This window comes from Henckelia pumila, chromosome 3, assembly GCF_033568475.1.
Source record: "Henckelia pumila isolate YLH828 chromosome 3, ASM3356847v2, whole genome shotgun sequence".
Taxonomy (NCBI): domain Eukaryota; kingdom Viridiplantae; phylum Streptophyta; class Magnoliopsida; order Lamiales; family Gesneriaceae; genus Henckelia; species Henckelia pumila.
In genome coordinates this window covers 59,215,254-59,357,841 of record NC_133122.1, presented here as the reverse complement: position 1 = coordinate 59,357,841, position 142,588 = coordinate 59,215,254, and the positions used below count along the sequence as shown (strand labels likewise).

At 37.3% G+C, this 142,588-nt stretch overlaps 12 protein-coding genes across 21 annotated transcripts; 7 read left to right on the top strand and 5 right to left on the bottom strand.

The window, feature by feature from the left end:
- Positions 1-41,237: 41,237 nt before the first annotated feature.
- Positions 41,238-41,768, top strand: LOC140888804 (uncharacterized). Its single transcript, XM_073296507.1, has one exon. It carries the CDS (start codon positions 41,238-41,240, stop codon positions 41,766-41,768), a length of 531 nt encoding a protein of 176 aa, XP_073152608.1.
- Positions 41,769-51,388: 9,620 nt separating this feature from the next.
- LOC140886402 (autophagy-related protein 18g-like) lies at positions 51,389-57,271 on the bottom strand. 3 transcript variants are annotated; one of them, XM_073292964.1, is made up of 9 exons: positions 56,800-57,271; positions 55,334-55,786; positions 54,614-55,030; positions 54,227-54,466; positions 53,319-54,116; positions 53,087-53,244; positions 52,632-52,762; positions 51,828-52,022; positions 51,389-51,726 (listed from the first exon to the last, which is right to left on the bottom strand). In XM_073292964.1, the coding sequence occupies exons 1-9, from the start codon at positions 56,962-56,964 to the stop codon at positions 51,722-51,724; spliced, it is 2,562 nt and encodes an 853-aa protein (XP_073149065.1). In that variant the 5' UTR covers positions 56,965-57,271; the 3' UTR covers positions 51,389-51,721. The 3 variants fall into 3 exon arrangements, 2 of the variants coding, with proteins under 2 accessions (XP_073149065.1, XP_073149064.1); XM_073292963.1 differs by having other exon boundaries at positions 51,389-51,708; XR_012151545.1 differs by lacking the exon at positions 51,389-51,726 and having other exon boundaries at positions 51,885-52,022; positions 52,632-52,745.
- A 3,393-nt stretch (positions 57,272-60,664) lies between these two features.
- Positions 60,665-66,558, bottom strand: LOC140886403 (autophagy-related protein 18g-like). The gene is made up of 9 exons (XM_073292965.1): positions 66,101-66,558; positions 64,630-65,082; positions 63,910-64,326; positions 63,523-63,762; positions 62,612-63,412; positions 62,377-62,534; positions 61,919-62,049; positions 61,087-61,281; positions 60,665-60,970 (listed from the first exon to the last, which is right to left on the bottom strand). The coding sequence occupies exons 1-9, from the start codon at positions 66,263-66,265 to the stop codon at positions 60,966-60,968; spliced, it is 2,565 nt and encodes an 854-aa protein (XP_073149066.1). The 5' UTR covers positions 66,266-66,558; the 3' UTR covers positions 60,665-60,965.
- A 1,802-nt stretch (positions 66,559-68,360) lies between these two features.
- LOC140888803 (receptor-like cytosolic serine/threonine-protein kinase RBK2) lies at positions 68,361-71,377 on the bottom strand. The gene is made up of 8 exons (XM_073296506.1): positions 71,245-71,377; positions 70,458-70,835; positions 69,966-70,217; positions 69,705-69,859; positions 69,528-69,607; positions 69,306-69,441; positions 68,628-68,777; positions 68,361-68,531 (listed from the first exon to the last, which is right to left on the bottom strand). Exons 2-8 carry the CDS (start codon positions 70,831-70,833, stop codon positions 68,361-68,363), a joined length of 1,320 nt encoding a protein of 439 aa, XP_073152607.1. The 5' UTR covers positions 70,834-70,835; positions 71,245-71,377.
- Positions 71,378-76,393: 5,016 nt separating this feature from the next.
- On the top strand, positions 76,394-80,909 carry LOC140886468 (sugar transporter ERD6-like 7). Of its 3 annotated transcripts, none has more exons than XM_073293049.1 (19): positions 76,394-76,524; positions 76,842-77,083; positions 77,166-77,228; positions 77,382-77,471; positions 77,557-77,616; positions 77,793-77,858; positions 77,949-78,014; positions 78,093-78,168; positions 78,239-78,303; positions 78,385-78,477; positions 78,640-78,720; positions 79,324-79,408; positions 79,483-79,526; positions 79,633-79,695; positions 79,788-79,847; positions 79,932-79,985; positions 80,074-80,133; positions 80,238-80,352; positions 80,501-80,909. In XM_073293049.1, the coding sequence occupies exons 2-19, from the start codon at positions 76,883-76,885 to the stop codon at positions 80,617-80,619; spliced, it is 1,461 nt and encodes a 486-aa protein (XP_073149150.1). In that variant the 5' UTR covers positions 76,394-76,524; positions 76,842-76,882; the 3' UTR covers positions 80,620-80,909. The 3 variants fall into 3 exon arrangements, with proteins under 3 accessions (XP_073149150.1, XP_073149153.1, XP_073149151.1); XM_073293050.1 differs by lacking the exon at positions 76,394-76,524 and adding an exon at positions 76,586-76,711; XM_073293052.1 differs by lacking the exon at positions 79,633-79,695.
- A 495-nt stretch (positions 80,910-81,404) lies between these two features.
- On the top strand, positions 81,405-85,925 carry LOC140893376 (sugar transporter ERD6-like 7). 2 transcript variants are annotated; one of them, XM_073302439.1, is made up of 19 exons: positions 81,405-81,562; positions 81,955-82,154; positions 82,237-82,299; positions 82,467-82,556; positions 82,643-82,702; positions 82,796-82,861; positions 82,947-83,012; positions 83,084-83,159; positions 83,234-83,298; positions 83,380-83,472; positions 83,552-83,632; positions 83,793-83,877; positions 83,964-84,007; positions 84,116-84,178; positions 84,279-84,338; positions 84,430-84,483; positions 84,586-84,645; positions 84,741-84,855; positions 85,605-85,925. In XM_073302439.1, exons 2-19 carry the CDS (start codon positions 81,957-81,959, stop codon positions 85,721-85,723), a joined length of 1,458 nt encoding a protein of 485 aa, XP_073158540.1. In that variant the 5' UTR covers positions 81,405-81,562; positions 81,955-81,956; the 3' UTR covers positions 85,724-85,925. The 2 variants fall into 2 exon arrangements, with proteins under 2 accessions (XP_073158540.1, XP_073158539.1); XM_073302438.1 differs by lacking the exon at positions 81,405-81,562 and adding an exon at positions 81,570-81,750.
- A 149-nt stretch (positions 85,926-86,074) lies between these two features.
- LOC140887748 (piezo-type mechanosensitive ion channel homolog) lies at positions 86,075-109,203 on the bottom strand. Of its 4 annotated transcripts, XM_073295195.1 has the most exons (21): positions 108,831-109,203; positions 107,940-108,020; positions 107,563-107,722; positions 107,297-107,454; positions 100,113-100,269; positions 99,798-99,984; positions 98,538-98,653; positions 98,107-98,191; positions 97,714-97,929; positions 97,442-97,619; positions 96,927-97,055; positions 96,636-96,809; positions 96,291-96,524; positions 94,493-96,034; positions 91,623-94,093; positions 90,944-91,339; positions 89,996-90,154; positions 88,175-88,681; positions 86,895-87,036; positions 86,678-86,822; positions 86,075-86,583 (listed from the first exon to the last, which is right to left on the bottom strand). In XM_073295195.1, exons 1-21 carry the CDS (start codon positions 108,877-108,879, stop codon positions 86,448-86,450), a joined length of 7,422 nt encoding a protein of 2,473 aa, XP_073151296.1. In that variant the 5' UTR covers positions 108,880-109,203; the 3' UTR covers positions 86,075-86,447. The 4 variants fall into 4 exon arrangements, 3 of the variants coding, with proteins under 3 accessions (XP_073151296.1, XP_073151297.1, XP_073151298.1); XM_073295196.1 differs by lacking the exons at positions 86,075-86,583; positions 86,678-86,822; positions 86,895-87,036 and having other exon boundaries at positions 88,263-88,464; positions 88,547-88,681; XR_012151993.1 differs by lacking the exons at positions 86,075-86,583; positions 86,678-86,822; positions 86,895-87,036 and having other exon boundaries at positions 88,547-88,681; positions 90,862-91,339.
- A 3,171-nt stretch (positions 109,204-112,374) lies between these two features.
- On the top strand, positions 112,375-114,912 carry LOC140890494 (auxin-binding protein T85). Its single transcript, XM_073298336.1, has 5 exons — positions 112,375-112,511; positions 112,660-112,766; positions 113,009-113,212; positions 114,011-114,078; positions 114,611-114,912. The coding sequence occupies exons 1-5, from the start codon at positions 112,433-112,435 to the stop codon at positions 114,717-114,719; spliced, it is 567 nt and encodes a 188-aa protein (XP_073154437.1). The 5' UTR covers positions 112,375-112,432; the 3' UTR covers positions 114,720-114,912.
- Positions 114,913-118,493: 3,581 nt separating this feature from the next.
- Positions 118,494-120,274, top strand: LOC140891289 (uncharacterized). The gene has a single exon (XM_073299712.1). The coding sequence runs from the start codon at positions 118,564-118,566 to the stop codon at positions 119,926-119,928; it is 1,365 nt and encodes a 454-aa protein (XP_073155813.1). The 5' UTR covers positions 118,494-118,563; the 3' UTR covers positions 119,929-120,274.
- Positions 120,275-122,979: 2,705 nt separating this feature from the next.
- On the top strand, positions 122,980-128,058 carry LOC140886960 (elongation factor Tu, mitochondrial). Its single transcript, XM_073293921.1, has 12 exons — positions 122,980-123,308; positions 123,518-123,593; positions 123,756-123,848; positions 123,958-124,032; positions 124,377-124,481; positions 124,580-124,670; positions 124,752-124,957; positions 125,420-125,503; positions 126,074-126,136; positions 126,211-126,273; positions 126,552-126,792; positions 127,584-128,058. The coding sequence occupies exons 1-12, from the start codon at positions 123,127-123,129 to the stop codon at positions 127,652-127,654; spliced, it is 1,350 nt and encodes a 449-aa protein (XP_073150022.1). The 5' UTR covers positions 122,980-123,126; the 3' UTR covers positions 127,655-128,058.
- Positions 128,059-128,544: 486 nt separating this feature from the next.
- Positions 128,545-131,455, bottom strand: LOC140891772 (uncharacterized). 2 transcript variants are annotated; one of them, XM_073300408.1, is made up of 5 exons: positions 131,113-131,455; positions 130,555-130,699; positions 129,746-130,106; positions 129,584-129,652; positions 128,545-129,158 (listed from the first exon to the last, which is right to left on the bottom strand). In XM_073300408.1, the coding sequence occupies exons 1-5, from the start codon at positions 131,203-131,205 to the stop codon at positions 128,660-128,662; spliced, it is 1,167 nt and encodes a 388-aa protein (XP_073156509.1). In that variant the 5' UTR covers positions 131,206-131,455; the 3' UTR covers positions 128,545-128,659. The 2 variants fall into 2 exon arrangements, with proteins under 2 accessions (XP_073156509.1, XP_073156510.1); XM_073300409.1 differs by having other exon boundaries at positions 128,545-129,155; positions 131,113-131,452.
- Positions 131,456-137,779: 6,324 nt separating this feature from the next.
- LOC140891019 (endo-1,3;1,4-beta-D-glucanase-like) lies at positions 137,780-140,694 on the top strand. The gene is made up of 8 exons (XM_073299227.1): positions 137,780-138,046; positions 138,191-138,350; positions 138,963-138,984; positions 139,121-139,247; positions 139,575-139,665; positions 139,795-139,884; positions 140,045-140,145; positions 140,287-140,694. The coding sequence occupies exons 1-8, from the start codon at positions 137,921-137,923 to the stop codon at positions 140,425-140,427; spliced, it is 858 nt and encodes a 285-aa protein (XP_073155328.1). The 5' UTR covers positions 137,780-137,920; the 3' UTR covers positions 140,428-140,694.
- Positions 140,695-142,588: the final 1,894 nt, after the last annotated feature.

Here is a 142,588-nt window from a genome sequence, read left to right as displayed (position 1 = left end):
ACCGGTTTAAAAGCGATTGAATTAATGTGAATGTGTAAAATTTAAATAACAATTAAAATAAATTTTACCCTCAAATCTCGCAACGAGAATAATGGACACCAACAGAACAATTCTAGCTCTTGTTGTCTCTCCCTGGAACCGATGAACGCCTTTCAATCATGTCCAAGCGAACCAGAGGTTTAATCCCCTCTGATAATTTGCACTAGAAAATCTAATCCAGAAGTTTTCTGCGAAGAAGAATACAACGAATTTGAATTCGTTTTTCCTTACTGCGATTCAAAATTCACAGAACCGGAATTTTCTTTTCTCGGGCAGAGGGAGTGAGAGGCGGCCGAAAACGATTATTGAGAGGGGCTTAAGGGTTTCGAAAATCCTGTCTCAAAAAATTATGACCTGTTATGTGTAATTTTCTGTATCTGAAATAAACTTATTTATAATGCAGGCCACTAAACACCTTAGGGCCCATAAATCAATAAGCCAGGGGCCCGACAAGCAAACGCCCGCTCGTTCAGAAATTAATATAAAATTCATCGTGACTTTCTCCGATTGATGAAACGATTTCACCATGTGCACAGAAAACCATTTTCTCTGCACGTTATAAAGTCAAAATAAATTTTCCTGAATCCGAATTCAGTGGTTTCCAAAAAAATGTCCATCCCTATGTCATTTTAGGAAATCCTAACTCCCCTTACTCATTATAAAAAATTTTTTTTTTTTTTTGTTTTTTTTTAAGTAAGAAGACCCAACTCCTAGTGTCATTAAATTGAACATCGTTTAAATTTAACTATCTCAACGGGGATTAAAACTCCATTACACTGTGTGACCCTCAATGGTTCAGGGATACAGCTAGCCGTGGGCTCACAACTCCTTGTGACTCCGAACAACACTTTCCGACTATGCCCAACCGAATTCATGGTAAAGCGCCTAGCAACATCGCCGCGCATGATTCCCTAGGTTGAATCAGCTGATTATAGCCTACGAAGAACCAGTAAGATTTTGGTTAGCGTACAGTACGGTCCCCCCTTCATCCATATATCCCGATCGGAATCAACACGCATTGGAATATCGAGAAGTCCCCGCTTACAAGATTCGATAACTAGTGCAATGCATCTTAGAAGATCAAATTAGTGACATCGCCATGTGCTCACTAAGAAACCCTATTTCTTAATCACATCAAGTACTCTGGTCCGAGAGATTTGTCACACTAATATCTCCTCATATCGCATAGGAAATCCACATCTCGCAAGTATGTTGTTAATCCTCGACAACAATGCATTGACATCCAATATGTGTCGTAACTGTACCCAATCTCGACACTGATGACCCCCCCCCCCCCCCCACCACTCAATCGGTACACGAGTCAAGCACAGTACTAGCATATAGACAGTCTCCATGATGTTTTCAAGTCGTAAGGACTAATGGAGTACACCCAAAACCTGCGGGACTTTATTCCACTCGATAAGTGATAACCACTTGGAAAGTCCGGAAAGGGTATTTCGACTATTCATCCTCTGAAGTATCCATTTGCATGCTTCGAACAACTCCATGTTCCCTACCAATGAAACGTGGTACTCCGCATCGAGCAAATGCTAGTCTCAAACTCGAGCGATTCCTTATCCTTATTATCGCGGACTCCCTCAATCGGACTAGGAAACAGTTCTTAGTAAGTATACATGACTATAAGATGTATTTCATGATAGACATCTCCATGTTCTACCACATCTTACATACCACTAGTAGTAAGATTCAAGGCTCTTTATCAAAACAACAATAGTATATCACAATATAACAATATGAAGTAATATAAAGTCATTGCCAATAAAAGTGTTGTATAATAATATTAAACAAAAAGATTGTTTTATACAAAGAGTCAAACCAAAACCCATAGCCACACAGTCTGCGCTTCACTGGGCACCCCACTCTTACAATCTCCCACTTGCCCTATAGCCAAACTAGTCATACTACGTAGACCCATTGCTTCGCGATGATTTGTCAGAACAATGGTCCTGGCTAAAAGGCTTAGTAAGTGGATCAGCGATATTGTCTGCGAGGCCACTCGTTCAACACTGATGTCTCCTCTTTCCACAATCTCCCGGATTATGTGTGTATTTTCCTCAGTACGTGTTTGGATCTTGATGAGACCTTGGTTCCTTTGCTTGAGCAACGGCACCCGTGTTGTCGCAGTACACCGGGACTGGACCAACAAATTCAGGAATGACGCCCAACTCTTGGACGAAATTCCTCATCCAAACGGCCTCTTTAGCAGCAGCTGATGCTGCAAGTATTCAGCCTCAGTGGTGGAATCCGCTGTGGTGTCCTGCTTGGAACTCTTCCAAGAGACAGCACCGCCATTGAGCATGAACACAAATCCAGAGGTTGACTTCGAGTCATCCACATCACTTGGAAGCTAGAGTCTGGTTATAGCCTTCCAGTTTGAGGTTCTCGTCATCCATAAACCCATGAACATATTCTTAGTCCTTCGCTAAGTACTTAAGAATGTCCTTCACGGCTTTCCAATGCATCTGACCAGGATTAGACTGATATCTGCTCGTGACACTCAGAGCAAATGCTACATCCGGTCTGGTAGATATCATCCCATACATGATACTACCTATAGCTGACGCATATGGTACATGTGTCATTATTCTCTATCTCTGCATAAGTCTTGGGACACATAGACTTGGATAGAGAAACTCCATGACACATGGGTAGATGTCCTCTCTTGGACCCATCCATTGAAAACCGTTTCAATATGGTATCGATGTAGGTTGATTGAGTGAGTCCTATCATTCTCTTAGATCTATCCCTATAGATCTGTATCCCAAATGTAGATGCCTCACCCAAATCCTTCATCGAAAATCTACCTGATAACCATATCTTTGTTGACTGGCAACATCCCTACATCATTCCCAATGAGTAGGATGTCATCAACATAAAGTACTAAGAATGTCACAGCATCCTTAACTACTTTCTTGTACACGCACGGTTCCTCCGGGTTCTTGATGAAACCAAAATCTTTTATTGTTTCATCAAATTTCTGGTTCCAACTTCTTGATGCTTGTTTTAGACCATAAATTGATCTCTGAAGCTTGCATACTTTATTCTCGCTTCCCATGGATGTGTAACCTCAGGCTGCTTCATATAGATTTCCTCCTTAATGTCTCCATTAAGAAAAGCAGTCTTCACATCCATTTGCCATATCTCATAGTCATACCATGCAGCTATGGCAATTAGATTCTTATGGACTTGAACATTGCAACTGGTGAAAAGGTTTCGTCATAGTCAACTCCTTGCCTTTGAGTATAACCTTTAGCCACCAATCGCGCCTTGTAGGTCAATACCTTACCATTCAGGCCCAAGCTTTCTTTTGTAGATCCATTTACACCCTATTGGAACAATTCCATCGGGAGGATCCACTAAAGACCAGACTTGGTTAGTATGCATCGAATCCAATTCTGACTGCATAGCTTCAAGCCATAAATTCGAATCCGCATCAGAAATTGCTTCCTTGAAGCTTCTTGGATCACATCCAATGTCGGGTTCATCTTGACCCTCTTCAAGAAGAAGACCATATCGAACTGGAGGTCTAGAAGTCCTCTCGGATCTTCTAGGTGCAGGCGTGTCCAGATGGTTCCTGAGGTGTGGGATCGTTATTTTGTATTTCGGGTTCTTCTCGAACTTCTTCGAGTTCCATCATCTCGCCTTTCTTATCCAATAAGAACTCCTTCTCCAAGAAGGTGGCATTCCGTGAAACAAACACCTTTGTTTCAGCAGGATAATAGAAATAATATCCGATTGAATTCTTCGGATACCCCACAAAATAACACAAGCTGGATCGACTATCCAACTTATCTCCCACTGTCCGCTTCACGTAAGCAGGACATCCCCAAATCCTCAAGTATGAATACTTAGGAGCTTTGCCATTCCATAACTCGTATGGTGTTTTGTCCACTGCTTTAGTGTGGACGTTATTCAACAACAATACCGCCGTTTCAAGCGCATAGCCCCAAAACGAAGGTGGAAGCTCAGTGAAGCTCATCATGGATCGAACCATGTCCAACAAAGTTTCGATTACGACGCTCCGATACACCATTAAGCTGTGGTGTCATAGGAGGAGTCCACTGAGAGAGAATCCCATTCTCTTTTAGATAGTCCAAAAACTCGGTACTCAAGTATTCTCCACCTCGATCCGATCGAAGTGCTTTAATACTTTTACCTAGCTTGTTTTCTACTTCAGCCTTGAATTCTTTGAACTTTTCAAATGCTTCAGACTTATATTTTATTAAATATAAATACCCATACCTAGAATAATCATCAGTAAAGGTAATGAAGTAGGTGTGGCCATGTTGAGTCCCTACTCTAAATGGACCACAAACATCTGTATGGATCAAATCCAACAGATTTTGACTACGTTCAGGCTTCCCCTTAAAAGGAGATTTAGTCATTTTCCCTTTTAGGCAGGATTCACAAGTAGGTAGAGAGTTAATATCAGACATATCAAACATGCCCTCTCCCACTAGCTTGTTCATCCTCCTTGAGGAAATATGACCTAGTCTAGCGTGCCAAAGGTTTGCCGGGTTTTGACTATCGATTTTCCTTTTGTTTGTTGTCGCCGGTTTGTCAATACAATTTACTGGAACGTCTTTTAGTTTTAAATTGTATAGATCGTTTCAAAGTTGTCCCATTTCCAATTAAACATTCATTCTTGTAAATAATTGCAAATCCCATTCACAAAATTACAAGAATAACCATCTCTATCAAGCATAGAAATAGAAATAATGTTTTTAATTAAATCTGGCACAAATAAAACATCTCTCAACAATAATTTAAAACCATTCTGCAAAATCAAACAAACATCTCCAATGGACGTAGCTTCAACTCTGGAACCATTCCCGAGCCTCAAGCTGGGTCTCACCCATTCTAAGCCCGACTTCTTGTCATCACCTGCAAATCATTGCAAATGTGAGATCCACATCCGGTATCCAATACCCAAGAAGTTGTATTAAGTGACATGTTTATTTCGATATAGAACATACCCTTTGCAGTTCCCAACTGCTCAAGATACTCCTTGCAGTTGCGCTTTCCAATGACCCGGCTTCTTGCAGTAATGGCAAACATCCTTGGATTTTCCATTGTTTGAAAGCCTTTGTCTTTTGCTTCTTCTCGGGTTCCACTTTCTTGGGTGGGGCAGAACGTTTCTTGCCCTTCATACTTGGCCCCTTCTTAGCAGAAGATGAGGAGCCCACCAAGAAAGCTGGCTTATCCTTCTTAAGTGTGGATTCATATGTAACGAGCATATTGACCATCTCTTCAAGGGTGGCCTCTATCTTGTTCATATTAAAATTTATCACGAATCCATCAAATGAAGAAGGAAGAGATAGAAGCAGTAAGTCCACATTGAGTTCATGCTCCAACACCAAATCAAGGGTCGCTAACTTCTGTATGAGCCAAATCACTCGTACCCCATGATCACGGACCGAAGTCCCTTCACGCATGCGGCACGTCATCAACTCCTTAACAGTAGAGAACCTTTCAGCCCTCGACTGAGCCCCAAAAAGTTCCTTGAGTTACGCGTGAATGTCAGCAGCATTCACCGTGTCCTCAAATCGCCTCTGGAGTTCATCAGACATCGAGGCTTGCATATAGCATTTGGTCTTGATGTCATGGTCACACCATGCATCAAGTTTGGCCAATTCCTCCGGACTTATGTCAGCTGGTGCTTCCTTCGGAGGTGCTTTCTCTAACACGTAGAGCATTTTCTCCGAAGTTAAGACAATCTTTCAACTTCCGGAACCATTCCGTATAGTTGGCGCCAGTCAGCTTGTTTTGTTCGAGGATCGAGAATAAAGGATTTCGCGAATTCATTGTATGAAATACTGAAAAGGAAAACAGACATATATCAATGATTGTTTAACAATTTACTAAGACATAAAATAGGGCGAATTTTATTTTATGAATCTCACTCCCACTATTTTAACGATTTCACTACCCTCTAGTGAAAACGGGAAACTCTTTCCTTAGTGAGAACATGGAGTCCAATTGACAAACTTATGGTCCCGAATAATATCAGTCAACCATAATTCTCAAAAAGGTAGAGCCCAATTGCTTCCAAAGCAACCCCCATGTGTTTACCTCATGTCCAATAAGGGCCCAATAATATGACGCCGTTTAAAGTGACATGTCAAGATGACCCATCAATATTAAGTTGTGATGGACGGTCGCCATGTGGATCCCCCAATAATATGAGCCGATCCCATGGGAGTTCCACCCAACTTACAACAATTGTCGATCCAATGTACAGCTTTCCGACGGACGGGCCCCCCCCAATAATATGAGCCGGACCGTATCCGCGGGTAGCATCACATACATTGACCGTTGATGGAAGGTAGGAATATTTAAACAATATTTAAATTTCCTTTATTTATCTTGATATAAATTTTAAATCATATTTAAAATGTGGGATTTTATTTATAAAAATTTGTCTCATCATATTTAATTTATTGCATGCATTGCCGGATTCACGCAATTTATGTCTAAACATGCATACAATCATAATATCACATATTATATAGGATGATCGATTCCATTTCTAATTGACCCGTGGTTGCCAATCACGGGTCTTAGTCCAATCCTAGGTAATATGCAGTATGCAAATGCAATCCTATTACATATGCTTCCAATTTACATTTCTTCAGTCTTCATTGTCTGCTGGGCCCACCATCTTCAAATCTTGATCTCCCACTAAATCTAATGTATTTACAATAAATAACAATGACAAGTAGGGGATACATTTTTAGGGGGTGGGAACGGGCTATAAACCAAGCCCACTTTTATTACATATGACATTCATATCGGGCCATAAACCAGGCCCATTAATAAAACCAACAACAATAAAGACAAAATGTAAATTCCTAACATACACCTACAAAATTGGTCATGGCAATCGATCATCCTTATCCAATAACATTTAATTCAAAATTAATTTATTGGATAACATGCTGTGGCAATACAAATTTAAACAAGATAAAATCATATTTTATATATAAAATCACATTTCACATATAAAATCATATTTTATCTCCATATCAAATAAAATCATATTTTATCTATAAAATCCAATTTTACAAATAAAATCATATTTTACTTAATATATCATAAGATCATATCTTATCATCAATTGTACCAAAATAATTGATTTCAAAATTCAATTTACGGATAAAATATTAAAATTTTCCAAAAATTCAAATTTATCCAAAATCAATTTTAAAATTTACGGACTCGAACAATTCGATCCGAAATCTCGTGAACCAATCAAAAACAAATTTTGACCGGACCAAAAATAAAATTTTAACATATTAAAATTAATTTTTAATAAAATATTAATTTTTCCCGCGGGCCACCCGGGACACTCCCGGGTTGGCCCGCACCCGGGGCGCGGGCCGGGGCAGCCCGGCTGCCCCCTTAGGCAGCAACGCTTGCCGCCGCTGGGCGGCGCCTGCGCCGCCGCTGGGCGGCGCCGAGCGCCGCCCTGGGCGGCGCCGAGCGCCGCCCTGGGCATCGCCGTGCGCCGCCCTGGGCGGCGCCGTGCGCCGCCCCGGGGGGCAGCGACCATCGCTGCCCCCTCCGGGCAGCGATCCAATCGCTGCCCGGGTTTCGCCCCCTTTGGGCGGCGCCGGGCGCCGCCCCTGGGGGCAGCGACCATCGCTGCCCCCTCCGGGCAGCGATCCAATCGCTGCCCGGGTTTCGCCCCCTTTGGGCGGCGCCGTGCGCCGCCCCTGGGGGCAGCGACCATCGCTGCCCCCTCCGGGCAGCGATCCAATCGCTGCCCGGGTTTCGCCCCCGAAAAAAAAAAAATTTTTTTTATTAAAAATATTTATTTTGTTTCATAAACCGAGTCTCAAAAATTTTGTACAATTGATTAATTCAATCGATTGATCTGAGCAACCTGGCTCTGATACCACTGTTGGAAAACGCGGCGAGTTCCCAGACCAATTACGATTGATACCCGGTGCAGCGGAAGTTTAAAAATTTTGTTATGGAACAATTCCATGGTGTGGGTATCAACCGTTTAACGATTGAATTATTGTGTATGTGTAAAATTTAAATAACAATTAAATAAATTTTACCTCAAATCTCGCAACGAGATTAATGGACACCAACAGAACAATTCTGCTCTTGTTGTCTCTCCCTGGAACCGATGAACGCCTTCAATCAGGTCCACGAACAGAGGTTTAATCCCTCTGATAGATTGCACTAGAAAATCTATCAGAAGTTTTCTGCGAAGAGAATACACGAATTTGATTCGTTATTCCTTACTGCGATTCAAAATCACAGACCGGAATTTTCTCGGGCAGAGGGAGGGAGAGGCGGCCGAAAACGTTTTTGAGAGGGGCTAGGGTTTCGAAAATCCTGTCTCAAAAATTATGACCTGTTATGTGTAATTTCTGTACTGAAATAACTTATTTATAATGCAGGCCACTAACACCTTAGGGCCCATTAGTCATAAGCTGGGGCCCGACAAGCAAAGCCCGCTCGTTCAGAAATTAATATAAAATTCATCGTGACTCCGATTGATGAAACGATTTCACCAATGTGCACAGAAACCATTTCTGCACGTTTTAAAGTCAAAATAAATTTTCCTGAATCCGAATTCAGTGGTTTCCAAAAATGTCCATCCCTATGTCATTTTAGGAAATCCTACTCCCTTACTCTTATTTAAGAAGTCCAACTCCTTAGTTCATTAAATTTAACTCTTTAAATTTAACTATCTCAACGGGGATTAAAACTCCATTACACTGTGTGACCCTCAATGGTTCAGGGATACAGCTATCCGTGGGCTCACAACTCCTTGTGACTCGGAACAACACTTTCCGACTTGCCCAACGAATCATGGTAAAGCGCCTAGCAACATCGCCCCATGATTCCCTAGGTATCACTGATAGTGCCTACAAGAACCAGTAGATTTTGGTTAACGTACAGTACGGTCCCTTCATCCATATATCCCGATCGAATCAACAACCATTGGTATATCGAGAGTCGCTCAAGATTCGATAACTATGCAATGCATCTTGAAGATCAAATTAGTGACATCGCATGTGCTACTAAGAAACCATTTCTTAAATCACATCAAGTACTCTGGCCAGAGATTTGTCACACTAATATCTCCTCAGATCGCATAGGATATCCACACTCGCAAGTATGTGGTGAATCCTTGACAACAATGCATTGACTCCTATATGTGTCGTAACTGTACCCAATCTCGACACCTGATGACCCCCTCAGAGTCGGTAAACGAGTCAAAGCACAGTACTAGCATATAGAGTCTCCATGATGTTTCAAGTCGTAAGGACTAATGGTGTACAACCAAAACCGCGGACTTTATCCACTCGATAAGTGATAACCACTTGGAAAGTCCGGATAGGGTAGTTCGACTATTCATCCTATGAATATCCATTTGCATGCTTCGAACATCTCCATGTTCCCTACCAATGAAACGTGGTACTCCGCATCGCAAATGCTAGTCTCAAACTCGAGCGATCCTTATCCTTATTATCGGACGGCTCAATCGACTAGGAACGGTTTTAGAATATACAGTGACTATAAGATGTATTTCATGATAGACATCTCCATGTTCTACCACATCTTACATACACTATAGTATATTCAAGGTCTTTATCAAAACAACAATAGTATATCACAATATAACAATATGAAGTAATATAAAGTCATTGCCATAAAAGTGTAAATAATATTAAACAAAAGATTGTTTATACAAAGAGTCAACAAAACCCATAGCCACACAGTTGGCTCACTGGGCACCCACTCTTACAATACCGACTATAGCTTCCAATGTGACGTGGATGACTCGAAATCAACCTCTGAATTTGTATTCGTGCTCAATGGCGGTGCTGTCTCTTGGAAGAGTTCCAAGCAGGACACCACAGCGGATTCCACCACTGAGGCAGAATACATTGCAGCATCAGCTGCTGCTAAAGAGGCGGTTTGGATAAGGAAATTCATCCAAGAGTTGGGTGTAATTCCTGAAGCTGTTGGTCCAGTCCCGGTGTACTGTGACAACACGGGTGCCGTTGCTCAGGCAAAGGAGCCAAGGTCTCATCAGAACTCCAAACACGTACTGAGGAAATACCACATCATCCGGGAGATTGTGGAAAGAGGAGACATCAGTGTCGAGAGAGTGGCCTCTACAGACAATATCGCTGATCCGCTTACTAAGCCCTTGCCAGGACCATTGTTTGACAAACATCGCGAAGCAATGGGATTATGTAGTATGACTAGTTGGCTTTAGGGCAAGTGGGAGATTGAAAGAGTGGGTGCCCGGTTAGCTAACTTGTGGCTAAGGGCTTTTATGACTCTATGTAAAACAATCTTTTGTTTAATATAATTTACACTTTTATAATGACATTGACTTTATCTTTCTTCATATTGTTATATTATGATATACTATTGTTGTTTTGATAAAGACCTTGAATATACTATAGTGTATGTAAGATGTGGTAGCATATGGGGATGGCTATCATGAAACACATCTTATAGTCACTGTATATTCTAAACTGTTCTTAGTCAATTGAGCCGTCCGCAAATAAGGATAAGGATCGCTCGAGATTGAGACTAGCATTTGCGATGCCGAGTACCACGTTTCATTGGTATGGAACATAGAGATGTTCAAAGCATGCAAATGGATATTCATATGATGAATGATCGAACTACCCTATTCGGACTTTCCAAGTGGTTATCACTTATCGAGTGGATAAAGTCCGCGGTTTTGGTTGTACACCATTAGTCCTTATTACTTGAAACATCATTGAGACTCTATATGCTAGTACTGTACTTTGACTCGTTTACCGACTCTATTGGGGTCATCAGGTGTCGGGATTGGGTACAGTTACGAAACATATAGGAATCGATGCTTTGTTGTCAAGGATTCACCACATACTTACGAGTGTGGATATCCTATGCGATCTGAGGAGATATTAGTATGACGAATCTCTGGCCAGAGTACATGATGTGTTTTAGGTTAATGAGTTATCCTAGTAACACATGCGATGTCACTAATAGATCTCCAAGATGTTATGCATAGTTATCGAATCTCGAACGACTCTCGATATACCAATGGTTGTTGATTCGATCGGGATATATGGATGAATGGACCGTACTGTACGCTAACCAAAATCTACTGGTTCTTGCAGGCACTATCAGTAATACCTAGGGAATCATGGGGCGATGTTGCTAGGCGCTCTTACCATGATTCGATGGGTAAGTCGGAAATTGTTGTTCCGAGTCACAAGGAGTTGTGAGCCCACGGCTAGCTGTATTCCTGAACCATTGAGGGTTACACAAGTAATGGATTACTAAAACCCCGTAGAGATAGTTAAATTTAAAGAGTTAAATTTAATGAAAGAGAAGTTGGACTTCTTAACTAAAGGGAGTGGAATTTCCTAAAATGACATAGGGACGGACATTTTTTGGAAATCACTGAATTCGGATTCAGAAAAGTTATCTTGACTCTAAAAGATGCAGAAATGGTTTCTGTGCACATTGGTGAAATCGGTTTATCAATCGGAGTCACGATGAATTTTATATTAATTTCTATAACAACAGGCTTGGCTTGTTGGGCTTAAGTTATGGATTGTGGGCTTTAAGGAGTTAGAGTCCTGATACAATTATAACTAGAAATTATCTATAAATAGGACTGCAGTGTTCGAAAATTTGGAGTGATTTTCAGTCTTGAATTTTCGAAAATCAATTAGATTATTCAAGAGGATTTTCGAAATCCTCTGTCCCTTTCGGAGAAAATTCGGCTTGTGATTTTTATGAAAAATTACAATCTGAATTAACAGATCATATCTGTTTATTCTCTACGCAAACTTCTGATTGATTTCTAGTGCAGTCAATCAGAGGGTTTTGTTTTCTATTCGTTGACCTGATTGAAGAAACGTTCGTTCATCAGTTCCGGGGATATACAACAAGAGCAGATTAAATTCTGTTGGTGTCCATAATCTCGCTTCGAGATTTTAAGGTAAAATATTTAATTGTGATTATTTATTTTACTTACACAAATTTAATCGTAAAAGTTTTGATACCCAGATATGGAATCGTTCCATATTAATAAAATAAAATTTTTAAACTTCCGCTGCAACGGGTATCAATTCTAATTGATCTGAACACCGATTTCCAACAAGGGGGTCAAAATCCACAGCTTACCTGAGTTTGATGGAACGAGTGACCCTCAAGATCATATTGACAAATTCTACGCAAAAACGGATTTGTATGATATCACAGATGCTGCATATTGTAAAATTTTCCGAACAACATTATCAGGAAGAGCACTCACATGGTTCAATAAGTTACCCTCTGGATCTATTGCCAATTTGGAGCAACTTACTGACTGTTTCATCTAGCAATTCTCAATTAACAAGAAATACCCGAAAACAACAGCGTATCTGTTCACAATCATTCAGAAGAAAGGGGAAAGTTTGAGGGACTATGTTCGGCGGTTTACTCACGCGGTTCACGAAGTCTTACACGTGAATCATGATTTGTTAGCTGGAATAATGCAGCAAAACTTGCGCCATCGAAAGTTCAAGGAATCAATAGCAGGAAGGCCGCCCAAAAACCTAGAGGAATTACTGGAAAGAGCTGAGAAATATACACGGGTTGAAGAATCTGTAGAGCCACACTACTTGAATAAAAGAAAGTGAGAAGAAGATAAACAAGATATTAGAAAATGAGACGAGAAGCAAACAACACAGAGCCCCCGCCTACAGAATATACCCCTCAATGCACGTCTAACCGATATACTGGTAGTGTCTGAAAAACAAGGATTGTTGCGTCCCCCTTGCCCAATGCAGAATAATCCAAAGCGCCAACGTTCGGACAAGTACTGCCATTTTCATAAAGATAAAGGTCATACTACAGAAGATTGCTTCAATTTGCAAGCAGAAATTGAAAAACTCATAAAGCGCGGACATTTGGGGAATTTTGTGGACAAGTCCCGCGGTGAGAAGCGAGATGACAGGCGTCGAAATGAACAACCAAAATGTGACTATCAAAAGCGAAATGATGAAACTGGGAAACAACATGAACGAGCTGATGAAAATTTGCCCACTGGAGGAATAATCACCGTAATCACTGGGGGGCCTGCTTGTGGTGACTCGAACAATGCAAGAAAAGCCCTACTGCGGGCAGCAAAAGGAACCAATAATTTGTCTAGCCTCACTTCCTTGCCAATGTATGAAATTGAAACTATGCAAGATGGATTATCATTCAGCGACAAAGATCTGGAGAACCCTCGGGGTGCCCATAATGATGCTTTAATCATCTCAGCCACAATCTCCAATTTTTGGGTAAACAAAATTCTAGTGGATTCAGGAAGCTTGGCCGACATAATTTTTCATGATGCATTCGTCAAATTGGGTATTAGTAATGCACAGTTAACTCCAGTCAACACTCCACTAGTCGGATTTTTCGGAGAAATAATTGAAGCTTTGGGCGAAGTAACGCTTCCTCTTTCCTTGGGTTCTTACACCAAACGGTCTACTAAGATGGTGAAATTACTTGTAGTAAAGTCTTCATCTGCATACAATGTGATATTGGGACGACCAATTCTCAATATATACCAAGCCATCGGATCGACATATCATATGAAGCTGAAGTTCCCGACTCCAGGAGGAGTAGGAGAAGCTATTGGTGACCGTCGTCTAGCTAGATAATGTCATGCGGTGACATTACGGGGTTCATCAGGAAATCGTAAAAGACAGGTTTCTAGTGAGAAAAGAGCACCGAAACCTGAAAATTTTTTTACGTGAAAACGGAATACATTTGGTGGATGAGGAAGTCGAGAGCAAGGAAAGAATAACAGCAACCGAAACTCTAAAACACATAAAAATCGTTCCAAATGATCCCAAGAAAACCCTGAAGATCGGGACCGAATTACCTCCTGAGTTGGAAGAGAAGTTGAAAAATTTCCTCGGTCTTAACTTGGATGTATTTGCCTGGGGTGATGAGCCTTTACCCGGAATACCTCATGAATATGCAATCCATCACCTCCGTGTTGATTCGAAAATGAGACCAATGAAACAAAAGAAAAGAGCATTTGGCCCCGAAAAAAACTGACATATTGCTGCTGAAGTGGAAAAACTCTTAGCGGCAAAGTACATCAGGCTAGTTTCATACCCAGATTGGCTTGCAAATGTTGTTTTAGTACCAAAACCTGGAGGAAAATGACGCTTGTTCATAGATTTCACTGATCTCAACAAAGCATGTCCCAAAGATCCATTTCCTCTCCCACGAATTGATTTATTAGTCGATTTGACAGCAGGATGCGAATTGCTTACTTTTCTTGATGCATATAAAGGATACAATCAGATCGGCTTAGTGCCAGAAGATCAGGAAAAAGCAAGTTTCATCACTGATCGGGAAATTTATTGTTATGATGTTATGCCGTTTGGATTGAAGAATGCTGGAGCTACCTATCAACGTCTGGTAAATACCATGTTCGAACACTTGATCGGACGTAACATGGAAGTTTATATAGATGAAATGCTCGCAAAAGTACCCAAGGTGGCAAATTCCTTGGTTACATGGTGTCAGAACGAGGAATAGAGGCCAACCCTAAAAAAATCAAAGCAATTTTGAATATGAATCCCCCGAAAAGTGTGAAAGGCATTCAAGAATTGACAGGACGTTTGGCCGCCCTCAACCGATTTATCTCAAGATCTGCAGACAAGGGTTTACCATTTTTCAAAATGCTGAGGAGTGGGAAAGGTTTTTGATGGACAGAAGAGTGTCAGCAAGCATATGACGAGTTGAAAGTGCATCTGACCTCTCCCCCGTTGTTGGTAAAACCAAACGAAGGTGACACCCTGTAAATTTATCTGGAAATATCTGTGGAAGCGGTAAGTGCAGTATTGGTATCTGAAGTAGGACGTGAGCACAAACCAGTTTATTGGGATAATTCTTAAATATGTCTCTGTATCTTTTCCATTTTCCGTATTATATCCCTCTCACTTTTCATGTTCCAAATATATCCCTGATTTATTAAATAGTTTCTTGAATTTGTCCTTAAAACTAAATAATGCACATTCTACCCTTTATTTCTTTATTTAATTAAAATAGTGCATAAGCCCATCATGCTTCCGTAAGATTAATTAAAATTAAATACCTCTATTCCGTATGAAAATGAATGCAGCATAAATCAATGACATATAAACCATGCAGTCACATAATACGTGCATACTCAGTCAGGATATCTCAAACAGTACTTTCGTACCTCAACTCAGTGCAAGCTCTACTGTAGTGACCCTGCATGGTATCATCTACGAACTGGCAACTAATAGCATGTATTAAACTTAATAAAGCAATAAAGCTTAACAGAATAAAACGTGTGGAAATATAATCCATAATTATATATCAGCTTAGTAAAACATATTCAGGCTTAAATCTGTAATGATACATCCATATCGAATAATTTAAAAGTAAACATTATACAGCTATATCGAATCCTGCTGTATAGTTAACTCCTCAAGGCTCCTGCTCCCTAGTCCTGCCTTGAACTACCAGCTCCGTCCATCCTGCGACCTGCCCCGTGGAATAGAGTGTCCAAGATAACAACTAGGACGTGAGTGCTAACGCCCAGTACATAAACATGAGTAAACATATATATACGATGCATGCAACATGATGATTGGTAAAGGGTCATCTGAAAAGTCATGCTCAGTACCGGCGCCACATGAATGCTGCCACCGCACGGATCAACCTCTGGGTGCAACCACACTCGTCTAGTACACCAGAGTAGTCAGACATAAGTGCCCCCGCCGTTGCGGTACTCTCAGTGACAGACTATCGAATATAGAGCTGAGCAGCTCTATAATCAGGTATAACAAGATATAGGCTCAACGTGTATATGCACATGACATATGAATATGGAAAATGGTAAATCATATATCATGCCATATAATAATGCCAAATAAATGCAACATATAAACATGTATACTCGCTGACAATCTCAGTCAATGTGTACGTACCTTTAGGCTAGTTCAAGTATAGTAGGATCCTAGGTTTCAAGCCTATATTCAAAAGTTACCGTATCACTACACAAGTTCTATAAGCCTTTACTAAGCTAATAATTACTCCCAAAACTTTAAATAGATTCTCGGACCATACCTTCGTCCGTAGTAAGCCCTTTGGAGTCGCTAGTCCCGGATGATTATAACCACACCTTGGTTATTCCAGAACCTCTATTATAACCGATAGAGCCCTCAAGTGTATATCTCACACTATATAACTGAAGAAGGAAACTCGGGAATTCGTAATCAAAATGAACTCCGGAGACCCCTATTTATAGGAAAAATTCTCGGTTAGGATCGGAACTTCCGATTTCAGGATCAGAGCTTTCGATCCGCTCACTGCGTGCATGCTTGTCACGCCAGGATCGGAACTTCCGATCCGACGATCGGAGCTTCCGATCTGCCCTCCGTTCGACACTTGTCAAAACTCGCGGCTAAGTTATCGAGCATTGCTGGCAGCTAGAGATCGGAACTTCCGTTCCTGGATCGGAGCTTTCGATCTCTGTGCTTCCGATTGGCTTCCGAAGTGGCTGGGATCGGAGCTTCCAATCCGGCCCAAAGTCAAAAGCCCAAATTTTTTTTTCCTGAAGTTCAATTACACTCCGAAATTGGTTAATTACTAACTCTTAATCATTTTTAACATATTATTATCTTAAAATGGAATCTGGGTTACTACATTCTCCCCACCTTTAGATATTTCGTCCGCGAAATAAAATCTAAAGACAAATTAAGATAACAATATGAAACATCAAACCATGTTTTATTACAACAACTGTAATTACATCTTTACATGGTAATCAAAAGTACAAAGCAAACAACTCAGGATATTCTGCTCGCATATGGCTCTCGGTTTCCCAGGTTGCTTTTTCAATGCCTCGGCGTTGCCATTGCACCATCACAAGTGGTATAACCTTGTTCCGAAGAACTTTCTCCTTCCTATCTAGGATACGGAGTGGTTGTTCAACAAAAGACAGATCTGGCTCTAGCTGAATATCAGTAGACTGAATCACATGAGATTCATTAGCTATATACTGTCGAAGTAGCGAGACATGAAAAACATTATGTGTACTGGAAAGATTTGGCGGTAACGCCAAATGATATGCAACATCTCCGATCTTTTCCAGTATCTGGAAAGGCCCAATGAAATGAGGAGACAACTTGCCTTTCACAACGAATCTCATCACCTTCCTAAAAGGTGATACTCGTAAGAATACATATTCACCAGGCTCAAATTGAAGTGGCCTGCGGTGAATATTAGCATAACTGGATTGTCGATCTTGAGCAATTTTGATCCTCCGTTTGATCAAATTCACCTTGTCTACAATCTGCTGTACCAACTCAGGACCCTCGACTTGTCGTTCCCCGACTTCATCCCAGAATAAAGGAGTACGACACAGTCGATCGTATAATGCCTCGAAAGGTGCCATATCAATACTACGATGATAACTGTTATTGTAGGCAAATTCAATCAAAGGTAACTGATCCTGCCAAGATAAGCCAAAGTCCATAACAGAAGAACGTAGCATATCCTCCAAAGTACGAATCGTCCACTCTGACTGCCCGTCAGTCTACGGATGATATGCAGTGCTCAAACTCAAAGTGGTACCCAACGTCTGCTGAAAACTACCCCAGAAATATGAGGTAAATCGCGGGTCTCTATCACTGACTATGCTTACTGGAATCCCATGTAATCGCACTATCTCCTGGACATATAAGCGTGCCATGCGATCATAAGAATACTCCCGGTTGTAAGGAATAAAGTGTGCTGATTTTGTCAAACGGTCAACAACAACCCAGATAGCATCACACTGACGTGAATTCATAGGTAAGTGGGTGACAAAATCCATAGTCATGTGCTCCCACTTCCATTCGGGAATCTCAAGATTCTGCAGTAAACCACCTGGTCGTCGGTGTTCAGCCTTGACCTATTGACAAACCAAACATCGAGAAACAAATTGATACACACTACGCTTCATTCCCTTCCACCAGAATCTAGTTCGCAAGTCCTTATACATTTTCATGCTTCAAGGATGAATTGATAATCGACTCCTATGAGCTTGAGAAAGAATATCATTCCTGAGCTCCGCAACATTAGGTACAACCACTCGATTAGATAAGCACAATAATCCATCTACCTGAAAATGGAATCCAGATGTATTAACTCCATTGGCTAAACGTGCCAAACGCTGAGTCTTAACATCAGATATCTGAGCATCTCTGATCCGAGAATACAATGCTGGCTCAGATAAAATAGTATACAATCGAATTTCATTCCTCATTTTTCTGTGTTTGAGCGTAAAACTCAAAGAACAACACTCTTGTATCATATGAGATACTTCATTAGTCTGAAGTGCAGAAAGTCTCACCTGCCGACTCAAGGCATCAGCAGTAAGATTAGCAGAACCTGGATGATATTTGATTTCACAATCATAATCCTTCAAAAGATCCATCCAGTGTCTCTGTCGCATATTCAACTCTGCCTGAGTAAATAAATACTTCAAACTCTTGTGATCCGTGAATATCTCAAATTTCTCGCCATAAAGATAATGCCTCCAGATCTTGAGTGCAAATATAATGGCGGCTAACTCGAGATCATGTACTGGATAATTATTCTCATGCATCTTCAACTGTCGAGAAGCATAGGCAATAACTTGTCCATGCTGTGTAAGAAAACATCCTAACCCCTGACCAGAGGCATCAGTGAAAACAATATATCCTCCTGATCCAGAAGGTAGAGCTAGTACAAGTGCAGTATTAAGACGTCTACGCAACTCGTGAAATGACTCCTCACAATCCGAAGTCCAAATGAAGGTAACATCTTTCCGAGTAAGCTGAGTCAAAGGCCTGGCCAACTGTGAAAAATTCTCGATGAACCGACGGTAATAACCAGCTAGACCCAAGAAACTACGAATCTCAGCAACCGTCGTCGGACGAGACCAGTTCAGCACTGCCTCTATCTTACTAGGATCAACAGATATCCCTTCACTAGAAATCACATGACCGAGAAACACTACCCGATCAAGCCAGAATTCACACTTGCTCAATTTTGCATACCACTGCTTATCTCGTAATGTCTGCAACACAATCCTCAGATGCTGTGCATGCTCATCCTTGTCATGAGAATAGACAAGAATATCATCAATGAAGACGATGACAAATCTATCCAGATATTCTCGAAATACTTGATTCATCAGATTCATAAAGACTGCTGGTGCATTCGTCAAACCAAATGGCATAATCAGAAATTCATAATGCCTGTATCTGGTCCTAAAAGCAGTCGTAGAAATATCTGAGTCCCGTACTCGCATCTGGTGGTATCCAGATCTCAGATCTATCTTGGAGTAGACAGAAGTACCCTGTAATTGATCGAACAGATCATCAATCTGCGACAAAGGATACTTATTCTTGATGGTGAACACGATTCAACTGCCTGTAATCAATACATAATCGCATCGATCCATCTTTCTTCTTGACAAATAAAACAGGTGCTCCCCACGGAGAAACACTCGGACGAATATATCCCTTATCAAGCAGATCCTGTAACTGCTGTTTCAATTCCCTCATCTCTGACGGCGCCAGACGATAAGGTGCTCGGGATATAGGCATAGTTCCTGGTACTAGATCAATACCAAATTCAACCTCTCGAACCGGAGGAAAACCAGGAATCTCATCAGGGAATACATCAAGAAACTCACTGACTATCGGTAGTTGATCAATACCCGTACTACTCATGGACATATCAACTGCATAGATGAGGTAGCCCTCCCCACCTGACTCCAAGACATGACATGCCTTCAAAGCCGAAACAAGTGGCATCGGAGGTCGCGCACCCTCACCATAAAAATACCAGCTATCACCCTCAGCAGGATGAAACTGTACCAGACGCTGATAACAATCCACAGTAGCGTAATACAAAGTCAGCATATCTATTCCCAAAATACAGTCAAAATCTGCCATCGCTAATATCATCAAATTAGCCAATAACGTGTTACCCTCAAACTCTAGAAGGCAACCCATCACTAGACGCTTAGTTACTATCTCCTGCTCCAGCGGAGTAGATACAACTAAATCCATATCTAATGATACATAAGGTAATCTATGTCTCTTAACAAAACGACTAGAAATAAAGGAATGCGATGCTTTAGTATCAATTAAGACAAGTGCAGGAATACCACATAACAAAAAGGTACCTGCCAATATGCGATCGCTTCTCTCAGTAGCCTGTTCTTGAGACAGAGCAAATACCTGCCCTTGAGGCTGTGGACGGTAACTAGAAGAACTCTGTGGTGCTGGCTGCTGTCGTGGAAAAGTAGAAGCCTGAGATCCAACCTGTGATCCCGATCCACTAGCAGAACCCATGAGCTGAGGACAATCTCTCCGCAGATGTCCTTGCTGACCGCAAATATAACAAGCACTAGTAGCTCTCTGACATGAAGCTGCAGGATGCTTTCCTCCACAATGGCTACAAAACTCCTCCTTCTTCTTCTTCTTCCCAAAACAGAACATACCTCGTGAACCACGAGAACCAGACGAAGTAGTAGGACTAGAAGAAGACATAGGTTCAGATTGCACAACAGATTGAGCTCTAGGCTCAATAGATCCACTAGACTGTCCTGGCATCATCAACTGTGCCCTCCTGTTGCTGGTCTTCACCAGACGGCAACGGTTCACCAAAGTATCATAAGATGTTGGATCATCACAGACGACAACTTATGAGTAGATATCTTGATTCAAGCCTTGCAGAAAGATATCATATTTGGACGCATCACTGCTACTGATATGAGGACTGAAAGGTAGCAGATCAAGAAATCATTGCTGATATTGATCAATAGTCATTGATACTTGCCTGAGAGTCAGCAACTCCATAGATCGTGCCTGATAAACAGCTGGAGGAAAATACAATTTCTGAAACTGCTGATAGAAATCCCCCCAAGTCACATGTCCTCTCTCAGTACGTTCCTGAGCAGCTTTGGCATCCCACCAAAAACGTGTTCGATCCTCTAGAACAAATTCTAGAACTCCCAATTTCTGATCCTCAGTGCAATCGAAAGCACGAAAAGTACTCTCGAGTTTAGACATCCAACTTCTTGCTTCAGGATTCTCGCCTCCCACCAAAGGTTTCGGTCCTACTTGCATGAATTTATTGATAGAGTAGCGACGTTTACCCTAATGATGATGATGTTGATCATCATGATGGCGGTGGTAACGATGATGATGACCACCTCCCTGGCCAATACTACCGTGACTCTCGTCAGCCATATCCTGAAAAGAATTGCACATTAAAATCCCAAATGCGCAAAATTACTCAATTCTAAACTAAATCCCAAGTACTAATCCCAAAATCTAAGCATGCTCTGATACCAAAAATGTAGTGACCCTGCATGGTATCACCTACTAACTGGCAACTAATAGCATGCATTAAACTTAATAGCAATAATGCTTAACAGAGTAAAACGTGCGGAAATATAATCCATAATTACATATCAGCTTAGTAAAACATATTCAGGCTTAAATCTGTAATGATACATCCATATCGAATAATTTAAAAGTAAAATTATACAGCTATATCGAATCCTGTTGTATAGTTAACTCCTCAAGGCTCCTGCTCCCTAGTCCTGCCTTGAACTATCAGCTCCGTCCATCCTGCGACCTGCCCCATGGAATAGGGTATCCAAGATAATAACTAGGACGTGAGCGCTAACGCCCAGTACATAAACATGAGTAAATATATATATACGATGCATGCAACATGATGACTGGTAAAGAGTCATCTGAAAATTCATGCTCAGTACCGGCGCCACATGAGTGCTGCCACCGCACGGATCAACCTTTGGGTGCAACCACACTCGTCTAGTACACCAGAGTAGTCAGACATAAATGCCCCCGCCGTCGCGGTACTCTCAGTGACAGACTATCGAATATAGAGCTGAGCGGCTCTATAATCAAGTATAACAAGATATAGGCTCAACGTGTATATGCACATGACATATGAATATGAAACGGTAAATCATATATCATTCCATATAATAATGCCAAATAAATGCAACATATAAACATGTATACTCGCTGGCAATCTCAGTCAATGTGTACGTACCTCTAGGCTAGTTCAAGTATAGTAGGATCCTAGGTTTCAAGCCTATATTTAAAAGTTCACCGTATCACTACACAAGTTCTATAAGCCTTTACTAAGCTAATAAGTACTCCCAAAACTTTAAATAGATTCTCGGACCATACCTTCGTCTGTAGTAAGCCCTTTGGAGTCGCTAGTCCCGGATGCCACTTCCGGATTCCCCACGGGACGCCTAGAATTCCCTAGATCTGAGTTAAAAGGCTAAGGAATTGAGAGAGAAGAGAGGAATTGGTGCACTCAAATGTGAGCTCGGCACCCCGTATTTATAGACGACGATCGGAACCTTCGTTCCTCGATCGGAACGTCCGATCACGACATCGGAGCTTCCGATCTCGCTTATCTGCCACGTGTCAAAATCTCACTAGTTGAATTCGGATAGAGGTGATCGGAACTTCCGATCCTGATCGGAGCTTCCGATCCTGCCACACGTCATGCCTGACGTAATTCGATCGGAGCTTCCGATCGCTCTTTCGGAGCTTCCGATCCTGTTCGGAGCTTCCAAACTCACCTTCAGAGCTTCCGATCTTGTTCTGAGCTTCCGATCCTGCCTTCGGAGCTTCCGAACCCCCAAGTAATTATGATTAATTCCTTAATCACTGATTTTGGTTACGGGATACTACATTCTCCCCCACTTAAGATATTTCGTCCTCGAAATCAGATCTTAAGTACTGAATGTAATACAGAAATCAGAAACATTCTTATTCAAATCAAACGTTTACAGAGTTTGCAACTGAATACAACTTAAAGAGTGAAATCAAAACAACTCAGGATGGTCTTCACGCATCCTGTCCTCAAGCTCCCAAGTATCTTTCTCAGTGCCTCGGCACTGCCACTGAACTAAAACCAGAGGAATGACTTTGTTCCGCAAAACCTTATCCTTATAATCCAGGATACGAATAGGTTTTTCAACATAGGTCAAATCCTTGCTCACCTGAACCTCAGACCATTGCAGAATATGAGACTCATCCGCCACATACCGTCGCAACAGAGATACGTGGAACACATCGTGAATACTGGAAAGATGCGGTGGCAAAGGTAGTCGATAAGCCAAATCGCCAATGCTCTCCAAGATCTCAAACGGACCGATAAACCTGAGAGACAACTTGCCCTTAAGGCCAAATCTGAGAATTTTGCGAAAAGGTGACACTCTCAGAAACACTTTCTCCCCGACATCGAACTGCAAAGGCCTACGCTTGGTGTTAGCATAGCTGGCCTGACGATCCTGTGCAGTCTTAATCCGTTTCTTGATCTGATCAACAATGTCTACCGCCTGCTGGATAAACTCCGGTCCCTCAGCCTGTCTCCCCCCCACTTCTTCCCAGAAGAGTGGAGTACGACAACGTCGCCCGTACAACGCCTCAAAAGGTTCCATCCCAATGCTAGTATGATAGCTGCGAACTCGATCAATGGCAAATGATCCTGCCAGGCTGAACCAAAATCCATGACGCACGCTCTAAGCATATCCTCCAAAGTACGGATAGTGCGCTTTGACTGACCATCAGTCTTCGGATGATAGGCAGTACTCAAACTGAGAGTAGTACCCATCGCACGCTGAACACTCCCCCAGAATCTAGAAGTAAACCTGGGGTCCCGATCGCTGACAATGCTCACAGGCACTCCATGAAGTCGAATGATCTCCTGAATGTACAACCGAGCCATACGATCCACATTGTACTCCCGGCTATAGGCAATGAAATGCGCTGACTTGGTGATTCGGTCCACCATAACCCAGATAGCATCACAGTTCCTTGGGGATACCGGGAAATGGGTCACAAAGTCCATTGTGATAAACTCCCATCTGCATTCAGGAATAGGCAGACTGTGAAGCAATCCTCCAGGTCGTTGGTGCTCTATCTTGACCTGTTGACACACCAAACATCTCGAAACAAACTGATAAACAATGCGTTTCATTCCCTTCCACCAGAAACGAGTACGTAGATCCTTGTACATCTTGTTGCTCCCAGGATGAATACTCAACTTAGTGCGATGCGCCTGAGACAAAATCTCCTCTCGCAACTCTACATCCTGCGGAATCACAAGCCTAACAGACAAACATAGAAATCCATCTGAATGATAATGAAATCCAGACGAGCTACCCTCGTTAGCTAGACGAGCTAAACGATGGGTCTTCGAATTAGACATCTGAGCATCTCGAATCCGCAAATACAACGCTGGCTCAGATAATATCGCAAACATCTGGATACTCTGCATACCTTTCTTATGCTTGAAAGTATATCCTGAAGTACAACTCTCACTGATCGCACTAGACATCGAACAAGTCTGAAGTGCGGATAGTCGCACCTTGTGACTTAAAGCATCAGCAGTGAGATTAGCAGCTCTCGGATGGCACTTAATCTCGCAATCATAGTCCTTAAGCAAGTCCATCCAACGTCTCTAACTCATGTTCAACTCCACCTGAGTGAACAAATACTTGAGACTCTTATGGTCGGTGAAGATCTCAAATTTCTCGCCATACAGATAATGACGCCAGATCTTCAAAGCGAACACAATGGCTGCTAACTCCAAATCATGGACTGGGTAGTTGTCCTCGTGAAGCTTCAGCTGTCTAGAAGCGTATGCAATCATATGCCCATTCTGAGTCAGGACACAACCTAACCCCTGAAGAGAAGCATCAGTGTACACCACATACCCTCCAGATCCTGACGATAATGCCAACACCGGCGCATAAGTCAACCACCATCGAAGCTCACAGAAATTCTCCTCACACTCGGAGGACCACTCGAAATCCACACCCTTGCGGGTAAGTTGCGTTAACGGTCGAGCTAACTGAGAGAAGTTCAGAATGAAGCGACGATAATATCCTGCTAGACCCAAAAAACTACGGATCTCAGCAACTGTCGTCAGTCACGACCAATTAAGCACCGCCTCAATCTTGCTTGGATCAACAGAAATCCCCTCCCTGGATATGATATGGCCAAGAAAGACCACTCGATCCATCCAGAACTTACACTTGCTCAGCTTGGCGTATAACTGCTCATCTCGAAGAGTCTGTAGTACCAACCGCAAGTAAGAAACATGCTCTTCCGTATTACGCGAATACACCAAGATGTCGTCAATGAAGACCACGACAAACTTATCCAAATACTCCCTAAAGACATGGTTCATCAGGTCCATGAATATAGCCGGCGCATTAGTCAAACCAAATGGCATCACTGGAAACTCGTAATGCCCATAGCGAGTACGGAATGCAGTCTTGGCTACATCCCGATCTCGGACTCTCAACTGATGATACCCAGATCTCAAGTCAATCTTGGAGTAAATTAAAGTGCCCTGCAGCTGATCAAACAAGTCATCAATACGAGGCAAAGGATACTTGTTCTTCACAATGACTCGATTCAGCTGCCGATAGTCAATGCATAGCCGCATAGACCCATCCTTCTTCTTTACAAAAAGAATAGGAGCTCCCCAAGGAGATACACTAGGATGAATGTACCCCTTGTTCAAAAGATCCTGTAGCTGATTTTTCAACTCACGCATCTCTGACGGAGCCAGACGATACGGTGCTCGAGAAATAGGCGAAGTACCCGGCATCAACTCTATGCCAAACTCGACTTCCCTAACAGGAGAAAAACCCGGAATCTCATCAGAAAATACATCTGGAAATTCATCCACAATAGGAATACTCTCTATCCCAATACTCTCAGCGGACAAATCAACTCCATAGATAAGGTAGCCTTCCCCGCCAGACTCTGGAGCTCGACAGGCTCTCAAAGCTGTGTTGGAAAACGCGGCTCTCAGATCAATCACGATTGATACCCGGTGCAGCGGAAGTTTAAAAATTTTATTATGGAACAATTCCATAGTATGGGTATCAACCGTTTAACGATTAAATTATAAGTGTGTGTAAAATTAAATAACTATTATTAAATTTTACCTTCAATCTCGAAGCGAGATTATTGGACACCACACAGATTTCTCTGCGCTTCTTGTATCTCCCTGGAACTGATGAACACGCTTTCCTTCAATCAGGTCCACGAATAGAGGTTTAATCCCTCTGATAGATTGCACTAGAAAATCTATCAGAAGTTTTCTACGAAGAGAATAAACGAATTTGATTCGCTATTCCAGACTGCAATTCAAAATCACAGACCGGAATTTCTCAGACAGAGAGGGAGGGTGTTCGGCCACTTTGAGAGAGAGGAGGCTAGGGTTTTCGAAATTTTGCTCTCAAAATTATGACCTGTTGTGTGTAATTTCTGTACTGCAATAACTTATTTATAATGCAGGCCACTAACACCTTAGGGCCCATTAGTCATAAGTTGAGGCCCGACAAGCAAAGCCCGCATGTTCAGAAATTAATATAAAATTCATCGTGACTCCGATTGATAAACCGATTTTACCAATGTGCACAGAAACCATTTCTGCACATTTTAAAGTCAAGATAAATTTTCCTGAATCCGAATTCAGTGGTTTCCAAAAATGTACATCCCTATGTCATTTTAGGAAATCCTACTCCCTTACTCTTATTTAAGAAGTCCAACTTCTTTATTCATTAAATTTAACTCTTTAAATTTAACTATCTCAACGGGGATTAAAAACTCCATTACACTGTGTGACCCTCAATGGTTCAGGGATACAGCTAGCCGTGGGCTCACAACTCCTTGTGACTCGGAACAACGATTTCCGACTTGCCCAACGAATCATGGTAAAGCGCCTAGCAACATCGCCCCATGATTCCCTAGGTATCACTGATAGTGCCTACAAGAACCAGTAGATTTCGGTTCGCGTACAGTACGGTCCCTTCATCCATATATCCCGATCGAATCAACAACCATTGGTATATCGAGAGTCGCTCAAGATTCGATAACTATGCAATACATCTTGAAGATCAAATTAGTGACATCGCATGTGCTACTAAGAAACCATTTCTTAAATCACATCAAGTACTCTGGCCAGAGATTCGTCACACTAATATCTCCTCAGATCGCATAGGATATCCACACTCGCAAGTATGTGGTGAATCCTTGACAACAATGCATCGACTCCTATATGTGTTGTAACTGTACCCAATCCCGACACCTGATGACCCCCATAGAGTCGGTAAACGAGTCAAAGCACAGTACTAGCATATAAAGTCTCCATGATGTTTCAAGTAGTAAGGACTAATGGTGTACAACCAAAACCGCGGACTTTATCCACTCGATAAGTGATAACCACTTGGAAAGTCCGGATAGGGTAGTTCGATTATTCATCCTATGAATATCCATTTGCATGCTTCGAACATCTCCATGTTCCCTACCAATGAAACGTGGTACTCCGCATCGCAAATGCTAGTCTCAAACTCGAGCGATCCTTATCCTTATTATCGGACGGCTCAATCGACTAGGAACAGTTTAGAATATACAGTGACTATAAGATGTATTTCATGATAGACATCCCCATGTTCTACCACATCTTACATACACTATAGTATATTCAAGGTCTTTATCAAAACAACAATAGTATATCACAATATAACAATATGAAGAAAGATAAAGTCATTGCCATTAATAAAAGTGTAAATTATATTAAACAAAAGATCGTTTGTACAAAGAGTCATCAAAGCCCATAGCCACAAGTTGGCTCACTGGGCACCCACTCTTTCAATCTCCCACTTGCCCTATAGCCAACTAGTCATACTACGTAGACCCATTGCTTCGCGATGTTTGTCAAACAATGGTCCTGGCAAGGGCTTAGTAAGCGGATCAGCGATATTGTCTGCAGAGGCCACTCGTTCGACAGTGATGTCTCCTCTTTCCACAATCTCCCGGATGATGTGGTATTTCCTCAGTACGTGTTTGGATCTTTGATGAGACCTTGGTTCCTTTGCTTGAGCAACGGCACCCGTGTTGTCACAGTACACCGGGACTGGACCAACAAATTCAGGAATGACGCCCAACTCTTGGACGAACTTCCTCATCCAAACGGCCTCTTTAGCAGCAGCTGATGCTGCAATGTATTCAGCCTCAGTGGTGGAATCCGCTGTGGTGTCCTGCTTGGAACTCTTCCAAGAGACAGCACCGCCATTGAGCATGAACACAAATCCAGAGGTTGACTTCGAGTCATCCACGTCACTTTGGAAGCTAGAGTCGGTATAGCCTTCCAATTTCAGATCTCGTCCTCCATATACCATGAACATATTCTTAGTCCTTCGTAAGTACTTAAGAATGTCCTTCACGGCTTTCCAATGCATTTGACCAGGATTAGACTGATATCTGCTCGTGACACTCAGAGCAAATGCTACATCCGGTCTGGTAGATATCATCCCATACATGATACTACTTATAGCTGACGCATATGGTACATGTGTCATATTCTCTATCTCTTCATCAGTCTTGGGACACATAGACTTGGATAGAGAAACTCCATGACACATGGGTAGATGTCCTCTTTTGGACCCATCCATTGAAAACCGTTTCAATATGGTGTCGATGTAGGTTGATTGAGTGAGTCCTATCATTCTCTTAGACCTATCTCTATAGATCTGTATCCCAAGAATGTAGGATGCCTCTCCCAAATCCTTCATCGAAAATCTACCTGATAACCATATCTTTGTTGACTGCAACATCCCTACATCATTCCCAATGAGTAGGATGTCATCAACATAAAGTACTAAGAATGTCACCGCATCCTTAACTACTTTCTTGTACACGCAAGGTTCCTCCGGGTTCTTGATGAAACCAAAATCTTTAATTGTTTCATCAAATTTCTGGTTCCAACTTCTTGATGCTTGTTTTAGACCATAAATTGATCTCTGAAGCTTGCATACCTTATGCTCGCTTCCCATGGATGTGTACCCCTCAGGCTGCTTCATATAGATTTCTTCCTTAATGTCTCCATTAAGAAAAGCAGTCTTCACATCCATTTGCCATATCTCATAGTCATACCATGCAGCTATGGCAATAAGGATTCTTATGGACTTGAACATAGCAACTGGTGAAAAGGTTTCATCATAGTCAACTCCTTGCCTTTGAGTATAACCTTTCGCCACCAATCGCGCCTTGTAGGTCAATACCTTACCATCAGGCCCAAGCTTTCTTTTGTAGATCCATTTACACCCTATTGGAACAATTCCATCGGAGGATCTACTAAAGACCAAACTTGGTTTGTATGCATCGAATCCAATTCTGACTGCATAGCTTCAAGCCATAAATTCGAATCCGCATCAGAAATTGCTTCCTTGAAGTTTCTTGGATCACATCCAATGTCGGGTTCATCTTGATCCCCTTCAAGAAGAAGACCATATCGAATAGGAGGTCTAGAAGTCCTCTCTGATCTTCTAGGTTCAGGCGTGTCCAGCAATGGTTCCTGAGGTGTAGGATCGTTATTTTGTATTTCGGGTTCTTCTCGAACCTCTTCGAGTTCCATCATCTCGCCTTTCTTATCCAATAAGAACTCCTTCTCCAAGAAGGTGGCATTCCTAGAAACAAACACCTTTGTTTCAGCAGGATAATAGAAATAATATCCGATTGAATTCTTCGGATACCCTACAAAATAACATAAGCTGGATCGACTATCCAACTTATCTCCCACTGTCCGCTTCACGTAAGCAGGACATCCCCAAATCCTCAAGTATGAATACTTAGGAGCTTTGCCATTCCATAACTCGTATGGTGTTTTGTCCACTGCTTTAGTGTGGACGTTGTTCAACAACAATACCGCCGTTTCAAGCGCATAGCCCCAAAACGAAGGTGGAAGCTCAGTGAAGCTCATCATGGATCGAACCATGTCCAACAAAGTTCGATTACGACGCTCCGATACACCATTAAGCTGTGGTGTCATAGGAGGAGTCCACTGAGAGAGAATCCCATTCTCTTTCAGATAGTCCAAAAACTCGGTACTCAAGTATTCTCCACCTCGATCCGATCGAAGTGCTTTAATACTTTTACCTAGCTTGTTTTCTACTTCAGCCTTGAATTCTTTGAACTTTTCAAATGCTTCAGACTTATATTTCATTAAATATAAATACCCATACCTCGAATAATCATCAGTAAAGGTAATGAAGTAGGTGTGGCCATATTGAGTACCAACTCTAAATGGACCACAAACATCTGTATGGATCAAATCCAACAGATTTTGACTACGCTCAGGTTTCCCCTTAAAAGGAGATTTAGTCATTTTTCCTTTTAGGCAGGATTCACAAGTAGGTAGAGAGTTAATATCAGACATATCAAACATGCCCTCTCCCACTAGCTTGTTCATTCTTCTTGAGGAAATATGACCTAGCCTAGCGTGCCAAAGGTTTGCCGGGTTTTGACTATCGATTTTCCTTTTGTTTGTTGTTGCCGGTTTATCAATATAATTTATTGGAACGTCTTTCAGTTTTAAGTTGTATAGATCGTTTTCAAGTTGTCCATTTCCAATCAAACATTCATTCTTGTAAATATTGCAAATCTCATTCACAAAATTGCAAGAATAACCATCTCTATCTAGCATAGAAACAGAAATAATGTTTTTAATTAAATCCGGAACAAATAAAACATCTCTTAAAAATAACTTAAAACCGTTCTGCAAAATTAAACAAACATCTCCAATGGCTGTAGCTTCAACTCTGGAACCATTCCCGAGCCTCAGCTGGGTCTCACCCATTCTAAGCCTGCGACTTCTTGTCATCACCTGCAAATCATTGCAAATGTGAGATCCACATCCGGTATCCAATACCCAAGAAGTAGTATTAAGTGAAATGTTTATTTCAATATAGAACATACCCTTTGCAGTTCCCAACTGCTCTAGATATTCCTTGCAGTTGCGCTTCCAATGACCGGGCTTCTTGCAGTAATGGCAAACATCCTTGGAATTTCCATTGTTTGAAGCCTTTGTCTTGTGCTTCTTCTCGGGCTCGACTTTCTTGGGTGGGGTAGAACGTTTCTTGCCCTTCATACTTGGCCCCTTCTTAGCAGAAGATGAGGAGCCCACCAAGAAAGCTGGCTTATCCTTCTTAAGTGTGGATTCATATGTCACAAGCATATTGACCATCTCTTCAAGGGTGGCCTCTATCTTGTTCATATTAAAATTTACCACAAATCCGTCAAACGAAGAAGGAAGAGACAGAAGCAGTAAATCCACGTTGAGTTCATGCTCCAACACCAAATCAAGGGTCGCTAACTTTTGTATGAGCCAAATCACTCGTACCCCATGATCACGGACCGAAGTCCCTTCACGCATGCGACACGTCATCAGCTCCTTAACAGTAGCGAACCTTTCAGCCCTCGATTGAGCCCCAAAAAGTTCCTTGAGTTGAGCGTGAATGTCAGCAGCATTCACGGTGTCCTCAAATCGCCTCTGGAGTTCATCAGACATCGAGGCTTGCATATAGCATTTGGTCTTGATGTCATGGTCCCACCATGCATCAAGTTTGGCCAATTCCTCCGGACTTACATCAGCTGGTGCTTCCTTCGGAGGTGCTTTCTCTAACACGTAGAGCATTTTCTCCGAAGTTAAGACAATCTTCAACTTCCGGAACCATTCCGTATAGTTGGCGCCAGTCAACTTGTTTTGTTCGAGGATCGAGAATAAAGGATTACGCGAATTCATCGTATGAAATACTGAAAAGGAAAACAGACATATATCAATGATTGTTTAAGCAATTTACTAAGACATAAAATAGGCGAATTTAATTTTATGAATCTCACTCCCACTATTTGAACGATTTCACTACCCTCTAGTGAAAACGGAAAACTTTTTCCTTAGTGAGAACATGGAGTCCAATTGACAAACTTATGGTCCCGAATAATATCAGCCAACCATAATTCTCAAAAGGTAGAGCCCAATTGCTTCCAAAGCAACCCCCATGTATTTACCTCATGTCCAATAAGGGCCCAATAATATGACGCCGTTTAAAGTGACATGTCAAGATGACCCATCAATATTAAGTTGTGATGGACGGTCGCCATGTGGATCCCCCAATAATATGAGCCGATCCCATGGGAGTTCCACCCAACTTACAACATGTGTCGATCCAATGTACAGCTTTCCGACGGACGGGCCCCCCCAATAATATGAGCCGGACCGTATCCGCGGGTAGCATCACATACATTGACCGTTGATGGAAGGTAGGAACATTTAAACAAATTTAAATTTCCTTTATTTATCTTGATATCAATTTTAAATCATATTTAAAATGAGGGATTTTTAATTATAAAAATTTGTCTCATCAATTTCAAATTATTGCATGCTTGCCGGATTCACGCAATTATGTCTAAAACATGCATACAATCATAATATCATATATTATATAGGATGATCGATTCCATTTCTAATTGACCCGTGGTTGCCAATCACGAGTCTTAGTCCAATCCTAGGTAATATGCAGTATGCAATGCAATCCTATTACATGTGCTTCCAATTTACATTTCTTCTGTCTTTATTGTCTGCTGGGCCCACCATCTTCAAATCTTGATCTCCCACTAAATCTATTGTATTTACAATAAATAACAATGACAAGTAGGGGATACATTTTTAGGGGTGGGAACGGGCCATAAACCAAGCCCACTTTTATTACATATGACATTCATACTGGGCCATAAACCAGGCCCATTAATAAAACCAACAACAATAAAAACAAATGTAAATTCCTAACATACACCTACAAAATTGGTCATGGCAATCGATCATCCTTATCCAATAACATTTAATTCAAAATTAATTTATTGGATAACATGCAGTGGCAATTCAAATTTAAACAGGATAAAATCATATTTTATATATAAAATCTCATTTTACATATAAAAGCATATTTTATCTCTTCATCAAATAAAATCATATTTTATCTACAAAATCCAATTTTATGGATAAAATCATATTTTACTCAATATATTCATAAGATCAAATCTTATCATCAATTGTACCAAAATAATTGATTTCAAAATTCAATTTAAGGATAAAATATTAAAATTTTCCAAAAATTCAAATTTATCCAAAAATCAATTTTAAAGTTTACGGACTCGAACAATTCGATCCGAAATCTCGTGAACCAATCAAAAACAATTTTTGACCGGACCAAAAATAAAATTTTAACACATTAAAATTAATTTTAAATAAAAATTTAATTTTTCACGCGGGCCGCCCGGGGACACTCCCGGGCCGGCCCGCACCCGTGGGCGCGGGCCGGGGCAGCCCGGCTGCCCCTTTAGGGCAGCAACAGTTGCTGCCCTGGGCGGTGCCGTGCGCCGCCCTGGGCAGCGCCCAGCGCTGCGCTGGGCAGCGCCGAGCGCTGCCCTGGCGGCGCTGAGCGCCGCCCCTGGGCGACGCCGTGCGCCGCCCGGGGCAGCAACAATTGCTGCCCCACCGGGCAGCGATCCAATCGCTGCCCGGGTTTTGCCCCGAAATTTTTTTTTTTTATTTTTTATTTAAAAATATTTATTTTGTTTCAAAAACCGAGACTCAAAAATTTTTGTACAATCGATTAATTTAATCGTTTGATCTGAGCAACCTGGCTCTGATACCACTGTTGGAAAACGCGGCTCTCAGATCAATCACGATTGATACCCGGTGCAGCGGAAGTTTAAAAATTTTATTATGGAACAATTCCATAGTGTGGGTATCAACCGTTTAACGATTAAATTATAAGTGTGTGTAAAATTAAATAACTATTATTAAATTTTACCTTCAATCTCGAAGCGAGATTATTGGACACCACACAGATTTCTCTGCGCTTCTTGTATCTCCCTGGAACTGATGAACACGCTTTCCTTCAATCAGGTCCACGAATAGAGGTTTAATCCCTCTGATAGATTGCACTAGAAAATCTATCAGAAGTTTTCTACGAAGAGAATAAACGAATTTGATTCGCTATTCCAGACTGCAATTCAAAATCACAGACCGGAATTTCTCAGACAGAGAGGGAGGGTGTTCGGCCACTTTGAGAGAGAGGAGGCTAGGGTTTTCGAAATTTTGCTCTCAAAATTATGACCTGTTGTGTGTAATTTCTGTACTGCAATAACTTATTTATAATGCAGGCCACTAACACCTTAGGGCCCATTAGTCATAAGTTGAGGCCCGACAAGCAAAGCCCGCATGTTCAGAAATTAATATAAAATTCATCGTGACTCCGATTGATAAACCGATTTTACCAATGTGCACATAAACCATTTCTGCACATTTTAAAGTCAAGATAAATTTTCCTGAATCCGAATTCAGTGGTTTCCAAAAATGTACATCCCTATGTCATTTTAGGAAATCCTACTCCCTTACTCTTATTTAAGAAGTCCAACTTCTTTATTCATTAAATTTAACTCTTTAAATTTAACTATCTCAACGGGGATTAAAAACTCCATTACACTGTGTGACCCTCAATGGTTCAGGGATACAGCTAGCCGTGGGCTCACAACTCCTTGTGACTCGGAACAACGATTTCCGACTTGCCCAACGAATCATGGTAAAGCGCCTAGCAACATCGCCCCATGATTCCCTAGGTATCACTGATAGTGCCTACAAGAACCAGTAGATTTCGGTTCGCGTACAGTACGGTCCCTTCATCCATATATCCCGATCGAATCAACAACCATTGGTATATCGAGAGTCGCTCAAGATTCGATAACTATGCAATACATCTTGAAGATCAAATTAGTGACATCGCATGTGCTACTAAGAAACCATTTCTTAAATCACATCAAGTACTCTGGCCAGAGATTCGTCACACTAATATCTCCTCAGATCGCATAGGATATCCACACTCGCAAGTATGTGGTGAATCCTTGACAACAATGCATCGACTCCTATATGTGTTGTAATTGTACCCAATCCCGACACCTGATGACCCCCATAGAGTCGGTAAACGAGTCAAAGCACAGTACTAGCATATAGAGTCTCCATGATGTTTCAAGTAGTAAGGACTAATGGTGTACAACCAAAACCGCGGACTTTATCCACTCGATAAGTGATAACCACTTGGAAAGTCCGGATAGGGTAGTTCGATTATTCATCCTATGAATATCCATTTGCATGCTTCGAACATCTCCATGTTCCCTACCAATGAAACGTGGTACTCCGCATCGCAAATGCTAGTCTCAAACTCGAGCGATCCTTATCCTTATTATCGGACGGCTCAATCGACTAGGAACAGTTTAGAATATACAGTGACTATAAGATGTATTTCATGATAGACATCCCCATGTTCTACCACATCTTACATACACTATAGTATATTCAAGGTCTTTATCAAAACAACAATAGTATATCACAATATAACAATATGAAGAAAGATAAAGTCATTGCCATTAATAAAAGTGTAAATTATATTAAACAAAAGATCGTTTGTACAAAGAGTCATCAAAGCCCATAGCCACAAGTTGGCTCACTGGGCACCCACTCTTTCAAGCTGATACCAAAGGCATCGGGGGTCGCGCTCCCTCACCATAAAAAAAACCAGCTCTCACTTCCCTCCGGATGAAAGCGTACTAATCTCTGGTAGCAGTCCACTGAAGCTCGATAGATAGTCAACATATCTATTCCCAGAATGCAATCGAAATCATCCATCGCCAGGACCATGAGATTCGCTAACAGAATGTTCCCCTCGAACTCTAAAGGGCAACCCATCACTAGACGCTTAGCCAAAGCAGATTGACCCGTCGGAGTAGAAACAGACATCACTACGTCTAGTACAATGCATAGTAACTTATACCTCTTAACAAAACGTGCAGAAATTAAGGAATGAGATGCACCAGTGTCAATAAGTACAAGAGCAGGTATACCATAAAGCAGAAATGTACCTGCGATGACTTTCTCATTCTCCTCCACTGCCTGATCATGTCTAAGGGAAAACACCTGGCCAGAAGCTCGTGGCCTCAAATGAGAACTCTCAGCAGGCTGTCCCTGCGACCTCTGCTGAACGGTGGCCTGAGAACCAGTTCCTGAACCAAAACCAGAACTGCCTCTCCCAGATAGTGGACAATCCCTCCGGATATGACCAGTCTCTCCACAACAAAAACAAGCTCCAGAAGCTCTACGGCACTTGTCGGATGGATGGTTCTTCCCACAGTGATCACACTTATCCTTCTTACCGAAACGGACAACACCAGCAGAGCCAGAGGAAGAAGAAGTAGATCCAGACTTCTTGAAAGATTGGGCATGGGGACCCAAAGAACTCGCAGGTCTCGACTGAGAGAAAGACCTGTTCCGCCAAATGCTGTCCTCTACCTGGTGACAACGGCTCACCAAAATCTCGTAGGACATGTCATCGCCAACATCCCCACACGGTCATGGATCTCAGGGTTAAGGCTCTGAAGGAACAGATTATACTTCATCTCGGAGCTGTCGGCAATCTCGGGGCAATAGGATAGCAAATCAAAGAACTTCTGCTGATATTCATCAATAGACATGGCTCCCTGTCGCAGACTCAGTAGCTCGTCCGCCTTCTACTGACGGAGTGCAGGAGGAAAATACAGCTTCTGAAAAGCTGTGCGGAACTCGGCCCAGGTGGTCACTCCTCTCGCCGTAACAAAAGGTGCAGAAGTAAACCTCCACCACCTGCGCGCACGTCCATCCAAAAGTAACCAAGGGTCTCCATATTCCGCTCCTCGGTGCATTGGAAAGTCTGAAAAGTCATCTCCATGCGGTCTAACCAGTTCTCCGCATCCTCCGGAGACTCACCTCCAACCAAGTGCTTAGGCCCCATCTGTAAGAATCGACGTACACTGAAACGATCCTCATCTCGATTACGATGGTGGCGTTCCCGACGAGGCTCCCGGTCGGCATCACCCCAACGCCCACCAATACTGCCATGAGAACTCTGGTCATCACGATATGTCATCTACAAAATTAACCTAATGGTTATCTTATGTAGAATCTAAATCCCAAGAATACTTTGCATGCTCTGATACCATAAATGTAGTGACTCTTACCCGGATCACCTACTAAACAGAACTTAGGCATGCAATTATCTTAATTAAATGGATATCAGAATAAAACTGCGGAAACCATAAACAATATACAATCCCAAGGCAAGGAATCTGTAAATATCCAAATATTATACAACCAGATCGAAAAACTGTATCAATATAATAACAACAGAATAAAACCTAGGCGAAGCTCCAGCTGGCCAACATCTGCCTAGCCCCTCTTGGATCCACCCGCCTCATCCAATCACAAACCTGCCCCATGGAATAGGGTGTCCATGCATGCAAAGTGAACTCCCCTATAAACTCGAGGTCAAGGATCAGATAACAGAGACAAACCGGGCCCTGGTATGTAGCACGCTGTGCCATCGCTTCAGGAGGTGGCTCCCATATCATAATACCAGTGGATATGCCGGACCCAAATCGATGGAAGTCCAACCACTAACAGGATAGGGAAAAACCCTACTAACAGACATCTCGAAGGAGATAGCTCATTATTCAAATGAATGCAGCATAAATCAATGACATATAAACCATGCAGTCACATAATACATGCATACTCAGTCAAGATATCTTGAACAGTACTTTCGTTCCTCAACTCAGTGCAAGCTCTACCAACTCTAGGTCCACGCCTATAGTCTGCTCTACACTGCCAAATGATACTACTATCATTATAGTGCTCTAAAAGCCTTAACTAAGCTATTGCATACTCCTAAATATTTATAGGAAGCAAAAGTTATACCTTCGTCCGTCGTTAGCCCTTTGATGTCGAGTGCCTCAAAACTAGGCCACAGCTCCGCTACGATGCCTGGATCGCTATACCACTTTCGGATTCCCCACGGGACGCCTAAAATTCCTTAGATCTGAGTTAGAAGGCTAAGGAATTGAGAGAGAAGAGAGGAATTGGTGCACTCAAATGTGAGCTCGGCACCCCCTATTTATAGACGACGATCGGAACCTCCGTTCCTCGATCGGAACGTCCGATCACGATCGAAATGTCCGATCTCGACATCGGAGCTTCCGATCTCGCTTATCTGTCACGTGTCAAAATCTCACTGGTTGACTTCGGATAGAGGTGATCGGAATTTCCGATCCTGATTGGAGCTTCCGATCCTGCCACACGTCATGCCTGACGTAATTTGATCGGAGCTTTCGATCGCTCCTTCGGAGCTTCCGATCCTGTTCAGAGCTTCCGAACTCACCTTCGGAGCTTCCGATCTTGTTCTGAGCTTCCGATCCTGCCTTCGGAGCTTCCGAACCCTTCCCAAATAATTATGATTAATTCCTTAATCACTGATTTTGGTTACGGGCTACTACACTTTGTAAATCAAATGATGTCTTCTTTGTCTAATCCCTAGGTTGCCTAAGACTTTTTCTACTTGTCCTGCCGAAAATCCTTGGTACTTTTGTAACGTTGGATTTTCTCTCATAATCCTTTGGATCATATTATGAGATATCGTGGTTTGGCTAAAGAATCCAGCCAAACTTTCATGTGTTTCATGCCGAAAAACTTCCTCTTTATTCTGATTCTGATTCTGATTCATCCTCGGAATCTTCTTGACTAAACAATATCTCTTCTTCGTATATGCTTTCATCTGAGGGGATATCCTCAAATTGATATACTTGGACTAGATCTTGAAAAAAGACCGCATCATCCATATCTGGTGTTGCTTCAAAGAGTTTAACTCCTTTTTTCTCGTTTTCTGGACAATTTGTAGATATATGTTCTCTTGCTCCACATGTCCAGCAGTTGCAATCCTTGAAACTTTCACTTGCTCTTGTATGAGTTCTTCTGAAAGTTCTTCTTGATGGTGTTCTTCCCCTGCTTTGTGATGAGTTTGTTGCTGGGGATGTTCTTGTAGGTCCACTTCTTCTACCTGATCTATAAGATCTGGCCTTTTGTTTGGACCAAAATGTTCTTGGTTTCCAAGAACTTCTCATTTTTATTATAGGGATTATTTCTGAATTTCTTCCTTTTAAATCCCTGTGATCTGTTTCCAATGATCGTTGGAAGATCATTTTCTCTGCAACATAAAGGTGTACGCTTATCTATACCCCTTATTTTTTTGTAGTTCTTCTGTAATGCTGCCATATGGCACCATTCTGCCAATTTTCCTTTCAGAAAAGAGGTTCGTCTTGCCAAAGTATCAAGATTTCCTGGAACGTATTCTTTAATCAGCATTTCTCTCCAGGGACTTGACATTTTTGCGAAAAATAGCTGAATAGCTATATTTTCCTCGACTCCCGAATTCCATCTGTATTTAGTGAATAACATAATGTATTCATCAACTAAACAGATATCATGTAATTCGAGGCTATACAGAGCTTGAGTATATCTTTTCTTTTTCTCTGTATCTTGATTATTAAAATAATCTACCCCTATGAATTGTGCTTTAAATAGGGTGGTCATTCTTCCTCCAATCTCGCTGAGGGATTCTCCTGCTAAGATTTATTCCTTAGTTTCTGGCATAGTCATCTCCCATGCGATCTTAACAGATTCCATTAGACTCATTTCTAGAAGTTTAATGAATCCTTCTTTATTGAGATCCAATGTCCCTGCTGCAATTCTCATAGCTGACGTCCAGTCATCTATGAGATCTTCTCTGTTTTTGAAGTCCAAAACATCCAGGTTTAACATAACCCCATAAGGATGTATCGGGTCTAAAACAGTTTTTCCATAAGGAGTTTGATGTATTGGTATCTTACTCCTTTTTGATCTGGTTCCTGCTGGATGTGAATTTTCTCCTACATGGAACTCACTATGTGGTTCTTCTGTTTTAACAACATATCTAAGGGGATTCCCTATGGGTTGTTCACCTTCAGGAGAATTCATTTTTATATCTACTACTTTGAGATTCGCAAAAGAATCCGCAAGATCTTGTAGATCCTCGAGATTTAATCTTTCTAAAGTAGTCATCAGATAGTATTTTTCTCTGATACTGCTTTTATAAGATTAATCATCATCTTATCATCAGTTAAAGGTTTTTGAACCATTTTTGTTTTACCTTTCTGATGTAACAGAGGTTCGGTACCAAACGAGAGTGATAACCTTCCTCCTATATTTCCCTTCCTAGAACTAGAAATATGTTCTAGATTTATGATTTTGGATTGAAGATCCTTTAGAGTTACAAGAATTTCTTCTTGTTTCTTAAGGATTTCTCCAATCTGCCGAGGTATTTCATACAGCTGATTGCTGTAATATTGTACCGTCTTTTGAATTTCTCTAAGATCTCCGGAGAGTTTAGAGGAATCTGGTGTGACCTCTAAAAATTGAGAATTAGAAATCATATTTCTTAATCTCTTCAGAGAGTATAAAAGACCTAAGTCTCTTTTGTAAAGAATCTATTTTAAATAGATTCACTTGTTTATGAGATTTCATATAAATGAAACCCTTCTGGTTCAAACTCTCGTTTGAATCCATGGTTTGTTGAAAATCTCTTCCTTAACAAAAAAAAGTCTGATTTAATTAATAATATAAAGTCTGAATAAAATTACATAGGTTCTGATACCATTTTGCGCCAGATCCCCAACTCAGAGCCTATGGTTATCAAGGATGAGATTATGTTTTACAGGGTGATGCCACAAGTGATACCTATCAGCTAGCTAACCAGAGCACCAGCTGGGTTAAGGCCCATGGTGGTGGTCGTTCCGTACGGAGAGCCGTGTTTCGCATCAGGTCACACGATAGAGGATCCGAAAACTTTATAAGCTCTGATACCATGTTTTGAGACCAAAGGAAATATTAATAATAATTGTTAGAATAAGGGTATTATAGGCAATTTTTAGTTTGAGGGACATATTAAGGAAACTATTTGTTAAATAAGGGACATAATTAGGAACGAATAAAGTGTTAGTATATTTTTGGAAAAGTTAGAAAACTTTGAGGACGTAATTGGGTATTATCCCCCAGTTTATTATATCAGTCAAACTTTACACGGAGCAGAATTAAGATATACAAAGATCAAGAAACTGGCATTGGCTTTGGTAACTGCAGCAAGAAAACTACGTCCTTACTTTCAATATCATCCAATAATTGTACTCACTAATCATCCTCTCAAACAAATTATATCGAGTCCTGAAGCATCAGGAAGAATGGTTAAGTAGGCTGTCGAGTTGAGCCAATATGAAATTGAATATCGCTCGCGTCCAGTAATTAAAGCACATATTCTGGCTGATTTTCTAGTAGAGATGGCAGTAACTCAAGAAGAAAGCTCCACCCCGACATGGGTGGTTTATGTCGACGGGTCATCAACCTCTACGGAAAGCGGGACAGGTATAGCCGTGGAAAGTCCACAGGGAGATAAATTTCAATACGCCGTCAAATTTCTTTTCCCTGCAACAAATAATGAGGCAGAGTATGAAGCTTTCATCATGGGAATTAAATTGGCCTTATCGGTCGGAGCAAAAAGACTGACGATACACAGTGACTCCCAACTTATCGTCAGTCAGATTAATGGAAATTACGAAGCAAAGGAAGATAAAATGCTTGAATACCTCACTCAAGTGAATGAGCTTCTCTCGCGTTTAGACAGCTACGATGTAAAGCAGATACCTAGAGTGAAAAATGAGTCAGCAGACCATCTCGCCAAGTTAGCAAGCTCCTTGGCCAACATTGATAATAGGAAAATTACATTCCTAACATATGACAAGGAAAAAACTGATGGAAGTGATGTTACAATCTTCTGTGCTGACAGCGAACAACCTAGTTGGAAAGATTAAATAATCGACTATTTGATGCGGGGTAACCTACCTGCTAACCAATTCGAAGCTCGAAAACTTAGAGTGAGAGCTGCTCGGTTCATGATCATTGACGGAGAACTGTACAAAAAAGGTTTCTCTTCACCTTACCTAAAGTGTCTAACGCCAGCTAAGGGAAAATATGTGCTCCGTGAAATTCATGAAGGAATATGTGAAAATCACTTAACTGGAAGAGCTCTTGCAGGGAAAGCATTACGCCAATGATACTTATAGCCAACGATGAAGCAAGAAGCTATCGAGTTAGCGAAACATTGTCATGCATGTCAAGAGCATGCTAAATTCCTTCACCAGCCGGCTACAATCTTGCAGCCCCTAGAAAGTCCTTTACCGTTTGCTCAGTGGGGAATGGATTTGGTAGGTCCTTTTCCTCCTGCTATCGGACAAAGAAAAGTTTTGATAGTTGCTGTGGATTATTTCACCAAATGGGTCGAAGCTGAAACATTGGCCAAAATATCTGCAAGAGACATAATAATTTTTTTATGGAAGAATATAGTATGAAGATTTGGAATTCCTCAAACCTTAGTTTCGGACAATGGAACTCAATTTTATGGAGCGAAGATAAAAGATTGGTGCAAAGGACTCTCCATCAAGCAGTTCTTCACTTCTGTTGGGAATCCTCAAGCCAATGGGCAAACCGAGGTCACCAACCAAACCATTCTACAACACCTCAAAACTCGCCTAGGCAACGCCAAAGGAAAATGAGTGGATGAGTTGCCAAGTGTTCTATGGGCATATCAAACCACTTCACGCTCTTCAATTGGAGAATATCCTTTCAACCTGGCCTACGGAGCGGAAGCTGTGGCTCCTGCCGAAATTGGAGAGCAATCATGACGAGTGAAACAATACACTTCATCTGGGAATGACCAAGCCCTCCGAATTTCATTAGACTTGGTGGACGAACTAAGAGATGAAGCTTCGACATGAGCCGAGAGATATCGAGCTTGTATGACTAAAGCATACAATGACAGAGTCATATCAAGATCTTTTCAAGTAGGAGACCTGGTTTTGAGAAAATCTGACATATTGAAGTCTGTGGGTAAATTGGACCCAAAATGGGAAGGCCCGTACAAAGTAATCGAGATTGTGAAGATGGGAACATATCGCCTCCAACATTCAGATAGAAGAATACTTCACAGACCTTGGAACGTGGCCAACTTGAAGAAGTTTTATGCATAAACTGCAACTCTCGCCAATAATAGGCTAAATTTACCTTTTTAGTTATTAGCATATTTTCTTTATGTTTGTCTATTACAATTTTGTGATGCAGTTTTCAACTAATTTGATTATTTTGTTATACAAGCAGATTACTTTGTCGAAAGCATATCATATCTCATCTCCTATACTAACGCTTACTTACGACATAAATGTCATAGACCCTAGCAATCATAAAAAATTCCCAACAATAAGAGGCTTGGCCAGCCCCATGGAACATTTGAACTTATGATGTTGTAGGAGGTCAGGATGACATAATAATATTATAAGTCTCGGGATACCTCACCATGCACCAAGTGGGTTTAGGAATTCCCCATGAGACAAAATCTTGGGAGATTGGTCCCCTCCCAAGTACTCCAATATTAAAGCGATAGTATTTTATCCATCAAGCAAGTATGCAATAGAAATTTCAAAATACAAAGAGATTTGATAACCGACAAAATTGAATATATAAAAAAGGGGAAATAATTTTTTTCCTTTGTTCCTCCACCAACTGCTTACGCACTCAAAAAGTGCAAACAAAATCTAAGACTTCAAAGCCTTTATTATAAATAAAAAATATTGCCCAAAAGTGGCAAGAAATAATAAACTAAACTGCTCCACGACTCCAAAGAATACTCTCCATATAGCTTCGACACACACCCGTCGTTATTGATTATATAAGCTAAAAATTCGAATGCAAAGCTTCGATCATATCCTCATCACCCAGACCTCCCAATAAATCTCCTAAGGGAGGATCCGAGTCATCCTCAACTCTTGCAGTACCAGACTCCAGAATTTTAGGGTGAATCATCATAATAATTTCCTCCGGAACTAGTTTAGTATCCCGAAGTTCTTTGCGACAATCCACGACAACTTCATCATGAATAACGATCGCTCGCTGAATCACATCATCCCTAAAAGTTGTGGACTCTCGATAGCCTTCAATCGCTTTTTCTCCGGTACTTTGCAAAAGAATCTTGCCTACTGTCGAGTTGAGAAAGTTCTCTCCGGTCTCCGATTCATGGGAATATTTCCCCTTAAGTTGCTCCATCTCCTTGCACAGTGCATCGTACTTTTTGGATTTTTCTTCAAGCTCCTTTTACGACTTGAGAAAATCATCTCGAGCCTTAGTGTTTTCCTCGCCAAGTCTTTTGCACTCACCCCTTAAGGACGTCAACTCGTCATCAAATTTTTTCCCGGAATTTCGAGACCTCTCTTCTCGAAATTGAAAAGTGTGAGCAAGAGATAAAATCTATAAAAACCCATAGATAAAGAAAATTATTTGTTACGTAAATATCGTACTAAAAAACAATAAGCAAGTAATGATATACCTGGAAGGCAGACGAAGCAAGAGACCGAGTCAACACTTCTGTAGGTTGTTGTAGTAGATGCAACCTATCATGATCTCCAATCAGGTCCGCTCCCGTTCTCCAACCAATTTCTGGATCTTGCAAATCCCAAAAAATCCAGCATTATTTTTATGGTTCACTCCTTCCACGAACAAGTGGCGACCCTCAAAAGCTTCCAGATCAACTACTCGTTCATTGTCACGTTTTTTCTTCAGATCTCTTGGATTTTCAACCTTTTTACTGCGTGCATCGATGTCGGGTACAACTGCAACATCTTTTCTTTTGCCACCAGTTTTTCTATCATGCACATCGGATCTTTTGGATGGTGGGCCAGAACGGTGAGCATGATTTGAATGCCCGGGAGACTTCTTCCTCCGGGGAAGCTCTTGAGAACCAATGATAGCTCGCTCCTTTGTTAAGTCTTTTCTCAGCATTTTTGACGCATCCTTCTCATTTTTTCTATGCATGCCCGGACCTCCGCCAAACTTATTTTTTCCCCTATAAAAAAAACAAGGAGAATAATACATAAATAAATACAATAAATTCTCAAATTACACCGAGCAAGGTAAATTTAATTAAATACAATAGCATGCAAGAGATTGAAAAAGCAAATACCGGCAGGAAGCAAAGTTTGTGGATCAACCAACTTCTTGAAAAGACCTAAGGAGCGACATTCAAGTTGCAACTCACGATGAGTTCTGCTAAAAATAATTCTCCTATGGCCCGAACTCCATATTATGGGAACCCCCCAACCATAATCCCAGACATAAACAAACTTTTTCCTCCAATCGCTTTTCGAAGATGGACAACGAGATACAAACTTACAATTTCCCCGAGTTAGAAAATAAATATAGGAACCCGACATGGAACGACGCACCGAGAAGAGCGCATGAAATAAGTCTATAGTCGGAGACATTTTAATTTCGCTCACTCTACATAGGAAACACGTAAAAAGGAGAATTGCACTTGGTGTTAATTGACTTAAACTCACCCCAAGACTATCTACAATTTTTATCAAAAGGGTATGAAGAGGAAGTGAAAAACCAAAATTAAAATACTCTAAATATACAGCGAAATAACCCGGAGGCGGTTCATGGCAAGGATCTCCATTTTTGAGAATTTTAAGAATATGTTTAGAGGATAAGTCAAGTTTTTGGTATGAAGTTGGAATCTCAAAATCTTCCAAAACACGCCCTCTCACTCCTCCTGAAGACTCTTGGGAACCACCATTATTGTTATAATTCAAATCACTCAAGGGAGATAAACACTCGTCAATTTCACTTTCATCGACAGACTCTGTTGACGAGGAGGAATAAGTATCCCGGTTAGCAACTAACACCGAAAATACTTTACCCCACGAATGACACCCTGTAATGATTTTTTTTAAAAAAAATAATAATAAACATTTTAAAAAATAAATTTTCCCAAATAATATTTTCTTGTACAATGCCAAGTTTGAATGACTGCAAAATTTTCGGTCAAATTTATATTAATACCAAGTAAAAGCGTCAAAAATTTTGGCATCATAATTAATTGTATATTTCATATTATATATCATATGTATGTATATTTGTATGTATATGCATCTATCTCCATCGCGATTTGGGTTCATCATCATCAACTTCACCCACCGCCTTCGTCATCCTTGCTTGCCGACCTCCATCGATCGCAGCTCTCTCCGGTGAGCCGTCGGCGATCGTCCGTCGGTCATGCACCACCTTTTCCGACCGCAACCAACCTTGCCCCGTCGAGTCCAGATCTGGACGGCATGAACGCTCATCCATGGCTGAAACTCGACGGAAGCCTCTCGCCGGACCATCACTCGCTACCGCACCTTCACAAACCCTCTCCTTTCGGTTTCAGATCTGGACGCTTTCAGGCTCGTGAAAGCAGTTCCATGGCTGAAACTCAAAGCCATCTCCACCGAACAGAATCAACCAACACTGCCGCACCTCATCGCCACCTTTTCTAGCCTTGCCTGAGTCCAAATTTGGACGCATCTGCTAGCGGCGGATGAAGGTACATGGCTGGAACTCAAGTCGCTAGAATCGACCACCACAACCACCGTTGCCGTCCTTTGCCAACCACGAAGCACGTCTTCTTTCCGGCCACCGCCGTCCGTTCGCCGATTAATAGTGAAGGAGATGATGAACATGGCATGGGAGATGACGATAAACACACATATACACATATACACGATGCATACACAAAACAACAATCACGTGACGTAGAGGGAGCAAATATGGGATGCACGTTTACATAAAAGGAAAAAAGGAGGAGAGAGAATGTGACAATTACAAAAAAATCGTACATAAATTTTTCTCATTAAGGGCGCATAAGACAAACGTAATTAATACCTGCCTTATTGATTCTTCCTTTTGATTATTGAACGTGATGGAACGGGTACTGCAATAACAAATAAGAAAAACCAAATTGAGTTAGTAAATTGTGATGAAAACATATTGCGGTGCTGAATTTACAATCACAATACCTGATAGAGTTCTACTGGGTTTCTATAATTAATATTCTGGCAGGACTTTGATTTCTATTCAATTACAGTGTAATTATTATTTTGGAAAACAATATTCGTTCTCGGCAATTAAACTTCTGACAATACTCCGATAAAAATTCTACTCTCGGTCATCTCAACACACGCGACATGCCCGAGAGTGGGGGTCTATGATAGGTTACACCTAAAAATTCAACTGGGTCTGAGCTCAATCATGAAGGTCCACTCCAAATATTTTTGAGGCTCAAGCTTATTGAAATATTATATATATTTAATTCAAGCAGACCCTGAATTCTACAAAAGCCCATAAGAGACTCTAGCCTGTAAAACTCTCCGAATCTCTATAAATAGTTCAAGTCACCTCATTATTAAGGTACACATTTTCTTAAGCACTATATCGCTCTACACTCGATTATTATTCCTTGAGTAATAACTGAATTGAGCGTCAGAGTGCCTTCGTCGGGAACCCTCCCGGCTCCTCTGACTTTATTTTGTGACGTAGGAACAACCCACTGAAGATCTCCACCGAGAACATACAAGGATTCGTTGATACTCCGGACTTGGCGAAATCAACGTGTCATATACAAGTTGGAGGAGCCCATTACAAAATCAGCAGAAAAATCAAGAACCCAACAATTTTCTCGACGGAAAACGAGCGAAAAAGATTAATCAAACAAGTGAAAAATCACCTCAAGATAAAGAGAAGTAACAAAGTCAACATATTGTCTTGCAACTGCCCCAGATTCTCCATTGCTCCCCCGAATTTTTTCTCTTTCAAAGGCCTCCAGAGCATTTTCTCAAGTGCAACGTAGATGCTGCTATTCATACATCTCCTCCTCATGTTGGGTTTGGATGTATCATCCGTGACTCTCACGGGATCGTTCTCGCAGCAACTCAAGAAAGAATGCATGGTAAGGATAGCCATTGGTGAAGCTCTTAGTTGGAAAAAGAACCTTGATTTATCTTTTATAATTGTGGAATGTGATGCATTATTAATTATCGAAGCTCTTAATAGCACTTAACCGAATTTCTCAAATGTGAACCTCATCATCGAAGATTGCAAACAACTCGCTCGAGATGTTTCATCTTGTACTTTTGCTTTTGTTAGAAGATCAGCGAACTAGGCTGCCCATGTTTTAGCTAGGGGGACTGTTTCTATGTCTGATTTAGTAGGAAGATTTGTTCATTCTCCTACTGTTATTTCTAATGTTATTGTTATTTCTAATGTTATTGTACCGGATTTGATTTCTTAAATGCAATTGGTTTCAGTTTAAAAAAAAAGGTTCTCCTCACAGGAAAATTTCAACCTATCCCATGGGTATTACCCCATGGGACAGGTGAATGTATCTTATTTGTTCAAATCATGTGGACTCCATATAATTTAGTGGGACCCACATGATTTGAACCAACCAATGATTGTCATCTACCCTATAGGGTAGGATCTAACCTACCTCATGAATGTGCAAAGTGAGTGCAATAATATCATTATATTTAATGTAAAATAAATACATTTAATCAATTTTTATTTAATTTATTTTATCGAATACATTTTATAATTTTTCTGTTTCTGAAGATCTAAGTTCATATAATTGATAAGAATTAAGAAATTTATAAAATCTCTTTATGTGCTATCTTACAACTTTATTTTGTTTAATGTTTATATATATTTGACGTATAAATTTCTTATTTAAATGATGAAATCTACTCAAACAACTCCAATTTCTTTTTAAAATTTTATTCCAAAATTTCTCATTTCGAATTGGACAAGTATGATACTCGACAATAATTTCACAGAAAAAAATTTGTAGTCCACTTGTAAATCATGAAACCATATCACAGATCCATCTCTCTTGAGTCGGGTCAGGTCACAAAATTAATTTATAAAACAGTCTTATAAAAATTCTTGTGTATGTTATTAGACAGGTAACCAAATATGATAGTAAAATAGGTTGATGACATCCACGATATATTCAATGATCCAATTTTAATTTGGTTATATAAAGTTTATATTTTCATGGACCCATATGTTCAAATTAATTTTGAATTTTTGATCCCGTGAGTTTAACATTTGTGAATTGCTCTTATCAACATAAACTCAACCATAAAATATAGATAGTTTTCGACTTTTCGTCCATTTCTTCACCAATTTAAGTCATAATCATATTTTAATTCAAGAGTATTGATATCATATTACGATACCCCGGGTGGATTGGACCCGAGAAGATGGTGTAACCGCAACATATTAAGGAACCCGGGACTGGGTGGCAGTAACCTGGGATCTACGAGAAAGGCTTAACCTGGGAGGCCTTAGCACCCGGACCGATACAGAAGATCGAAAGGAACCCGGGTAAGGGGCCTGGGACCTGGGTAAGGGGCCTGGGTGCTAGAACCTCCCGGAGTAAGCCTTCGGAAGTTAGGAAAGGAAAGGAAAACCAGTGGGGCCCCGGCCTTTCTATTTTTAGGGCCAAGAAACGGTCACGTTTATTTGAAGTGTGTCAGGTTCAAATCACAAATCCAATCATTACTAAATACGATCCAAAGGAGTGGGCTCTGTCCGGAAATTGTGGGGGTCTAAATCACACGTGATAACCATCTTATCACCCTAAAAGTTGTCAGTAAGGCCATACCCAGTAATCATTGAGGACCCGGGTAGGCGATTATAAAAGCCCATCCTGGGGGCAAGGTAGGGGCTATGGACTCACTCTCTAAAAAATATTGGTAGAACTTCGTCTTCAAACGGATAAGATATTCATATATTTTGTATCTTCACCTACCTTTTCCGCTCGGGAATTTACCTATCCCCGAGTAGTCATTTTGTGATAATCGCATCAAGTATTATTGTGGAAATTTCAACGAGCGGTTTGCTTTATGAATAATTATTTTGATCACAATAAAATATATATCTTGTGGTAACTACATGTACGGCCATACAACTTCATTTCCAGAACATTGTAAAAATCTCAATGTTTATTTATTTCAAAAACTAAAAATTAATAAATGTATTATAAATTTTGTGCATTAAGGTAGTATTTGAGAGAGCTTCTAAGAAGCACTTCTCAGCTTTTTTTAACAAAATTTTGAAATTTTGTGAAATTTTATTTAAAAAAAGCTGAAAATTGCTTCCAATAACTCTCCTAAACACTACCTAGCTTATATTTTTATGGAAATTGACATATGTGTTGATGATCCAATGATTGTAATTTAACCGCATCATGGAAGGAGAAGTACTCCAAGTATAGTATAGAATAATCCCACTACCTAAAACTTGTTTTTCTCCTCTCAAAGACTGAAATAGAAAAAAAAAAAAAAAAAAAAAAAAAAAACTTAAAACGTTTGGTTTTTTGGCAATTACACTCCATTATATGCCCCACTTTACATGACATCTTGTCACTATCGGTCCATCGGACATGGAAATCTTGTCGGTATTTTTCATATTTCCCATCTTAAAAATAAAAAAAAATCGTGATTCGCGATCTATCCCACGAGATGGATCGAATAATTTTTCGTTTTTGGACATCAATCTTACCTTGAAAATTAACTCTCCATTTTCAACGAGACACTGGTATTTTTCACAGTGCGCGTAAAACAGTATATTAAATATAGATTTATATATTAAATTCATATTTTTATTCTTTTACAATTTTTAAAAAATATTACTAAATACAATAAAAAGAAGTAAAATAAATTTATGAATGCTATATTATATTTAATTTAATAATAATTCTAAACATACTTATTAATCTTTACTCATTTAAAATGGCATAATTTTAAAATAATGAGTTCTTTTTTTAAAAAAAAGAATAATAAAGACATTTTAGGTCGATAAAAGAAAAACCAGCCTCACTATCCCCATTCCCCACCAAAATAGAAATGTCAGAACAATTTTTAATGCAAACAATTCACCCTCAAAAGAAAAGGACAGAAACTGAAAACACAAAATAAACAAAATAAAGTCTATTTTTTTTTTTAAAAAAAAAAAAAGAAATTGTCAGAACAATTTTTAATGCAAACAATTCACCCTCAAAAGAAAAGGACAGAAACCTAAAACACAAAATAAACAAAACAAAGTCTATTTTTTAAAAAAAAAATCAAACAAATATTTACGGTATAAAAAAATACAATATTATTCCATATTCCACCTGTTGTAGTTGTAACACGACAATCCATGAATATAGCACAAAAAATGAACCGTGGATGGATGAAGTATAGAATATCCCAAAAAAAATGGTAAAGGTTCATGTTAGATGTTAAAGTAACACAACCATGTTTGATTGAGCAACAATGTTTTTAAATAACGCAAACCCAAAAAACATATATAAGATTGTGATCACCCATACAAATGGTGGTTTTCACTTTTCAGGATACATATCTTGAATTAGAATCGCTCTGACGGCAAATGAAAAAGAAAACACACGCACACACACAAAACACACATTTGGCATCAATTCTAACACATTAAACCAATATAAAAGTGATGGCAAAAACGGTAATGCTGTTAAACAAAAAGATCCAATGACCAAACTGTGATCTCTCTGTTTTTCATTTCTTTTTATTTTTTTATTTTTTTAAAATTAAAAAATGTCATTACAGATTGGAACAGACTTGTGCAGAAACAATAAATAAACTGTACATATGATTCAGTGAGCGTCCCTAACATAACAAATGTAAATCCTAACTCCCCCAAGAAACAATTCCATAATTTTACATGATGCACCCTTTCCAGGATTCCAAGAATTGCTAATTGACAGACATGAGTATATACAAATAGGGACGAGAGTGGGTCATCGCTTACGTGTATGGTGCTCGAGTTCCAGTGTCAATCTCAGGGCCGTGAATATTTACTCTGTATCTGTCCAGTTCGATCAACCTGTGATTATAATGCAAGAATTCAAGCTAAAAATGGAATTAACAAATGGGCGACGAATTGGGGAGCAACCGGATGGTGGCGTTGTTAATCAAGGTTCTTACCATCTTCGGAAAAATCAAACATACCACCAATCCATCCTTCCTCAGGTTTTTCCACCTCATCGTGAGTGTTGCTAGCACCAGTGTCATCCACCTCTTCGGTTGCAACTTCAGTTGAGTCGTGGTAATCGCCTAGCTCTGGCTTATTGCAGTAGCCTTCCTTGAAGAAATGCCCAAAATCTTCTGTTTTCTCCATCCCTGCAGGCACAAAAACACCGCGTCAGTATTCTACCACATTCAATCATGAAATCTGATTTCTGGAAGGAAATAACAAGAGTGGCAGAGTTAGAAATTGTAAAATCAGTGGAGGAAAAGGGGGAGATGGGTCCAGATATCAGACCCTTATCTCATTACTATGACTAAGGCAATTCAGAATGGCCAAGAATTATCGGAATTCTGTATAAGAGTTCGGGTGATCAAAATCAAGATAATTCTCTATTCTCTGGACGATTGTGGTGAAAATTGGAACAAAATGAACTTCGCACTTGATATGATATTGTACTTCGGTAGATACATAAAACTCTTTTAGGTCTTCTAATTTCAGGAGGGCAAAAAAAACTGCGGAAAATATGTGGGAAACCTAGGTCAAACTTCATTTTTTAAAAGTAACCATCTCAAGTGTATTTGAGTGTGTATTCAAATGCACATGAGAGGGTCATTGTTTCCAAAAAAATATTTGACCAAGGTTATTTTGCTAGTTGTCGCACCAGAAAATGCGACGCTTCTCACATTTAGTTAGAAGAAACAGAACCTAAATAATTTCACAAATATGCTGCACAAAAGGCATCGATGAAAAAAGTATCTCACCTCCTGAATTTTCAGTAGAACTATCTGATGGTGGATCTGAATGAGAAATAATACGTGGGCCACCAGTCGTCTCCCTAGCTTGACAACTATCAGTGGAAGTACTATGATATCGTCCTTCAGATGACATGGATCTACATTAAACAACCAGGTAAAATACAAATGCAAGTACATAAAACATAATTGCTGTTCCTACTTTCAGCATGGATGATATACATTTTTTGAGGGGGAGCTGAAAAGAGAAAACATGAAATTGTGGCCAGCTTGCAAAGTACCATTATGAAAAAAGTGCAGCACTACAAAATGACCATAGTAAATTAATCTCTCATGTGCATTTAGCGAGATATGGTAGACGAGAGGAAATATTCCATTCATACTGGAAATTCACAGCAATATCAATGGACAAACCAAACAAGAAATAAGTAAGAATGCATAAGAACCGAGGATAAGATATTCACCGGCTAGTCCATCCAGGCCTTGCACTAGAGTAATGGTCAAATACTGGCAACAAATCCTTCTGTCTTATCTCCAATTCATGTGAAGCCAACATCTCAATTTCAAACTCCCCACCAATATAACATTCAGCTCTTGGAGGTTCCATTGCATGGAAATGTATCTAGCAAACCTTGCAAATTAGTTACAGAAAACCCATAAAAAACACAAAGGTATCAGTAATGCAACAGTAAGCACCTTTGACTTGTGCCATATGGGTAACCTGCAAGAATTTATTTGCACTTCAGCACTAGACAGATACCAGGGTGTTCTCTCTGCAGATTTCATCGTGTCGCTCTTTACCAATCTCTTCTCCGTGGAACACTCCTCGGAACAAATTTTAGAGTTGTCAAGATAAGCATTCTCTCCATCAAAGATGCCAGAGATACATTCTTCAATTTCCAGATCATCTTGTCTTCTGCAAACATCCCACCATTGTGCAGGGTCAACTTTCACCCTGAATTCCTCATGTTGTGGGTTCACTTGTGCAGCTGAGCAGGAATTGGTTCTACCCTCACTCAGCTCAACCCCTAATGATGATTGGATTTCATGTTGAACAACAAAGCCTGATGGGGTATAAACTAAGATGTGCTCCAAAGCACTGGTGCTCGAAAGAACATCCAAAGAACCAGTAGACTTAGAATTGTGAAAAACAGCAGCAATAGCTCCAGATGGTACACTTGTCTTTCCAACCATTGAAGTAGCAGCATTGCTTACTGAATTAAGCAAGCCTGAATCACTGAATTTTATCCGGGTGACGATAGAAAGGGTGCAAGTTGGTGGAGGAGAAGAGTGTTGCTCATTTACCGTGAAAGATGAAGTAGACCACCACGGAGATGAAGCTAAAAACAGCAAGGTACCTTGCTCATGAGTCTGTAAAGCTTGAATACCATCATCTCCCCCGAAAGGGGACAAAACAAAGATATGGCAAGTTCCTCTAGATGAAATAATAGCAATCCATTGACTATATTTACTAAAACAGATGTCCTGGATTACCTGTCAAAAAACAAAAAGGAATCAAGAAATTCATAAACAGCGAATTTTTCTGGAAAATGAAGACGGTATTAGAGAATAATAGTTAACAATGGGTACTTGTGTATACTTACAGCAGTTGTTATACCCCGATATAACTTGTAAAGATGCACATGTGAAGTGCTCCAGTCATTACAGCCTGATCCATTACCTTTACGAGAAGGCATGATCCTAAAAACATTCATATTATTTCCATGTACAGAGGCAGTAACCAGAAGAGTCCCACTTGGATCAAAACATAAAGCGGATATTGGACTTGTATGAGCCCTAAATTGTGATATAACCTCCGAGGAAACAAGGTCCTTCACAGCTACCTGTAGTAGACAAATTAAAGAACATAGTGCTAAAAGGGCAAACCTAACATTTTCTATAATAAATTTCAAAGAGATAGTGTCTCATTTAGGCAGTAGTTACAAAATGAACGTCATACTGTTAAGTTGTTAACAGTGCCATGAACTTACCACACCAGCATTCTCTGGCTCAGATGCTGCTAGCTTCCCAATTTTCCAGCCAGGAGAACTAGGACTCTCATGAAGCAGCTCAGGACAGTATTTGGATAGTTTTTTATAGCCCATGTCACCCAGGGTAAGTATCCCAGCAGCCAAGTGTCTGCTGGATTCCACTGCATAACGAGCCATCAGGGTTCCACTCCCTGGAGATGTGGAAGGACTAACACTAGACGAAAGGTTCTTTGGACTCACGCGACCCGTGTGTAACATAAATGGGCGATTAGGCGGATAAGCCAACCATCTAGGTCCGACAGCCATTGGACCATACCCAGCCCCCATTCCAACAGGTACTTGCTCCCTGAATCGGGGAACGGGATAGGTGACAACAACAAATTTTTTCTCAAGTGTAACTGCATCAAAGCAATATACCTGTAGATAAGTTTCATTAGAAATGTGATTCAAACATATAATGGCATGCACTCTCAAAAGCTATCTTGTAAATGAAGTATACACTTGAATCCAATTTTAACCACTCTTGCACACACGTGATATATACTTCTTTTGAGAAACGCCGCGTGATAAAGGCATACAAATATTCCTATACGGCCATGTAACAGCCAGGCGAAGGATACAATCCAAACATAATACAACACAACAAGTGTGTGAACTGCAAACAAGAAGAGAAAAGAAAACAACTAAAGGAAAAGTTACATACAAAAGTGCATCACATACTTGTTCTTCGAGACCAATAGCTACCACTTGTAGGCTGCATCTAACCATAAATACTGCAGATTTAAAGTCAACCACCTTCACATATTCATTCGATTTCATTGAGTAAAATCGAACAGCAGATGGGGGGTCAAATAAGTGCTTTAAAGGTGATTCTGTTGCACCATTAGCGAAAGCCCAGGTATTCTGAGGCCGAGTAATCCTTTCATTATCGTCCCCACCAACAACCACTAGAATAGGATGAGATTTTTTGCACACTTCGGCACCATCACGATTTGCTGGAGCTGGAAGAATTTGTAAAAAAGTAACAGGTCCGTAACGCCTTGAAACCAGTTCACTAAAGCTACAGGCATCCTCAACATCAAAAACTTGGAAACCGTTTACATAACCAATTAATAAGACATGCCTGAATTCTGTTGGACTAAACTCTAATTTGTCAAAACCAGCCCACAATACCTGGATAACACAGAGGATCAGATCCAGAACAAGTAGACAAGCACTCAAGAAAAACACGCAAAGACTCCTAAACCGGATGTAAAGCTCTTACTACCAGATAAAGGAAAAAGATTATTATTGCACTAGTATACAGGCCCAATGAAAGCATAACAAAATAAGAAAATCTCATCCTATAAATTCTGTAGCATGATTTTGAGACAATTGACGCAATTTCCTCGTTGAAAATGTAACGCGGGTGACAGGGAGAGAAACAGTGAAAAAGCATTGGCGCACAGAGTGATCCATTAATAAGTTCCGTCTTAAGCAAGGAAACAAACTGAAACGAATCACTTCTAACAATCTAAAAAAGTTAACACTTCCAGCAACCTAGTACAGGGTTAATATGAAAAGGACTTGGGAGAAATTACTGGGAAGGGAAAGAAAACTCTAAGAAAAACAGCTAACATTCAAATAAAATAAGACATGGAACATCACTTATCTTCAGGTTAAAATAGACGCAGAGAGAGGTGGTCAGTCAATTAATAATTGGTTCATCAACTCACTCCAACGGCTTTTATTCTTAGACGGATAAACAAACACAAGGGGGACTTGTACTGGAATAAACTCCGGATATAAGCATCCTGGGCAGCTATGCATTGGTACATGAACAGGAAATTTCCACAAACGAGTATATGAAAAATAAATTTGAATAGGCGGTCTAACTGGAAGGAAGTCGATTCAAGGTTATATTTCCGTTTATTAATTTTTTTGCTATCACAATAAAGATTTTCACATGCTAAAATTAACTTCTGATGCGATTCATCTAGTTTATACCTTTAAAACAAATAACTCAATTATTTCGGAAATTAATTGCTCAAATTCAATCAAGACATCAAGTAAATGAACTGAACTAAAAAAAGTAAACAAACCAATACAATCAAACAATCAACAAAACTAACACACACATGACGGGGGGGAAAAAAAAGCAGAATACAACCAACTAATTTGAAAAAAAAAATGTCAGAAATGCCGACCTGCTCTTGTCGATCGTCTCCAGAGGAAGAAATGGAGGCGGCGACAGACGCACCGGCCGACCGCACAGCAGTGCTAGCATTCGTCGATACCGTTCTGATACAAGACGAAATAATTCTCAAAGAATTAGGCAGCAATTTGCTGTTTTTCCCCTTGCTTCCCCTCATTTTTCAAAAATTAATCCTCCAGACTTTACCCTCTCAGCCTTTCCCAACCACCACCGACTGACGAGTAACTCCCGATTCAACTCCACCGCCGTCGTGCTCCGCCGCACTGGCCGACGTGCAGTTCTTACCGCCGTCGATCATCAATATTCTGCGATCGCCGGAGAAATGGGAATACCACCGCGAAACACTCTCAAGAATAATCGATTTTTTTCGCAATTTTGGTTTCCTTAATTTTGTAAAAATTTTAGGAGTTTTGACTTGAAGCGCATGCTTTGTTTACTGTTTCTGTATTTATACACGCACGCGATCCCCTCCGCTTCTTTTGTTGTTTGCGCTCTAAGAAATTCTATCCTGATATTCATTGAAATATAATTTTTTTATAACTATTATTATTATTTATCTCAAAAAAATAACTATTATTATTATCATTATTATATTATTCATTCCAAATAACTATCCATTTCATTTGGATTTTTTTTTTGCCTTTCAAATATAAAAAGTAATTTTGAATAATTTTGTTAAAAAATAGTTTATTACATATCTATTTATTACATATCTATTTAATTGAGATCACGATCATAATACGAATTATGAACAACAAAAAGTCAATTATAAAAGCTAAAACTTACACACAAAATTCAATGTTGTTTGTCGCAATAAAAGATTCGTCCACTTGTCATCGTTATAGTTTCACTTGTCGACCGGAGTTTAAGGAGAGAAAAAAAAACAAAGTACATCTTGTTTTGATATGTCTCACTATTATCTTAATAAAAGTAAAATTAGGACAATAAAATACATGTAAAAAAACCCCAAATGATCAAGATTAAATGTCACCATTGGCAACTACACTCTATTATACGACCCACTTTACATGACATCATATCACCGTCGGGGAAGCAACGGCGGAGCCATGATTATCATTCTATTTGCGCTAGAATTTTAAGCCCTCTATTATTTTAATTTTTTTGAATCGAGCTACTCGGACTAAAATCAAATTAAACAAAAATTAATCAAATTAATATATAAATTTTCAAAGAAAATTTATGCCAGCAATACACTTAGCTCCGCCAGTGCGGGGAAGGGTCGATGCTGCAACCCCAAGGGCAATCCAACGGACCCGGGCACATCAGCAGGTCAAATCAATAGATCTGCATGTGCCCTGGTCTGTTGAATCCACTATCGAATATGAAAATTTTGTCGTCGTTTTTTCTTTTTTCATATTTCCCATCTTAAGAAAAATAAAAAAAAATCGTGATCTATATTCAACGAGATACTAGTGTTTTTCACGGTGCGTGTAAAATAGTATATTAAATATAGATTTATATATTAAATTCATGTTTTTATCCTTTTACAATTTTTTAAATATTACTAAATACAATGAAAAGAAGTAAAATAAATTTATGAATGCTAGATTATATTTAATAATTCTAAACATACTTATTAATCTTTTTTCTCATTTAAAATGGGATAATTTTAAAAATAATGAGTATTTTTTTATAAAAAAAGAATAATAAAGACATTTTAGGTCACTTAAAAAAAAAACAGCCTCACTATCCCCACCAAAATAGAAATGTGACAACAATTTTTAACGCAAACAATTCACCCTCAAAAGAAAAAATCAGAAACTGAAAACACAAAATAAACAAAATAAATTTGATTTAAAAGAAAAACAAAAAGTATTCAAACAAATATTTACTCTACCAAAAAACAAAAACAAAATTAATTGGTTAGAAAAAAAATTATTTTATCAAATTATTTCATGTTTCACCTGTTGTAACACGACAATCCACGAATGTAGCACGAGAAATGAACGGTGTATGAAATATAGTATAAAAAATCCCAAAAAAAATAGTAAAGATTCATGTTAGATGTAAAGTAACACAAAATCAAATCAAATTATTTCAAGTTCCGCCTGTTGTAAGTTGTAACATGACAATCCACGAATGTAGCACGAGAAATGAACTGTGTATGGAAAGTAGTATAAAAAATCTCAATAAAAATAGTAAAGGTTCATGTTAGGTGTCAAGTAACACAACCACGTTTGATTGAGTAACAATGTTTTTATGGAAAAATCAAAATTAGGTTGTTTAGGAAGGCAAATGCAAATCAGCACCTTCAATTTTTTATTTAGCAATGGACCTGCTTTCTCAATGGCATTCGACAACTCTTTTGGCTGTAAACCAACACCATTCTTCGATTCAACCAACTCCTACAAGATGGACAAAGCCTTTACCAGGATTTGTGAAGTGTAATGTTGATGCAACCGTATTTACACATAGATCATACATGGGTTTTGGCATTGGCGGTTCTACTAAGGGGCAAGGGGGCAGCTCTCCCCCCTTGAATTTTTTTAAAAATTATCAAAATATTTTTATATTTTAAAAATGATAATTTATAATCATAAATTAGGAACCAAACACAAAAATACGAAAGAGAATCAAAAAATGTAAATTAATCTTCATTGTTTAATGTGTACAAAGTGATCCGAAAATTTGTGGCTATAGTCTTTAAAAAATTGTAGTTCAATCACTAAGTTTTTAAACCTAAACACAAATGAGTTTTAAGTTTTTTAAACCTAAAAAAAAAATTTGTTGAAGTAAGAATTGTTAGCTTACAAGCTTATAAGTTTGTCTTTTATTTTACCAGTTGCAACAACTGCAGTGAAGAGAAAATTTTTTGCTGAGAAGATTTTTACGAAAATTAATTAATTATACTGATATATATATATATATATTTAATATTAGTTTATCGAATAAAGTATTATTAATTATTTTCAGTAAATATCAAATCGTAAAAAAAATTTTTGCGAGAAGATCTTTATGAATATTAATTAATTATACTGAAATATATATATATATATATATATATATATTAGTTTATCGAATGAAATATTATTAATTATTTTCAGTAAACATCAAATTGTAAAGGTAACTTGTAAGTAAAATTTGAAATATAAAAATATTATTAAATTTACTATATTTAATTTTTTTTATGTTATGATTATGTGTGTATATACATATATATGATCTTTTATTCTGTCCAGCCGCCCTTCCTTAATAAAATTTCTGGATCCGCCCCTAGGTTTTCGCTGCGTTCTTCGTGATTGTCAGGACACTCTTTTAACTCCTACACATGGTCATATTCCAGGTTATCATTCTCCAGCTATTGCCGAAGCTTTAAGTATTCGAGAAGTTCTTAGTTGGTTGGAGGATTTACATATTAATGATGTTATAGTGAAATCTTATGTCAAAGTCATAATCGATGCACTCCAAAGTTCCAATTCAGATCCGTCTATACTTGGGTTGATTATGGATGATTGTAAACTCTTATCATCAGAGTTAGTTAATTGTACATTTGCTTTTATTCCTAGATCAACGAATCAAATAACTCATATCTTAGCTAAACCAATTGATTCTATGCCTGATCAACGGGGGTGGGCTATGCCTCCTTCCTCTTTGATTTCTGATGTACTGTGTTTCGATTTGGGCTAACGAATTAAGTTCTTATTCAAAAAAAAAAATGTTGGTTCTCACTTTTCAGGATACATATCTTGAATTAGAATAGCTTTGACGGCAAATGTAAAAGAAAACACACGCGCACACACATTTGACATCAATTCTAATACATTAAATTAAACCAAGAAAAAAAGTGATGGCAAAAACGGATAATGCTGTTAAACAAAAAGATCCAATGACCAAAATGTGATCTGTCTATTTTTCATTTCTTTTTTATTTTTTTTTAAATTAAAAAAATGTCAATACAGATTGGAACCGACTTGTGCAGAAACAATAAACTGTACATGATTGAGTGAGCGCCCCCAAACATAACAAATGTAAATCCTAACTCCCCCCTGAATCAGTTCTATAATTTTACATGATGCACCCTTTCCAGGATTTCAAGAATTGCTAATTGACAAACACTAGTATTGACAAACACGAGTATACATACAAATAGGGAAGAGCGTGGGCCGTGAATATTTACTCTGTATCTGTCCAGTTCGATCAACCTGCCATTATAATGCAAGAATTCAAGCTAAGATTTGACAGATGGAAAATGGAATTAACAAATGGGCGACGAATTGAGGAGCAACCGGATGGTAGAATTGTTAATCGAGGTTCTTACCATCTTCGGAAAAATCAAACATACCACCGATCCATCCTTCCTCAGATTTTTCCTCCTCATCGTGAGTGTTGCTAGCACCTGTGTCATCCACCTCTTCGGTTGCAACTTCAGTCGAGTCGTGGTAATCGCCTAACTCTGGCTTATTGCAGTAGCCATCCTTGAAGAAATGCCCAAAATCTTCTGTTTTCTCCATCCCTGCAGGCATAAAAACACCGGGTACATTCAATCATGAAATCTGATATCCGGATGGAAATAACACTGATGGCAGCGTTAGAAATTGTAAAATCAGTTTATTCAAAAAAAAAAAAGGAAATTGTAAAATCAGTGGAGGAAAAGTGGGAGATGGGTCCAGATATCAGACCCTTGTCTCTTTACTATGTCTAAGGCATTTGCAGAATGGCCAAGTATTATCGGAATTCTGTATAAGAGTTCGGGTGATCAAAATCAAGATAATTCTCTATTCTCTGGACGATTGTGGTGAAAATGGGAACAAAATGAACTTCGCACTTGATATGATATTGCACTTCGGTAGACACATAAAAATCATGTAGGTCTTCTATTTTCAGGAGGGTAAAAAAAAACTGCGGAAAATATATGGGAATAACCTTGGTCAAACTTCATTTTTTAAAAGTAACCATCTCAAGTGTATTTGAGTGTGTATTCAAATGCACATGAGAGGGCCATTTTTTCAAAAAAATTATTTGACCAAGGTTAGTTTGCTAGCTGTTGCACCAGAAAATGTGAAGCTTCTCACATTTAGGTAAAAGAAACAGAACCTAAATAATTTCACAAATATGCTGCACAAAAGGCATCAATGAAAAAAGTATCTCACCTCCTGAATTTTCAGTAGAACTATCTGATGGTGGATCTGAATGAGAAATAATACGCGAGCCACCAGTCGTCTCCCTAGCTTGACAACTATCAGTGGAAGCACTATGATATCGTCCTTCAGAGGACATGGATCTACATTAAACAACCAAGTAAAATACAAATGTAAGTACATAAAACATGATTGCTGTTCCTACTTTCAGCATTGGATGATATACATTTTTTGAGGGGGAGTTAAAAAGAGAAAACAGTAAATTGTAGCCAGCTTGCAAAGTACCATTATGAAAAACGTGCAGCACTACACAAAATGACCATAGTAAATTAATCTCTTAGGTGCATTTAGCGAGATATGGTAGACGAGAGGAAATATTCCATTCATACTGGAAATTCACAGCAACATCAATGGACAAACCAAACAAGAAATAATTAAGAACGCATAAGAACCGAGGATAAGATATTCACCGGCTAGTCCATCCAGGCCTGGCACTAGAGTAATGGTCAAATACTGGCAACAAATCCTTCTGTCTTATCTCCAATTCATGTGAAGCCAACATCTCAATTTCAAACTCCCCACCAAAATAACATTCAGCTCTTGGAGGTTCCATTGCATGGAAATGTATCTAGCAAACCTTGCAAATTAGTTACAGAAACCCACAATAAAAAATCACAAAGGTATCAGTAATGAAACAGTAAGCACCTTTGACTTGTGCCATATGGGTAACCTGCAAGAGTTTATTTGCACTTCAGCACTAGACAGATACCACGGTGTTCTCTCTCCAGATTTCATTGTGTCGCTCGTTATCAATCTCTTCTCCCTGGAATACTCCTCCTCGGAACCAATTTTAGAGTTGTCAAGATAAGCATTCTCCCCATCAAAGATGCCAGACATACATTCTTCAATTTCCAGATCATCTAGTCTTCTGCAAACATCCCACCATTGTGCAGGGTCAACTTTCACCCTGAATTCCTCATGTTGTGGGTTCACTTGTGCAGTTGACCAGGAATTGGTTCTACACTCATTCAGCTCAACCCCTAATGATAATTGGACTTCATGTTGAACAACAAAGCCTGATGGGGTATAAACTAGGATGTGCTCCAAAGCACTGGTGCTCGAAAGAACATCCAAAGAACCAGTAGACTTAGAATTGTGAAAAACAGCAGCAATAGCTCCAGATGGTACACTTGTCTTTCCAACCATTGAAGCAGCAGCATTGCTTACTGAATTAAGCAAGCCGGAATCATTGCATTTTATCCGGGCGACGATAGAAAGAGTGCAAGTTGGTGGAGGAGAAGAATGTTGCTCATTTGCCGTGAAAGATGAAGTAGACCACCACGGAGATGAAGCTAAAAACAGCAAGGTACCTTGCTCACGAGTCTGTAAAGCTTGAATTCCATCATCTCCCCCGAAAGGGGACAAAACAAAGATATGGCAAGTTCCTCTAGATGAAATAATAGCAATCCATTGACTATATTTACTAAAACAGATGTCCTGGATTACCTGTCAAAAAACAAAAAGGAATCAAGAAATTCATAAACAGCGAATTTTTCTGGAAAATGAAGACGGTATTAGAGAATAATAGTTAACAATGGGTACTTGTGTATACTTACAGCAGTTGTTATACCCCGATATAACTTGTAAAGATGCACATGTGAAGTGCTCCAGTCATTACAGCCTGATCCATTGCCTTTACGAGAAGGCATGATCCTAAAAACATTCATATTATTTCCATGTACAGAGGCAGTAACCAGAAGAGTCCCACTTGGATCAAAACATAAAGCGGATATTGGACTTGTATGAGCCCTAAATTGTGATATAACTTCCGAGGAAACAAGGTCCTTCACAGCTACCTGCAGTAGACAAATTAAAGCACATAGTGCTAAAAGGGCAAACCTAACATTTTCTATAATAAATTTCAAAGAGATAGTGTCTCATTTAGGCAGTAGTTACAAAATGAGCGTCATACTGTTAAGTTGTTAACAGTGCCATGAACTTACCACACCAGCATTCTCTGGCTCAGATGCTTCTAGCTTCCCAATTTTCCAGCCAGGAGAACTAGGACTCTCATGAAGCAGCTCAGGACAGTATTTGGATAGTTTTTTATAGCCCATGTCACCCAGGGTAAGTATCCCAGCAACCAAGTGTCTGCTGGATTCCACTGCATAACGAGCCATCAGGGTTCCACTCCCTGGAGATGTGGATGGACTAACACTAGACGAAAGGTTCTTTGGACTCACGCGACCCGTGTGTAACATAAATGGGCGATTAGGCGGATAAGCCAACCATCTAGGTCCGACAGCCATTGGACCATACCCAGCCCCCATTCCAACAGGTACTTGCTCCCTGAATCGGGGAACGGGATAAGTGACAACAACAAATTTTTTCTCAAGTGTAACTGCATCAAAGCAATATACCTGTAGATAAGTTTCATTAGAAATGTGATTCAAACATATAATGGCATGCACTCTCAAAAGCTATCTTGTAAATGAAATATACACTTGAATCCAATTTTAACCACTCTTGCACACACATGATATATACTTCTTTTGAGAAACGCCGCGTGATAAAGGCATACAAAAATTCCTATACGGCCATGTAACAGCCAGGCCAAGGATACAATCCAAACATAACACAACACAACCAGTGTGTGAAATGCAAACAAGAAGAGAAAAGAAAACAACTAAAGGAAAAGTTGCAGACAAAAATGCATCACATACTTGTTCTTCGAGACCAATAGCTACCACTTGTAGGCTGCATCTAACCATAAACACTGCAGATTTAAAGTCAACCACCTTCACATATTCATTCGATTTCATTGAGTAAAATCGAACAGCAGATGGGGGGTCAAATGAGCGCTTTAAAGATGATTCTGTTGCACCATTAGCGAAAGCCCAAGTATTCTGAGGCCGAGTGATCCTTTCATTATCGTCCCCACCAACAACCACTAGAATAGGATGAGATTTTTTGCGCACTTCGGCACCATCACGATTTGCTGGAGCTGGAAGAATTTGTAAAAAAGTAACTGGTCCGTAACGCCTTGAAACCAGTTCACTAAAGCTACAGGCATCCTCAACATCAAAAACTTGGAAACCGTTTACATAACCTATTAATAAAACATGCCTGAAGGCTGTTGGACTAAGCTCTAATTTGTCAAAACCAGCCCACAATACCTGGATAACACAGAGGATCAGATCCAGAACAAGTAGACAAGCACTCAAGAAAAACACGCAAAGACTCCTAAACCGGATGTAAAGCTCTTACTACCAGATAAAGGAAAAAGATTATTATTGCACTAGTATACAGGCCCAATGAAAGCATAACAAAATAAGAAAATCTCATCGTATAAATTCTGTAGCATGATTTTGAGACAATTGACTCAATTTCCTCGTTGAAATTGTAACGCGAGCGACAGGGAAAGAAACAGTGAAAAACCATTGGCGCACAGAGTGATCCATTAATAAGTTCCGTCTTAAGTAAGGAAACAAACTCAAACGAATCACTTCTAACAATCTTAAAAAGTTAACACTTCCAGCAACCTAGTACAGGGTCAATATGAAAAGGTCTTTGGAGAAATTACTGGGAAGGAAAAGAAAACTCTAAGAAAAACAGCTAACACTCAAACAAAACAAGACATGGAACATCACTTATCTTCAGGTTAAAATAGACGCAGAGAGAGGTGGTCAGTCAATTAATAGTTGGTTCCCTATAATTAGGTCATCAACTCACTCCAACGGATTTTATTCTTAGACTGACAAACAAACACAAGGGGGACTTGTGGAATAAACTCGAAATATAAGTATCCTGGGCAGCCATGCATTGGTACATGAACAGGAAATTTTTACAAACGAGTATATGAAAATAAATTTGAATAGGCGGTCTAACTGGAAGGAAATCGATTCAAGGTTGTATTTCCGTAAATTAATTTTTTTTCTATCACAACAAAGATTTTCACATGCTAAAAGTAAATTCTGATGCGATTCATCTAGTTTATACAATTAAAACAAATAACTCAATTAGTTCGGAAATTAAGTGCTCAAATTCAATCAAGACATCAAGTAAATGAACTGAACTAAAAGAAATAAAGAAACTAATACAATCAAACACTTCAACAAAACTAACTACCACATGACGGAAAAAAAAGCAGAATACAGCCAACTAATTTGAAAAAAAAATGTCAGAAATGCCGACCTGCTCTTTTCGATCGTCTCCAGAGGAAGAAATGGAGGCGGCGACGGACGCACCGGCCGACCGCACAGCGGTGCTAGCATTCGTCGATACTGTTCTGATACAAGACGAAATAATTCTCAAAGAATTAGGCAGCAATTTGCTGTTTTTCCCCTTGCTTCCCCTCATTTTTCAAAGATTAATCCTCCAGACTTTACCCTCTCAGCCTTTCCCAACCACCACCGACTGACGAGTAAATCCCGATTCAACTCCACCGCCGTCGTGCTCCGCCGCACTGGCCGACGTGTAGTACTTACCGCCGTCGATCATCAATATTCTGCGATCGCCGGAGAAATGGGAACACCACCGCGAAACGTTCGCAAGAATATTCGATTTTGTTCGCAATTTTGGTTTCCTAAAAAATTTAGGAGTTTTGACTTGAAGCGCATGCTTTGTTTACTGTTTCTGTCTTTATACACGCACGCGATCCCCTCCGCTTCTTTTGTTGTTTGCGCTCTAAGAAATTCTATCCTGATATTCATTTAAATATCATTTTTACTCTTCTTTATTATTATATCTACAACTATTATTATTATTCATTCCAAATAGCTATCCATTTCATTTGTTTTTTTTTTTTGTCTTTCCAAATATAAAATGTAATTTTGAATATTTTTGTTAAAAAATAGTTTATTACATATCTATTTAGTTGAGATCATCATCCTAATACGAACTATGAACACAAAAAGTCAATTATAATTTTAAAAGCTAAAACATACACACAAAATTTATTGTTGTTTGTCGCAATAAGAGATACGTCCACTTGTCATCGTTAAAGTTTCACTTATCGAAACCGGAGTTTAAGAAAAAAAAATAAAGTACATCTTGCTTTGATATGTTTAGGGGTGAGCAATACGTCGATTAAACGAATTAATCGATTGAACGGAATGAATTCGAAAATTCGGTTCGGTTAATTCGAAAACTCGGTTTTAGTGTTTGGAAATTTCGGTTAATTTAGTTCGGTTTTCGGTTTTTTTAAAAAAAAATTGATTAATTCGATTAACCGAATTATAAATAATTAAATTTTGAATTTTTTTATTAATCTTTACATATAATTTATAATATATTTTTAATGTGTTTATATTTAATATTATACTTAATTTTTGTTATTTTAATTTTTTAACCTTAATATGTTTTATTATGATAAAAATATCATATTTCAATCATTAATTTTATAAAATTTTGTATTTTTCAATTTATTTTATGAAAAAATCGGTTAATTCGATGACCGACCGAATTAACCGATTTTAATCCGGTTTGGTTAAATCGGTTTTAGCATAAATTCGATTCGGTTCGGTTAGCCTAAAAATAATTCGATTTTGGTTATTTTGGTTCGGTTTTTGACCGAATTAACCGAATACTCGTCCCTAGATATGTCTCACTATTATCTTAATAAAAGTAAAATTAGGACAATAAAATACATGTAAAAAAAACCCAAATGATCAAGAGTAAATGTCACAATTGGCAACTACATTATAATGAAATCTAGTCTCGCCGCAACGAATGTGTGAAAGAACAAGTGAACAGAAAATGGTACGTCTCTTCTTTATCCATATTTTGGGAAAATATAGAAAACATAGTAAAGACCACTTCTTGGATTCAAAAAAAAAACACTATTCCTTCTTGATTCAAGTAGAGATCTTGATTTTGCTAAATAGTTTGGAATCTTGGGTCTAATTCAAAAAATGGCATGAAAAATATTTTGGCATGTATTAATGGATAACTGGAATAGGATATTTTTTAGTGATCCGACATTGATTTTCCATTTTTGATTTCATTAAACCCACACAAATTATAAGTTCGTATTCGTGAAAATCGAATTATATATTTGACATCGATGGAGTAGAAAATGTTATCATTATATTAAATAATAAAAAAATATAGCAACAGGGAAAAATAATAATAAAGGTTATTTAAGTGGATGAACCAAGTGCATTGTACCGTGTTGATCAGTCTCGCGCTATTAAATGTTTATGCTGCAGTAAATTAATAAATGACTATCCAACGGTTTAGGGAAAGGGACATGTATAGTAAAATTAATCCCACATAAATCTATACAATATTTACATTCACTTATTGGATGTATAAAACTGAATATATTAGATCGATTTACAATGCGTCTTCAATGATTCGAATCCGAAAATATATTTTTTTTAAAATTATTCGTAAAATTCGGGGCGACGGATAATCCTATATTTATATATGCACATGCATAATACAATGCAGTTTAAGCATCAAGGGTCATGCGTGGTTGCAGATTCAAACCATTGAAGCCTCTGCTGAAGCTGTATTCTTCTGCACTAAAAAGCTCTTTGTAATACTTCTTCCAACTTGACAGCTTCTTACATTTTCTTATCAGCTCTAGGCTGCCACAGCTCCCTCTCAAAAGCAGCAGAATCTGCATTAACCAAATCCAAAATCAAATACAAGAACGTCGTGTTTCGCGTAATATGGCAACATGGGTTGGCTTCTGTTTTACTTAAATGATACGTGCCTGGCTCATTCGAGGGCGCCTAATCGCAGATTGTTGGACACATAATGAAGCAGCCAGGATCATGAGATTTAAGTGTATGGGATTGTAGTTATCACCAAGTGAGGGATCCACAAGTTCTCTGATTCTGTTCTTTTTTAGCAGAGGTTTAGCCTGGCACAAAAAGAAATAACAATACAATGATTTGATTTGATGCATACGTTTTGTAAACGACGTTGCTTCGACTAGGGTGCACTCGAACAAAATCGAGTTCCAGTTGCACTATATTCGGGGAAATATTCAATAGCTCGACCTGCAGCTTGACTAGGAGTAGTTTGATCACAACAAGCTCAATTTTCTCGATCATCAATCGAGCTCAAATTTGAAATCAACTAGATAGAATTAAGCGAAAACTAACCGTTTTGATCATATTTAGAAAAATGGAAAACATATTAGTTGATCTTGAGACACAAGAAGTATTCAATCATGAGATATTAATGCCCGAGTTCGACTCAAGTTGGTGTTCCCTCCAGCCAAGTTTCGATAGAAACTTTTTGGAAATTACTTGCCTGTGTCATGGCTTGCTTGCGGACTCATTGAATCTTGAGAAAAGAATCGCTCGACCATTTTAGCTAATTTCTCGAGCAAGATCACAACATTTTTAGGAGTATTATATGTGCATGGGAGATGAGATAGTCATACCCACATAACAAGGCTTTGCTGAGAGTAATCCAGGGCTCGACGCCCAGAAATAAGTTCCAACAGCAGAACACCAAAGGCGAATACATCAGTTTTTTCATCCACTATTCCATGCATTAGAAATTCAGGTGCTAGATACCTGCAGCAACAATGGATTAGCACCAAACACAGATCATTCTACAAAAATGGGTTGAAAAGGATTGAGGAAGGTAAGATTCTACGAACCCGAAAGTGCCTTCAACATTTAAAACAGTAAGGTGAGTCCATCGATCCGGGAGCCATTTCGCTAGCCCAAAATCACAAATCTGAATCAAAGCAATAGTTGAGGTACATTCAACTAAACACCTTATAAAATTACTTCCAATTTCTTTGATATCCAACTAGGATCACTCATTGATATACCTGAGGTTCATAGTCCTCCGTAAGCAATATATTTGCAGCCTTAATATCTCTATGAATGATCCTTCTCTGACATCCTTCATGAAGATACAGCAATCCTTTTGCTGTACCTATCCCAATCTTGTGCCGAATATCCCACTCGAGCTTCTCTCTACAATCTATTTTATCACAAAAATACGAGGAAAAACAACTGAAAATCTAGATCCAAAGACTTAAAATAAGTGTCAGAACAATAAAAAAAAAATCTGGATAAGGTGATTTAACTGTGAAGCATAGAAGCGACGCTTCCAAGGGGAGACAACTCAAGAACAAGGTACACCCCTCCTTCGACGCCGTAGCCCATCAATTTAGCTGTGTTTGGATGATTTATGTGAGCCATTATGCCAAGTTCTGATAGAAAATCATTGATTCTTTCCTCCGCTCGGCCTTTAATCAAACGCTTGATCGCAACAAGCTGGCCTCCTTTCAAACAACCTCGATAGACTTCAGCATAACCGCCTTTCCCAATCAAATATCCTGTTCATATGCATACACACACAACCATGAGTCCATGATTTACAAGATTTCCTAAAGAGGGACATATCTTATCAAGATATGTGATAAGAATACACAAGACACAAGGGGTAGGCCAAGAGTTCGAGCTAGGGGCGACTTGATGCATTTTTCTGGTCGAACAACGCACATTTTCGCCAAAATTATTTGATTTTTTTTCCCTTCGGTCCCCTTGGTCCAGCGGGCACGTATCTTAAAGCTAACCTTGGGAAAAATTGCAGGTTGCTGTCTGGAGTTCTGAGAAGGTAAAATTCTTCCATTGAGGCTTGAAATAGTTCAAATGAGGATCAAATACCGCACTAGTCACACCTAAAACTTCCTCTTCAGCACTACTGCTAAATCTTCTGGATAAATCGAGGGACTTGAGGGAATACCATGTGGCTAACTGCCCTTTGGATTTAAATCTCAATAACTGAAAAAATTCGGCCCATCTCGAACCCGGTTTCGGATCAATCTGAACTTCTGATTCTGAAATGCTTGTAGCTTTGGAGGAATCTGTTTCAGATTCAGCACTTCTTAGGAAGTCCTCGAGCACAGTATCAGGGGAACAGACCTTTGATTTATCTTTCTCAATCTCCATTACTGATCCCAATTCCACCAAGAAAATAAATACAGATTTCATCATTGCAAGCACATATATAGTTAAATGATTCGAAATACATGTTATAAAGAAAGGGACAAGCTGTTCTTGCAAATAAAAAGTTGTCTTTTTTAATCCAAAAAAATGTGACCATAAACCAATCATAGGGAAAAAAAAGGTACAAAGGGGCCAGCTTTTACGATATAAACATGAATTTCAAGAAATTCCGCTGAGTAATTAATCTCAGATTCAACAAAAGGAACATATTACAAAGACCCAAATCACACTAAGAAATGCAGGCTAGAAAAATCAGAAATGCTCATAGACTACACAGTGAGTGAGAAAATCAGAAAACTGATCAAGAAACACTTCTCGCACAACATTTTAAGAATCGAGGAAATGTATACGCACAGCAGAGTAAAATCTGCAACTCTTGTATTTCTTCTTCTTCCTTAGGATTTCTTCTGTGTGTTTTTCCAAAGCTAAATCGATTTGTAAACAAAATAGAGTACTTTTGCCTTCAGCTTCACTCTCGATGTGTGCATGAAGGAATGAACGTGGCAATAATTATGCAAAGGTATCTTCAAAGACAAGAATCTTGGGTTTACTCCATCCCACCAACCACCCGTAAATATGATTCGATTTTGAATGGAAAAAATAAAATTAGAAATTTAGTTTTAATGGGATAACAATGAGAAGACACATGCATGAGTGACGGCGGCCGAGATGCGGCGGCAGCCGCCGACGCTTGTGTTGACGTTTGGCTCGGTTTGCTCGTTTAATTTAATTTAAACCACGCCTCACGAGTTGAATATTCGCGCACTCATAGGAGCATATTTCCTGCTAAAATATTGTGAGGTATGCTTTGGGATTGGGCCATGTACTCCCTTCTTCATGTCCCTATCGCTCGTGCACATCCCTCGATTTACCCTCCGCATGAGCCAATGGGCCTCTGACTTATGTGAAATGGGATCCCATTCGGGGTCAACCCTTGAATATTCGCGCACGCATTTCAAATTATAATAAATTTAATACGCAGACAATTTCTGTATAAAATATGAAATATAATTGGTTTTCAAAAACAAATATATATAATATAATTTTTAATATGATGTTTTTTTAAAAATAAATGACATTATGGGAAAGGTGTCATTTGGTGAATTACGCGTTAAAAACTCCATGTAAAATGTTATAATGTTAGGAGTAAATTTACGTTTTAATAATTTTAATAAAATGATCAAATCTATATAAAGTGAAATACATGTTAGTGGTTCGTTTAAGTAATAATAACTAATATTCTGCTGCACGCGTTGCGTGCTCGTACATTTTGTTTTTTTAAAAAAAATAAATAATAAATTAAAAAAATTAAAAAATAATAAAACAATAAATAATAAATTTTAAAATTAAAAAATAATAAAAATATAACATTTTTCTAAACAAATATTTACAAAATATATATATATATATATCTTATAAAGTGAATGTCATATTTATAAATAAAATAATATCAAAGGACACAAAGTGAGCTTTTAATGGCTAGAAAAGAGGAAACTGTATAAATTTGATTATTTTGCCCAATAATTTTGGTTTTATTGAAAATTAAATTAGGAGATAACCATAATTTCAAATCATGTTTCACCAATTGATAAAAAGTTTGTTAATTAGAGGGTCTCTACTTTAATAATATAGTAAGATAATAATTGGTTAATATAAACAATTTAATTATTAATTTTAGCATAAAAATTCATAGATCTTACACGTCAATTTTTTTAGTTGGATCTCCAACTCGACTTAACTCGTGAAAAAATGTTAATTTTAAGAAAAAAATTATTAATTTTTTTATTATAGATACATACCGTATTGATCTCTCTCATCTCACATAGATCTGCTCTAAATTTAAACACTTACAATTGAGAGGATTGCACTTAAAAAAATAAATATATAGAAATTGATAATTCTTAGCATCTACGCTTCTAGCTGCCGACCAGTTATAATGATTAATGATAGCCAGTAGATATTCTTATACCCACTAAACCTTATATTGGTTAACATTAGCATATTATTTCGTGCAACTTAAGCTTATGACACAGTCATTAAAAAAATAAGGTAAAATAATTGTCATAATCGAATATCCGAGTTGATAGAGTATGTGAGCATTTGATCAATAATAAAAAAAAATTCGAATGAACATGTCACAAAAGATTTGTTAAGTACACTTAACCCGACAAATTTGATTTGTAGGTTATCAATTCAAATATTTATCTAGTATGCACCAAATGACATTGACTCCAGATTCCATCGAATAAGATAAAATAATTGTGGTGAGTTGATTGATTGGCTATCATTGTTGCTTCTAATGGATCATTTTACATGATTTTATCCTAATTGAGGTAAATGTTTCTTGCCGTCTACTAAATAAAATTATATGTTTTGATCAATTAAAGAACCAAACTCCAGGGGAAAAAAAGGGGGAAAAAAATAGAAAGGTTAAAAATACAGAAACAAGTAATCGAGCTAAACCTAAATTTTGATTGATTAAAGAACCAAAAGGTTATATATGTCAATTTGAAGAACCAATTTTTTTTTCTCTTCTTATTTAAAATTTATTTTATGAATGCCTCAAAAAAAAAATATTTTATGAATGCATGTGTATTTTATAATCGTATATCTGTATTTTATAATCTGTGTATATTAAAAAGAAGTCATTTTCTGAAAAAAAAAAAAAAAAAAAAGTCAATAAAAATAACCAATGTTATATTTTTGAATATTTGGGCAAAAGTGCATCTTCGAACTTCTGAACAAAAGCTTGTGACAAAAGTTTATTACCATAATCTATTAGTTTTGATAAGTTGGAGTCCTTGGATAGGTAGAAATCAAATGATGTTTCACGGCAAGGCACAATCTTGTGAGGATGTAATTGCAAGAGCCCATCGAGTAGGCCCCGTTTGGTATCAAAAATCAGACTAAAAAAATATTTTTTTTAAAAAAAAAAATGATTTTTCCGTTAATAAGGTGTTTGGATGGTCAAATAAGTGCTTAAAAAACACTTTTTAAAATCAAAATTAGAGATTTTTCAAAAGCCAAAAATTATAGCTTAAAAAATATTTTTTGAAAAAAAAATATCTACAAACGGGCTCTACATCTTCTCCCCGTTGGCAACCCCCTCCTCAAGGAACACTTAAAATGAATGTGGATGCGGCGGTAATAGCCTCAAAAAAAAATTCAGTGTGGGAATTGTGGGTCGGAACCATCATGGTTGTGTTCTATTTGCTGAAGGCGGATGTTTTCCTGGATGGTACACACCCCATCCATCTAGCGGAACTAGTTGCAATTAAAGGACTGGCGAAGGGGATTCAACTTGGATGGAATCGATGGATCCTTGAAACGGATGCTATTTCAGTTATTCAAGCCATACAAACTCCGACTCCCTTCTCAACGGATTCTCCCATTTCCAACTCTACTCGAGATCTTTGTTCAAATGCTCCAGGACTAGGAGTTTGTAAATCTTTTAATGAAAATAAAATTTATGTATTATATATTGTTAGGTATTTAACCAAAGTTACAAATTGAAAGATCAAAAGAAGGATTATGAGTTAATATATGGAATGTATCTCCATTTATATCAAGGGCGGAGCCAGAAAAAAATTTAAGGAGTGACTAAAATTTTTTAAGTATGTATTTATAAAATTTATATATGTTAAAAGTAATAAATTAATATGGGTTGTGTTATAATCGATTTGGGCTAAAAAAGATTTAAAAAAAAAAATTTGTTTAAAAAATGATATATAAATGGGCATAGCCATAAAGTTTAAATTTGGTGGGTGAAATTTTGTTTTGATTTTTTGTCATCCTCCCAATATATTTTTTTAAAATTTTTCACAGACATGATAAATAATACGTACAAAACAACTGCTCAATTTGACTACAAAATACTCAAATAGAAACTGTTGAATCAAATAACTCTAATAAATTCAATCCTATCTTTTCAACACACATGTCAAACATTTTTACGAAATATTAACTCAATATTAAAAAAAATTAATTAATAATACAAACATACAATTAACAATAATATTAAAATATCACACCCTAATTTTATCAAACAAAATCATCTCTCAAATATTTAATACAAACCGAAAATTTCATATTTGTTAAGAAAAGAAATAGATTCGTTAATTTTCTCGATATTATGCTAAGGTTATTTACACTTCATCTATTTAAAAATTATGGGCTAAACTATTCAAAATTTTGGCCCAAAATTTTAAATTCATGCTGGGCAATAGCCCACCTTTGCCAACACAATATATTCACCACTTTAATATATCTACTATGGATCGGGCCAAATCAGCCCAGGCCACCACCCCCTCCATCTAATATCTGATTTCTATTGCACAGTAGGAGAAACTCTTCATCCAATAAAATTTATTTCTCTCTGAAATTCGTCCTCTCTCTTTCACCCCAAAACACGTTGCAAACACTCTTGAATCTTTGATTGTGAAATCATTCTTTAACACATATAGTTAAATGTAATCACTTTCAAGAAATAAGCGATAATGAAGTGGTAGGCATGGGCCGCATGGCTTTCAATCATCGCACAAAAACATAAAAATAAAAACAAAAACAGTGTGACCCAGTTCGAATTATAAACAGAAGCGTTAGTTAATTTGGGCTTCCTCATTTGAGAAGGAGCTAATAATTTTATTATTATTATTTGAAAGAAGAAATTTTTAAAATTACAATTTGTATTTCCTATTCTCAGATTATTATTATTTTTTTTTAAAAAAAAACCATCATCAAGCAGATAAAAAAATACTCATGGAGAAGGAAATGTCTCACCAGTAGCTATTCATTGTTCATGGGTGAGAGGCTCACACCAATATAAAAATCATGGTTATATCAGACAAATTTCATCCGATCTAGCGTAGAATTAGAATCTACTTTAAAATATTAACTTTTGATCAAACTCGGAGAAAAGGAATTTGTGAGAACCTAGAGAAAAAAAAAAAAAAGTACAGATTAGAACGCCGCGTAAGTCTAAATATGAATCAAAAAGTCATGATGTACACTTTACGTTACAAGGATGAATTTTTTTCTTTTTTAAGGGTAACATATAATAAAATAAATAAATTAAAGAGTTGATTAGATTGAATGGTATGTTCATAATTTATCATGTAAAATATAATAACCTAGTTCATAAATGAAATTCCTACATTTTATATGCGTGTGGATTCGATGGATGGATTTTTAAACTTTAAGAAATGAAGAAATGATTCACGTTATTTAGATATTAAAATTTATAAATAACTTTCATCTCGGAAATGGATGATCTGGTGAGAGTGCCAGGTTGCTTCTCGGCCTATACAAAATAGCATTTTATAAGTTTTATATTTGCACATGGTAAAGTAACACGATTTAAAAAAACTTGTAAAAGGGCCGACCAATAATGCACCTATTGACTACTGTATAATTAATTTAAATGACAAAAATCTACACACGTGATTGCAAGTGGTGGATTTAAATGGTAAAAATCCTCACAACACTACGTTGAAGGGTTGAGGATCTTGTTCCATATATTTGGTCTTTTGTCCTTGTACAATCATTACTTAGTGGTTTATGTGTGAATGAAATTTTTTTCCCAAAACTATTAATTTGAGTAGAGGACCACCAAATTCTTTGATACTAGCCCACAAGGTAAGGTTACACGAGTTTTGATGTAAAACCCAACAAATTGTTTGATGCTAGGAAGTCAAATGTTTAGAGTTTTTATTTTACATATACAAGATTTCATTTCATGCTAATTCTTGAAACTTTGAGGCAAGTAAGTTGCCATATCAGTACAAAGCAGCCAAAATGATACGCAAGAAGTGAAGTTAGCTTGGTTAATTCATTTACTTGGACTGGCAACCATTTCTTGATTTAGCTCTTTCCCTAATGTTTTCATGCTTATGTTTGCATCTTGGGATTGATCAGAATATATATATATTTCCTCTTTTTCTATCTCATGCTAGATTCATCAACTTGAGGAAGTGAATAAGACCAGAAGATAGAGATGGATGATGATCAAGAAATACAAAATGGCGAAAGCTTAGTGCAAGAAGAGACCAGGGTTCCACTCATTTCACAAGAAAAGAGACGACTCAACAATGGTGATGAAGAGCAGCCCACGAAAGGAAGAATCAGGGAGGATACATTCATGGTTTACGCCACCACTTTCGTCTCAGCTTGCGGTTCTTATGCATGCGGATCTTGCGTATGTAACGAGTTCTTGGATGATGCTAACATCTAAGAACCTTGTTTGGATTAGTTTGATGCAATGGCTTTGTGTATTTCAGGTTGGGTATTCATCACCAACACAGTCTGCAATCAGAGAAGATGTGCACTTGTCCTTAGCAGAGGTTGCTTGAAAATGCAGACATTAATCCAATCTCATTGAACTTATTTCTTTTTTGTCATTCTCGAAGTTGTTCATATACATGAATTCTTACCGGCTTTATATCCATGCAAATGCCACAGATTTTGATTTTTAAGCATGTGTTGTTTCTTGGCAGTACTCAATGTTTGGATCCATACTGACTTTTGGAGCAATGTTTGGCGCAATCACTAGCGGTAAAATGGCAGATTACATAGGTCGCAAACGGGTAATTTTGGTGAAATGGACTATTATTTTAGGACACACTATTTGATTCATAATGATCAGAGTTATCGGGGGTGAAATTGTCGCAGACGATGTTATTATCAAGCGGCTTCTGTACAGCAGGATGGCTTTTCATTTACTTTGCTCAGGTATTTTTGGCTATGACAGTGTTTAAGATTTCTTCCAAAATTTGATTTTGAGTTTTTATTTCACAAAATTTTTGAAAAAGTACACTTTTTGAAAGCAATCCCAAACACAACCTGAGTGGACTCAGGGAGCGACTCTTATCTTCTACACTAGTGAGCCTTAAACCAAAGTTGTGCAGGAGGCTATTCTACTGGATATTGGAAGATTAGCAACTGGATATGGAATGGGAGTCTTCTCTTATATGGTAAATAGATTGATTAGCTTGCATATACATTTGTGTTTATGTTCTAATTGAGATATTTGTTGAACTGTTTTCAAATTTTTTGGTCCAAAGGTACCCGTATTCATAGCCGAAGTTGCGCCCAAGGATTTACGAGGAATGTTGACAACATTATGCTGGGTAGATACCAAGATTCTATCCATATTTTCAACAGAAAATTGAAGATTATCAATATTGAAAAGCCTCATTGCTCTGTAGGTCATGCTTTGTACCGGAGTGTCTGTATCTTTCATCCTCGGCACGATACTTACTTGGAGGACGCTAGCTTTAACGGGTGGTTTTCTGTGTATTGTAACAAGAAAGCAAGATGATCAGTTTTAATGCTTTGTGGTGTTGTGCTGCAGGAATAATCCCTTGTGCCATTGTGCTTTTTGGGCTCTTTACCATCCCGGAGTCCCCGAGATGGCTGGTAAGAAGCACAATACATGGATAAATGTCATCCATTTTTATGTAGAAAGATCGTCAGAAGATTAATAGTTGAAGTTAATAGGCAAAACGTGGAAATCAAAAGGAGTTTGAAGCTTCATTACGAAAACTTCGCGGCAAGAATGCCGACATATTTGAGGAGGCAGCTGAAATTCAAGTACAGATACGTTTATAACTCGCAACAACGTAAGATGTTCGTGGGAACATCTTAACAAGATGTTCGGGCGAACATCTCACAACGCACTTGGCCCAGGCCTTGTGTTTGCTAGGACAACATAACTCTTCAAATAAGTATGTAATTAATAAATCTTCTTGCCAGGATTACATAGAAACCTTGGAAAAGCTTCCCAAAGCTAAACTGCTCGATTTGTTTCAAAAACGGTGTCAGCGTCCAGTCACGGTAAAATGCTTCTGCTTCTTATTTTACTACTCGTGTGACCTTACTGGAAATTTTGGGCCACTCCATTCAAGGTGAATGGAAATTGGCTTACGAGCTTTGGCTCATTTAAGGGAAAGCATATAAGAGAAGAAGTTTAATGTAGCCTAGTCTAACATCGAGAAATAAAGCTAAAGTGGGTTGGTTTTTGTATGATTTTGTTATTTGAAGGTGTACAAAAGCTTAGTCAAAATGGTCTCTCACGCACCTGCACAAGAAAGGTGCAAATCAAGGATCCGATTTGCGCTGAAAATACTTGACTCGTGTGCAAGCATGACCTGCGCACGTCGAATTTCAGACTGGTCCAATCCAAAATCGGCGGCCTAGTCTAACCCACCTTTTGCCAATTTTTTTAATTTATCTTGAATTAAAATTGGTGCCCGAATGGCTGTCACGACCTTAAACTTTTCGCAATACCTTCGTGAGCCTATATTGCATACTATTATTTTGGCTAACATAGTAACATGTATTAAGTTCTCTATATTTAATGTTCATTTCTTTCTCCAAGAAAATTGGTCTATAGTTCTGTGCTTAATAAACTAGCATAAGCTATAAATTGTCACACAGATAGGAGTAGGACTAATGGTCTGTCAACAATTTGGAGGAATCAATGGAATCAGTTTCTACACCAGCAGCATCTTCGAGTCCGCGGGTGAGTTCTTATACTCTGTAAGCGCCTTTACAAACACAAAAGATCAATTTAAATATCAAATCTGAATATAACAGGATTTCCAGCCAATGTGGGAACTATAATCTACGCCATTCTTCCGGTATCTAGATTCACACTGTCAATTCTTTGAGGTGCAAAGCTATTTCATTAAACAAAGAAAGTAATCATGTGGATTTTGTTCAATTGCATACAAAAACTTCTGTCAGGTCATAATCTCCGCATTTAGTGCCTTTTTTATCGACGGAGCAGGAAGAAAACCGCTTATTGTGGTACCATTTATGCACCAGTAGCTGGTCCCAGCAACAAAACACTATGTTTTACACTAACAAAAATGTAAACAAGATGCGTTTTTTCCCCGCAGATTTCTGGAGCAGGATTGGTCATTGGGTGTCTGCTAACTGGGATTTCATTCTTTCTGAAGGTTGTTATCATCAGTCATGCCTTTTAGTCGGTTTTCGTTTCATATCAAAACAATCTAATTAAGAAGTATTATACTCTGGCCTAGGAGCATGGACTTGCACTTGGTGCAGCTCCAGCTCTAGCAGTAACGGGCATACTGGTAAGACGTTCTTACGTTTTCATATGATATACAATACAGCAATATTGAAGACAGATCTTTATCTAAGAGTCCATATCCTGCTCATTAGGTATACGTGGGGGCGTTTTCGATGGGGATGGGAGTAATTCCATGGATGATGATGTCTGAGGTATGATAACAACTTTTCATACTTTCTCTAGTTATTAAACTTAAAATATGTATTCTCTGATGACACTTGTCAGCAGTTCAGACTAAGAATTGTGATTATTGCAGATATTCCCTATAGACATTAAAGGAGTTGCAGGAAGCCTTGTAACACTAGTGAACTGGTTTGGTGCATGGGTTTGTACTTTGACCTTTAACTTTCTCATGAGCTGGAGCTCCTATGGTAAGTAAATACTTTCTGATGAATTTAGCCATAAAATTCGCAGTCTCGAAAAAGATATTTGATAGCATAGTTAGCCATAACTTATTATGAATACAAACGGATTAAGAATTAGCTCATACTTGTTGTGAATGTATCTAATAATCTGCAGGAACTTTCATTCTGTATGCTGCAATCAATGCATTAGCCATTGTGTTTGTGATTAAACTTGTCCCTGAAACCAAAGGCAGAACTCTGGAACAGATTCATGCAGCAATCGATTCTTCGTGATCATAAACATCTTGCTTTTGGCAAATGGCAACTTCAGCCATTCTGGAAAGATGCATCTGTTTCAAAACTCGAGGATGATTCGTCGAATCCGGAGAATCCACCATCCAGTTGTATGATGGAATATATATAATAAACGCTTATGCATTTGTGTTTCAGTTCTGTAAATTCTCTTTTTCAAGGATTTGATGTGCCTTTGGAACTAGTGTTCTCTTACATGTGTGTTTGAATTCCAATAGATGGATTTACATGAATGAGAGATATGCGTGAAATTTTAGACCTCAAAATTTGTAGTTTTCCGAAAATGTATGCTCGAAAATTTCAAGAAAGTTTCATTTAAAAATGGTGAGTCTTGCTGATCTGCATGTGCATGAGATTGCCAGCTTGATTACATAAGAATCTTGGTCTGTACAATGAGCAAAAGGCCAGAGTTAGATTTGTCCTTATTAGAAAAAGTCAAAAAACACATAATTTACGAGTTTAAAATTTGCATATGGATTAGTATTAAATATGAGTAATCAGTCCTAACTCATAAGGTTAATTATCTATAACGTAACATCACATGCAAAAATATGAATAATTTTCCAAACAATGAGTCCTCAAATTATTTTGGATTCTTGTGAGTTTTGAACAACTCATCAATCAGATAAAGTCACACGACACCCTTTCAGAAAATTAGCCAACGGCCCACCAAGCATGTAGTCTACTCTATCACGTCTATTTTTCTTGTAAATAATAATAATGATGATGAGTTTTCAAAGAATTCTGTATTTTTTTTTAATAAAGTTTTTGAAGATGTTTTTGGCTTCTTGTTCTTGTACATTCATTATTGAGTGGTTTATATACTCATGAGTTGGAACTAAGAACTTGAAAATTAATTACTTGACAAGTGGACCACCAAATTAAATTCAGTTCGTTTACGGCCAATTTCACGACAAATTCTTTGGTAAGTGGGTAAGATTATACAAGTCATCTTCGTGTAGAATCCAATAGACGGCATCCATAAAGAGAGAGGATTTCAGTCAGAAAGTGAAATTTTTTTAGATTTCACACACACACACACACATAGGGTGTATATGTATATGGACCTAGATCGGCTTGGTTTGATTTCATGCTGATTCTTGAAACTTTGTGGTAAGTTCTCATTCCCTTCAAGCAACCAAACAGTAAATGCATAATACACATTCTTCTTTAGATGAAGTGATGCACGCAAGTGATGATTGATTCATTTCCGAAAACAACCATTTCTTGATTTGGCGTCTTTTTCCTAGAATTTTCATGCATATGTTTGCATCTTGTAATGTGATCAAAATATTTTCCTATACTATCTTCTGCTAGAGATGGCCGATGATCAAGAAATACAAAAGGGCGAAAACTCGGTGCAGGAAGAGATAAGGGTTCCACTTATTTCACAAGAGAAGAGATTTCACAGTGGTGATGAAGAACAGCACAAGAAAGGAAGCATTGGGGAAGACAGATCCGTTGTTTATCTCACCACTTTTGTTGCTGTTTGCGGCTCGTATGCATTCGGATCGTGCGTATGTAAAGAGTTCTATGATAACTTTATTATCTAAGAAACTTGTTTCGATTTTTTTTGATCGAATTGTTTGTGCTTTTCAGGCAGGGTATTCATCCCCTACGCAGTTTGCCATCAGAGAAGATGTAAACTTATCCTTAGCAGAGGTTGGTTCAAAATACAAGAGTCCAATCTCATTGAGTTTATTTCCTTTTTAATATTCTCTAAATTTTTCGTAGGAATGGATAGTTAGATATCGGAGTTCTATAGCTACTAAGGATCAATGCAAATGCTTCAACTTTTTTATTTTTAAGCCCATTTTATGTCTTGGCAGTACTCATTGTTTGGATCAATACTGACTTTTGGAGCAATGATCGGTGCAATTACTAGCGGTAAAATCGCAGATTACATAGGTCGCAAAAAGGTGAGTTTGGTGAAATGTATAAAACATTATCATGGCACCCAAATGATTCATATTGATCCGAGTTTTTGCTTGTGAAATTGTGGCAGACAATGATGTTATCAAGCGGATTCTGTACAGCAGGGTGGCTTTCCATTTACTTTGCTCAGGTATACTTGACCCGGTGTTCTGATGTATTTGTGCAGCTACTCTTTTTACCGTATCTTCTGCTAATGAGCCTTAAATTAAACCAAATTCTACAGGGGGTTATACTACTGGACATCGGAAGATTTGCAACTGGATATGGAATGGGAGTCTTTTCTTATGTGGTAAATCGATGTTCTTTGATACAAAACTGTGCTTATATGGTTCTAGCAGAGATATTTGTTCGATGGTTTTCAATTTTGTTCCAAGGTACCCGTATTCATAGCTGAAATAGCGCCTAAAGATTTACGTGGAGCGTTGACAACATTAAACCAGGTAGAGACAGAAACTTTAACCATTTTTAACAGAAAACAAATATCAATATTGAAAAGCCCATAACTCTGTAGCTCATGATTTGTGCTGGAGTGTCTGTATCTTTCATCATTGGCACGGTACTTACTTGGAGGGCGCTAGCTTTAACAGGTTTGTTATGAAACAAAACCTTGGTATGTTAACAAGAAACCAATATTATCAGCTAATAATACCTTGTGCTGCAGGGATAATCCCTTGTGCTATTCTGCTTTTTGGGCTCTTTTACATCCCGGAGTCCCCGAGATGGCTGGTAAGAAAAGCAATGCACAAATAATTGTTTTCCATTTTAATGTTGAAATATTTTCGGAAACTTACTAGTTAAAATTAACAGGCAAAACAAGGATATCAAAAGGAGTTTGAAGCTTCATTACGGAAACTTCGAGGCAAGAACGCTGACATATCTGAGGAGGCAGCTGAAATTCAAGTATATACACATTTAAAACTTGTAACATAAGTAGCAACATCTCAAAGAATTATGTAAGCTAAATGTATTTTCTTTCCAGGATTATATAGACACTTTGGAAAAGCTTCCTAAAGCTAAACTGCTTGATTTGTTTCAAAAGCGGTATCTGCGTTCAGTCACGGTAAAATGAACTTCTTCTTATGTTAGTACTCGTCTGACCAACTTTGCATTAAGTTCTAAATTTATAATCCATCACAGTTTCTGTCTCCAAAAAAATTAGTCTATAAGTTGTGAATTTTTAATGCTTAATGAACGAGTATAAGCTATAAATTGTCACGCAGATAGGAGTGGGACTAATGGTCTGTCAACAATTTGGTGGAATCAATGGAATCTGTTTCTATACCAGCAGTATTTTTGAGTCGTCGGGTAAGTTCCTGTGTTGTGTAAGCATTTTTACAAACTCGACGAATCAGATTAAAGATTAAATTTCACTATCTTGTGTAATATCACAGGGTTTCCAGCAGATGTGGGAACTATAATCTATGCCATTCTTCAGGTACCTAGATCCGCACTGCCAGTTCTTGGAGAAGCAAAGTTATTTCATTGAAAGACAAGAAACTAATTATGTGGATTTTGTTTTAATGCATATGGAATCTTCTGTCAGGTCATAATCACTGCACTCGGTGCCCTTTTAATCGACAGAGCAGGAAGAAAACCGCTTATTGTGGTAACCATTTATACAACAGTAGCAGCTCTCAGAGACATAGCACTATGGTTACACTTTGCAATTCTCAAAATGTAACCAAGATGCGTTTTTTTCCCTGCAGATTTCTGGGGCAGGACTGGTCCTAGGGTGTCTGCTAACTGGGAGTTCATTCTTTCTGAAGGTATTATTATCCATATTTTATACCTTCTAGTAGCTTTTGATTTCATTTCTATCAAAACAATCTGATTAAGAAGTCATATACTTTGGACCAGGAGCATGGACTTGCACTTGATGCAGCTCCAGCTCTAGCTGTAACTGGCATATTGGTAAGTTTTTACATTTTTGTATGGTATACCGTCTACCTATATTGAAGCCAAATAAATAACTTGAAAGAAATCTTGTCTAAGAGTTTATATTCTGCCGGTTAGTTATACATAGGGTCGTTTTCGGTGGGGATGGGAGCAGTTCCGTGGGTGGTGATGTCTGAGGTATGATGACAACTTCGCACGCTTGCTCTATTTGGAATATATGTGATCTGATGAAATTTATATACAGATCAGACTAATAATTATGATTACTACAGATTTTCCCAATAAACATTAAAGGAGTTGCTGGGAGCCTTGCGACACTAGTGAACTGGTTTGGCGCATGGGTTTGCTCATACACTTTTAATTTTCTCATGAGTTGGTCTTCCTATGGTAAGCCACTAATTTCTAATTAAGTTAACCATAAAATTTGCAGTCGCAAAAGCAATATGTATCACATCACCCTAACCTTAGCATAGTTCATGATTGTCATTTTAACTGATTGGGGATGCGAGTGGGAAATCTCAACTTGAGCTTGAGTCTTATTTTCTCACTTTAATCAAGCTACTCGAGTATGGTATTAAGTTTTAGTATTTATATATTACGCGTCTTTTTCTAACAAATTTTGCGAGTAATGGACTAAATTTTAGGCCAGCCACTAGCCAAGAAATTCAATGTGCGAATCGAGGGTTCATACTCTAAAACCTATCTGATTTTATCAAAGGATTTCATCGAAAACTTACAGCAGCTTGCCAAACAAAAGCTAAAAGAAAAAAAAACAGAGGTATAACTGGCATAACATCTACGATTGGATTCAAAAAAGCATAGGCTTCGGGTAATTTTCCGAAGAAAAAACTATTTGAATAACTGCGAGTACTGTCAAATTTGAATTTAAGCTTGATTGATGCCTATTTAAGCTTGATTGATGCCTACAAGGTCAAACTTCTTGAACTCGAGCTGGAGTAGCTCGACATGCATTCAGGTCAAAAGCGAGGTCGACACTGACTGCATAACTGAATTTGAACTTGAATTTGACTTCTTTTTTTTTTTTTTCCTTCAAGAATTAGCTTGACCATATCCCTTGCCCTAGCCTGAGAAGAAATGAAAAATTGCCTCATATTCTTGAATGTACCTATCTGCAGGAACTTTCCTTCTGTATGCTGCAATCAACGGGCTTGCCATTGTGTTTGTTATTGTGGTTGTCCCTGAAACCAAAGGCAGGACTCTGGAACAGATCCAGGCAGCAATTAATTCTTCATGAGACATCTCTTCGATTTGATTTTGTTTTTGGCAACTACTGGCATTTTGGGGAGATGCTTATATATTCTTCAAAACTAAAGATGATCATAGAATTCGAATAAATATATTCTTCAAAACTAAAAATGATCATACAATCTTCACTGTACAATTGTGCAATTAATAAATATTATAAACGCTTGTTGAAATGGAGTTGGCTCCAAATATACTGGGTTTGTGATTCGATTCTGCAAAATTTCATTGTTAAAGGCCAAAAAATTGATATTAACCGATGTAAAGTGTAATCAGGGATAATAGGATCTGGCACGATAACCAACACCAAAAATAAAAATAATTTAACAGGTGGCGGCATAAATTTGATTGCAAAAGCCCTTTCATTTCCCTTTGACAATATATAATCATTTCTTCCAGGTTCGATACATGAAGAATAACACTGGTACTATGTCGTCTCCTTTTACATCAGGAAGCTGCTGCCGCCTCTCTATACTATACAATTATATCATTATACAGATTACAGATAGAATGTTCCTCAAAATTGCATTTAAAACCAAGCAATTTTTATCATATCGATACTTGCACCTCAATTGCCAGAACAGAACAAAAAAGAGTCGTGAAAACCTGGTAACGACCCAACAAGAAGACTGAAATCTGGGTGTTTTCTAACAAAAGTCCAGTATATCCTTGTTAGAAGTTTGCCCTTTACGTTAAGAATTTGGATCCGTAAACAACTAGCTGGGATTGGTGTATTCGAGCAACATATGTGGTGATCGGTAAATCTTGATGAGTGTCCAGTAGAGGACCTCTTCAACCCCAAGTTCACCTTCTGCTCTGGCAGCATATATATCCTCACAGATGGCTATCAACCTTCAGGGCAAAGGGCAAATGCTAGGATTTGTCATACCATTTAAATCAAAGGATTGATGATTAAAACAAAAATTCTGGACAATACCCTTATTACCTGTCACAGGAAGGAAGATTCTCAAATGGTATTCTCATCCGGAGGTCAGAACATTGCAATCTGATAAACCGGCCTACCGCCAGCACAAATGTAATGTATAGACCCCAAATGCTAAATTTGCTGAGAGTCTCTCCAAGAAATCCCTCTGAAAGTAATTCGGGGATTAATTAAGTCAAACATCATTATCTTCGATTGTATGAATCCCATCAATACTTACGTGGAGTTTCCTCTGATACAATGACAGCCATGGGCCCTAACAAGCCACCGCAGCTACTTGTATTGAAAGAATTTATAACATGGAAGGACCACCATTCAGAACTACCATGATGTAGGACAAGATCAGCAGTGACATCATTTACCTGTAGATTATTAAGTGATTTATGAAGCATGTAAATCATAAAACACATAATAATGGTAAGTTCGTTGTTAAAACAACCCAAAATCTCAAATTCCATCTGGAATTTTGCATCTATAAGACCACTAAAATTTAAGCCTTTGTGACTTTCACTCATTTCCGAAGTATCTGCCTCGCTTCAGAGGAATGAAGTTCGTTCAGGAAATAAGAAGAGATGCAATTGTAACTAAGAAAGCTGAGTTTTATTCTTCAATATAAAAAGCGTAAGAATTATCCAACACCATTGCGCACACAGTTTAGTTTCTCTAAATCATAGCAAATCCTTTAGTTTCTAAATATTCATACCATGCGTATTTAATAGAAAGCTAGTGACTTGTATAGGCTGGAAAATTTCGAGAGAATGTCCAACACCTTTGTGTTCGGTGTATTCACATCATCAGACTTCAAATATAAAATCTACGAGTGAGAGCTCCTATTATTCACTTTCCAACTTTTCAGGAAACAAATACATAAAAACATGATATGATTGAAAGATATTAACAAGATTTTGGACACCTGAGATATTTTTTGAAGGACGCAGAGCCACATCAGTCATCAACAGATGTTACTAAGTCATTCGAAGGGGAAAGGGAGATGCATATTATGGTATGCAAGAACACCGTTGGCATGATCGAAAAATTTTTAGAACTCAGAAAAGGTTAGCTAATATTTCTCCAGACAGTATGCATGTGACATATGTCAATACTCCACTCATAAAGAACCTTTTAGCAGCATATTCATTAAAAAACTGAGAAAATCAGCTTACTCCTTTAAAAAGGCCACTAGGTTATGAGAAATCAATAAATATATTTTAGAATCAAATTTGGTATCATCAAGATTATGATACATATATTATGCGATTTTCATTTTTCATCTGAATGAATCATAGGAAAGATGTCTACCATATTTTACGAAAAATATTTCAACTAGCCAAATGAGTGATAATAGTATTTAAATTAACAGAGATTCGTTGAATTTCAGTCCTAAAGACATTTTCTATTAATACAGGTTTTTTTTCCAATCACAAAATTATCGTATTATGCTGTGTTCAATCTTTTACTTTTACTATTTCAAATTTAACAAATGAAGTTTCACCAACTTACCTCCTGCTCAAAAGGTCTTACTTCACCAGAACCAGTAACACGAAAAAATCTTGGATATATATTATGAACTCTAAAACTGCTAAATGAACCATTTAGAACTCCCTCAACTTCTGATGCTTTGGGAAGATCTGACGGATCAATACTTTTTTCATATTTCACAGTTTCCTTGCCCTTTGGTCGGTCCCTCATAAGAACCCAAGAATATTTCATATCCATATAAGTACTGCTTAGAGACTGGATAAACTGCTTCTGAACCGCGTCAGGTACAAACCACAGAGTACTTGCATCCGCTTGGCAACAAATGAGTTGAATGTCATTCACATTATATGAGCTCAAATAATATTGAGAATCAAGATCACCAGTTGCATTTACTTGATCCCATGCAATTCTTTTACAAAGAGTTGTCTGGAACAAGGTCAACCTTCCACCATCTGTCTTGATGTCAAACTGAAAACTGGCGTCATTAATTGGATTCGCGATGTTTGAGGGATTGCCACTACTGTACATCTGTAAGGAATAAAAGGTCAGACTCGACAGATTCTACATCTATAAAAATAAATTTTCTAAAAAATTCTTTATCGCATAAATTTCCAGACTAGCGTTGCTAGTCATCAGTAAGCAGATCTATCCATGTGGTGCTACAACATGTCATTTGATTATGGACTCTCATGGCCAGTATGGACAACAATAGATATCAACTTTGCATTGAGTTAATGCACGCAAAGAAAAATGAGAGAGAATATTTTGTCCATTGCTTGAAGAAAAAGAACAAAATGTCCAATGAGCCACACTTTATAATACAAGTTTTTGGTTATGTATATAATTAGTGCAACTAGTTCAAACTAACTAAACTATCACACAGCTCATTATGAAGTGGAAGTATAGCATCAAACATAGGTATGAGAAATACTCTTGATTTCCACAACTTTTTGACCAGCATTTTATATTTGCAAACAATCCAAATTTAAGTTGACATCCTACAACTTGAAATAAAGTTGAAGAAGATATCTACTAGAAGATAAATATGATGTGCAACTTGAAGTTCACTAAACCGTAAATATTCTACACAAAGAAATAATAACCGGAAATCCCTGTGAGATACTATTTCAACAACGAAACTATTGCTTCATTGAAGGTAAAAAAGGCAACTAGCAAGGTGAATAATCAAGGTTGAATGTAAGCCAATGATTTTGATGACCTCAAAGAAACCAAATGCTCAAATAATTGCTCAATTACCAAGTATAAACATATTAGATTGTGCATACTTTGAAGGGGAAGCATTTAAAGAATGGTAGTATGGCAAAGCATGAATTTGTATTGCCATGTTCTACCAACATTGGTCATGGATACACACAAAGGATCTTCACGATGTCAATGTGAGATGGATTGAATGAGCCAGGGCATGAACCAAACGCAGGATTTTATTGATGCTTAAAAAAACACAGGCATCAAAGGCAGTAAAACATTCTCAAAATGTAAAAGAGAGAGCACATCTGTTCTGATCCTACCTGGGTTATTTACTAAATTACTTCATCAAGAAGTGAGAGCCATGGTTCTTGGCACTAACTGTCTGGTACCCGTACACTACATCTCCCACTCAACCTCTCTATTCCCTACCCTCTCTCTCCCACTCCCATTCTCATAATAAATAATAATGACAGAAAAAAAACAGATAGTAGTCAATTGAAAACAACACCATCTGCTGAAAAACACTAGGTTAAAATATCATGTCTGTTCATACAAGAAGAACCAGTAACTAATGAAGGGCAGAATAATAATTAGAGTTACTTACTCTTATAAAAAATAATTAGAGTTACTTACCAGCATTGGAGCCCAAATAACACAAATCAAAATAAAGAACAGGCATATGCCATTGCAAAACTTAGTCATCTTGGTTTGCTTGTCTCCTTGTTTATGTTTAGCTCTGTTCAGAACATTATCACACTTGACGAGATACAAGCTTGCATTTATATCCTCCAACTGAAAGGATTAACAAAAACATCAACTTCTATTTTAAACTCCAATATTACCAAGGCATTTCAAAAATCCCAAAAAATCATAATTGAAACTGGTTTGAACCTGAGATGGAGGTATATGATTAACTAGTTTAATTTGAATCTGGTGTATGGTTTGTACATTATACCAAGAATACAACAAAATTGTTAAAATTTTCTACATTGCACCCACGAGCATTGGCCAAGTTATGCTGCTTCTCCTCCCCAAAGTCCATACAGATTACAGAATCACGACAGTTCACATCAAACAACAAAACCATAAGATTCTGTGAATCCAAATTAATGAAAGTTGTATTTGTCACATTCTTCTACCAAGGAACTGCTACCTCCTTTTATCTTATTTTCTCAGTGGCCAAGTACAATTTGGCCCCTAACATAGTCTTACTGAAATTTGTTTAGTTTATGGTAGAGAATTAGAGATAAATGGGAGATAAAGGTTTCAAAAAAAAAAGGAAACACTAAAAGCACATAGCTGGAAGAAAAAGCTCAGATAACATAATTAACTGGATCATATTTCTGTTTCAATGCAAATTCAAAAATAAATTGATAGGGTCCCACTTAGCATATGTTACGTGCCTTATAATTAATGGGCCTAATATGGGTCCTAATATAAAAGGCATAGACCCAAGAGTTCACAAGACCTCAGAAGAATCTAGACGTATAGAAACTTACCATTAATTATAAGGCGCGTAACAGCATGCAGTGGAAATTTACTAAAATGGAGCATCCATTGGTGGAAAGTTGAAAAACTCACCTTCAGCCAGTCATACATTGTCAGTGATGTAGTTGTGCATGACCAGTCAAGGACACATCGCAATTCGTACAGAAAAGGCAAAGCACGATAGAGCTTATATCCTAAGTAATTAAAACGAGATACATCACTGGTTAGAAACTGACGATAGAGTGTACTTTTGTGAGGAATGCCATAACGAATTTGAATGGCTTGTAAAGCAAGAGAAACCGCTTTAGTAAGATATATTGCTCGAAGGGCCAACCCTGCGGCATTCTGCTGGGAAGTATCCATATTCCAAGCATACTCAGTGATGGCACAAGTGAAAAGAATGAGGTTGAAAAGATAAAACATGACCTTCCCCGTCGTAAATGAACACAAGTATATGATGCGATCAACAATCATCAAGAAGAAAATTATCTGCACCAGAAGAAAATTCAAGCAGATTAAGAGAAAAAATACAATGATCTCATAATTCATAATCAAAGGTATAAAGGTTTTCTGATAAGTGCTTGCACATGTACAACACTTGACTGAAAATCAGGAATATTTGGCTCACCCATGTAACCTTTTTGCACACCAAATAATCAAACAACCATGTAGCTAATAACTCTATCTGTCATCTTTCTAATACTAGGCATGTCATTTAAAGCCCTCAAATTTTACTAGAATTACAAAAGAAATGGTTGGCATAAAAACTTACCATTAGCATTGATACAAACTCTTTCGGAAATTGATCCTCAAGCTGATAATATTCCAGAAATTCACTCTTATTTTTTATGACAGATTGATAAAATATAGCGACTAGAAAGAAAACCGTCAAATCAGCCCCAAAGATATATGCATAAAGGTCAATTTCTCTTTTGCCGCCTCCAACTACCGAGAGTATAGAGTAAGGAAATCCAGCTCCTTCAACAAGGTGAGCAAGCCGACCTTTAAGGATCTCTTTTGCAACATCAGCTGCTGGAGTAAGAGTGCTGAATTGTTCTGCTGGAACACAATCTGCTAATGGAGAGGTATAAACAACCTCAAAAACAGCCAAGGCCACATTCACATTTTCAGTGCTTTTTTCAATACTTCGAATTTGAACCTTGCTGGCATAAGGGCAATGGTTAGGCTTTTCTTTCTTGCAGTTATCCTCATGCACAAGCCTCAGAATCTGATTTACTGCAGACTCTATCCTCTCCGGTTGAATCCCATCCTCGGGCCATGATTTCACATCCATGGACAATTGAACAAAGTATGGAGGAGATTCAGCTTCCTGTGTCAGAGATTTCCAGTATCTAGAACAGCCAAGGATCACCATTTCAGTCACCTGTTTCATTAATTGGAACACTTTCTTTGTTTTCGCCCAACAGCTGGAGCCTGCCACAACCTGCTTTCTATTTAGCAATCCCCCTCGGCAATTACTAAATCCCACTGAAAACCACTCGCCATCTTTTGCAGTTATAGAGCTCTGTAATAAAGTAAACAAGTAGACCAAAAAAAGAGGTAGCAAACTGATAACAAATGATGATTTTATCCTTCTAGTAGGAAACCCCAACTTGGGCAGAAGGTCAGAATGTATGCTGAAACCACAATGCTGTATCATGATTTGGTAGATATACTGAACCAAGATATATATCTCGGTATAGATAAGCATCACAATCCAGAAAATGTAACTTGGCCCTGTATTCACGCAGAGAGCATATAGGAACAGAGCTGCCAAATACACCATCGAAAGCAAACTGAAATTCCAAAGAAACACGATAACGAAACAACAGTAACACACAATATCATTATTTGATCTCATCCGGGACCATATGTGATGAACTATCCGTCCAATCTGTAGACTTGCACGATCCGAAGTTCTACTTCTGTCAGACTGCAAGGATGCCGTACGGTTCAAGTGTTTATTTTTAACATCTGGGCTTCCTCTGTCATTAGAAAGTCCATATTCAACAGATGAGGGCTCATTTGAATTAGAATCTTCAGGTACAATATTCAAAAAGCTAACAAGATTGCTAACAGCCTGATTTCCAATTGACTGCACTTGGAAAACACCATCCTCTATTAACTGTGCTAACGGATTGTCCTTTGATTGGCTTTTAGCTTTGTCTGCTTTGGATGACTCATCAATAACATTTTCACCTGCATCCTCCTCAAGTTCTGTTATCTCGAAGAGGGACGCATCCATTGAGCGTTTTTCAAAATCAACTGCAAAAGGACTTTCTGCTCTTGTACCTCTAGGAGATTCATACACATTAAAAGAAAATTGTGAATCAGGATGTATATCCCCATCTTGTTTCTCAAAGCCTTCACTATCTTGCCGACTAAGTGAAGCATTCTTCCTTCTTCTCAAGCCTTCTTTAGCCGGTGAAACATCATCATAAACAGGAGTGGAATTCATACCATGCAGCTGGATTTGTAGGTTGAGCATCTCAGACTTCATTTTCTCAACTTGTAAGTTTCGTTGACGTTTCTTCTCTTCAGATTCGCGAATGTGCTGCAACTGTTCGGTTTTCCAAGCAGCTTTTTTCTCTTGCTCGCGTACAATTGCACCAATTTGTTCCGCTTCGAGGTATCTAAAAACATAATCAAATTCCGAAGAAGAAAACATATACGACTGGAGTGACACCAAAACAAAAATGATGATTTCAACCAAAGCAGATCTTGATGTGATCCGGAATCCATAATCGTATTTATAAAATCCGATCACCTCATAAATATAATCGATTGTTTCACACTTCCCTGCATTAAAATCCCCTATAAAAGGAGACTGATAGGCCAGAGAGAGAACAATAACAGCAAAATTGTACACACGCAAGTACTTGAATATCTTATTTTTCTTCTTCAGTATGGTAAGCCTCAAACGGAAGAAAATAAGAGCAAAACCAAGGTATCCAAGGTGTAGAATGTCATATTCCAGAGTTCCCGTGATAAGAATCAGCGCAAGTACTAGATCTAACAGATGACAATAACAGTAAACCCTCAAATAGTCGAGAAAAGTCCACATGCTCTTCGTTTCAAATGAAAGATCTTGCCAAACAAAAGCATTTTTACGCTGAGAAAGCACCTGACGATATGTAGATGATCCTGAAAAACTGGACATGCGATCTGCGCGGAGTTTAAAACAAGCAAGAATGAAGACCATAAAAGAACTTATCAGCATTCGAGGGTCATCAACAATAAGACCTGCAAAAGAAAATCGATAAACTTAACTGTTCAAGCTCTTGATCAGATTGACTGACTAATTAATATTTACTGATTTATCAAGACAAAGAGTTTAGCTTAAATTTGAATAATGAAATAATCTTTTTGAAAGCTTTTCATAGTTTTATACAAAATAACCTGAAACCAATAGGCGGGTCTATTTAATAATAAAAGATGAAAGGATTATCCGCTTCAGTAAACTGAAAATCATGCACGCTTCTCAACAGCTTGTACACAAACATAATGTGGTGATGTTAAATGTGTTCGATTCCTACACTTCTAGCTAGAATTTTACAACTAGAAACTTTTACTCTAGGACTTCTCACAAGCATATATTCATAACCTCCTGTGTAGCAATTTACAAAGTAAGAAAATTCATACCCAACCAACAATTTTGACAGAAGTGGAAATATGTATTTGAGTTTTTCCAGCAATCATGGCAATGCACATTGGTCTCAGTTGAAGCATCCTGATTGAAAGGCATCGTGTTCTTCCACATTTCAAAGTATTCAGCAAGAAGAATTGTGGCAAACAGAAAGACGAAGATTGGCCACAGTTTACGTATGATAGGTCGTGCCAACAGGACACAGGAGGCGAGACAAGCAATATAAAGAATAGAAATGGCATTTAGCAAAGCAAAACTGGCTAGCAGTAGTGCTATCATATTTATCTCAAGACCGAAGAGTTTGAACATGTTTTCCATCCAAAACTTCAGGTAAACTTTTAGTGTTGTCTTCTGCATTTCAAATCTCTCTTGTTTCATGGCAACAATCCTTTTGTTATTCCACTGGTGGCTGTCATTCATAGTTCCCCAGATATATCCAAATGAATATTTTCTGGGTGCAAGATTACTACTGCCTCGTCTAGAGGACGAAGCCTGAGATGATTGATGGATACCATGCCTGAAAGACGGCCATGAATTGCTTTGTCCTATTCTTTGAGTAGTTGTGCCCCTAGATTCAGATATTGTCTGGTTATACCCATCAGAAGTTGAAACATTAGTAGAAAGATCTTCTGCTGAAAGAAACAACGGACAAGGGTCCTCTGATCTACCTACATTCAAAATCTTAGACATTTTTTCCAACCAACGAAAAACATTGTACTGAAGAGTACACGCCGCAATCACCAGTACTTTGGCCCTCAAACCAGATTCTAGGCCCTCAAAACTTGGTTTATACACTTGTAAACCTAGAAAAAGAGATAAGTCATGGTACTTTTGGCCAGGAAACATTTTAGCTTGTTTACCCCACATCTGAAATAAATACTCAGCAGTCACCAGAAATCCTGTGTAGATTAAAAACGATTTGGATGGGATTCTAGAGGCTGTAGGCAAAACTGAACAGCAAACAAGACCAAGAAGATACAAAAACCCAAATGCACTTATTGGAGATAATGATGCATAGAACAGAGCAATAAGCAAAAACTTTTGGCTGTGCCAGATCAGAAACCGCTTAATGAACCCCAATATCCCCAACTGCATTGGATCATGATCTTCTGCCTTCATGTGTTTGCTTTGTCTTCTCTCATAGCTATAAAGTTGCATGACAATCATTATAGCCAGAGACTCCCAAAGATTCCCTAACAAAGAAGATTCTGTATCATAGCCGAAGAATACTAAAAGATCAACTTCAGCAGACATCCATGTCTCAATTGTAGGGAAAATACTTAAAATATACATGAAGATGAAAACTCCTATGGCGTATGCTTTGAGCGGAAACCATAGACGACGTTTTGTTTTCTCAACAAGCTGTCTTCCGATAATCCAGAAAAGGAGAAGGAAAATGTAACCAAATGATATATAATTGGGTCTCACAAGGTACACCGCAAAAAGAATGGTGAGAAAAGCTATATATGTTCCAAATGATCTGTACATGGATAAGAACTTCTTTCCAATGTCACTGAGATATAAAGCTACCTTTCTCTCTGAAAAAACAAAACAAAACAAAAAGGCAAACATCAGCTTGCACAAAAATAAAAGGTGACAATACAGTATTTTTAGTTTTTACGAAAAAATATAGCTCTAATTCAAAATTAATTATCAATCAAGAAAAAGCATGTTTTTGCATTAAAAACTATTTAGGACAAGTAGTTTCTGCCAGCAACTCAGACAGAATATTGTTTTGTATTTAACTGCATATGATCTAACAAGACAACTTGGCTCTAGAGAAGGTTACAGTACCATGGGAACGATTCTCGAAATCGTCTCTGATGTTGGAAGTGGCATAGACCGACAAAAGAACCGATTTGTTCAGACCAGCTCTCAGAATGCTAAATCCAATTGGAGGACTGGGTGTGTGCTGAACAATAGCAGAAAACGAGAATAACATTTCAAAGCCATGGTCATGAATGGCACAAAAACATGCAAGCAATGCTATTTCAAGGAAGTCCAAAGAACTATCATTCCCAATGAGACCTACAGGCAATTCAAAACAGAGTTAGCAACGTTAAATATCAAATGTTTAAGAAAATGGAAAAATGCTAGAATAACTAACAAAACATCAAATAAAATTTATTAAACCAATACCTAACTGTTTCAAAACTTCCTTGCTTATAGATCCTCCATTTTCAATTTTTCTGGAAACCAGATTAAGCTGAAGAATGTATAATATCGCAAAATGAGCCTCGCAGAGTAGAATAAGGGATTGGCGCATCCTTTTATTTATGTCATGACTCAGCAGATAGGCAAAGAAAAATATAACTGAAAAGCAAGCCAACGTAAAGTTCAATCAGAATATTAAACTCCGAGCATAAATAGTAGTATCTTAGGGAGAAAAGAATGTAATTAAGAAAAACCACACTTAAGACTTTGGCATACCATATACAGCATGAATGAAACCGGGTTTAGTCGCAATTAGGAAAATCAGCAACAGCACAATAGGCCGAGAACATTTACGCAGCCCCCAAGCTATTGTAGCCACTAGCAGGACTTTGGCATCCTCTTTTACTGCAATCATATATTTAAAATGATAGCAAGGTCAGGTTCTAGTATTCTACATAAAGCTCAGATTTACCGGAGCAAAAAGGAATTTTAAAGACAAGCATGGAAATGGCGAAAGTTGGAGATTGAACATTTATCTTGAAGAACAACATGGAGACTAAAACCATAAAGAAATAGCTGTGTTGATGAGGGTTCATAAACAGTACCCTTACAGGCAGGTGAATAAAACGCAATCACAGATCATGGGTGAAATGGGTGGTGCCAAGTAAGTACTACAGCAAGTGCTTTGGTCACAGGGAACACTTGAATGCCAGTTTAAAAAGGGAATACCCTTTTATCTTTTAACTAACAATTGGATTTCATACTGCCAATGTGAATGCAAGCATTTTTACCTTCCTCAGTCTCGCTCTCATTAGAGAACTGCCTCTCCTCGTTTGATAGGCATAAAAAAACCGAATTGCTTACAAGATTGCCAAGAGCTACGAGAATTCCAAGACAAAACTGTGCTAGAAGAAAGAAACCAGGGATGGGATAATGCCACAATCCAACCATTTCCCAGATCTCCATGTCCTGCGTGAAAATCAAAATTCACTGTAAACTAAACAAAAACATGAGAATTCGAATTTCGAATATCAATTTGAAGATTTACAAGATTCTGAGATACCTTCCCCAGTTTCCAGTTCACATATGCAAAAGCCACATTGAATACATATGTGCTAACAGCCCACAAGAGAATAAATACAAGAAGCAACCCATTCAACCGGTGCAAGCGGAACAAGGATGGAAAAGCATACACAATATATCCGACATATGCAAGTAACCCAAATGCACAAATACTGGCAAAATGGAAGCTCCAATACGAGAGGGCAAACAAAGACACCTGGCATACATGTACCTAAAAGTTAGAAATACAAGCAAGAAAAGCTGGACAATTACAACTAATAATATCAAAAACTGGAAAATAGCATTCTTTAATCTATCAGCTGATAGAAACAAGAATTTTCTGATGAAGTTATACAGCCCAAAGGATGTTAAAATCAAGTTTGTAAATAGGTACCGGAAAGCCGTAAGTGAACCAGTTAATACTAAAAATCCTGAACACCGTTCCCCTCAATAAAATGTTGGTATGCCTTACTCCAGACCTGCATACCAGGATACAAATAAAACTTTTGTTAAATAGATTTCATAAAATCATATTGAGGAATAAATATGTCAGGATCAAAATGATAAATAATCATACTTTATTTTATAGTATTATATTAAAATATAAACAGTTATTAATTACAAAAAGCAGACAAGTGATAAATACTCATACTAATTGTAATACTAGGGTCTCCATAGTAATCAAAACAAAAGAAAAACAATGTCCTCATTAAACCAGATCAACTACTCTAATTTTCTCACAACCATCATATGCTACATCAATGATTTCATCCTGGCTCAGAGGGACAGATGTAAAAGCTATAAATATGAGAAGGCATCACTTACCTCAGTTGCCGCACAAAAAAGGAGTTTCTTGACGGAAGAAGTTGCTCAGTCAAGCTACCCTCTCTCATGGACATGATGAATTCCATGTCCTCCAAATCATGTTTCACACAAGAAAGCTGCATTAACCATTTGATAATCAGTTAATACTTGTTTGAAATCGACAGTGCCATACCAATTGCGAGCAATGATTCTCACGGGTTTCCTAGCACTAAAAAGATCGACTTATTGTGAGGACAAAGAGTGAGATATGAAAACAATGATTGTAGTATGCATGAACAAAAGTTTAAAACATGAAAAGATTTCTCTCTTCCGATGTCTGTTGATCAAGCATTCTCTATATTCAAGAAATCAGTCTCACATAATATTTCAAATTCAATGTATCATATATGCAGAATGATATCATAAATAAGCATGCAATAATCTTGAGCCACGATCCGAAACTAGGATAAGGAGACATACTTCCATCTATCCTTTTTCCCTATCTTGCCAACACAATTCATCACAAAGGAAATGAATGAAACCAACAATAAAGATAAAATATCGGCAGATTTCAATCACAAGACTTCAGATCACTGATAATATCGAAACTTTTAGAGGCACACTTATTAGATACAAGAATGATGATTCCTGCCTTATACCTCCCCTTTCCTAAATTTAATTCCTGAGAAAAGTCCATGCCAAATATCACAAATTACACCGAACCTCTCGAGTAAATTATTTATCATTGAATAAATAACATACATGTAATATAGTTCTCAGGTCACAAAAGTCACCAGCCAAATTTTGCTATCAGAACATATTATTGCTCCCATAAAGAATACACAATCATGAGAAGAGCTGGTTTGTGATGATCATGTGAATTTGGAACCACCATGTATCATTAATTTAAAACAACACAAGTGGAACTGCTCTTACCATGACTGCTGGATACCATGTGGTTTATTTGTTTCATGGAAATCATGTCAAATTAATGTGAGAAAATCTATTCAACTACTACAAATAAAGAAAAGAAGTTAGTTGCAGATCCACTTAAGTGACTTTTACCCCTTATGTACTTTCAGACGTGATATCTAGTCCTTACAGTATTTAATTCTATGGCACCATTTCCAATTTATCAGATTTTTTCAAAGCAGACACTAGGTCACAAAACCTTAAGACAGAACAATTAGAGCCTGGAGTATATATTTTGTATCAATAAATTCCAATGTATGTCCATAAGCACATTAGACATCAAATTAAAATTAGATGACAAAAGCATACCGTATAGTAGAACACCATCAGAGAAATACCAGAACAAATTTCTTGCCCGTCACAATCAACTGATACTTTGTACAGACCAATTGAGTTGATTATTCCTTCAATTGATTGTGGAAACACAAAACGAAACTGATATATATATAGCAGACAAATGCTCAAGCCAGCATATACCCACAGCAGCTTCCACCACCTTCAAGCCATGTACAAGAGCATAAGCGCTGGTGGAAAACTAAATGTCAAGACCTTAACTTCTGAAGCTTTTAATTACAAATTTCATTTTGAAAAGAAAAATATCTAGCACCCGAACAATTGAAATACCTGAAAAGGCCTAAAAAGTTGCTCGTTAAAGACCAATCAATGAGGCCAACACAGCTGCCAATGAAAAAGGGTAAAGAAAGCCAAGATGGATTGCTGATCCCCACAGCCAACTGCACAGCTGGCAGTAATAAGCAGGAAACTAACCTCAGGCGATAACCTGCCATTTGATATAAAAACCGGAGGTGAAAATTAGACATTGTCAAGATGTGGTCCACCAAATTGTACCGCACAAAATCACAAATCATCATCTAGTCTTACGAACTACAAATTAATGTGCAACGGATAACCAGCAATGGACCAAATCAACTAACATTTTGAGTGCATAAAAAAAGAGTCAGTTATTGCATAAGAAATCCCAAAAATAACGTTAGAGCCCCACAATTTGAACATGTATCAATTTACCCTATGTCAGACTCATCCTTGGTGACACATTGTGCCAGTGAGTCTCTAATGATTTTCTGGTGAAACAGCTTCTTCCTAGTTATATATGTAAAAAAAACTCCAAAAGCATAAAATTTATTTCTTCAGAGTTTTTTGCAGACACAATATAATAACAGTTTGACGGAAATTATAATAAACCACATAGGGGCCTTTGGCAGGTATTTTGAATCTTTGATGGAAGAACTCTCCATCCAAAAGCCCAACTTACGATTTGAAAAAAATATCAAACTTCTGTCTTTAAAAAAATCAATCCACACACTACTTTACATTCAATCAACAAATCAACACCAAACATTTACACACTTACTGTTTCTCTTCCCACTATGTTCTGCAAATTATTATACTGTATTACATATTTCATAAAATCGTAACACTATAGTATTTTCTTTCATGTCACATTCAAACACCATATTGAATATATCTTCTGTGAAAGAGGATGGAGTGAAGATCCAGCGTCCTGTCCCATGGAGTTATAACCAAAATGTCGTGACGTCTAGCTAATATTGTTTTGATAAACTGTTCTCGTCACTGACCCAGCCTCGTCGGAGCTCTCCTCGTCGGCTTCGGCGACTTATTCCGACCGTCTAGGGTTCCGGTTTCTTCATAGGGAGCGCGTTTCCTCGTAGATCTAGGTTTTTGTTTTCTCTTGTACTTCAGTCAGGTGCTTTCTTATCCGAGTAAAGCTGGTTCGCTTTCAAATATGGAAAGAAGGTTTGGATTCCGGCAGGATAAAGGAGATTATTACGAGCGGCCATTATCTAAGGTGGTGGAAGAAGTTAAAATAGAACAGAAATTGTTCCTCACCAAATTGGGACCGAGAGGAGCTTCGGTGTGTTTGACAGAGAGGACGAGGAAGGCTAGTTTTCTTCTGGAGATTAACTTTAACTCAGCCCATTGGTTAAGGTCTAAGATTTGGGCTTATGCTAAGGGCCCAGAAGCTTGCCCGGCTTTCTTCAAATGGAGAGATAAGGAGGACGTCATCTACATTCACAGAATCGCTAACAGCAGAGGGTGTTCTTTGGAGGTTAGTAAAATTTCTCATAAAGGAATCAAGCAGCGCATCATAATTCCGAGTGGGCGGAAGGAGTGGGGTTGGAGACGTCTGGCCAACCAGATATCCCTCTTTTTGAAACAGAGGAGGATTCCTGGTTCCCAGTCTACTGCTGACCGCGTAGGATATGGGGGGGTGCAACCGGTAGGACTTAAGGCCTCGATTAACAAGGTCTATCGGAAAGAGGAGGCTAAGGAAGATATTACTCAGTGCCAAGTCAAGGACTGGAAGAGAGCAATTATTATTACTAAAGAGAGGGTTAGCATAGCATGGGCTCTGGTCCGGGATATTCTTGGGAAAGCAGTGAAGAGGAGGATCGAGATTTATCCATTTCAAGCTAACAAAGCAGCTTGGTGGCCCATTAACGATGAAGAAGCATCCTTCTACCTGAAGATCAAGAAATGTTTCCTCGAAAAAAGAGTGACTTTGTTTTTTGAAGCTTGGAGACCGGATATCAACAGGGAACAGGAAGTATTCGAATGCTGCCACAGTTGGGTGAGCATTTTAGGCCTTCCGTGGGATTTATGGTCTAAGGAGCTACTTACTAGGGTAGGGGATCAGTGCGGCGGGCTGTTGGACATCAGTTCGGATACCGCCATGCTTAAAGATCTGTCAGCTGCTAAAATCAAGGTAGTAGGACCGGCGGGAGGATTCATAAACAGTTTTCTGCAAATTGAAACGAATCGCGGACCATTAATCGTTCGTTTAGTAGTGAACTCCGTCAATATTGAAGCGTACGACGCTAATCGCTCGTATGCTCAAGCTGTTTCTGAGGGGCCGAGGGCGTTTTTCGGATGGGGGGGCAGATTAACAAACCTTCGCCCGCCAGTGTTAAGGCAGCCGAGCCTCCTGAGAACAGGCCGGTGATCCCCTTAGTCTCGGAGGGCAGTCAGGGTTGCCTAGCTCAGAGGGCTGGTCCATCAAGTATAGGTGATCACATCAAAATTCTTAGCAGGCTTAATCCTAAAGGGCTGGAAGAATTTAGGAAGGGGGTTGTTCAGTCTTCTCCGGAAGTTGAGAATATTGCGATAGATTTCAAAGACAAAGCCGTAGCGACTGAGGACCAGTTGGCTACAAGGTTCAACGTTGTGTACGCCAGAGAAAAAGAATCGGAGTTGATCAACGGTTTCCATTAATAGCGGAGGGAGGCCGGATAGGTGAAGCACCTGATAAAGAATCAACAGGGTTAGTCAATAAGGCTTCAGATTGGCTGGAGGAAGATTCGGCTGAAGAGTTCGGAGGAGATAGCATTTCAGAGGTCTCTGATTCTTTCGTTTCGGATAGCAAACTGGAATGGGGATCACTCAAAAATTCTCAGAGTCAAGTAGGCTTGGAGGACATCAGGGGCATTTTTGGATCTCCAGCAGGTAAGTTTTCTATTCAACCCGCGGCCCATGAGGACTTTCCTGAACCTAAGGGGGTTTCGGTAAGCTTTTCTTCCAAAAATTCCTTTCTTTTCCCTTCGTCCTTTCCTTTTCCTTTAGTGGGAGCGGGTGAGGGAGCAGAGGGGGAGGGTTTTTCCTCACTGTTGAAAATAAAGCCGGATGATCAGATTACAGAAGTTGTAGTGGGAGCAGGGAACAGTCAGCCTTCTGAGGGGCTTAAAGAGGCAGGTGTTCTGTATGGGCAGAAAGAAGTAATCAACGACTGCCTCAATAGGTTGGAAATCAGTAGAGTATCTTTAGACAAAACAGAACCAGTGAGCAAGTTTCATGAGTGTTCTTTTTCATCAAGAGTTTCTACAGCAGACGGAGTAGTGAAGGGGAGTGACAGAGGATTGGGTTGTGGAGTGGTTTATGAAGATTTTCTCTTGGAATATTAGAGGAGGAGGGTCCAGCAGCAGGAGGAGTTTAATTCGAACGATTCTTCGTAGAGAAAAACCGGATATAGTAGTTTTTCAAGAAACTAAGCAAGCCAGCATGGACAGGAGATGCATCGCTAGCTTGTGGAAGTCTAGATTCGTAGATTGGATAATGCTGCCAGCCTTGGGCAGATCAGGGGGAATTTTATTAGCTTGGGACACAAAATCGGTATCAGTGGTGGACAATTTAATTGGAGAATTCACAGTCTCGATTAAGTTAGATAACGGAGGTAATTCGCATTGGTGGTTTTCGGCAGTGTATGGCCCATGCAACCCAAAGGATCGACAAAATTTCTGGGACGAGTTAGCAGGTTTGAAGGTTCTTTGTAGCCCTAATTGGTGTTTAGGAGGAGATTTTAATGTGGTAAGATCTTTGAGTGAGAAGATGAACAGCAATTCCACGACCAGCAGTATGAAAAGTTTTGACTCCTTAATCACAAAGCTTGAGTTGTACGACCCACCACTTTTGAATGGTAAATTTACTTGGTCCAACATGCGCGCTTCACCGATTTGTTGCAGGCTGGATAGGTTTCTCTTCTCAGGTGGTTGGAAAGAAATGTACAAGTTTTGTAGACAGTTGATATTGCCGAGAACAACATCAGATCATAATCCATTGATTCTGGACACATCTCAGGGGGAGTGGGGTCCTTCTCCATTTAGGTTTGAAAATATGTGGCTAAGTCATAAGAATTTCAGAGACGAGTTCTCCAAGTGGTGGACTAGCAAATCGTTTAACGGGTGGGAGGGGTATAAATTCATGAGGAAATTGAAGGACATTAAATCGGATATTAAAAGGTGGAACTCTGAAAAGTTTGGAAACGCAGAGGCAAGAAAAATGAACCTGGAAAATCAGATTAAGGAGTTGGATTTTCAGGAGGCTGAGGGACAGTGGGTTGATAGTTTGGTTTTAGAGAGAAGAGCCATTAGGAGCGAACTAGAGGAGCTTGTTTGTAGAATTGCTCAAAGGGACCATCAGAAAGCTAAGGTCAAATGGCTGAAGGAAGGGGATTGCAATACGAAATTCTTTCACTCGTTGCTTAGCCAGAGGAGGAGTAGATCAAGGATTGAGAAATTGGAATTGGAAGATGGGAATCTCTGCACGGACAGTGAGCTTATCAGGGAAGAGGTGATTGAATTTTATCGAAAGTTATTCAGCAATTCTGGACATCGGAGTTACGGCATTGAAGGCATAGAATGGAGTCCAATTGGTCAAGATGAAAGGCTACAGCTTGAGCTTCCGTTCTCGGAACAAGAAATCAGAAAAGCGGTGTTTGAGTGCAACGGATCGAAAGCTCCGGGTGCTGATGGATTTACAATCAAAGTCTTTCAGGATTGCTGGCAGGTGATTAAGAAGGATTTAGTGAAGGTTTTTGAGGAGTTTTATTAGAAAGGAATAGTTAATGGAGTGACAAACGAAACCTACATATGTTTGATTCCAAAAAAGAAAGATTCTCGACGCATTAAGGACTTTAGGCCTATTAGTTTGGTTACCAGTTTGTATAAGATAATGGCAAAAGTATTGGCTTCAAGGCTGAAGAAGGTAATGAATACTACGATTGCGGATTCACAAAGAGCATTCATTGAGGGGCGACAGATCCTAGACTGTTGCCTCATAGCCAATGAGATGGTTGAAGAGTTCAGATTGAAGAAGAAGAAGGGTTGGGTTTTTAAGGCAGATTTCGAGAAAGCATACGATGATGTGGACTTCCAATTTTTGGATTTTGTTCTTAGGAAGAAGGGGTTCGGTGATAGATGGAGAAGGTGGATTAAGGGCTGCCTCGGCAATGTGCACTACTCGATCTTTATTAATGGTAAGCCTTGCGGCAAAATTAAAGGAGAAAAAGGCTTAAGGCAAGGCGATTCATTATATCCTTTCCTCTTTAATTTGGTGGCTGATGTTTTGGCTAGATTGATGGACAAAGCAAAAGCAATGAACTATTTGCAAGGGTGGGAAATAGGTAGAGACAGGGTCGAGGTTTCTCATATCCAGTTTGCTGACGACTCTTTATTTTTTGTAAAGAACGAAGGACATTTGAGATTTTTGAAGGACATTCTGACTTCTTTCAGCGACATGTCTGGTTTAAAGATCAATATGGAAAAGAGTTCCCTGTTGAGCATTAACTATGAGGCTGCAGAGGAGGTGGAGATGGCCAGGGAGTTTGGATGCGAGGTGGACTCTTGGCCTATCCATTATTTGGGGGTTCCGTTGGGAGGTAATCCAATCAAGGCCTCTTTTTGGGAACCGATTGTGTTTAAAATGTCAAAAAAGCTAGCTAGTTGGAAGAAGGCTTTCCTATCTAGAGAAGGTAGGCTTACTCTGATTTCGGCAGTAATGAACGCAATTCCGGTGTATTACCTGTCGTTATTCCGGATTCCAAGGGGGGTGGCTGAGGCTTTGGAGAAATTAATGAGGGATTTTTTGTGGGATGGGTCGGATGGGGATAAACACTGTCATTTGGTGGCTTGGGATAAGGTTAACATTCCAAAGAACAAGGGAGGTTTGGGAATTGGCAATATTGGATTGAGGAATAAAGCTTTGTTGGGTAAATGGTGGTGGCGTTTTTCTAAGGAAGGGAATACATTGTGGAAGAGGATTGTAGTAAGTAAGTACGGGATGCAAATCAACGGTTGGGACGCAGGGTTGGCCAGGCATAACACCTTTCGAAGCCCGTGGAAGTTCATATCTAGAATTTATCCGGCTTTTATTCAATCAGTGAGGTTAGTGGTTAAAGGGGGAGATAGAGTTAGATTTTGGGAGGACTGTTGGGTGGGGCTGTCCTCTTTTGATAGGCTTTTCCCTCTGCTATTCCAGATCTCTCGAGGTCATAATAAGCCCATTTCTCATTTTCGTTCCAGAATTTCACTTTCTTCTTTAGATTCTTTCTCCTTGAATTTAATTTTTCGTCGCGATCTTAGAGATGAGGAGGTGAGTGAGTTCATCAGTTTAATGGAGATTTTGGACAGGGTTAGTTTAGAGGAGGGAGTAGACGATGTGAGGGTTTGGGTTCGGGACGCTTCAGGAGTGTTTTCAGTGAAATCCTTTTTTGATTCTTTTTTTCCAGAAGCATCGTTCCCCAATTTTGATCTTTTTAATGCTATTTGGAAAGTTCCGATACCTTACAAAGTAAAGGTTTTCTCATGGATTGCGGTGTTGGGTAGACTGCCGACTTGCGACTTGATCCAAAGGAGGTTTCCAAAATGTTCTCTCAATCCTAATTGGTGTGTGCTGTGCAAGAAAGGAGGAGAGAGTCAGGACCATATGTTGGTCCACTGCCCTTTCTCAAGCTCTCTTTGGTGGCTGGCGCTTAAGGAGTTAGGATTGTCGTGGGTGACACCAAAGTCCACCAGGGATCTGTTCAAGGCAGATTTGGGGGACTCCCTGGGTAGCAAGGGCAGAATTCTGTGGGCAGCTATAACTCATTGCGTTTGTTGGTCAGTTTGGTTGGAAAGGAATAGCAGGATCTTCGAGGATAAAGAAGTTTCGGTTGGAGAAGTTTGGGACAGGATTAAGTTACCAGTAGCAGCTTGGTTACATAATTTATCAGAATTCCGATCGTTTGTGATTTCAGATTTGTATAGAGATTGGAGTTTAGTATTGAAGTAGTTTGTTTTCTCGTAATAGATTAGTACTAGCTGTGGACCACTGGTTCACCTTTGTAATCAATCTTATATTATTTATATAATATCTTACGTTTCTTATCAAAAAAATATATATATATCTTTTGAAATTTTGAGGTTGAAAGAAAATCAAATGCAACCATCCTTCCTGCAGACGAAATACATTTATCATTTAACAGCTAAAAATTTTAGCCACAGTGAAGTTAGACAAACCTATATGTTCAACAACTGATGAAAGATAACCCCAGCATGACTCTTGAGATTCAAAGAAGCCAAAATTGTTCCTGTTGATCTCGACAATAGCAACAAGCCCCACTGATAATTCTATGACCATGAAATAGATTGCTGTGGGAAATTTCCAAGACTGAATCCTGCAGAAATACACCATGCTAAACAGTTTGCAGGATAATTTTCCTAATAACAAATAAAACATGTGAAAAATTGATGTTCTAAGGTAAAACGAAATTAAGTAATCCTACGCCATAAGTCCTATTAGCTTTATCCACCACGAATCAGCAATGCTCCATGATGAGCCCATAATGCCACTCACAGTAAGAAATACCACTTGCAGACAAACCACGAGAGCCGAGTAAATGAGAACAAACCACAAAGATAAAATCCTTCCTCTGAACTGAAATCCTGGATTTTAAAGAAACAGTAGGATAAATATTTTAGTTTAAACACTTAAGAGTGGGACTTTGCTGATATGTGCATGTGAAACAGTGAAAGGTATACCATCACATGACAAATGAACAAATAAACATATAATGAATCTGATAAACATATTTATCTCAATATGATGACCAGGTAAAGTAGCATAAATTAAGCCAGAAACGAAAATGAAGGGATAACCTACCTCTTTTAGGGGCAGTAAACCGGAAGAACAGTGAAGTCATAAGATTAATGAGAGAAATCAAACTCCAATTCATTACCCCAGCTGCAAAAGAAAAAGCTAAGCATAAGAGGGACAGTGGGTGTAAAATAATAAACAAATGCTAACCTAACACTACTGGAAAAAGATGTATACGTAACTTTAATTAGGAAAATCATAGTCCATAGCTCTTTAACAAATACACTTGCAATTCTCTTGCGCCAACTGCCAGTGTATGTGGTTACCAAAATCTACCCTCAGATGATTACGGTTTTAGGAAGAAGTAATTTTACGCTCTATTTAAATCCTAATTCACACTCCTGCTTTATTTTATTTAATTTCACACATAACTAGCTCCAAGTGACTTAAACAAGAATCTATAACATCGATCAAAAAAAGTAAGAAACTGAACTGTGACATCCCCAACGAACAAGTCAACAAATAAGAAGAAAGAAACATAACTAAACTAATCGCGGATAGTAAAACTTCCTTACATTGATAGAAACAAATTGGGTAACAAGTTGTCATTATATTTCCATTTTCCCACATCAAGTTCACATTTTTCAAGTTAAGATTGACAAGTCAAGGCAGTCTTGTTCGATTGGGCAAGAATCTAGGGAAATATGTAGCAAGAGAAAGCTTAAGATTCTAGAAACCAGCAATTAACAAGAAGTAATAACCAAGGAACTTCCCAGTCAAAAGTATATCCAAGAACGCTAACCCCCCATTACTTTGTATGTCGTGGATTACAGAAAAGCATGGAAACAACATAAACAAAAACAAAAAACATTAAAAAAAACATCGCGAGAGAAACTTCATTAGAAGTTCAACGATAATCCATAACAAAGGTAAAAAGGACGAAACTCGAAGCCATACCTGTGAGAAGCAGCAAGGGCAATACAAATCCACCCAAAATAGTTCCCATCCTGGTCACCTTCTACAATTTAATCTCTTCCATTTATCAATTGAAAAAACTTCAAACTTCCGTCCAGCGAAAGACGTGAAAAAGGTTTAAAAAGTCGCCGAAATTACCAAATCTCGATCACATAATGGACGTTCATAAACATCACGAATTTCTAGCTATGATTGGAAAGCAACGACGCTAAGGATTCCTCATTCACACATCAAAGGGTGCGTAATCCCCAAAATAACAGTAATTCGATCAAGACTAATTGGTAATCTTGGGGAAACTTTTCCGAGTGATCAGCGAGTGTGAATTCCAGAGGCTACGCTGGATTTGGCTATTCAATTGACCAATAAGGAAAATTCACGCCTAATTATTTGAGTTTTTTTTTTTTACTAAATAATGTGGATTTTGAAATATTCCTTAAACTTTTTTATTGTTATTAATTAATATTAATTATATAAATCGACGACGTGTATCTTATCTGACACAAAAATCTCAAGTATGAAACGATCTCTCGGGTTCAAGACCAATTGTAATAAAATTCCCTCCCCAAAACTAAAAAAAATATTAATTATATATGTTGGACCGACCCACAACGAGCTGGGTCCTTGCGTTAAAGGGTCGAGCTTTCAAGACTGAGTTCAGATTAAACAACTAAAATAGAAAAATGTTTTTTTTTTATGAGTGATTTTAATGTTTAATGTGTTCAGATAGATTTGAAGTGCTTTTAAAAGCAGAGCCCGTTTGAAAACAAAAGTTATTGGCTTAAAAAAACACTTAAATAAGTTCAGTTTTTTAAATTGCTTTTATTAAAAAAAAACAAAAGTGGTTTTAGTGTTTGGATAAATATTAAAAAAGTTCTTTTTTAATTAAAAACATAAGCAGAAGCCAAAAAGCCAAAATTTCTGGCTTTTAAAAAAGCACTTATTTGGGCTTAAATAAGTATTTTTTTAAAAACGTATATTGTAACCAAATACGTAACTTTTTAAGAAAAAATATTTTTTTAAAAAAATAAGTGTTTTTTTATGAAATGTCTACTGTTACCAAACGGGCTCTAAATAAGTGACATTTAAAAGCTTATTTATAGTTTCAAATGTTTTTTTAAAAAAACTCAACTTAAAAAAAGTGTTTTCAATTTATTTATCAAAATAAAAAATTATTACAGTTTTTACTTTTAAAAATATTTTTAAAAATCAACTTAAAAAAATATTTTTTTAAGTAAAATTACTTATGTATCCAAACTAACGATAAATCTCGACCCCTTGAGTTTGCTTTTAAAAAATATATATTATAGTGTCACTGTTTTATAATATTTAAATAAAAAGCAAACCATATTGATTAAAAGTTAATAATCTATCGGTATAAATGAATTACTAACATTTTGAAATTTTTTTAATTAACAACAACAATAAATAATATAAGTGTGACATCTCAGATTCGAAGTCTGTCCTCACTGATGCATCTTCTTGATATGAGTAGTACAATCAAATCTGTTGTACCTCTCATTCCGGTGTGGAATCGGTTCATTCATGACACTTGTTGTCGCCCATTTATTGGTGAATTTTTCATCTTTCAGGTATTAACCACATATATTGGGATCATGTACCGTCCTATGACATTTGGCTTCGGGTGTTTCATCTTTCAGGTATTAACCACACATATTGCGGATTATGTACCGCCCTAAGACATTTGGCTTCGAGTGTCACATGTCCATTAGCTTTCGTTTGGTTCGTCCCCAAACCACAATGTACTATGAGAGTCCAAGCTTTGATACTAACTGTGATGCCTCATATTCGACGTATGTTCTCACTGTATCAAGACGAGTCTTTTCAGCGTGCTTAAGTCAAACATCTTTTTGATATGAGTAATACAATCAAATCTTTTGTATCTCTCATTCCGATGAGGGATTGATTCATTCATGTCACCCGTCGTCCATTTATTGATGAGTTTTTCATCTTTCAGATATTAACCACTTATATTGCAGATCATGTACCACCTTAGAACAGTTGACTTCGAGTGTCACAATAAGTGCTATCAAAATTAAGGAGGAACAAGATTTCAATTTAAGCTGAAATGATCGACACAATCACGCGAGTGCTTGTCATTTATGGAGACCTTTGATATGTTTCAATTTTGGTCGAGAATTATGGAATCTCCGAATGTTGATATTATGTTTATATTTTTGGGTTAATAATTTATCTTTTAAACCACAGAGTATTATTTATAGATCTCGAAAGTTAGCATTACATGTATTAATAGATATGTTTTATCCAGAATTTAGTGCATATCAAACGTCTATTGTGTTTTTTTTTCTCGAAGTTTGTCTTGTAATCTACACGTCTATTGCTTTAAATATCGTAGAATATCAACAAACAAGACGACTCATTTTTTTATTACAAGAAAAAAAGAAGAATTACAAAGAATTTCGTCCTAAAATCCTATGTGACATGGTTGATCAACAATAATGCTGACGCCTTTTTTTTATTTTTATTATAGTAATGACAATACTCCACATTTGAAATATGATTGTATTTCTAAACAAGTTTTAATTTTATGTAATTAAATTTTTAAATAAGCATCATCACTCTGCTTTATTCCCAAATTAATTTTTTTACCATAACAAAATCTGTTCCTTGACTCCGGTTATTCATTATTTATTATTTATATACTTATATTTGTCATTTATTTGAATCTTCATATATTCAATTGTTTTATACCCATATATTACCGATTTTATGGACACTTAATAATAATAATAAATAATAAATTGAAAGAAATCAATAATATAATTAATTTTTAACTCTATAATAATCGATTTTTAGAAACGTGTGGAAATAATCATAAATTGAGTTGAAGATATACGTATTTATCGAGGTATTCTACGAATTTATCAACTAATTTATATTTATCAATAACGTGAAGTGTTTACTTCTATTATTAAATACTAGAATACATCCGTTGTGTGTGACGAAAAAGTTGATTTTTATTTTTATTAAAAATTTAGTTTCGAAAAAAATCAAATAAATTTATGAAAACAAAAAATGAATGTTTATTGGGTTAAAATATTAACCATAAGGAGTAGTTAAAAGATAATGGATTATATTAGTTATTTTTCACTATTTTTTTCAAATAATTTGAAATTTCAAAATTAAATTGTCATACTAAGAGACCGTGTTAGTTTTTCTAAGATCTTCTTACTTAATAAATATTGTATAAAAATATATATATAGAATTTTTCAGCTGTCCAACAATTCATCTCTACTTCATGTCGGACATGGGTTTTAGTTGTTTTTGTTTTTGATTTTTTTTATCACTAAAACCCACTTCATGCCGGACATGGGTTTTAGTTGTTTTTGTTTTTGATTTTTTTTTATCACTAAAATCCACTATCGAATTTTAGTGATTGAGACGAAGTGGAAAGAAATTTATTGGACAGCTAGTGTGTTTGAAATTTCCCCGTAAATGGAATGGCCAATAAATAATAATAGCATGAGTTAGTTGGTAAACAGTTAATTAAATCTAAAGGAGCATATAATATTCTGCAGAAAACACGCAAGAATTATTGAAAATCATGGTTCGTTACTTGCTTGCTTTCTCGATTTTTCTATCATTGTATGCTGCCGCCGAAGCTTCCCACTGTGCAACCAATGGCAAGTTTTTTTTGTTTTTTTTTTTTGGCATTACTACTGCAATACATTCGATCTATCTGTCAGCTGCTTTAACAAACAGTTCCTGTGCACGCGGTAATTTAGTGAATTAGCTCATTTTCTGGACTTAACAGATCACGAATTTGTGCAGGAGTACCGATTCTGAGGAATATTGGTGAGATTGGTCAGGATGATTATGGAAGACCCGGTTTATCTCACACTACCATAGCTGGTGCTGTCATGCACGGTTTTAAGGAGGTAATGATAATCAATTTTTTCTCCCTCTGTTTCATCAAGGTTTTCTTCATTCAGCAGCATCAGTGATGGATTGGGGAGTTGGTAAAGGTGCGGTGTGTGTGTGTTTTTTTTGGCGAGGAAGCGACCATGCTAGCTCAGCCCCGGTTTACCGGGTTTCTTATTTGCATTTTTATGTAGTGGATTGCCTTATATTTGATTATCTTTTGTCAATGATCAGTTTTGTATGACGATTTTCATGATAGGTTGAGGTGTGGCTCCAAACATTTGCTCCGGGAACCAAAACTCCAATTCATAGGCATTCGTGTGAGGAAATATTCGTAGTTCTAAAAGGGAGTGGTACTCTTTATATTGCCTCGCATTCACATACAAAATATCCCGGGAAACCACAGGAGTTCCATATTTTCCCAAACAGCACATTCCATATACCTGTCAATGATGCTCATCAGGTTCAATTGACTCTCTTCTTCCTGTTGATGTAGAAGAAATCTGTTTATGGATTACCTTCTGGCATCTCTTCGTCCTGTTGATGTAGAAGAAATCTGTTTATGGATTACCTTCTGGAAACAAAAAATGTTTTTGTGTGATATTAAGGGCTAGCACTCTTAGGTCAAACAAAGCTAACCTGATCAGAAGAAAACACTGCTTAGTGAATGATGATAATGACTTCCCACTGAAATTCTAGAATAAGTAGAAATACTGAGCATTTCGTAATCTATTAAGAGTTATTCAAATTAAATTTGAAATGATTTCGTTCAAGCCTTTCAATTTTCTGCATTGCTAACCATTTACCCTATATTGATATGTGCTTTATTTTTCCTTCGTGTCTGTATCGATTTTTTCATTTTTTCGGGTCCTGATTTTCTTTCTGGTTGGCAATCACGCCCCAAGAAAGTGATAAAATGTCATCTTCGAGAACTTTGCAATAGTGAGAAGGGTAAAAGATTGATAATAATGAGAAGAATTTATTTCCCCATTCCACTCCGGCCACCAAAACACGGTAAAAAATTGATAATAATGAGAGGAATTTTTTTTTTTTTGCTCTTACTCTGGACATTGGACATGGCTGTTTTAGTAGATCTATTCAACCCAAAGGTAAAGATCTTTTTAGTTTTTACTTGATCTCTCAGCAAAACTGAAGACTTTCTGTTTGTCGGAGTATCCCAAGTTTCCTCCCTCTTCTAGAGCAATTAGAAATTTTGATTGCATTTGGTTTCTACTCATTGTACTTGTCTGCTTTATTATAGGTCTCCAACACAGATGAACTGGAGGATCTGCAATTTCTAGTCATCATATCTCGACCGCCAATGAAAGTGTGAGTCATTTATCTTTCTACTTTAAACTGCAGTTCATTGGTGTAGCTTGTGACGTGTGAAGATATGAATTTTCCTTCAGTATTTTTTTTAACCATTTTTTTTTGTATACATATTGTCACCATAGAAAAAAATGTCATAACTAACAGATTCCGAGTTCTGTTTCCTCCTAAGATAGCCCTTCTGAAACACATCATCAAACGCCTGGAGGGCTTTTTTATTTTTACTTTTAGTACATTGTAGTTCCGAAATGGCTATCAAAATATTGGACCGTACAAATAGAGAAATTTCACTGATGGGAGAACCTAATATCTGAAACCGTGGACATAGTATAAAACAAACCATGGACATAGTATAAAACTCAGAGATTTAGTCAGCCATCCATCTTTTGTAAACTTTCTTTTCCACCTAGCGGCTGTTGACAACCAAATTTAGTTAAAGAAAATATAAATGAAATGAGAATAGCATATTGTAGTGAGCAAAATCTCTTCATTAGGTTCAAGTTTTTCGACAGTTTCTGAAATTTGATTACAGGTTCATATATGATGATTGGTTGATGCCGCATACAGCTGCCAAATTGCAATTCCCTTATTACTGGGATGAAAAGTGTTATCAAACACCTTCAAACAAAGATGAGCTTTGAACTTGTCGGTGGAAGTTTTAAGTCTACTATCTGAAAGAACTTTGGTTGCAAGTCCAACAACAATAACTATTGATATCTTTGGAACTTGTTTTTCAGCAATGAACTATAGATGTCTTTGGCTTGCTGTAAAGAACGACACTTACACGGATTTAGAAACATATAAAGAATGCACTGCAGTATTGACATTCATACAGCATATAGAGTTAACCACATGTTCACACTTAACCTCGATACGTGAAAGAAGTTGTGATGATAAAATAAAAATTATGTCCTTGACGAAGGATCGTAGGTATGAAATTCAACAAAATGACACAGATATGTATAGTGTCATATACCAACATCTTCAAATACAGAGGCCCTAATGGTTTTTACCTAATACGATGTGGAAATCATTAGTACTCAGACTTTTCATGCCACGATAGGAACTCAAGGTTTTTCAGTATCAAGGCTGTAATTTCTATGCATGTCTTTCTTCCTGCTACTAATATATGCTTCAGACTTCTCATTTATATTGGAGGCAACACTGAAAAATGGCCCAAAGCGCCTTTGCGGCCTTGGCTCGTCATGCTGATTATGTGATTTTGTCGCTTCATCAGCTGAAGTATTAGCCTCTTTGTTTTTATTTCTGTCATCCTCTCCAATAATTTCTTCAATAACAATTTCAGTTTTTGACGGATCATTGCTTCCATCATCCATAATAAGAGGCTCCAATTCTGGGAGCCCTTTTCCTCGTGTTTTTTCCACATTTCTCTTGTAAGGGGAATGATCAATATCCGCAAACAAATGGTTAATTGTCGTTCCTTTTTTCTCAAAACCCCTGTGCGTTACAGCTTGGTCATGATTCAAAATTAAGCCATCTTTCTCTGGAGAATGGATCAATTCCCCAAGTTCATCAATCTGTTTCCATCTTTTTGAGCTCGTTGTATGTCTGAACTCGACCTCAATCTCAGAATCCGAGTAACCATTAGGCTTGTTTGGTGACATATCAGAACTTTTCCCATTCTTTGGTGATGGTAACTCTTCAGGAACTTCCTCTGAAGCCGGAGTCATGGAACGACTCAGCAAACTGATGACAAAATTGATTAGTCTTCGACCGATGCCAAGAGGCTTTGTATCACTGCCTATTTTCTCCATATTTTGTGTGTCAAAGAATATAGTGTTTTCTATATGCATCTCATCCATTATAAAGCCCTCGATCTGTTTATCGATGAGCTGTGTTTGTCCAAAATGATTCCATTCTTTGATTTGGGGCTAACAAAAAGCAGAATCTGATGGAATAATGGGGTTCTGGTATTTACTTGGTGAGTGTTCTCCACATAATTTGTTGGTTCCCACTTTCCTGTTAGTCAAAAAAAGCTAAAGAGGACAAATTCTACACACCTCACATGGTATACAGTTTGAAAGAGGAATTTATATCGACTTTGCTTGAAGCATGTTTCATTCCCTCATTAGCCCATAGGAGCAACACTAGACTACCATTTTTAACTAATTACCGAGGCACACACGGTATGTGCGATTATCTTGATATATTCATGTATAAGTAAAGATAACAATACATGTCAAAACTAGATAGATTTCTTTAGGTTCTGATTGGATCTGGATGTGTGAGGGAGCTTCAAATCAAATGATCTGAAATACATGAATTTCAGTAACCATAAAATGATGAAATATTGCAAAAACACAAAATAAGAATCAATAATATTTTACTCATACTTCCAGTTGCTGCTATTATTTCTTTTTTTTTTAAAAAAAAAAATTCAAGTAATGTTTCGTTTTTATTTAACATCTCTAGTTGATTTAATTTCAGAAAATATTTATCTTCATCACAATAGAATTTATGCAATTAGTGTGATTGTGGAAATATTTTATTTTAAGAGTGGAATGGAGGATTTGACTAGCGTCCTTAAAGTTCATTCAACATTGAACTTGGCTACCTTTCACAAATATATGTGTACAACTTTAGTATATGGCAAGTGTCGAATGAAAGCAAAGAACATAAGCATAGAAGAATTGTATCTACCTCGGAAAGGAATTGATTTTTTTTTATAAAAAAAATAAAGTAGCCCAAGCCAACGTAACGCGCCATCTTTGGACTCGGTCGTTTTTTTAATTAAATTAAATTAAATAATACAAAGTACAAATATTAAAAAAAATAGCAAAATGAGCTCCAAGAAAGGCCCGGCCGAGTGTAGCTAATCGAGTCAGTTCGCGAGTTTTTCGAACCGACTCGATAAATGTTTGATTCGTATTCGAACTTATCGAATCTCGAGCCGAATCCGAACATGTTCGAACGTTTTTTCGAGATAAGTTAGAGTCAAAATTATTTTGTTCGATTCGCGAACCTTAATATTTTATTAATATAATATAATTATATAATAAATATATATATTTTAAACTTTTTAGAACATTTCGAGTTTTTCGAACCATAATATACGAGTAATAGTTTGAATAGTTTACGAATAGGTTTAAATATTTCGAGCTGAACTCAAACTTCATTTCGAGCCGAGTTCAAGCCAAAATATTTGAAAATTTCGAACTTCGAATCGAGCTCGAACTCGAATATACTTAATTCGAGCCGAATTCGAGCCTTAAATTTTTAACATTATTTGGCTCGATTCAGTTCATTTGCACTCCTAGGCCCGGGGTCTCAAAAGTCAAAACTCCGCCGCTAATAATCTATTCTATTATATAAAAGATGAGCATATTATACTAACTACTTTTGAGGACATCAAAATACATTATTCTATAATTACCCCTTATCCACTATCCTACTAAACCTCCCATCCATTCCATGTTTTGTTTTTAAAAAAACTTATATTTTACACACGCGAGACGTGTGTATTTTTTCATTAGTAATAATAATAAATATAGTTATAACAACAGATAATCAAATATAAATACTAATATCCTTCTATGTAATTTAAACTTTACTCATCTACTAACTAATTTACGATGAATTTGGTAAAATTTTAATTACTTAATTTTACAAAAATGTATTCAAATCATCATTTTCTTTAAACATAAATCAAATTTATCTCCAACAATTTATCGCCATTATTTAGTATTATTCATCACATTTTATCTATAATTTTAAATTTACTAAATATTTTTTATCCTAATTTGAATTTTTAAATATTTAATTTGTATTCATCTTGAAAACAACATGAAAATTAATCAACATAAAAAATTTTAATTGGTATTCGATTTTTTTATTTTTTTTACATATATACACATATTGTATGCAAAAAATTCGTTAGTTAGCAACAATAAAAAAAACTTGATTAATACAAGAAAAAACAATAAAAAAAATCATAAGAATGTAATAATAACTAACACTTGATTCGGTCGAAATAATTGTTTTGCTAGGAACCATTTTAAATCATAAGTTTTATTGAAAAAAATATAATAAAATACATAAGAATTTAATACAATTGAGTAAATTTTACTCGATTTAATTGAAATTGTACTCAACCTTAATTTTATTAATTAATATTATTTTATTATTGTTGTTAATTTTGTTGATATTGTTATTTTCGAACTAAATAAATTCATATAAAAAATTATTATTCTTATCTTATTCTTAAATTATTTATTTTCTATATGTATAAAAAGTAGGTATAGTATTTTTTTTAAAAATTAAAGTTTCATATATTTTTTATTATTAATATAATAATAATAATAATTTATAATGATTTCAAATCTTTAAAAGATATAATCCTTTTTTTTTTGAAATAAATAAATATAAATAAATAAATAAAACCCCATATTGTTTCCAATCAATGCACCGACTGTGAGCAAATCACGAAACCTGAAGGCTGAATTCTTGGATGAAGTGATTATCGCAATGAATTTCTTCAAATCCATCTTATCTGACGATCCGGACTCTCCCAAATCCGATGCAACGGACCCGGATCCTGCCGTCAAACCACCGCATGACGACCGCCAACAGAGCGGCGTCACGCAGGATCATTCTGCCGGTGGATGGACCTTCGGTGGTTTGATCAAGACAATATCAACCCAATCTGAATCGGTGATGGAAACATACCGTAGAGATCTTATGGAATTTGGTTTGGGTCTGAAGAAGGAGACTGAGATCATCCGAGACGTTGCCAACAGGGCGGTGAAGGATCTCCCGGCTTCTTTGGAAGCTGGCGCTTCAGCCGCACAAGTCGCGCTGGATGGGGTGATGAAATCCACGGCCGACATTATTTCTAAGGAAACGAAGAATTTAATGTCGGATGGGGAATCGGAGACGCCTGAAACTAATAGGAGCTTGAGCACGGGTAGGTATAGTCGGTTCGAGGCACAGCTGAGTGCGATTCAGAGTGATTTGAGCACTTTCTGTGAGGAGCCGGAGGATGTGGAGGAGTATAAGAAGTGGAAGTCGGAATTTCAGTTGAATGAGAGGACGGATGAAATTGAGGGTTTGATTGGGGATGATGGAATCTTGGAGAGTGTTTTTAGAAAGATTGTGCCAAGGGAAGTTGATCAAGAGACCTTTTGGTGTCGATACTTCTATAGAGTTGATAAGCTCAAGCAGCAGGAGAGGATGAGAGCTAATCTTGTGAAAAGGGCTATTGCAGTTGATGACGATGATGATGAGGAATTGTCCTGGGACGTAGACGATGATGAAGATGGTGTGAATGGAAGTGAGAGCCTTGTGAAGGCGGAAGGTGGAGATGATAAGGGAACCGGTAGTGGAAGTTTGAAGCCTTTGGAAAAGCTCGAGGTTTCAAATGGCAGTTTGCGAGATGATAAGGAAATGAATGATTTCGACGGAGGCGATAGCAAGGAGGATGTGGTGGAGCCAAGTGAGAAAAGTGTGAAAGATCAGTCTTTGAGTGAAAAAGAACTGAAGTCTGATGAAGTTGTTGAAGTGAAGAGAAATGGAGATGTGAAAAGTGAACCAATTGTTGAAAAAAATAACAACGAGAAAGTGGGTGCTGAAGAGAAGGGCGAAACAGGTGAATGCGATAAAGGAAATGATGCTTCTTTGGTGTTGAGTCATAAATCGAAGTTGGATGAGGAGGAAGATCTGGGGTGGGATGAGATCGAGGACGTAGGAAGTGGTGATGAGAAGAAAACTTTGGCTACTAGTCACGGGGAGAGGCCAAAAACCGAGGATATGAGGAAGAAGTTGAGTGCTACAGAAGATGATGAGGATTTGAATTGGGACATTGAAGATGATGATGAGCCAGCAAAAGCTTGATGGCATGTGAATGACACGAAGTGCCAATGTTTCGATTATATTATGTGTATGAGCTTTGTAGGAGCTTGATGCCTCGTAAATATCGTGAATACATTGATTGGATGTGGATTTGAAGGGGTTAATGATGCGTCAAAGCCTACCTTACCTGGTAAACGTCAACAAACACACAAATGCACTGAAAGTTGAATTTGAGTGAACAGTTCAACTTCATTAATTGTTCATTTGGTACCATTTCTGTCCATTTGTAATAAAGTTGCACTTTTTATGTGTATTGGTGTTTCTGTTGGATGAATTAGAGCCTATGTCCTCGTGATTCAATTTGTTGAGGTGGTATATTTCGAAGGTGCGACCATGCAGTACAAACATCACAGTGTTTTTTATTACACATTTTACATTAAACAGGCATATTTGATCACAACCCAGTAACAGAACATCAGAAATACTCTAAACATGATAAGCATATTGCATTATTGCTAGTATCAATCATTCCTCAAAGGCTGAAAACTTATTCAAGCATCAGTATGAAATTCACAACATATATCAATCCCATTGTTCCAAATAATTTTGGATAATCCTCTGCCTTGTCCATATCATGCATTGTTCATTAAAACGACAGGCTTCCTGTTGCCTGTGTATGATTTAGTTCTGAACTTATCTTTTGTATATTACCGTATTGAGAGTTATTTTACTGTACATAAGTAAATGCTATGCTGTACCTGGAGTTTACTCCAGGTGCACCATAGTTCTTTGCCTTCTTGGATAATGCTCCAGCTACAACTCAGCTCTTGGATCACCTGCATCATAATCCTTGGAATTCATGTGCTAGGTGCGGTATAGTTTGCACCGTTCTTTCATACTCCAGGTGCGTGATAGTTCTTTGCCTTCTTGGATACTCCAGCTTCAACACACAGCGTGGATCACCTGCATCATAATCCTTGGAATTCATGTGCTAGGTGCGGTATAGTTTGCACTGTTCTTTCACCACCGAAATTAGAAACCGTCCTCATCTTCTTGTTATTCGCCTTCGATAATATTGTCAGAAAACTTACTGTCCTCATTAACCTTCTCTATTTTAACATGATCGAGTGATTGAGCTGTTCTTAAGGCGAATTTTTTGATTGCCCCTGAGCTGAGACAGAAAGTTCTTTTTTTTTTTGGTCCCATGTGTTTATAAACCTAAGATGTGTACCATCTGAAAAGACTTGTCTATTGCTGGTACAAGCTTCTTGGATTTATATAGAAATTCAAGATATACACAAATGTCTACGGATTTTCTCTCATTTCTCTCATTTATACTCTCTCAACCATAACATGTGTTGTCCCACCGTTGACAACAACAATCTCTCTTTTAACAAAATAAGGGCGGATGAAATCATGATTAGTGGTTCCTTTAACGCAAGGAATCAGATTCTAGTTTGCCTGAAAGTCTAAAATTCAATCAGCTATTGTTCGTGGGAATCAGGTATGACTTCTGGAGATTTAGAATGGAAAATGGAGGTCAATATGCATTTCAAGATAACACAAACCCAAAACACACGCCTCAAAAGAGAGAAGTTAAATTCTTGATAACAAGAACTTTTAGTGACTTATATGTGCTTATTATTAAAAACAACAATAAGTTATATGAATATATGAGCTATTTTATGAGCTTATAAGCTGTCATGTTTATTGTAAAAATAAGTTGTTAAATGTTTAAATGAACTGATTTTAAATAACTTAAAATTTTGATGTTATAAAAAATGTATAATACTATGAAAGTAAATGTAAATAGCAATATATACACAAGAATAATTTTAAAATTTATCATAAATGTTAAATATACATTAAAATAATAATTTTTTAATTTTATAGAATAAAAATTGATAAATTACGTACAAAAAAAGGGCAGATGACATGGTAGATATTTAATAAAATATATAATGATAACGTGGAGAATTAAAATTACAAAATAAGACATTTTCTAAAAAAATTAGGAGTGACTCTAATTTTTTTGTAACACCAGTTTATAAGCTGGTTGAAAAAAAAAATTGTGAAACAAATTTAAAGAGCTTATAAAATAAGTCAAACATCCTGTACTTGTCCATTAAAACACTAGATGTACTTAGCCATCGTACCACGGTGGCTTATCTCGTTCTATGATTAATGCTGCAAACAAGTTATCGGAACATTCGATGATACCAATGGGGTACTACCCATTGGAAGCGTGGAGGGCTCTGATTGGCCCAAATAAGTGGGCCCCACATAAAAGTGTGTGAGGCCCACTGATTTGGGCCAATCATGAAGGGCCATGATGCCTATGGGGTACTACCCCATGGACAACATGTACAAAACCCAAGTTATCGCCTATGACTTTTGTAAAAGTCACTTGCTCGCAATCCTTTCCTCGGGTCCATCTCACATGCATATAAAACGAGATTTTTTGGGTACCTGAAAAATCAAATCGAGACTTTCTTTATTCTTCTTCACTCTCAATATTATTTTTCATGCCTAAAATATAATTTTTCACATTTGTTCGTTATGTTAGAGAGAATATTATATAATATATGTTGATTTGATTTCCAAAAAAAAAAATTTGTTATGGTCGATTATGGACCTAATCGATCCGTCTATAAAAGATAATACTTAGGTAGTGTTTGGGAGAGCTTCTAGGAAGCACTTCTCAGTTTTTCGTCAACAAAATTTCACAAAATTTCACATTTTTGTTAACGAAAAAGCTGAAAAATGCTTCTAAGAAGCTCTCCCAATCATTGCTTTAATGCTGTCATTTATCCTTTGCCAAACAATAAATTTTTAGTCACGCTTGTATTTATAAATTTGATTGATTGAATGGATGAAATTCACCAAAATTGACTATTAACATATTTGTTATCAAAATTATGGATTGGAGATCAATCAACCAACCTTGAATTTTGTATGATCCAAGTCCAAGGTAATCTTGATTTCAGACCCGCTCTATGTCAAATATAGGCCAGGCCATACTAACTAGGCCGAGAAAGGCCCATACGAATTGACGCGAATAACTACGGGGCCCGCGGCACAAAACGGCGTCGTACGAGGATCTGTCATCCGGAAAAGCCCTAGCCAATTTTGTCTTCCTAAAACCCTGAATTTCCAAAACCTCATACGCTGCTCCACGCCTTTCCATTTTCTCACTACCTGCCTGTAACGCTGTTATTCTCCCGATTTTACACTCGGAAAATGGCGTCGGTGGTTGTCCGGAACCCGAATTCGAAGCGGGCGATCACACTTGTGCCGAGAATCTACTCGTCATGTTGCCGAGGATCCGCCGTCTCTTCGCCTTTTTCTGCATCGGAATCCGATATATATTCCACCTCCGTATACAATCCCTGGTGGAGATCCATGGCTACCTTCACTCGCACGTAAGATGCGTCTCCTTGTTTTGGAATACTGAAATGACTATACAGTTAATCGCTTCTCTTTGACTTCTTCTTTTTATTATTATTTTGTGATCATTTTCTCTAGTTTTAAGCAAACGTGAAAATAGGTATCCTGAAGGTTTTTTTTTTAATGATGCGAGTCTGATAACTTGGTGGTAATTTAATTGATGTAATGTAATACTTGTTTGCAGAAAACCTCATGTGAATGTGGGAACGATTGGGCATGTTGACCATGGAAAGACTACTTTAACCGCAGCGATCACCCGGGTAGGGTTGAACATAATAATGATAATATTGTGATGTAGACTTTTTCTTTCTTTAGTTTTGCTTTTTCTTGTTCCTGTTCTGTAATCATAAACAGTCTTATATCATATAGATATAGATTCTTTGTACTTCAAGGCCTTTAACCCATTTTATTTTCTCTGTAAGGTCTTGTCAGAAGAAGGTAATGCTAAAGCTGTTGCCTTTGATGAAATTGATAAAGCCCCCGAAGAGAAAAAGAGAGGGATTACAATTGCCACGGTTAGGATATTTCTCTATTTATCTCATTTAACGCTCCCCTTTAACATTATCTACTTGTGCTTGTCCTGGAGTCATCAAATATAGGTTTATGAGTGAGTTGATGCTGCAGGCTCATGTTGAATACGAAACGGCAAAGAGACATTATGCTCATGTTGACTGTCCTGGACATGCTGATTATGTGAAGGTCGGGTGCGGCTTGCTCGTGTTTGAACCTTCTATGATTGAATCACTCATTAACCCCTAATTCTAGTACTATTACTTCATGAATGAATTTCTTGTCTTGGATACAATTCAATGAAGATGGAGGTTGGGTTTATTTATGTTTGGAAGCAAAAAATGAAGTGATAGATAACTCAAATAGATTTCAGTTTAGTTAAATCAACAAGTATATACTATAGGATAATAATAATTGAAAGGATTAAGATTGAATCTCGGAGACCTCCTCCAGCAAAATGTCATCTTTGGCCCTGTTAATTTATCTTTTGCCAGTATTAGTAGGTAATGCAAATCTCTTTGATGATAATGCAGAACATGATTACTGGTGCTGCTCAAATGGATGGGGGTATCCTTGTTGTGTCTGCCCCTGATGGTCCAATGCCACAAACTAAGGAACACATTCTGCTCGCACGCCAGGTTTATGGCTGGACATGAATTGATATGCACAAACACGATTCGTGGTTTTTGCTAAACTTTTGGTTTTGCAATTTCATCATTTACTCTGACTACTATAGGTTGGTGTGCCATCACTTGTGTGCTTCCTTAATAAAGTTGATGCTGTGGATGACCCAGAATTGCTGGAACTTGTGGAAATGGAACTGCGTGGTAATCTTAAAATTTGATCCTGGTATTGTTCTTGGCCTTTCTATTTGATTGTAACTATTTAACATTACCTCATTTTTATAGAATTGCTGAGCTTCTACAAGTTTCCTGGGGATGATATTCCAATTGTCCGAGGATCGGCTTTGTCTGCTTTAGAGGGGACAAATGAGGAAATAGGAAAAAAGGCTATATTAAAGCTAATGGATGCTGTAGATTCATATATTCCAGATCCAATTCGTGTACTTGATAAGCCTTTCCTCATGCCCGTGGAAGATGTTTTTACTATTCAGGTAAAATATACTTTTACATCAATTATTTAGAGAGAACAATAACTTATGTCGAGCTGCAACATCACAATCATAAACTTGTAAAGAGATGATTGTTTAGTATAGCTAAGGAATCAGACTATATCAAATAAAAAAGAAAAAGAAAAAAGAAAATTATTACGTGCGCGTGATGGGAAACCAATATTAATAACGATGGCGATGTGTATGTAAAAATTTAAGTTTCTAAATGTGGTAGCTATCAAAGAAATAAAATAAAAATTGAAATCTGGTTAATTTTCTTTCCATTTATGTACTCATTAATATTTTTAGTGATGCTAATTGATATGAGTTAAGGGTTATCGAACATCAAAAAAAAAATTTAAAGTCCAATGTCCCTTTTTTTTTTTCTGATGAAGTGATTTATACTTTGCGAAAACATGTTTCATTGGTATTGAACTATTGATATTTATCTTGGTGATTTTTAAGGGGCGTGGAACTGTTGCAACTGGCCGTGTTGAACAAGGAATAATCAAACCAGGGGAAGAAGTAGAAATCTTGGGGCTCTCGCAAGTGAGTTATCTTCGTTAATTTATTTGGAAGTGTGGTTTTCAAGCAGGGTGTTTGATAGCTTTTTATGTGCTGTTGATTTAAAGTTGATGTTGAAGGTGTAGACAGTCTGAATCCTGTACATTAATCTTTGGAAGAGGCTGGCAGATTTCATGAATTAGTGGTGTCAAGTTTCAGATGATGGAATTTGTATAAATTCCGCATCATCTGTTCTTAACTCTAGTTGATCTATTTAAAACTGGAAGCAAGTTAATTGCCATATTTATGAGCATTTAAATAGTTGAACATGCGCCACCAGACTTGTAGTTTTCCACTGGAAGTTTGTAGTTATTTCTTTGTGATCGAATGACGACTATATAGTCGTAATGTTGTTTTATTAAACTTGGAGCACATACACACAAGTTGGATTAGTTTTCATGAAGGATTAGATTGCTCTTCGGCAATCAAATTATCCTGTGGAACAACCCTTCTGTTGGTTTAGACTTCTCCGCTTGTGTTGTGAGCTAGCATTAACAGATTCTACTGCTTTGTTTTTTTACTGGTACACTAATGCCATATCTCTTTCTGCTACAGAACAAAATCAAAACTACGGCAACAGGTGTAGAGATGTTCAAGAAGACTTTGGATTTTGGTCAGGTAAAAGATTAATTTCTGCACGTGATAATGATGTTTATGCTGCAGCTGTTACAATCATTTCGTTTTTGTTTTAGGCCGGCGACAATGTGGGTCTGCTATTGCGTGGCTTGAAACGTGATGATGTCCAACGAGGAATGGTTAGTGCACTCACTGGGATGTTTCTTTCGGTTATTTATTTATTCCAATCACTCTTATTGGGTGCACCACCTTTGTTCGTATGCGATAATTCAGGAATCAATAAAGTTGTATTGTCACTTTTCTTATCGCCTGGTTAAACAATTAACTGTAATTGGATGCATAACAGCTTGATTTACAGTTTGTGTACATAAATATTCTTTCAAATGAATGCTTTAAATGCATCTGCAGGATGCGTTGGGGATATTATTTCTTTGTTTCTTTGGTTCGTTTTATGCAGGTGATTGCAAAACCCAATACTCTCAAAACCTACACAAGATTTGAGGCAGAAATATATGTCCTCACAAAAGAGGAAGGCGGTCGTCATACCGCTTTCTTTTCGAATTATAGACCTCAATTCTACTTGAGGACGGCTGACGTCACTGGTAAAGTCGAGTTGCCGGAAAATGTGAAGATGGTTATGCCCGGGGACAATGTGACTGCTGTTTTCGAGCTTATCTACCCAGTTCCTCTTGAAGCAGGTACATAGGATTATATGTTTTGCTGGGTGGCCATTTTCTGATCCAACTAAGCTTTAACTTACTGTGTGTTGTCGCTTTCCAGTTGGTTCCCGTCTTCGTTTACCTATTGAGAAAGTAATCTAATTCTTTTTTGAGTCTCGAATTCAATTATAAAATCATTTAACCTCCTGGATCAGTATAATCTTCTGATGCCTCCATTGTTATTATCTGTGGGTTTTTTTTTGGACATTGCCTTATTTCTCTATTTCACACGTCTTTATCATGCGATGCTTTTCCTCTCTTGTTTAAGCCATTTCTGTCACTTGTCTCGAGGCATTCCTTGTTGCTGGTGCTATTTATTTTGATAGTCTTTTATTCAATTCAACCAGAGAAAGGGAGAAACAATAGATGCTAATATCCATGATGCCTTCAATTGATATTATTTTTGGTGATATTGTGGACAATCTGAATCTAAATAAATAAGATTTCAACTCTAGCTTGATTCTGGTTTTCAATTTAGGTTATCTGAGAAAAGGTGCATACTTTCAGCTGTTATTATATTATGTACCTTATTTGGTTTTGAACAACCCTCGAGTTTTTTTAACAATTGTGATACTTGATTTTCTTTTGTACGTGAAGTATATATTATGTGGAATCACTAAATACTTTGTGATTTTGAATCTCTCTTTGATTATGGTGGGACAAACTAGAGAGATTCGAGTGGTGATAGGCACTGTTCTTCTGGTTATTTAGTTATTTACTAAGTCAATTTGCTATTCCAGAACTTAACCATTTCTTTCCAAAATTGACAGGCCAAAGATTTGCCCTGAGAGAGGGTGGTCGCACAGTTGGTGCTGGAGTTGTTTCAAAAGTTATGAGTTGAACTTGAAACCAACACAGTGTTGCCTGGCTTGCCTCCTTTCACCCGTAGTTCGCCATTTGTTCTGCCTTTGATTACGAATATCCTTCGGCTTTAATGCAAAATGGTTTGATGCCCTTATTTGTAAGGTGCGTTTGATAATATTTAGGAGAAGAGCACACAAGTGATTTTGCAGCGACTCATTAGTCCACAAAATTCTTGTCTATTTTTCTGTAGTTTTCTTCGTGTATCATCAATAATTAATTTTGTTTTGAGGCTGCGTCCTCGTATTAATTAACTGTGCTTTTTCCTGCCACAATGGTGCTGGAACGGCCCTATTTGTCAGTACTAGAAAATCCTGTGTTTTTAGTCTATAATAATAATAATACTCCTCAAAAGTAAGAAAACATTCCCTTTCGGGTGTGAAATGCGTCCCGGTTTACTCTAGGTTTTATGGGGTTCTTTGTTTTTTTTTTTTTTTTTATTGTTCTAGAATATCATTAAAAAGGCCTCTCTTTACACAATTTAAATTTTTATTCACGTCAAATATGCGTATTAAATAATTCAATTCCCTAATTCAACATCATGCGTTGTATTTATGAATATTAGAATTTCTGCAAACGTAATAAAAGAACTAATAGTTTGTATCAATATTCGTTTTAATCATTTTGACGAAACACCAGGTTTTTCTTAATTACCCTCTGCGTGTTTCCTTGTTTTTCCTAGATATATATTTTTTAATTAAATCAGGGATGTTTCTCTCACCGTCAATGTAGTTTATATTAATGTTACTTTTGGTCATTTTTACAATGACATCTTCCTTTTTCATTGCCCATTAAATTATTTCCATGTTTTCGCTAGAGTCTAGATATAAAGATTTTCACAAGGGGGGACTGCTTCCCCCTCGGACTGAATTTCCAGAAACAAATGTAACTTCCTGAATTACAATTCCAATCTTGAGACTACGAAGAATGTCCCAACAATGTGTATGCAACGTCGTGTGAAGCATCGTCCGCTCGCAAACATTAATCAGACCAACCTCAGAACTGCAACAACCATCAAGGCCCCCCCACGATAGTATATATCCTTCATATTTCTCTCCAAGCAATTCATCATTTCCCCTTCTTTTTCTCCCATCTTGCCAGAAGTTTTTCTGATAGAAACCACCGTATCTCTCAGTTTATGTACAGCCCACGAGAGAGAAATAAGCCCCAACCCCAATACAGTGCTCAGAATCTTAGATGCACAAAAGGGTACACTATTACAAGCTACACGGCAGAGTACTGATAAAACGACAGCAATGCCAGCACCAGCAATGGTTGCGGAGCATTGGGTTAGCATCGCGGGAAGCCGGGGACTGGATTTCTTCAAAGAGTGGATAGTGTTTTTGGTCTGCTTCTGCTCTTTGTTGACAAGAATGGACAAAAGAATTTCACACATGTGAAGGTAGCTCTTTTCCCTCTCTTTAATGGTTCTTGTAGTGCTCTTCTTCTTCTCTGATGCCTTTCTGCTCACTTTTTCGTGGCTGCTAAAAAATTTATAACATTAGGTGCAAAATTTGTTCAATTATAGAACAATACTAGATTAAGATGGCTGGTAGTTTAGTGTTGTGCAAGTGGCAGGCACACACCTTTGCACATACAAAATAAAGGCCAAAACACAGTTTTGCACAGGAGAATTTCACATCTCAACCTTAAGAAATTCAGATCGAAGATGATACAAACTTGTTAAGAAAAATTCGAATAGAAATATGCAAAGTAGATGGAGGTTTATTTTATGAAAAACCGAGAAGACTTCAGCAAGACACCACTGAGGTTTAAGTTTATAAATGCATGTAAACAGTGATCTTTACGGTGGAGTGACTGGAGTCAAAGAGAGCATAAATTATGCGTCAGGGAACGGACGGTAACTGAAATGCTTCTTTATAACATACATTTGAAAGCAGTGTCATACCTCTTCAAAACTCCTGCTTTTTCAGTAAGAAGATTGGATGCTGTAGTGCTGGCTTGTGCTCTTTTCCGCCTGGTAAACAAGATAAAAAAAATAGTGAGGTTCCTGGGACAAGCAATTTCATTAAAACAGTCAAGTGCTCAATGAAACAAATAAAGCTAATACCTTTCAAAGAAAGGGACCAGCATAGTCTGCTTACTGGATTTATTCGTATTTTTCGATGAGTAAAGGCCAGATATTTCCTTAAATACATCATTCATCTCATTCCCAAAATAATTCTGTAGTTGACCATCAGAATTACACGAATATTCCACGGAGGGTTCATTGAAGTAGACTTCCCTGGTTGGATATATAAGTGACTGCTGAGTAAATGGTGCAAAATCTAGGTGCCCCATCAAATCGTGGATCATAGACGACATATCAAGTGAACCATTTTCTACTCCCATTGATCCAGAGGCAAGTAATTTCAAGATCTTTTCTTGACTGTTACATTTATCGGCAATCCCAAAGCCAGAAGGTTCAAAGCCTGGTTGCGCGGAAAAATTTAAAAAAAAAACACATAGTGTAAGGATATATACTTCAGCATCACTGAATTCTCAACTAAATATATTCTGTAAGAACAAGCAACGCCACTGAACCAAAAATATGTCCTAAAGTTTGTAACATATTAAATTGTTTTGAGTTTGAATCCCCATGAGTTGCAAGTTATTAAGGTTAATTATCGGGTCTGAATTTGGGAAGTAACAACCATGCATCATGATGATCATAATATAAATCTAGATGTTCAGTAGTCCTACAAGGTTTTTAAAAAACTCGATCAATATTCCTGAGGGGCGATTAACTCCTCCCTACCATTCTAGAGACACTGCGTACATCAAAATACACAAGTAGAGAAACATATATATATTACTGTATATTTGGTTGAAACGTAACAGATATTCAAATGAAAAGGAGAAAATGAGTCAGTGGTGAACCTTGAATGCCAGCAGGCCTTCTAAATGTTGAGTCCAGTGTGATCAAGTTACTCCGGTCTAACAATCCACTGGTAAAATTCCAATCCTCTTTCTGGTGCAGGCTTAAATCAAAGGAGCGGGAGCTAAACCGAACTTGATTCGAGCCCTGATGGGAAACAAAAGAGAAGCTCAGCACAGCACTAGAGGAACACAAAAACTATACACTACATAGGACACCAATCAACAAACGTCCAATTTTCGTTCACGAATCAAGTGAAGAACCAAATCACAACTTTTCTTTTTTTGCAGGAGAATGATGCAAACACCAAGATATCATTATAATAGAATCACAGCCGTCATTCATTTGGTTCAAATAGTCCACAACACCAAAACACAATCATTCAAGAAATCATGGGAACAATTTCTTTTTGACTTTCCTATGAAATTTCTTGATGCTACCAACCCAAGAGAGGACGAGCATGGAGTTCAATTCTGGAAAAATATCACACGACAAGCAAAAATCCCAATCTTGAAACATAGGAGAAACCTTGTACAAAACAAACTCAGACTCTATTATACCTTTGAGAACCTGTTAAAGCCAGGTTCTGAATGCAACGCCACCCCCAAATCAAGAGGGAAGCCATGCGAGGCCATCAAACAGAGCTCCGCCATCTCTCCCTCAGAGAGGAACCCAGTTTTTTCAGATAACCATTGGATACCTTCTTCTGTGCCAGACCTTTTAAGGGTCGCAACAAGATTTGGCCTATCCTACACCGCTCCTCAAATTGACAATAGATTTAATTCATTAATCAAGGCCCTGTTTCGTTTGCAAGTCATTATAAACCAAATCAAGAAAATAGAGCATCTCGAATTAATATACGTGATACAAGAATTAACGGGGAATTCGAGCGACTTGGTGGGTCCAAATCCAGGTTGGGTTTCTGAGTTCAGACAAAAGCTTCTTTTCGATTTCTTTTCTGTTTCGGGAATCTTCCGGGAGTTGTCAAATTACCTTCCACCACCTTTGTTTTTATTATCTTTTAGCACTTTGAGAATATGCAAGATTATTTTTCGGTGACAAAACTTTCGAAATAATTTTGAGAATGACATAATAACTTATGAACTAATTTATCAAGTAAATCATACTGAACAAATTATGTGCGAGTGACTCGTTCAAAAAGGTGGTGTTAGAAAAAAAAAACTTGATTATTTGTGAAAATTTACTTATTTTACCAATACGAACGCTCACATTAGAGTTTCCACCACCTTTGTTTTTCTTTCATCACGTTGAGTCATGAGTGTGGGTGGAACACATATTTCACATCTATTTTTAGTTGGGTTGTTTATATTCATCTTCTCATACACCATAGAAATGATTTTCGTGACGGCAATTACCTGGAACCTTTTAAGTTTTTAACCATAAAAAGTTTAATACTTGAGTTATCTCCATTGATCAAAATAATTGGTAACTCAGGCTATCAATCATTTGTATTCGTGAGCATTGGAGACTCCTTTGATCAATCAAATTCACATTGTCTCTCAAATCATCATGAGATTTTGTTTCAACTTTATCTGCGAAATGCGAACAAGGTAGCTCATGTTTGGCTGCACGTGCCCTTTCTATTAATCAAAGTTCTATAATTTTTTTATTCACTACCTCTGTATAGAACTGAATCAACTGATATTGTAAACAATGATCTCTTTGTTGGATGATTACGAAAGCTTTACATTTTCAAAAAATACATATATATATGACAACCAATATCTGGGAAATAATTTCAAATATGAAAATTGTGTAATTGATGGAATAAAAAAAAGGTGCGATAAGAAAACACTTTATATATAACCGAAATTTCAAAAGTCATCTTATAACAATAACAATTAACAAAAATCACGAGGGAAAAAAAATTTAATGTCATCTTAAAAACTTAAACGATAAAATTCAATAGAAAGAGGATGAAAGTGAAAGATTCGTTTTCATCTGAAAACGAATAAGGCATTGTTTGGTTTGATGTATTATTAATCTATGTATAATTTAACCCAATTAGTTTCGCCTTATTTTTGTCATATTATTTATCTATTTATTAATTAATAATTTTACATCAATTAAATCAAATAAATTATAATATATCCATCAAATCAAATAATGTATTAACTATTTTTTCTTATTTATTTTTAATTTACATTATATTACTTATCTATGGATTACTTATCCTATCACTCAAACCAAACAGTGCCTATAAGAGTATTATTTAAAAATTAAATCCCATGATTTTTATTCGCAAGAAAAATTACGTATAAAAATAAATAGAAACAATATATGAAACCGACATATTTTTCCAAAGTTGAATAGTAAATTATAAGGATTAGCATAATACAGATGTTACATTTACGTTCTTAAATAAAAAATTTCATTTCCTAAAATTTGATTATACATTAAATACAAAATCTTATGATATAATAAAAAAATGTTTATTTAATTAATGTAAACAATCGATGTTTATGTATTGAATGAATTAATATTATTCTAATATATATTATTATTATTATTATTTAATAAATATATAAAAATAAGAACACCAAAATAGAATCTATAATCTATAATCTATAACCCTATAAATATATGGATTTGAATTGTGATTTGTCCTAATTAACCTCATTCTCTTCATTAATTATTTTCCAACACCATCATTCATTATTAAACCATATCATCATTAATTATGCTTTGTTCACTACTATGTCAGTATGTCACCATTAATTATGCTTTATTGACTAATATTTCTTTGACCACGATTCTCTCCCACAAATGTCTCTTCTATTGCCCCTATTCTACCTTCATTTCATCGTTTCTTCTTCCTCTTTTTCACTTTTCTTCCTTTTCCAAGCATACAATCCAAATTCTGCATATAATAAAAACAACTCAATTAAAAGAAATTTCAATTTTATATATTATTTATATTTACAAAAAAAATAAATTAAGTAAATATATATAAATTAAATGTTATAGACAAAAAAACAACCAATGAACGGATAAAAAAATAACTCAAATTTTCACATAATAAGTACTGTATAAACTAACATCGAACAGTTAAATTATATTATTACGTTTATTTATTAAATGAGTAATGTTACATGTACAACCAAATTTGTACAACAATTTTTACACCACAAAAAATTCAATACAAAATTTTAATTTATCAAATCTCACGATACATTGAATGCAATATCTCACGATATCATATCAAAATCTCACGAGATAATAACAAAATATCACGACATAATTGTTGTAAATATCGTTGTACGATATATTAGTTGTAAATCTAGCATTATTCTTATTAAATAATCAAAATATTGTATTCACTAGTTGCAAGCATGTAATGTAATTTAATTTAATTTAATGTAATAAAAAATGAAGCCCATAAATTAACAAGTCAATATATAGATATGTATTATGTCAGTATATAATTTACAAATTATTAATTATTAATTAAATGCATAGTCTGTAGCAAATACTAAAGTACAAGATAAACATTAGTTAATGATCCCATTTAAAGATATTGATTCAAATATTATCCATTGTGCTCCAACTTTTAGTTTTTTTAATACAAAATGCGGCGCATATATTAACATGCATTAATATATATAGTACAAGATTCAATGCGTAAATTAAGTGTCATTTGACAAATATTAAATACGTTAAAAACATTAGTTAATGATCTCTTTTAAAGTTTTTGACTCAAATATTATCTGTTCTGCCCAACTTTTCGTTTACCAATCATAAAATAATGATACAAATATACTTTTATAAATATTGCATCAAACGTCATATTCCATTCACCACATTCTTCGCATTCGTAATTTAAATCATTAACTTAAGTGTTGGAAAAATGGAAATCACACCAATTGGAGATCTGCACGAACAAAAAAGAGGCGTCGCCTCGCCGTCAAAAGTTTCGTTATTCGACAGGGAGAAGAGACACCGACTAAGACGACAAACAAGACAATGAGAAAGATGATTTTCATCAACGAGCATGTACGTAGCCGTTTACATTTGTTATACTACGACAACATCCTCCTTTATTTTTCATAATTTATCATTGTAAACTAAATTGATAAAAATTATTGATATCGTTGTCGTTTTTATTTCTTGTGCAATCATATATTAATTTTTAAAAAAAATTCACAATTATACAGAAAACACGTAACACTTCTGGTTAACTAGCTCATATTCAACACAATAAATGGACAAAAATTAATTATCAATGATAATCTCTGTTAGTATTTTTTCCAATTAAAATATTAGTGATTAATATTTTAAATTAATGTTATCTTTTTTATTTATTTGAATTTGAATGTATTATTTTACTACATTGAAATAGAAAAAATAAATAAATAAATTAACGTATTATTGATTAACCAGTTATCTTTATAGATTATTTTATTATAATTATTTATTAGATTTATTATGTATGATTATTAATTACAAAAAATCCACCTTTTAATTTAAAAAATTTACAGGTTTCTTTTAATAGATTGAATTCTATATTTTACAGATAAAAAAGTTTTCACCGTGATAAATATTATTATTTATTTATATATTGTTACTGTCTTTTGGGTTTTATTTTTTGTTTCTTTAAATAATAATAATTATTATTATTTATTATTATTCAAATATACATATTGAATTTACGTTCGATTTATTGTTTTTAAATTTGAAAATTAAGGCTTATGCATTTATCATTCTTCTACTTTATCTTATTTCATTTTGAGTTTTCATCAATATGTTCAGAATTAAACTAATCCTTCTCACTTTTCATTTGGAAAAAAACAAGGTACAATGATTCAATGAAAATTTTCACAACTTATTGAAAACCAACTAGACTTAATAATATACAACCCTGTCATCAAATTCATAGAACCCAAAATATGCAAATGTCAACCCCAAGTATGAGTTGTATTTGCAAAATAGTACCACAGTTGCAGAGCTACCTCAGTTGCTAAAGTTGTCACACCTAACATTTGAATTCAAGGAATTTGATGCGATCCCAGCCAATCTTCTGAATGGAAAAAAATATTTGCGTAAGTTGTCTCACCACACATAAATCATTTTTTCGCATTTAAAAATAGTTTTAATATGTATATTAACTGCAACAAAACAACGAAATGTGTGTAGGTGTGATCGGTGTTTTAAACAAAGTCATGCCATTGAGCAATTTCAAAAGATCAGATAAACCATAAGGTTAAAGGAGACATGTTATGCTTCTCAACATAAGGTACGTAAAATTAAACTACAAAATGTCATATATAATATTTTTTATAAATATCTAACAGATAAATAGTTTTGTTTAGAATGAAAAATATTTCTATCACTATGTGGGATGACTTGGCAATACACGAAGGACAATTGATGAAGCGCCTTGAATCAAAACATCCAATTGTGGCATTTTGCAATCTAAACATCTAAACTTTCATGGGTATGTTGGAATACAAAATCTTATTTTCTTCTTTCATCAATATTATTTAACCAAAATTATTTATGTTTTGAATTGGTTTGAACAATGAATCTGATACACCAGAGTTACAGACAAAACCGACAACTACAATCTTTCTTAACCCATTATGCGATACATGCATACATCTAATGTAATACAAACATGGTACATAGTTCTATATCTTTTCTCTATATATACCTTCTATGGGTGAACTTTATTTTAGAATAGAACAATACTGCGAACTTATTAATTTCTTTAGAAATAAATTGCAATCATGCAACCATTCTTTTATTTCATATCAAAAAATGTCAAAAACCAAAACAAATAATTTAATTTATTCAATAAATAACTGCTTCAGAAATATTATTCAAAAAAATTTATAGGTTGGATGCAGATCAAAAACAAGAAAAGTTAAATGAGCTTTGGATTACAAAGACAATAAAAAAATCAAAACAAGTGACACTAGATGATGTGGCAAACAAACGAACTACATTGACATAGGTATTTCATTTACTATTTCTTAATATCAATATTATTGGTTACTAAAATAAATGATACAAAAAAAAAACTACAAAATTAGTTCTCCAATGCATATATTTATATTTTACCTACCAGCAAAGGTCAGACTAAACGACCATGATAAATTATTCTTGTTTGTGCTTAGAACGACTATTACTTTATACAAAGCAAGATCAAAGAGATTGAGAACAAAGATAGTCCATGGTTGATGGTACAAAGCATGTGACTATTGCCTCCAAGCAACTAAAAAGAAAGATAACAACGCAAATTGCTCAAAATGCATTAAATACCCAAATACGATCATACCAAGGTATACGGAAAAAAAAAAACCATGGTCATGTCAAATTTTAAATCAAACTAGAATTGTCAACTTTACTTCTTTTCTTACAGGTACAAAATAACAATCATAATTGAAGACTCTCACGAGACAACAAGAATAACATTATTTGGAAACGTTGCAGCAACTTTTGTAGGATGCTTTGTTGAAGATTTAATTGGACTTGAAGACAAGGTATAAATAAAATAAAATAAACAAGAGTTTTTCCAACTAACTAAATAACTTATCGTAATATAGCATCTAATATTAAAGTTTTCAATGCAGAATTTACCAAAAACAGATATGAAGAGTTGCTAAATAAACAATTCAGAATTTCATTGGACTTGAAGACAAGGTATAAATAAAATAAAATAAACAAGGGTATATTAAATATTGTGGCAGAAGCTGTTGATATGCCTGAAGATTCTACGACGACAAATGTTAATATCAAGAAAAGAAGAAATCAAAAAAGATTCTCAAGCAACCTATACAAAGAGCTAATGCACAAAAGAAAGAAAAAACACTTGAATCGAACGTAAAAAAAAACAAGAAGATCTATGATGACAAAAATGAAATAGAGATCAAAGATGAAGAAACAATTGCTGCTTTTAAATAAAAGAAGAGAAAATGTGTTCTATTAATTTAAAACCAAATAATTAGTTACTTGTCTATTAAACATTATTGCTATTATTGCAATTACAAAAATTATTACGACAATTTTATTATTATTATTATTATTATTATTATTATAACTACGGAAATTAAAACCACAAATTTCGGATAATTATACTTACACACGTGCGTTGCACGTGCATTTGTTTAGCATGAATAAATATTGGAGGGACACGCAATCAAATGCCAGCCTACCAATCACCTCTCACCATATATATATATATATATATAATATAATACTAAATAAGAACAAATCAAAATTTGCAAGTCGTAACCTTTTGACTTCGCATTCGATTACTTTGCTGTCAAAGATCACATTCAACGCGATATTTCAATCATTTCGATCCCTCCATTTCAGTTAATCGATCGATCCATACACAGGCCAAGTATGGGAACATCTGAAAGAATTGTTTACACTTTCATTCTGATTTATGTGATGCTGATGATCATCGCTAAAACGGAGAAATCCGCCGCCGAGCACCGTCTCCTTCCGGAGGTGTTGCCTCAAGTTCAGGTAAGTCGGTGGTGTTCAGAAGCAGTTGATTTCAACTGTGGAGATGAGATCAATTTTTTGAGATCGATTTCGTTTCGTAACTTACTGGTCGGTCGAGCATTGTAACGGTTTTTTTTTTTTTTTGGATTTTACTAATCTCTGCAGTCTGGTCACGCGAAGTTGTCCCCGCAGTGCAGCGAGAATCCGCCATTGCAGAGCGGGGATAGCGGAGGGGGGTCGGTTCTGGAAATGGGCGGGCTTCAGTGCTACGTTTCGGGCCCCTCGGATTCGAAGCTCGCTATCGTCCTTGCTTCCGACATTTACGGTAAATTGTAATGATTGATTTTTTTTTTTTTAAAAAAAGAAGTTTATAGAATTACAATTTATTATGGAATATACTGAAATGGAAGAAAATCACTCACCAAGATGGTCTTTTTAACCAATTCTTATAAGGATAGACCTGATTAATCATTCCTCCGTGTGACACGTGACATAATGTTCTTGCAATAACATATTTTAGTCAATTATTGATTATTGATTGCAGTTGCCTAGAAGATCAAAATGCCAAACCCTGAGTGAACACATTCAATATGCAGATACATGGTTAAAAATTAAATATGAATTTTTAAAAAAATGTATTTTTTTTTTTTGAGACACATCCTGATGTATATGTTTTATGTTTATATTCAAAATCTAAGCCAAAAAAAAAAAAAAAAAAGGATTGACACCTATGAAGGGATATTATTTGCTGTTGTAACAAACAAACTACACGAATTTGGACGCTTGCTTCTTGAATACCTCGAGCTAATCATTCTATGTGCATGGACTGTGGTGCACTGGCTCATACAATCGGATTTATATCTTCTAACTGAAAAAAGTGAATAATCTTGTATTTTCGTATTTGCTCTCTTATGCAGTTAATGATTTTTTTGCGCAGGATATACAGCACCCAATCTGAGGTATTCCTGTTTCGGATATCTATCCCTTATCGAGTTGTGGATATCTTGAAAGAGAAGTTTTTTAGATTCAACAAAAAAAGAGAGATTTTTTTGTTTGTTTCCGTTGAAACTGATCCCAGGATCTATTTATTCCCAGGAAACTTGCTGATAAAGTTGCATCTTCTGGGTTTTACGCGGTGGTTCCGGATTTTTTCCATGGAGATCCATTCGATCCTACTAACCCGAATAAGACTAAGCCAGTCTGGATGGCACTGCATGATCCCGTTTGTTTCTTACTCATTAGTCCTCGCTTTACATGTTGCACTAAAAAAAAATTTATTTCAATGAATTGAATGAACATTTCAGTACACACGTATTGATGCGATTTGAACGTAAGACATGCATGTTTTGAGATGCCAGTTGAAACACAAATTTATTTGCTCTTTTAGTCTTCCCAATTTTCAATTGTTATTCTTAGATTTTGCGTACAGTTTGGATGCTTCCATAATCATAAATACTTTGTATTTTCACGCGGTAAGGTATTTGCTAGCTTATTTATGAGGAATCATGTACTAGTACATTTGACATATTGTTGTTAGTATTTCTATTAGATTAAGGCGTTTGAAGATACGAAACCGGTCTTAGAGGCTTTGAGAGGTCGTGGTAAATCAGAAATCGGTGTTGCTGGATTCTGCTACGGGGGTATGTTTCAGTAATCAGTAGGTCACATCAGGCCCAACTTGGATTGTACGTTGCTTCTAAGCCATAATTCGACAGGCATCGGTTTATTGTGATTCTTGACCTGTTTTTTACTTGATTTTATGTCGCCAGGTAAGGTGGCCGTGGAACTAGTAAAATGTGGGCTTGTTCAAGCTGGAGTTCTTCTACATCCATCATTCGTGACCGAAGATGACATGAAAGGTATGGAGCTTCACTTGAGTTTTGCCATTGGTGACATATTTTCTGAGATATAATGTCTTCATCACTTGACTAGAATTGCTCAAAATTTACTGGGTTGCAACTTGCAATAGAAAAATTTTGCCATCTTCTCGGTTTTAATTGACCATGGGTTTATTTGCAGAGGTGAATTTACCACTAGCTATTTTGGGAGCAGAGAATGACCACGTCTCGTGTCCTCCCAAGCTTGTTAAGAGCTTCAAGGGGATTTTGACCGCAAGAAAGGTAAAACAAAACTCAATCTAGCTCTTTTAAACTACCATATTTGAGATGCACTTTTTTGTTGAACTGTATATAAGTTTAAAACATTCGAGTTGAATCGTAACAATCTAGATATAAAATTTGGGCCATTTCTTTTTGTTATAGATTCCGAACTTTACGAAAATCTTCCCTGGGGTTGCTCATGGGTGGACCTTGAGGTACAACTTGACTGATAAGAAGGCTGTGAAAGCTGCTGATAAAGCACACCTAGATATGCTGAATTGGCTTAGCAAGTATGTCGATTGAGAGGAGCATTCAAGGCAACTGATTTTGAGGTTCCAAATAATTATTTATTCAAATGCGGTGTGAAAATTAAAATATATCCCTACCTCTAGGCTTTTCCCAATAGTCATCCCAGAAAAATGTTTGTTAGGGATATCTTTTTGTTTCATATTATATTTTTGAAGAAAGAAGTTCAAAAAATAGGGATATCTCTTGTAATGTTTTCTCGATTTGGTACAAGAATATTGATGAAATGCAAATGGACACTTTTTAATATGAAACACCTAACTAGAAACTCAATGAAAAAATAAATGCACAACTTTATGATTTTGAATATGTATATTGTGATGGATTAAACAACTACCCTCGAATAATTTGTATGCAAATACATCTTTAATTAGTATCTATAGATGAATTTTTTTAATTTTTTTTTTTTTACTACATTCATCAAATATCATAAATCAAGGATCTAAATTTATATTGTGATAACTAATATAAAGTTATCATTACGAACGACATATATCGTATTTCAGTTGTTAGTTAATGACAAGTTATATATTGTGTTAATCGTTGGACGATAGACAGAGATATACCCGTCGTATAAAATATTTAAAAATAATTTTTTAAACTTAGTTTGTTTTTAAGGATTTGAAACATGCTATTTTCAAAACTATTAAAAATATTTCAGTATTTTAATTATATAATTTTGAACGCTACATGTATAATTTAAGGGTAAATGATTTAAAAATCCCTACCAACCCTTCAAATTTTATCTTAACTCCCTAACCACAATTTTCTTTATTTTAACTCCCTAGTGGTCCCCATTTTTGAATTAAATATTATTTAGCAACTAATCCTTTGTATGTGGCATTGTTAACCTATCGAACCAGTCCCGGCCATGCAAGACTATCAGTTACGCAAGGTTTTCAGCCGATATACTCCGAATTAGGGTCCAACATGCTTCCGTAAGATGAAATAAATTTAAATACCTCTTTGACCAAAATGTCGCCGGGTCATACCTGCCGAGTTTTACGAAGTGCTCCTCACACTCCAACCACGCAGTCGCAACAGATGATTTCTGCACAAGCTCCTTCAACAACACCCAGCACAGCCTTAATTCATTTTCTACCTTAAGGCGTATGATATATAAATTTAATTATAAAATATGAGCATGAAAGAACAAGAGGCTTTAAAGAAATTATTCAGACATGATATTATTACATAAATCAACTCCTTTGAAGAGGAGAAGACAACTTGTTTAGCTACTCATAATAGCCTTGTTCTTGTAATACATAAAGAAAACTTAATACAATAGAGAGAGAAATATTACAATAATTTATTTGTAAGAAAACTGAAGGGAATGATCGATATCTTCAGCTTCCTTGAACGTTTGTATTTATAGCTGAGGTTCCACTCGTTTCACCGAAAAACTTCAGGGAATCTTACAACTATCTTCTATTTCTTTATGCCATTATTGATGACATCTTTTACTAGTGGAGGAGGGAGCTGTCTTGTATTTTTTATGCCATTATTGATGACATCTTTTACTAGTGGAGGAATCACATGCCTGCCACTTTCTTTTGGCTTTATTCTCCTCACATGCCTGCTTTATTGTTGTCGGGACATCTTTTGCTTTTGAAGTAGGCCCCTGTGAAAACACATCTTTGGTGGTCCTTGTCCACCTTTGCTTGTCTCGGAAAAATCTTTTCGATCCGTTCGGGGTCTGAAGTTTTTTCCGAATTCTGGCTCCTTTTGGTTGGGACATTCTGGGCAGATTTTCTTTGACCATCTTCCGATATGAGCCATGTTACAAAATTTTCGGCGAGTCTCTTTACTCCCCGACAGCTTGTTGTTCCATAAAAAGTTTCTCTTCTTTTCGAAGAATTCTTCTGCAAAAGCCGTAGTTTTTCCTGTCATTGTATTTAACAGGAATGATCCGTTCACAGAATTCTGATAAAATTTGAACGAAAACTTGACCTTGTCCATCTCGGTGAGACAAACCCAAATACCTCATGTCCTTCTGGTTGAGATTTTATTTTCTCCAAAAGTGGACACTAATGGTATTTTCTCAGGAATAGGGTCCTTAATGAATCTTTGATTATTCATGTCAGGTCTCCTTATCTTGATGAAATGAAAGAGTTCGTGTGATCCTTTCCCTGTTGGTTCTGGAGCTGCACTAAAGAAA

Excerpts from the sequence above, each read along its gene's own strand:
- LOC140888804 (XM_073296507.1), top strand. The coding sequence starts at position 41,238 with ATGGCAGTAACTCAAGAAGAAAGCTCCACCCCGACATGGGTGGTTTAT.
- LOC140886402 (XM_073292963.1), bottom strand. The coding sequence starts at position 56,964 with ATGAGGGGAAGCAAGGGGAAAAACAGCAAATTGCTGCCTAATTCTTTG. Across the intron at positions 55,787-56,799 it reads GAGACGATCGACAAGAGCAG|GTATTGTGGGCTGGTTTTGA; the intron begins GTCGGCATTTCT and ends TGTGTTATCCAG. Across the intron at positions 52,023-52,631 it reads TTCTACTGAAAATTCAGGAG|GGATGGAGAAAACAGAAGAT; the intron begins GTGAGATACTTT and ends TTGTGCCTGCAG.
- LOC140886403 (XM_073292965.1), bottom strand. The coding sequence starts at position 66,265 with ATGAGGGGAAGCAAGGGGAAAAACAGCAAATTGCTGCCTAATTCTTTG. Across the intron at positions 62,535-62,611 it reads CCATATGGCACAAGTCAAAG|ATACATTTCCATGCAATGGA; the intron begins GTGCTTACTGTT and ends AAGGTTTGCTAG. Across the intron at positions 61,282-61,918 it reads TTCTACTGAAAATTCAGGAG|GGATGGAGAAAACAGAAGAT; the intron begins GTGAGATACTTT and ends TTATGCCTGCAG.
- LOC140888803 (XM_073296506.1), bottom strand. The coding sequence starts at position 70,833 with ATGGAGATTGAGAAAGATAAATCAAAGGTCTGTTCCCCTGATACTGTG. Across the intron at positions 69,442-69,527 it reads AATGTTGAAGGCACTTTCGG|GTATCTAGCACCTGAATTTC; the intron begins GTTCGTAGAATC and ends TTGTTGCTGCAG. Across the intron at positions 68,778-69,305 it reads AGCAAAGCCTTGTTATGTGG|GCTAAACCTCTGCTAAAAAA; the intron begins GTATGACTATCT and ends TTTTTGTGCCAG.
- LOC140886468 (XM_073293049.1), top strand. The coding sequence starts at position 76,883 with ATGGATGATGATCAAGAAATACAAAATGGCGAAAGCTTAGTGCAAGAA. Across the intron at positions 78,015-78,092 it reads TGTTGACAACATTATGCTGG|GTCATGCTTTGTACCGGAGT; the intron begins GTAGATACCAAG and ends ATTGCTCTGTAG. Across the intron at positions 79,986-80,073 it reads TAGCAGTAACGGGCATACTG|GTATACGTGGGGGCGTTTTC; the intron begins GTAAGACGTTCT and ends CCTGCTCATTAG.
- LOC140893376 (XM_073302439.1), top strand. The coding sequence starts at position 81,957 with ATGGCCGATGATCAAGAAATACAAAAGGGCGAAAACTCGGTGCAGGAA. Across the intron at positions 82,703-82,795 it reads TTTCCATTTACTTTGCTCAG|GGGGTTATACTACTGGACAT; the intron begins GTATACTTGACC and ends CAAATTCTACAG. Across the intron at positions 83,878-83,963 it reads CAGTATTTTTGAGTCGTCGG|GGTTTCCAGCAGATGTGGGA; the intron begins GTAAGTTCCTGT and ends GTAATATCACAG.
- LOC140887748 (XM_073295195.1), bottom strand. The coding sequence starts at position 108,879 with ATGGGAACTATTTTGGGTGGATTTGTATTGCCCTTGCTGCTTCTCACA. Across the intron at positions 91,340-91,622 it reads AGTTTGTATCAATGCTAATG|ATAATTTTCTTCTTGATGAT; the intron begins GTAAGTTTTTAT and ends CTTCTGGTGCAG. Across the intron at positions 86,823-86,894 it reads TGTATCAGAGGAAACTCCAC|AGGGATTTCTTGGAGAGACT; the intron begins GTAAGTATTGAT and ends AATTACTTTCAG.
- LOC140890494 (XM_073298336.1), top strand. The coding sequence starts at position 112,433 with ATGGTTCGTTACTTGCTTGCTTTCTCGATTTTTCTATCATTGTATGCT. Across the intron at positions 112,512-112,659 it reads TTCCCACTGTGCAACCAATG|GAGTACCGATTCTGAGGAAT; the intron begins GCAAGTTTTTTT and ends GAATTTGTGCAG. Across the intron at positions 114,079-114,610 it reads TCTCGACCGCCAATGAAAGT|GTTCATATATGATGATTGGT; the intron begins GTGAGTCATTTA and ends ATTTGATTACAG.
- LOC140891289 (XM_073299712.1), top strand. The coding sequence starts at position 118,564 with ATGAATTTCTTCAAATCCATCTTATCTGACGATCCGGACTCTCCCAAA.
- LOC140886960 (XM_073293921.1), top strand. The coding sequence starts at position 123,127 with ATGGCGTCGGTGGTTGTCCGGAACCCGAATTCGAAGCGGGCGATCACA. Across the intron at positions 123,594-123,755 it reads TAACCGCAGCGATCACCCGG|GTCTTGTCAGAAGAAGGTAA; the intron begins GTAGGGTTGAAC and ends TTTCTCTGTAAG. Across the intron at positions 126,793-127,583 it reads CCCAGTTCCTCTTGAAGCAG|GCCAAAGATTTGCCCTGAGA; the intron begins GTACATAGGATT and ends CAAAATTGACAG.
- LOC140891772 (XM_073300408.1), bottom strand. The coding sequence starts at position 131,205 with ATGGCGGAGCTCTGTTTGATGGCCTCGCATGGCTTCCCTCTTGATTTG. Across the intron at positions 130,107-130,554 it reads AAGGCCTGCTGGCATTCAAG|GCTTTGAACCTTCTGGCTTT; the intron begins GTTCACCACTGA and ends CCGCGCAACCAG. Across the intron at positions 129,653-129,745 it reads CTGGTCCCTTTCTTTGAAAG|GCGGAAAAGAGCACAAGCCA; the intron begins GTATTAGCTTTA and ends CTTGTTTACCAG.
- LOC140891019 (XM_073299227.1), top strand. The coding sequence starts at position 137,921 with ATGGGAACATCTGAAAGAATTGTTTACACTTTCATTCTGATTTATGTG. Across the intron at positions 139,666-139,794 it reads TGCTGGATTCTGCTACGGGG|GTAAGGTGGCCGTGGAACTA; the intron begins GTATGTTTCAGT and ends TTATGTCGCCAG. Across the intron at positions 140,146-140,286 it reads GGATTTTGACCGCAAGAAAG|ATTCCGAACTTTACGAAAAT; the intron begins GTAAAACAAAAC and ends TTTTTGTTATAG.